Source organism: Hermetia illucens, chromosome 3 (assembly GCF_905115235.1).
Source record: "Hermetia illucens chromosome 3, iHerIll2.2.curated.20191125, whole genome shotgun sequence".
NCBI lineage: Eukaryota > Metazoa > Arthropoda > Insecta > Diptera > Stratiomyidae > Hermetia > Hermetia illucens.
The window spans coordinates 111,305,171-111,449,349 of record NC_051851.1 but is presented as its reverse complement, the minus strand read 5'-3'; the positions used below and the strand labels follow the sequence as shown (position 1 = coordinate 111,449,349).

Sequence of the window (144,179 nt, the reverse complement as noted above, 5' to 3'; positions counted from 1 at the left end):
CATCAAATATGGAATCAGTTTCGAAAAGCACTAATTGAGCCCTTTCGTTTGTTAACCCACATGGCATTTCCTATGAAAAAAAAAATTTACAGTCTCCATTCACATGTATGGGGAGCCCCCGTTAAACTTAACATAAAATGACGCCACTTGCTGTATGTAAAGGGAACAACAGATTACACCCTCTCACTAATTTTCGTGACAATCGGTCTAGCCGTTTCCGAATAAATCAGGTGTGACAGAGAAACAGGCAGACAGGCATCGACTCGATTATAATAAGGTTTTGTGTTAACACAAAACCTAAAAAAGAGGTGGGGAGAAGTAGACTCCTCATAAATGCGACTTTAGTATTTCACGCGAATTCGTTAAGCAGCAAAAGTTTGAACTACTGTAACTTTGGCGTTAATAACCGGATTTCCATGAAATTGGGCATGTCTATGCAAGATATTGTCCTCTATCCTGTTATGTTGGTATTCCTAAGATGAACTTAAGGGGGGTTTTCAGTCAATTTCTAAAAGTTGGTAACATACTATTGGTATGTTTATTTGAACACATTTCGAAATGGAATATATTTTGAGGCCTAAATTTCATATAAGCCCACCACCCTGATTTTTGGGTTGAATATTTCCGAAAATGACTCCTTACGCACTTTACAGCTCATGTCAAAACTAATATCAGTTTCGGAAAGTACTAGCCGAAATCGTCCATTTGATACCCTACACGACTATATCCGGCGGAAAACTTTTTAAATCCCCCTTTGCATGTAGAGAAGCCCCCTTTAAACTCCAATCGCTACAACCGTCTCCCAGAAAAATGTGTGTGACAGACAGACAATAAACCGATTTTAATAAGGTATTGTTTTACACAAAGGCTCTAAAAGATATACCTTTATAATAGTTATCGTTCCGATGCTTGTAGTCCTTCTAAATAAAAATAAAACTAGGTATCTTGCTCCTACTACAATATATTTTAATAGTTAGTAAATACGTATTTCGAGAGCTACTTACTCTCTTCCTCAGTACTTAAGCTAGGTAGCTTAAGTACTCTCTTCCTCAGTACTTAAGCTAGGTAACTTAAGTACTGAGGAAGCGAGTAAGTAGCTCTCGAAATGCGTATTTACTAACTATTAGAATATATTGTAGTAGGAGCAAGCTACCTAGTTTTATTTTTATATACCTTTATATTTTTATCAAAATAAATTCACCGCATTCACTTGTATAAAGGTAAAAATGTATGCAGCGTACCCCCGTACTAACACTTCCAGAGAGCTAGGAAGCATTCTGCTTCTCAAAGCGTTTAACAATTACAAATTTATAGGGAACGGTATCCGGGGAGAATTAACTGTAGTCTTATAATGAATAAAATGGGAGGAAAATAACTTATTTACAATTTATTTTGTACAGAAAAACAAGACATCGGTTGCTTAAAATAATTTTAAATTATGTCTTAGTCGATTGGGCGTGTTGTGAAAACTCCATCATTTTCGATCACAGTATTCGATATTTTAGTCATTTGATTATACAAATCGACATGATCGTTGCTCCCTGTTTTCTTCAAGTTCAGCAAAGCTCGGTAGGAAGCCTAAAAATATCCAAATTAATTGTTATTACTTAATAAGATAATCCATAGCATAATTAACTTACATCTGTACACCAAGTCTTCGCTAACAAGAGTTCATTCTCGACCGTCGGAAGATTCAGCTTCGCAGCACGCGAAGCTCTTGACAGAACAACCACTGAGGCGTAAATGTCAATAGCTGCATTGGCTAAGTTATTAAGCATAAATTGCTGGTCTACAATATTTTTACCATGTTTGACCAAGAGCTGTTCCACAGCTTTTCCAAATTCATTCATGCATTCAGAAACTTGTTTGCCGCATTCACGCAAATCATTGTGCAAATACGGATTTAGATCGACACCACCAATTCCGACCGAACGGAAGGCGCGTCTAGACGATTCTTTGAATATTAACCCAAGGTTAGCAGCAGGATTTTTAAACGCCCGCTGAAGTTCCTTCAAATGTGAACCAGCATATTGGATTCCAGTTAATGCAACGAATAATCTTAGAATGTCATTGGTTCCCTCAAAAATTCTAAAAATTCGCAAATCTCGCATAAATTTTTCAAGGCCAGCTGACTGCATATAACCCATACCTCCGAGGATCTGTATGGCTTCATCACAAACGAACCATGCGGATTCAGAGGCGAACACCTTCGAAATTGCCGCTTCCAAATGGTAATCTTGACTACCTGAATCCATATTTTGAGAAATGGTATACGCCATTGATTCAGTTGCATACTGATGTAAAGCCATTCGAGCTAGCTTCTCTTGAATGGCACCAAAGTTATGTATTTTTTTTCCAAACTGAACACGATTAGCGGCATGTTCCGATGCCTTTTGGATGCATAGCCTCATTGTTCCTGATAGCGTAGCAGCCATTCCAAATCGTCCGTTGTTAAGGATATTCATTGCCACTTTAAATCCATCCCCTTCTTTACCGAGTACGTTCTCAATTGGAATTTTTACATCCTCGAAATAAACTTCCGCCGTTTGGGAACAGCGGATCCCCATTTTCTTCTCGGGAGGACCGCTCGTCACTCCACCGAAACCCCGTTCAACGATGAATGCCGTAACTTTATCCTTTTTTTCACCAGTTTTCGGGTCTGTAACTTCTGTTTGCGCAAACACAGTCATGATTTCGGCGATGTTTCCGTTAGATATCCAGATTTTTGATCCATTCAGAATATAATGTTTTCCATCAGGAGACTTCACCGCTCTACACCTAATTGAACCGGCATCCGAACCTGAGCTCGGTTCGGTTAGAGCAAAAGCAGCATAAACTTTTTCTGAAGCAACTTTCGGAAGGTATTTCTGCTTTTGCGCATCAGTTCCGAACAGTAAAATTCCTTTGAATCCAATACTTTGGTGAGCACCAATCACAATTCCTAATCCTAAATCGTTCACACCGACTATTTCGCACATGCGACCGTACTGTGTATTATTAAGTCCCATTCCGCCCAATTCATTAGGAACTTGAATTCCGAAAGCGCCTAGTTCCCAGAGGGAGTTTTCTGTTTCAGTAGGTAACTTCGAAATTTCTTCATTTTTCACAGGATCATTGATATCCTGAAATAGTGTGGAAAATGTCAATTAAAATGCACAGAAATTTTCAAAGGTAAACATTATTTGCCACTTACACGGAAAAAACGTTCAAACGGGTCAACAAGCATTGTGATCATTTCTTTCTGATCAGCATTTAGTACATCTGGGTATGGAAACACTTGCGACGGCTCTAATTCTCCTCTGAACATGTTCGCCATGAATGACATATTTTGACGTTCGGTAGCACGTTCTTGTTTAACGTCGACTTTATGTTTTGGCTGAGCTGCGGTAGCTGACAAACATCTGAATGATGAATGAAAAAATATAACAAATTAATGTTGGCGTTAGTCATTTTCTACAGTTAAACGGCGTCAAACTAAGATAAAAAAAAATGCTTAATTTTAGAATGCAAATACCAAAAGCATGTTATAACGAAATAAAACGAGTTAGAAATTGGAAGTCACTTAGTCCCAAGATACATGTCTATTTATACGTACCGAAAAATTCGGTGGCCAAAAATGTTATGGTGTATTTCAATGTGGCTTACCTTACCTATCTATTCAAGTAACTGAGCCTATTTCCCGACTAAACGATTAGTTTAAAAGGGATTCAAAAATATAAATAACAATACTCAATAAGTGTCCGGTCTGAGACATAGATGGCACTACTTTTGATAGACTTGTAACGATCCGACCATCAGCGATTGACAGCCATGAGCGTTGCCATGAGCATGTAAACACATTCTCTTTATTATGATGAAATGTAAATCATTTCCAGTGTAACACGTCGTAATAGTCGGAGCGACTCTATTATTAAGGTATTATTTTGTATTTCCCTTTGGGCATATTTCGGAGCAGAATTCCTCCAGCAAAGTAGAAGTAATATACAAACGTCACTGCTTAAGCCGCAACAGATTGGCGTCCTAGCGCTACAAATTGGTGACCCCGAACACAGGTTCTCGGATGTAAGTTCCCGGACGAACCATCTTGTTTTGTGCCCCGCAACTTCGCAACTGCGTATTTTGCAAAGCCTAATGATCATGGCGCAAGACGACAAGTTTTCCGATGCACAGAGTTCGCATACCGACTCATAATTCAGCAAGGTTAGAAGCCTTTCTGCATTCCGGTTACCACCGTTTTGGAAAGCGCGTCTTGCTTTCTGGTTTGCGCGCGTCGAAGCGCAATTTCGTTCCAACCGCATCGTCAACGACGACATTATGTTCGACAAAGTGGATATCATCGAGTCACCACCGAAATCCGACAAATATCTGACCATCAAACGACGAATCATTAACTTGGAATGGTAGAAAGAGAGGTAGAAGATGTAGGCTTAAGGTGGGTTACTGCCGGCCGTCGAGCAGCCCGTGGGCATCGCCGTAGCAAGAAGGATAGCACATTTCGTCCTTGCGGTGGCTACCGTCGACTTAATGCCGCAACCAAACCGGATAGGTACCCTATGCCTCACATTCAGGACGTAGTCTCTGGATTAGTCAACAAAACTATATTTCTCAAACTCGATTTACTCAGAGCATTCGACCAGATACCTATCGCTGAAGCTGACATCCAAAAAACTGCAGTCACCACACCCTTCGGACTGTTCGAATTTGTGTTGACATTTGGGTTAAGGAATACTGCCCAATCGTTTTAGCGATTTATGCACGAAGTGGTTCGTGGTCTCGAATTTTGTTTGTCGACAAAACATGTCAACATATGTCGACGACACCTTGATAACATCTGAGTCACCAAAGCAACACCTACAGCATCTTCGTCTCATATTGGAAAAATTGAGCGAGTTTGGGGTTGTCATCAACATCGCCAAGTCCACATTCGGTGGTCCAGGAATCGAATACCTTGGGTACAAACAATCAGCGGAAGGAAGGAGGTTCATCCCGGACGCGGCGACATTGCAAGCGCTGCTCAATGACATCTTAGCAAACGTAAAAAAAGGAGATAAGACCCCAATCAACTGGACTCCCGTTGATAGCAAGGTCTTCGAGGCTTGCAGAGACAGTTTTGCTCAGTGTACTCTATTGGTGCCTTATCAGGTCGACCGACCGTTTGCCTTGATCACTGTAGCATCGGACGTAGCCGTCGGTGCCGTTTTGGAGCAATATCAAGTGGTTACCACTCGCCGAACGGAAGTACAGCATTTATGATCGGCAGTTGTTAGCTGTGTACCAGAGTGTTCATCATTTTCGGCATGTATTGGAAGCTGCAAATTTCCAGATTAAAGCTGATCATAAACCTTTTAATCCACGCTTTTCAACAAACATTAGAGAAATCAACGGCACGGCAAGCTAGACACCTATCTTTCGTGTCGCAGTTCTCAACCGACATTGTCCACATAGCTGGAAGGACGAACACTGCCGCGGATTCGTTATCACGAATTGATATCTCGTTTTCTACTTAATTTAATACAGAGGAACTCATCGCAGCGCAGGAACAGGACAAACAGCTGCAGTCATTAATAGCGCACAACCCAACCTCGCTTATACTTCGGCAGTTAGAGGTCGAAAATGGCAAACAGCTCGTGTGCGATACATCGTCATCTACTGTGCGCCCTTTCATTCCCGCAACATTGCAAAGGCCATTGTTCGACATTTTCCACAGAGGTTCACACCCAAGCAGTCACGCCACACATAAAGCGATTAACAAGATGTCTGGCGTAGCATGCGAAAAGACATTCAACAGTGGGAACGCACTTGTGAACGCTGTCAACGTTCCAAAGTTGTTCGACAACTTGGGAAGGACCTTCACCAGTTTTCGCTTCCTAATCATCGTTTCCATCGCGTACATATGGATACAGTTGGACCTCTTCCACCGCCGCGAGGCTATCGCTATTGCCTCACACTGGTAGACAGGTTCACGCGAAGCCGAATCCATTCCCATGGTGGACCAGTCTCCGGAAAGCGGAGCAGCAGCATTCTACGCTACTTGGATATTTCCCGGGTTGGAGCTCCTAGCGTGATTACAACCGATCACAGACCTCAACTTGAATCAGCGTTATTCACTGAACTCATCAAACTTCTTGGTTGCAATCGTATTCGAACGACACCGTTTCATCCAGCCAGCAGCGGTGCTATCTAGCGATGACATCGATCATTAAAAGTTGCTATCAAGAGAGTGGTGGGACCTACAACCTACTGTTTTGCTTGGATTGCGAAACTACATCAAGAAGGCCATCGGTAGTTCACCAGTAGAATTAATTTTCGGAACCACTCTGAGAATACCTGGAGAATGGTTCATGGACGACGGCTCAGCAACTGACCCTAACATTTTCCTCAATCGTACTCGGCAAGACATGCGACAGTTATGCCCTAAACCGTTTATTCATCGCAACAATCGAACAATATTCGTCCACAAAGAACTGAATACATGTACTCATGTATTTTTGCGTGTGGACTCAGTTAAACCATCGCTTACCCAACCTTATATCGGTCCGCATCGGATCGTAAAACAAATCAAGCCAACCGTATTTTGAATCGATGTTAATGGAAGACTGCTTAATATGTCGTCAGAAAGACTCAAACCAGCCTTTCTGATTTCCAAGCCTAACGAATCGTTCACATCATCAGCATCGCAAAACCAACCGGATTTCCGGATGGAATTGCCGATACGGGACCAAACTTCATGTGATTCCAACCATCATCATTACAGTGGTTTTAGTTATTGTAACAGAAATGGGTAAGAAAGAATTCCGAATGTTGATAAAACATTGTTTTTTAATGGGGAAAAAACATTGTTGAAGCCAAAAAGTGGCTCGATAATATGGAGGTTATGGAGGCTCTGCACCAGGGCAATCCACTGCCAGGTAGGCTAGCATGGATTCTTTTTAAGGTTTTTTGTAAACACAAAACCTTATTAAAATCGGTTTACTGTCTGTCTGTCTGTCTGTCCGTCTGTCTGTCTCTCTGTCTGTCCGTCACACGCATTTTTCTCGGAGACGGTTATAGCGATTGACACCAAATTTGGTAGAAAGGTGGGAACTGTGAACGCTCACGCATACAGTGAATTACATCCTTTTACGTCGAATTTAAGGGGGGGTCTCCATACATGCAAAAGGGGGGTGTACAAATTTTTTTCATCAAATATAGTCATGTGGGGTATCAAATTAAAGGTCTCGATTAGTGCTTTTCAAAACCGACCTTAGTTTTGAAATTCGTTGGAAGAATGGGAAGCGCGGGGGGTTGAAAGTGATCACTTCTGTAAGGGGGCCATTCTCAGAAACTACCAAACCGAAAAATCCGAAAAAAATCAGGAGGCTGCCACTATATAGTGCCTGGGCTCCGAAATACCTTCCATGCCGATATCTGTTTAAATAAAGTTAATAATAGTATATTACTACAATTTTTTGTAATTGGTTAGAAACCCCCCTTAAGTTCATCCTAGTACCATGAAATTTTGCAGTGATATAGGCTATGATATGGAGCATGATCTTACCAAGTTTGGTGGAAATCGCACTATTACTAACAAAGTTATAATACCTCAAATTTGTTGTTTCTTTGAAAATTGACGACTATGAATGTCAATATTACCCGAAAGTAGATACTCTCACATAATATATGGATATATTACGTGCTACGTACTAAGAAATACACAAAACCTTTCGTACCTGAAGCGTCCAGCTTCCGGTTTCCCGACTTTTTTTTGATAAAATTACATTTGAATAGTTGCCTTCAAAGACGATACAACAATTATAGGGATCATACAATTTTTCGATACCATTTTTCTACTACAATTTCTTTTTCGCCTCAAAATAGGGCTGTTTCTGCAAAAAATAGTGTCAATGAAAGGGTACATCGGTGCTACATTTTTTTCCAACGAGCTTTCTCTTGAGGTCTGAGGACAGGAAGCAATTCGGAGCCGAACTCATCAATTTTGCCATGGTTTTCATTGATTTGTGAAACGGTGCATTGTCTTGATGAAACAGACCTTCGTTGTCTTTAAATCGGGCACTTTTTGACGATTGCATCCTTCAAACGCTCCAATAACGCATGAATATTATACCATACACAACCCAAAATACTGATGCTATAGTCCTGTTGCATCTTTGCACACTTTGTTATAATAATGCCAAAAACGAACGCTTCATTAATACAGGAAATGCATTTTTTACCCATTTAGTTCAAACTAACAAAAGTTGTTTTACTCAAAATATTTTATCCCATAAACTAATGGTTCGACAGCTTTCAAATTTGTAGACGTGGCTTTTCAAGGTTAGAGTTAACTAAAAATTATATGAATTGAATACTAGTAGCGCCGTCGTGTTAGCCTACGAAGTTTTCAAACCTTCTGGTATTATTGACTGGTATGTTAAATTTAAACGCGGCCGTACAAGCACCAATGATGCTGATGCTGATGCTGCCCAAAATCTGTGGTTATTTCGGAAAACATAGAAAAAGTTCACAGAAACCGAAAAATGAAGTTGCGTGAGATAGCGAACACACTAAAGATATCAGAAGGTAATGTATTTAAAATTTTACAGGAAAGTTTCAGCATGCGTAAGTTGCTTTCTTAGGTGCCGCATTTGCTCACACCGGATAAAAGCAACAACGCGTATTTGACAAATACCTACTTGCTCTGGGTTGACATGCAGATTTTTTAAAAATATCTATGTAAGTATTCGTATCCGTATTCTCCTTCACAAATACCATATTACCAACGCAGTTCACTCCGTAAGAGCACTGCACAATAACACTATCCACTTTACTGTCATTGTTGTTCAGCCAAAGTTCTGTGTTAGGCTTTCTCTACGGTTTTACTTTCCCATCACTGGAGAATACATTAAATTTAATATTATTTAATTTAAATATTATAGAGTGGCTGTTATGGGCGGACGGCGTGAATAATTCATTGAGGGGAATTTTGTTTTTTTTATAGGGTAAGTGAATGCATTTACGCACAGTGTTGGACTCCGGGTTCGGTACGTCGTCGGATTACCAACTAAACACCTTCCCATCGTCAGAGAGCTAGCCTGGAACCGTTTGTCACATTACTTCAGGCAAGTCCCCGAACTCTCCCGCCTTGCGGAACCTTCAAATCAGGGAATTTCTTTCACCAATGGAAGGGGATAGGAGGAAGGGAAGTGTCAGTTCAAGGAATCCCCTGTCAACCGGCTCCTTCACCGGTCGAGTTATATCTTCTTAGCAACGAGAAGAACCTGAACGTAATGGGCAACACGGCTCCACCTGTCAGAACTCTTCAGCATCTCTTCGACAATGTTGTCTGGAGCGAGATCCCCTGTGTTTAAATAGAGCTGCTGACGAACCCCATCCCACCTTCCCCAAGAAAAAAATGTGATGGGCGTCGTCCACAGCTCCCATGCACAACACAAAATCCGGAGATCGCGCCTTTCCAATCTAGTAAGACTGAAAACTTCCATGCACACTTAAAAATTGGGTAAGGAAGTAGTCAGTCTCACCATGCTTCCGATCAAACCACGCACCTAAGTTGCCGATGAGCCGCGCAGTCTATCTGCCTCTAGTTTCATTTTGCCATGAGAGCTGCCACTGGTCTAGAGTGCGTTGTCGTTCTTCATGAACAACAACCTCCCTTGCACTCGTATATGGCTTGACGCTCCTTAGCAAGAAGGGCAACGGAGATCAATCCGGCGATCACCATCACAGCCGATTCAGAGACAGTGCGGTACGCAGACGCCGCAAAGCTCCCCATCTTTTTACTTGCGCGAGACGTTTATTATATACCTCCTTGACAAGAGCATCAGCCCATACCTCTGCGCCGTAAAGCAGGACAGGCTGCCTTGAACTCATCAGGAGACGTCACCTGCTAGACGTAGGACCCCCAATGTTTGCCATCAGCCTATTTAACGCCGAAACTCCAGCTGCAACCTTGTTCGCTGCTGCTTTAATTTGCGCCAAAAAGCTCATCTTTGAATCAAGAGTCAGTCCGAGGTATTTTAGCGCTGGTTTTGACTCGATTATCGTCTCGCTGAACGATATGGGACGCAGAGTCGGAATTCTCTTTTTAGTCAGAATGACTACTTCCGTTTTTTCCACTGCAAGGTTGAAACCATGAGTAGTCATCCATCCGCTTACCCGTCGCGTCAATATGCCGAGTCTGCTTTGCGCCTGTTCGCCAGAGGTCCAGCCCTAGGATGGATCCCTGTGCTACCCCTGACGTGACCTCCATCCTCCTCTGACCCTCTAGCATTTCATAGAGCAGGGAGCGGTTCCTCAGATAAGTCCCTCAATATCCGTAAGAAATAGTTCGGCACGTGGAAAGTATTGTCTAGTGTGCCTAGAATGTCTTTCCATCTTACGGAATTAAAGATGTTTCTGACGTCAAGCGTTACAACGAACACCACCCGTCGAATTCAGCGACTATGTGCCTCCGCTCGTCGAACGGCATCCACCACATGACAGCATCAACTGTGGATCTTCCTGTTCTAAAAACTGCCGGGGAGATAAATCTCCAGTAGCGCGTTTCGCTTCAGCGAGTCTACTTCTGATGAGCTTTTCGAGCATTTTCCCAGCAGTGTCAAGCATACATAGTGGGCGGTATGAAAACGGCAACTCGGGGTCGCCTTTCCCTTTGTGGATCAGCGCAAGCCTCGTCACCTTCCAACAAGCAAGCGTTGAATGCGCCGAGTAGTAGGTCTGGCTGGTGTTGGAATACCAGTTTGTATATCTCTGCTGGAATACCATCAGGTCCTGGCGCCTTCTTGCTTTCCATAGAGAGGACTGCCTGTTCCATCTCTTTTATAGAGAAAATTGGCAGTCCTCTGGGCTCTCCGCGTCGACGTCATCAACCCATACGAGGTGCGCAGGAAATAGTGCCCTTACAATGTGGTCCATCTGCTCGGCATTAAGTGAACAGGGTTTCCGCAGAGCCCCGATTTTTCGAGTTACCAGTTTGTAACCGAATCCCCACGGGTCCCCATTCACCTCGTCGACCAGATCCTGTCAGCAGCGAGCTTTACTCTTGTTTACTACACTGCGAAATCTCCTTTTGGCTAATTTGTACTCCCGTCACTATGGCGAATGCCTCTTCCCGGTCGCTTAGAGGTTGTGTTAAGCGGCGGAGCCTGTGACACTCCTTCCGGAGCTCTGCGATTTCCACTGTCCACCAATATATAGAAAGACCTGGCAGTCTCGATGCCCTCTTGGGCGTGGAGGCTCCGCAGGCCGTCATTATCAGGTTCATAATCCACCTTTTCCAAGTTTCGACAAACCTCCCGGTCTTCGACGTTCCATGCACATAAAGAGCGCCGGGGTGGCCCACACCGAGAGTTTGTGTCCACCACTTCGAAGGCAATATATTGATGGTCGCTTGCCGAGAAGTCTTCCAGAACTCGCCACCCGTCCACCAGCGACACCAGTTATTCCAACGCGATGGTGACGTCTGGAATGTTTCTCTCGCAGCCTGGGTGTCGGAACGTTGGGGTGGATCCGGTGTTTAGAACTACCAGTTGTTTTCGCCGCCATTTCCAGAATTCACTTCCCTCTGGAATCTGTGTGAGGACTGCCCCATTCAAGTGCCCTAGCATTGAAGTCACTCCCGACCAGGATCCGCCCATCCGTGCTTAAGATAGCGTCCTCCAAAGCATCAAGCCTCCGACGAAAGTCCGGCATCGTCTCATTCGGCATAAGATAGACACTAAAAAACGTTATCCCTGAACACCGAATCCAGACAAAGCCGTCCCCTCGGCCTTGGGCAAGAACCCCCGGAGGGTGCCGTCCCGAACCCAGATGGCAGCGGTACCTGATATGTCTGGGTGCCATGAAACTGGGCCCTTGTTTCGGTACTGCTCACTGATGAGTACTAAATCAGGTTTGGCCTCCGCAGCGAACTGCGTTAGCAACTCGTGGGCGGTTGCACTCCGGTACACATTGATTTGCACGATGCGAATCATGAAGACTGAACACCGCCCCGAGTCCGCAGTGTGCGCAACGTTCTCAACAATCGCGCCACGGGCCCTGCATTGGACGCAGCTTTCCTTTTCATTGTAGGTGTTCGCTTTATGCCCTGCCTGACCGCATCTACGGCATGTTGCTGTCAGGTTCCCGACAAGTTGCAGATGCGTGCCCATAATCCAAACATCTGTAACATTTGGTTGGGGCGGCCCGGATTCGTATCCTATACACTACCCTACCAATTCTTGTTTTCCCGCTGTTTAGAAGCTTCCTCGCGTGTTGCTCGGCAACTTCCTCTACAACGATTTTTTGGTTTACAGGAGTCCGCAGAGGTGATACCAATCCGTGCATTGGTTACCTCCGGACATTCACGTTTGATGACTTCTTCTACCTCGTTCTTTTCTGTGGGGCAGTCAAGGTCGCGTATTTCCAGAGAACACATGGGTTCCAGGCTGGAAACCAAAGCTTTTTCTCCCAGAAGCCCTTTGACTGCTTCACAGAACGTAACTTTATTTATTCTCTTCGGGCCTAGTTCGACTAGGACTCCAGCACCCTTCGTTTTACGAATGGAAGACACTTCTGCTCCGTTGTCTTCGGGTTTAATCTTGTAACGGATTTCACGGACTTCTGCAAAAGTCTTGCCTTCCGTCGGCTTAATAAGCAGGACTGGCGGTCTAGTCCCACTTCGTCTCTCCACTTTTTCTTTTGGTGCTGCGTCCTTCGTGTCCTCCTTAATTTTAGGCAGAGGTTTTTCTGATGGCGCAACGTGTTGTTGTCTCTTGTTCCTTTTCGCCTTCTTCTTTTGAACCCTGGAGAGTACCTGAGAGAATATTTTAAAAATATGCCAACACAGAGAAATGGGGTATTTATCAAACATTCAAGATATGTCAAAACAGTCACCCGAAACATAAGGGTGAAAAACACGCAGGTGGTAGTGTTTAATTGTTCGAAGCTACTCAAAACATCCCCACAATTCTTGGCCTGCAATATTATTGAGAGCCTTCAGGATTATGTCTATGGTACGCTTCGTGAAAGTCCCACTTCGAACAAAAAATACTCGATGGAACGTTTACTCGAATAATGGAGAAAAATTCCAGCCGAATCTGTCCAGCGTTTAGTCAAATTCATGCCGCTGCCCAGTGAAGGATATATGCGGTGCTAAAAGTCTCCATACGGGGTAATAGCTAGTCATTTTTCAAAGTTTTGGTGTCATTATTCCGATTTTTTTAGCACTGTGCGGATTTCAATTCTGCATACGAATATAAGAGTTTATTCTGTTATTCGCCCTCAGCAAGGGTTTTATTTCACACAAAAGTGCTATAGAAACAAGACATACAATATATTAACAGATGCGCAGAACACATTGAAACCTTGATTCGGCCTCAAATTGGATGATTCGTTTTTTGTCGTTTTTGCTTTGACTAATTTCACCTCCTCTGTATAGTCTTCTTGCTTCGAATGTATAATTAACCTTATATGAAATTCTTTCGAAATATCCTAACAGACCTTTATTCAAAGAGCTAACTGACGGTTTCGTCTAAGGAAGAGGCATCAGACGCTGTATCACCTCTGCCCTGGAAACAACGTGACCAAAAGTGGTGGCGAGTGGTAATCGCTGCGAACTATTTTGGAATCCATCTGAGGCTGCGTTAGACTAGTTACGATTGACTCACACAATGTACGTGCATATAAACAATTGCCACTTACGAAATACGCATATACGAATTTATTCGTATTTGTGTTTATGAGTGCAAACATATACGGTCAACGCTGCTAGGAAGAAACTTATGCCACCTTCGCTGGAATGAATGTTTACTCAATATTTGTATGAATAAAAAGTTGCGTAAATGCAACATTTCCTTTCTTTTCATTTCAGCAATGGATTTGGAGTTCCAACAAATGCTTTTGTTTCTATTACAAAGAAAATGTATATAAAACATTTAAAACAACAAGTGCAGATTGCATTATAGATGCTGTAAGAGCTCAAGGAACAGAAACTAATCAAACTAATTATAGGTCAAATCTTTTTATGGTTTGCCAGTTTTCCTCCACTCAAACCGGTAAACTCTTATGCATGACAAATATCACCGAAGAGTTCCGGGACTTCCGCGAAATTATACATTCACCCCAAATGAAGAATGTATGTGATCTTGCAAGTAAAACAACATCTTACATTTATCATATAAGGTTATTTCTAGTGCCTATTAAGATCAAGAAATATAGCCACCCAACTTGAATAACGTCACCTTCGACTTTGAACTATCTACCAATTAAAATTAGCACAACGTAACGGGAAAGCGGACTTTGAACTTGCCCGCAAGCAAAACCATATGACGTAAACATAGGATACCCATAGTGCTTCATTATTCAAACCAGATAAATTCGGCAATGACTTCTTGAAAACAGTCCCACAAAGCAGTTCAAAGGTTGCAATCATTTGCGAATGTGCTTATCACACACTCAGTGGTAGCGGCACTTCTGAAAATCCTCCTCTGAAGTAATGAGGCGATATTTATTACAGTCTATACAAGTGGGGTAAATAAAATTACCTTCTGACTTCGCCATTTACAATATTCCTTGCATTTCGCGTGGCAATTGCACTAATTCGTAGCATTTTTTCACTCTTCTGATTTTAACCACAACAGATTACTAGGCAAGCAGCAATTCTCTAAAGTTTTCTCTGACCAAAGTCCTAGTAATAGTTTTATTTATTCCTTATTTAATTACAAAAGCAAAAACTAAAATAAATTAAGCACACTTCCACACACTCCACGACCAACGTCAAATTCAACCCAGAGCCAATCAGTCACTGGGACTGCACTACATGCGAATCGAAGTCAGCTGGCATTTGAATTGAAGTCAGCTGGTATTTGAGTGAAATTTAGGAATGAGTACATTTGGTGAGTGGACATTATTCTAACCGAAGCTGCTGCTTTTTTCACAATTTGGGTAATATAACAAACGCGTATATGTATATTACTCTATGGCAATTATACCCTTGACTACTAGTTTTCATTGCTTCTAGAACATATATATTAAACATATTAAATTGTGAATTACAATTAATATACCGTATTGCCAATGTAATTTTAACATCCTTAAAGTCAGAATGGCAAGATATACTGTCAGTGCTAAAAATATTGACCCACCCAGCGTACCTGATGAACCTTTATAAATTTGTGTAAGGAAAAAAATCAATAGAGTTAAGGAACTATTTCAACAGAAATACAACACACAGGATAACTAAAATAAATAATATTTTTTCAACTTAAGTCAGGAAAATGGACACAAAGTATTGACTCGTTGGGTACAACGAAAACCAAACATGAATTCTAACAAAAATCCCGTACTTCGTTGGAGAGCCTGTTAAGTTCACTTAACATACAACCTCACACGCAAAGGGATAATGTCATATTTTTTATCGTTAAACTGGACTGAATGAATGAATGAAAACAACGCACAAGTTCTTCTGGCACTAAGTGTTGTCCAAAATACGGGGGAGGAAGGCTCGGCAGAAGGAAACTTCAGCCGCAAAGGAAAAGGGACTACAGGCTTGCTTGTCAGAACTTTCTCCTCCGTCTGTACCCGGAAAAACGGAAGAAAGGGAAGCTGGTAATGTATAATAGACTGGTCTAACGCCGGTATGTGAAAATAGATCCATGCAACCCGGACTCCGTGAATTTGGTAGGGCTTCTAGCCGACCACAACGAAAAGTACTGCGAAAGAAGGCGAAGTTTCTTGCGAATGAGGACATGGACGTTGCTATACCACCAAGTGTGGCGATATCCAGAGAAATCGGACAGCAAGAAAGGTAACCCCGGTGAGATCTACACTGAACGCAGCAGACTTTTCAGTTAGCGGAGGTTTTCATATTAGACTGCACTTATGGCTACAAACATAAGAGTTAGTCAAATCAACCTGCAGCATGCCAAAGCTTCTTCCTATCTACTGGCGGCAAAGCTGACAAAGTTGCATGACTGTCCTTATATATTTCTAATTCAAGAGCCATGGGTTCGCTTTAACAGAATGTGTGGCATTGGATCAGTCAAGAGGGCCAGGATCTTCTTTAATGAAAGATCCTCGCGACCGAGGGCCTGCGTTCTGATGCCAAAATTGTTAGAGGCAACCCTGCTGAGACAATTTTGTTCACAGGACCTTGTTGGGGTCAACTTACAATACCAGGTTAATGGTAAGAGGAGAAACGTTATAATTGCCTCTGCCTACTTACCGTATGATTCTTTGTACCCTCCGCCGACGCAAGTATTAAGGGATCTAGTGGTGTATGCAGAATCAAGTGGCCTTGAACTTTTAATAGGTTATGATGCGAACGCTCAGCATATTTGTTGGGGCAGTAGCAAATGTAATCCTAGAGGAAAGAAGCTGTTTGATTTTATCACTTCAGCTAGTCTAATGACCGCGGACGTAGGGTGCGCCCCTACGTTCGTAGGACTAAGAAGAAGTTAAGTAATTGACTTAACAATCTGCACTTCAAAGTTGTTAGAGTTGATTAGAAACTGGCGAGTACTAGATGAAGTCTCACTCTCACCGTTCCTTAGAATTTAGTCTAACTATTACAGACGCCAGGAAGACGCTGCCAACCCAAAGCCAGTAGCGGAAAAAACGAGGAAACGAAGAAGGACTAGACCGTCGGCTCTGCTCATTAAGCCGACGGAAGGCAAGACATTTGCGGAAGTCCTTAGTGAAATGCGCTACAGGATGAAACCCGAGGGGAAGGCAGCAGAGGTGTCTTCGATACGGAAAACGAGGAGTGGTGGAGTTCTCGTCGAACTGGGCCCAAAGACGACCAACAAGAGTACGTTCTGCGAAGCGGTCAAGGGGCTATTGGGAGAGAAGGATCTTGTTTCCAGTCTAGAATGTGCTCTCTAGAAATACGGGATCTTGACTGCCTCACAGAAAAGGCCGAAATAGAGGAGGCACTAAAGCGTGAATGTCCAGAGGTGACCAATGCCCGGGTAGGTATTACCTCTGTAAATGCTCGAGGCCAAAAGCTCGCCGTGGTGGAAGTCCCCGAGCAATATCCTTAACAGCGGGATAATCAAAATCGGATGGGTAGTATGCAGGGTACGAATGCGGATAGTCCCCACCAAGTGCTACAGGTGTCTGGACTATGGACACACGTCAGCAGCTTGCAAGGGTCCGGGCAGGAGGACAGCATGCCGGAGATGCGGCCAAGTGGGTCATCAAGCGAAGACTTGCAAGGAAAGCGAGAGTTGTGTTCTCTGCAGGGATCGTGGCGCGTTTGGTGAAAGCGTCGCACACACTGCGGGCTCGGGACGATGTCCGATCTTCAGGGCGGAATTGGAGAGGGCTAGGGTGCAAACGCCATGATCCGGATTTTGCAAATTAACATGCACCAGAGTGCAACCACTCCGATCCGGTGTTTAGGGATAACGTTTTTTAGCATTTACCTGACGCCGAATGAGTCGATTCCGGACTTTCAGCGCCGGCTTGATGCTCTGGAGGACGCCGTTTCAAGCACGGAGGGACGAATCCTGGTTAGCGGTGATTTTAATGCCAGGGCTCTTGAATGGGGCATGCCTCAATCAGACTCCAGAGGGAAACGGATTCTGGAAATGGCGGCGAGAACCGGGCTCGTAATTTTAAACACCGGATCCACGCCAACGTTTCGTCGCCCAGGTTGTGAAGAAAGCATTCCTGACATCACTTTTGCGTCGGAATTTCTGGAATCATCGGTGGACGGGTGGCGAGTCCTAGAAGACTTCTCGGCAAGTGATCATCAGTACATTGCGTTCGAAGTGTTTGACACTACTTGCCGGCGAGCACCAACACGACGTTCCCCTGCGTGTGGAATGTCGCGAGGGTGAACATCGGAAGGTTCGTCGAAGCTCTTGGAGCAGGTAGGGCCGCGCTGGGGGGCACTCCGGGGGGTGGTGGTGTCGCAGCTGACACTGTCGTAAATTCAGTGATGCATCTGATAACGACAGCGTGTGAGGCTTCCATGCCCCGGAGAGGCGCCAGGCGCGACAAGCCTTCTATGTACTGGTGGACGGCGGAAATTGCCGACCTACGGAAGGAGTGTCATAAGCTCCGCCGTTTGGCACAACGTTTGTACGCCAACGAGGAGGCATGTGCCATAAAGGCACAATATAGATCAGCAAAAAGGAGACTCCGCAGCGCTGTAAATAAAAGCAAAGCTCGCGGCTGGCAAAATCTTGTTAATGAGGTGAATGATGACCCGTGGTGACTTGGCTATTAGCTTGTCACTCGGAAAATCGGGGCTCTGCGGAAGCCCTGCATATTGAGCACCGACCAGATGGACCGCATTATGCGGAGATTGTTCCCCAGACACCCTGTACGGGTGGATGTAAATAGCGCGGAAAGCATCGTGGATTGCCCCCTTTTCACAATGAGAGAGCTCGAAGAAGTGGTTCTCACTATGAAAAACAGGAAGGCGCCAGTTCCTGATGGCATCCCGGCGGAAGTTTACAAACTGGTGTTCCGCCAACGGCCAGAATTGCTGCTCGAAGCGTTCAACGCGTGCTTGAAGGAGGGCATTTTTCCTTGTCGCTGGAAAGTGGCCAGACTCACGTTGATCAGTAAGGGTAAAGGAGACCCGGAGCTCTCGTCTGCATACCGACCGCTGTGTATGCTTGACACGGCCGGAAAAGTGCTCGAGAAGCTCATCAGAGGTAGACTCGTTGCAATGATCCGTGCTGCCGGGGACTTATCTGCAAGGCAGTTCGGGTTTACAACAGGGAAATCTACAGTGGATGCTGTTATGGAGGTCGTAGATGCGTTTAATCGAGCCGGGGCACACAGCCGCCGATCTCGACGAATAGTGCTCCTCATAACGCTTGATGTCAGAAATGCCTTCAACTCCGTAAGATGGACAGATATGCTAGACACACTAGAGAACTCCTTTCACGTGCCAAGCTATCTCTTGCGGATATTGAGGGATTATCTGAAAGACCGCTCCCTGTTCTATGAGACGCTAGAGGGCCAGAGGAGGATGGAAATCACGTCGGGAGTAGCGCAGGGATCCATCCTAGGGCCGGATCTCTGGAACGCTTCCTACGATAGTCTGCTGAGACTCGATATGCCCGAAGAGTCGCGCCTGGTCGGTTATGCAGACGACGTTGCGGCACTTGTTGCCGGACGCACTGTTGAACAGGCGCAAAGCAGACTTGGCATATTGATGCGACGGGTAAGCGGATGGATGACTGCTCACGGTTTCAACCTGGCGCTGGAAAAAACCGAAGTAGTCATCCTGACCAGAAGGAGAATCCCGACCTTGCGTCCCATATCGATCGGCGAGTTGACTATAGAGTCAAAACCAGCGATTAAATACCTTGGTTTAATACTCGACTCGAAGATGAGCTTCTTCGAGCAAATCAAAGCAGCCGCGGACAGGGCTGCAGCAGGAGTCGCGGCCTTGAGTCGGCTAATGGCGAATGTCGGGGGCGCTATATCAACTAGGAGACGTCTCCTCATGGGAGCAACGCAGTTCGCCCTTCTTTATGGTGCGGAGGTATGGGCTGATGCCCTTCACAAGGAGGTGCATCGTAAACGCCTCGCTCAAGTGCAGAGGCGGGGAGCTTTGCGAGTGGCGTCTGCTTATCGCACCGTCTCCGAACCGGCTGTGATGGTGATTGCGGGAGTGATCCCCGTTGCCCTCCTTGCCAAGCAGCACAAAGCTATCTATCAACGTAAGGGCGAGAACTTAAGAGAAGTGGTTGCCCGTGAAGAACATCAACGCACCCTTAACGAGTGGCAACTTTCTTGGCAAAATGAGCCAAGGGGCAAGTGGACTGCGCGGCTCATCGACAAATTAGACCCATGGTTGAACAGAAAGCACGGTGAGATTGATTACTTCCTTACCCAACTTCTAAGTGGGCATGGAGGTTTTCAGTCTTAACTGCACAGGGTTTGGAAGGCGCGATCTCCTGATTGTGTGTTCTGCAATAGAGTGGCGGATGACGCTGAACACACCTTTTTCTCTTGCGAGAGGTGGGACGGCCTCCGCCAGCAGCTTTATGCAGACACAGGGGAGCTCTCTCCAGACAACATTGTCAGAGAGATGCTGAAGAGCGCTGGCAGCTGGAATCGTATTGCGCATTATGTTCGGGCTCTTCTTACTACGAAGAAGATTGAACTCGACCGGCGGAGGGATCGGACGGTAAGGGGTTCCCTGAACTAACAACTCCCTTCCTCCCCTCCCCTTCCATTGGTGAAAGGAATTCCCTGATTTGAAGGCTCCCAAAGCCGGGAGAGCGGGAGGGCTAGCCCGAAGTAATGTGTCAAACGGTTCCAGGCTAGTTCTCTGATGACAGGGAGGTGTTTAGTTGGTAGTCCGCCAGCGTTCTGTTGCGGGAGTCCCACACTCTGTGCTGCTGGGGGAGTCCAACACTCTGTGCGTAAACGCATTCACCTACCCTACTCCCAAAAAAAAAACAGACGAACAGCCTGTAATACAAAGACGGAATCCTAGGAGAACGGATTGGACAAAGTTCAATGAACTTCTTGGCGACAAAGTTGAGCTCCCTAAATCATTTAGGACTCCTTTGGCGATAGAAGATCAATTGAAAACCCTGAATCGCACACTTCTAGAGTGATTTGAAGAGGCTTGTCCTATTTCCCGATGCCCGATCCATGGTGGAACCGAGAACTGCAGAGACTCAGGAAATCAACCAGACGACTTCTAAATCGTGCTTGCAAAAGCAATTAAGATGAAGACTGACTAAACTTCCGGAACTCACAGCGTGAATATAAGAGGCTCGTAAAACGTTCGAAACGAGACTCATTTAGAGCGTACTATGAGGAACTGGAAGGTGAAAGGGAGACTTCCAGGTTGTGCAGAGTGCTTAATAAAGATGAGTAAGCCAAGTTGGACCCTCTCAGAAAACCGGATGGTAGTTTCACGAACTCCAGAGTTGAGTCTATACAGACTCTCTTGGAAGTACACCACCCGAGAGAACAGGTCTCAGAAGTGGGAAGAAGAGAATTGGCGGTTTCTGCAAACCCTTCAGCACGAAGGTGTGCAAGGGGAATTGGGACACTGCCAGAGCGGTTGTTACCAATGAAAAAGCGAGAGCTGCTATACTATCATTTGAACACTTCAAAGCACCTGGTATGGATGGCATCTACCCAGCGATGCTAAAGAAGGGTATAGAGCATTTAGAGAAACTTTATAGAAATATTTTTCGAGGATGTCTTGCTCTGGGCTACGTGCCTTCCTCTTGGCAGAAGGTGGAGGTTGTCTTCATTACCAAAGCCTGGCAAAGATGACTATTCTAATCCAAAGGACTTCAGACAAATCAGCCTAACATCATTTTCGCTGAAATGTCTGGGGAGACTGGTTGAGCGTCACATTCGTAAGAAGGCGCTAAAGTCGCACCCCCTAAATGAAAACCAAAGTCCTGTGAGTCTGCTCTTCATTCTTTGGTTTCAAAGATAGAGGATGCAACTCTGAATGGTGAGTACGCGATGAGGGTGTTCGTGGTCATTGAAGGGGCTTTTGGCTGTGCGCCCTTCCAAAAGTTCTGTAATACCGTCAGAGAGCATGGTGTTGACGAAACCCTAATAAAGTGGATCTACGCAATGCTAACGCAGAGATTGTTGTGTGCTCAAGTACTTAACAACGGAAACGATGAAAGATTGCCCTTAAGGTGTGCTATCGCCACTTATGTGAAGTATGCTGATCAACTCACTACTATGCGAACTGCAAAGTCTGCCAATACACGTTTAAGCTTATGCTGATGACGTGGCTGTACTGGCTGTTGGTCGAGATCTTGGAATGGTGTGTAGAAATACACAACTCGCCGTTGATTTGATTGACAGTTGGTGTGTAGGCGGACCTTTGCCTCGACATGGGGACTTTGGTCTCAGGTGGTATTGCGGATATATGTTGCTATCATTAGGCTGATGTTCGCTTATGCATCCGTAGTGTGGTGGGTTAAGGTGAAACAGAAGTGTTCGCTGTAAGCTAGCCACACTGCAAAGAACTGTGTGTCTGGGTATCACCGGTGCCATGAGCACCACATCCGGCGCAGCTCTGAGTGCATTACTCAATTTGCAGCCCTTGGATTTGTTTATTCAAAGCACTGAAATGAGAGCGGCTCATTGACTAATTCGATTAGATCTATGGGAAAACAATGGACGTGGGGGGCACAAAGCATTGGAAGAGTCATTGGGAGAACTGAATCTAGCTTTCGCGATGCCTTCCGATTCTCAGATCCCCATACATCTGTTTGGTAGAAGATATGATGTTATCTTGAAACGGAGAGAAAACCGGGACGAACCAGAAGAATGCGTGTCGGGATATACCGACGTCTTCTACACCGATGGCTCAAAGACAGGAAATGGTTCTGGAGCAGGAGTCTACCTCTCGAATAAAAACGAGAAGGGGGCTTTCCTTTGGGACAATACACAACGGTCTTTCAGGCTGAAGTGTATGCGATCCTAAAGGCTGCAACCTGGATGATTGACGAGCGGTTGAAAGGCAGGCGCATCGCAATCTGTGGCGATACTCAAGTTGCATTGAGGGCGTTAAGTAGTACTTTGATCACTTCAAAAATCGTTCAGGAATGTAGAAACCGATTGAATTCTGTTTCCAGATTCAATGTGGTGGATTTACTCTGGGTACCTGGTCATTGTAGTGTAGAGAGAAATGAAATCTCGGATGCGTTAGCAAAAGAGGCTTCAGTTTTCCCCATGCCTGGACCGGAACCAGCAATTGGGGCATCGGCAGCATTGGCTTCTGCTGCTATCAAAAACTGGGGACAGACCAAATTCTTCCTATCAGAACCAAACAAACATACTGCAAAGCTCATCCTGTCGAAAATCAAGAGGACTTGCAGAAGTATTGTGGGTATTCTGACTGGCCATAATTCACTAGTTGGGCATATGTTCAGAATAGGAATTATACAAGATGATACGTGTCCATCCTGTAATGAGGAAGCGGAATCCACGCAACATTTTCTATATGAGTGCCCCGCTTACGGAAGCATCAAACATCAGATTTTTGGTGCTGATATGCTCCAACTGCAGCAGATAACATCACATCCAATAACGGAAATACTGCGATACACAAACGAATCCGGGATATTACGTTAGACGGGGGAATCGAGTACAATGGACCACTAAGGACTGAGTGATCAGAGGCCTTGCCTTTCCCCCACCTCAAACACACACACACACAAGTGTTGTCGTAAAGCATACCAGATGATATCGTGTGGCACATGGTCAAACGCTTGCTCTAGATCCAGAAATACAATGTAAAGATGACGATGCTTCTCACGGTGTTCCTCCATGAGTAACCGCACAGCGTGTATTGCGTATTGTACTTCCACAGTTCTTGACAAATCTGGCTTGATTCACGGTTATTTCAACGATTTCTCGAATACGGTTGTCAAAAATGCGTCCAAAAATCTTCATGTTAAGGGAAAGTAATCGAATCGGACGGTAATTTGTACATTCTGTTGGACTACCTTTCTTTTCCATCTTGGAACAGTGGTACTTTCTTGCCAGACAGATGGTGCAGCTCTTCGCTTTCCAGAGCTCAGATGCGATGTCGTCAGGTCCTGTGGCTTTCCCTGATTTCATTCGTTTTATCGCCTCCTCGACTTCAGTTGCGCTGACAGGTGCAACTGGTCCAAATGTCGGCAATGATTGTGGAAGTGGAGGGAAAGCAAATTCTTCAATTGAAATCTGTTCAAAGTATTCTCGCCATCTATCCGTTGTGGCTCGACAGTTGGTAAGCAAAGTACCGTTCTTGTCATTAACGCAATAAAAGTGTTCGATATCCTGTGTGTTTTCGTTACGGCTTTTAACAAGTCGATATGGATCTCTCCATCCCGAGATTCTTGTAATGGGCCGCTCGGGTGACAGCGATCGCTTTCTTTCCTTCCCGGTTGGCATTCTTATAAATTTCCCAATTGACAAACATTTTATCGTGGAGAAACTTGTGGTAGAGGCGTTTCTTTTCAGGGACCTTCATTTCAACATTGCATTCCAGAGCCAAGTATCTCGGTTAATGTACCGTTTACCTGGCTTGGTGATCCCGAGGGTTGCAGAGGCCGCTTTGTGGATCGTGTCATCCATTTGGTTCCATGATTCTTCCACATTCGTAATGTTTCGAAAACAAAACCTTATTAAAATCGGTTCAATGTCTGTCTGTCTGTCCATCTATCTGTCTGTCTGTCGGCCACACGCAATTTTCTCAGAGACGGCTATGATTGACACGAAATTTGGTGAAAAGGTGGGAACTGTGAACGCCCAGACAAGCAGTGATATCCTTCTTCGTTGAGACTATGGGAGGGGGGGGATCCCATACATGCAAAAGGCGGGTGTAAAATTTTTTTCACCGAATATAGTCATGCTGGGTATGAAATGAAAGGTCTCCATTAATACTTTTCAAAGCCGGTCTTAGTTTTGGCATTTGTTAGAAAGGTGGGTGCGATGGGGACATGCTAAATGTATATACATAACGGACTACGTGCAAATGGGATAGTTCTGCACTCAAATATACTCACAGAAGAAGCATACTAAATCTTTCATACCTGAAGCGCCGAGCTTCCATTTTCCTGACTTGTTTCTTTCTTCTCACGAATCGGTAGAACAGTGCATTCCTGTTGCGCTGTTTTGTTAGCGGCTAAATTTGCAGGATGGCAATCAACAGCCGATGTTAAGGTGCGATGGTCTCTAGGGAACGTCTATGCATTCATTGGCGGTGGTAAAATGTGTGTAAAATGTGTGTTATGAGAATATAGTCGATTTGCGTTTTACTGTTCCCACTATAAAATGTAGGAAGATGAGATCGTTTGATGAACCATGTATTCATAGCACACTCATGAGTGTCCACGAAATGAATTGTACGCTCGCCACCCTCGTTACGCGCTGCAAACCCCTTTTCCCCATAACACCTGTTACGCATGACCATTAAGGTCGCCGGCAATAATGATATAGTCATCAGCAGGCACGTCACAGGTCTTTGCATCGAGAAGTTGTCAGAAGGCATCCTTCTCGGCATCAGATCGACTTGCCTGTGATGCGTACATGGTGAAGAAGTGAGTAGTGCGATCAGCTGATATAATGGTAAGCTTTATCAGCCGATCATCAAATCGTTCAACTTCTTTAAGGGGGTCATCCCGTGTAAAGCTCGTTTTTTTGGCTTTTTTTAAAAATTTTTCATAAAGAACTGGATAAAGATACAAATAAGAATTTTCCACCATAGATTTATTAATATCTTGCGCGTGCATAGTAATTTTTCCAGTCCGATTGCATAGTTCGTTATTGAAATACAGAGCAATTTATATACCCATCTCCAAAAAAGGTGTTTTTCTGCTGCCACGCTAGAGGGCGCTGCGATCATTTTAAAGAAAAAAGTGAACGGCATTTTAACGTACAGACTTAACTACAATCCGCAAACTAGGATTATTAAAAAATATTAAAAACTAAATTTTTGGAGCCGTGTTAAAATTTTTTTTTTGTGAATTTTGGTGTGTTTTCACTACTTCTTCAATGAATAAAAAAAAAACTACTGAATGAATCGATCGATTTTGGGCTATAGTGGCCGCCGATTTTCAACATGCAGTTTCGAGAAAAATGCATTTAAAAAGTAGAATGCGATTTTTAGCCATAAAACCTTAACTGACTATTAATCTGCTATAAATAATCTATAAACCTTAGGTTTCTTCAAAGAACACATGTATAGCTTTGGCTTCAATTCTTGTCCTTTTAGCGAAGTCATTCGAACGTCATTCGGACTGCTAAATACGAGCTTTATTACGACGATCGACATAAATCTGGCATTTGACTTATCACGCGTTCAACACTATAATTTCCAAACGATTCCGAATATCAAAAAATCACTTTACCCGTATATTCTACACTATATCTAGATATAATTGATGCCAAAAAAAAATTCGATTCGGCGGATCCGACACACGGGATGACCCCCTTAATGGCATCACGTAAACCCTCTCAGATGGGAATGCAAACACGGTATTGAGTGCGTGGGCTATCAAAATAGAGAAGTTTTTAACCATTTTTACCGCGTTCACGTTCTATGTCGCAGCTTTTGGCACCAGACCCTCGGGTTTCTTGCAGAGCGCAGATTTCAATGCGCCTTTTCCGACGGGCTCTTGCGAGTTCCTCGGTCTTTCCAGTTTGGGTGCCATTGCCAACATTTAGCGTGCAGACACGTATTTGTTTTGCTTGGATTAACTTACTTACCCGTCCTGCCGCGTCGACTAAGGTGGACGCCCGTATTTTTCCGAGCCTTGTTACTCGATCCGATCATTTTGTTTCTAACGATATTGTCACCAAGAGAGATCCGGTAGGATTTAGCATAATGGAATAACTCGAACTATACTTTATTTATCTCTTTCTTTTACTGAGTTTAATACTGAGTATAATACAAAGTACGTTGCCTCAAGCCCTCCTCCTTTATTTGGGCTTGGGACAACCACTATTGTACAGTTCTCGGGTCGTTATCTTGTTGAAACTTATCGGAGGTTCCAAACTTTTCGGCACTGGCTTTTAAATTCTTTTTTAAAGTGTTCAAATAGACAGGTTTTCCAATCCTACTGCCACAATATATACTCCACACTATTTCAGAATGCCAGGGCTCTTGAATGGGGCATGCCTCAATCAGACTCCAGAGGGAAACGGATTCTGGAAATGGCGGCGAGAACCGGGCTCGTAATTTTAAACACCGGATCCACGCCAACGTTTCGGCGCTCAGGTTGTGAAGGAAGCATTCCCGACATAACTTTTGCGTCGGAATCTCTGGCATCATCGGTGGACGGGTGGCGAGTCCTAGAAGACTTCTCGGCAAGTGATCATCAGTACATTGCGTTCGAAGTGTTTGACGCTACTTGCCGGCGAGCATCAACACGACGTTCCCCCTGCGTGTGGAATGTCGCGAAGGTGAACATCGGAAGGTTCGTCGAAGCTCTTGGAGCAGGTGGGGCCGCGCTGGGGGGCACTCCGGGGGGTGGTGGTGTCGCAGCTGACACCATCGTAAATTCAGTGATGAATCTGATAACGACGGCGTGTGAGGCTTCCATGCCCCGGAGAGGCCCCAGGCGCGACAAGCCTTCTATGTACTGGTGGACGGCGGAAATTGCCGACCTACGGAAGGAGTGTCATAAGCTCCGCCGTTTGGCACAACGTTTGTACGCCAACGAGGAGGCATGTGCCATAAAGGCACAATATAGATCAGCAAAAAGGAGACTCCGCAGCGCTATAAATAAAAGCAAAGCTCGCGGCTGGCAAAATCTTATTAATGAGGTAAATGATGACCCGTGGGGACTTGGCTATAAGCTTGTCACTCGGAAAATCGGGGCTCTGCGGAAGCCCTGCATACTGAGCACCGACCAGATGGACCGCATTGTGCGGGCATTGTTCCCCAGACACCCTGTACGGCTTGATGTAAACAGCGCGGAAAGCGTCGTGGATTGCCCCCTTTTCACAATGGGAGAACTCGAAGAAGCGGTTCTCACTATGAAAAACAGGAAGGCGCCAGGTCCTGATGGCATCCCGGCGGAAGTTTACAAACTGGTGTTCCGCTAACGGCCAGAATTGCTGCTCGAAGCGTTCAACGCGTGCTTGAAGGAGGGCATTTTTCCTTGTCGCTGGAAAGTGGCCAGACTTACGTTGATCAGTAAGGGTAAAGGAGATCCGGAGCTCCCGTCTGCATACCGACCGCTGTGTATGCTTGACACGGCCGGAAAAGTGCTCGAAAAGCTCATCAGGGGTAGACTCGCTGAGGCGATCCGTGCTGCCGGGGACTTATCCGCAAGGCAGTTCGGGTTTAGAACAGGGAAATCTACAGTGGATGCTGTTATGGAGGTCGTAGATGCGTTTAATCGAGCCGGGGCACACAGCCGCCGATCTCGACGGATAGTGCTCCTCATAACGCTTGATGTCAGAAATGCCTTCAATTCCGTAAGATGGACAGATATGCTGGGCACACTAGAGAACTCCTTTCACGTGCCAAGCTATCTCTTGCGGATATTGAGGGATTATCTGAAAGACCGCTCCCTGTTCTATGAGACGCTAGAGGGCCAGAGGAGGATGGAAATCACGTCGGGAGTAGCGCAGGGATCCATCCTAGGGCCGGACCTCTGGAACGCTTCCTACGATAGTCTGCTGAGACTCGATATGCCTGAAGAGTCGCGCCTGGTCGGTTATGCAGACGACGTTGCGGCACTTGTTGCCGGACGCACTGTTGAACAGGCGCAAAGCAGACTTGGCATATTGATGCGACGGGTAAGCGGATGGATGACTGCTCACGGTTTCAACCTGGCGCTGGAAAAAACCGAAGTGGTCATCCTGACCAGAAGGAGAATCCCGACCTTGCGTCCCATATCGATCGGCGAGTTGACTATAGAGTCAAAACCAACGGTTAAATACCTTGGTTTAATGCTCGACTCGAAGATGAGCTTCTTCGAGCAAATCAAAGCAGCCGCGGACAGGGCTGCAGCAGGAGTCGCGGCCTTGAGTCGGCTAATGGCGAATGTCGGCGGCCCTATATCAACTAGGAGACGTCTCCTCATGGGAGCAACGCAGTCCGTCCTTCTCTATGGTGCGGAGGTATGGGCTGATGCCCTTGACAAGGAGGTGCACCGTAAACGCCTCGCTCAAGTGCAGAGGCGGGGAGCTTTGCGAGTGGCGTCTGCTTATCGCACTGTCTCCGAACCGGCTGTGATGGTGATTGCGGGAGTGATCCCCGTTGCCCTCCTTGCCAAGGAGCGCAAAGCTATCTATCGCCGTAAGGGCGAAAATTTAAGAGAAGTGGTTGCCCGTGAAGAACGTCAACGCACCCTTAACGAGTGGCAACTTTCTTGGCAAAATGAGCCAAGGGGCAAGTGGACTGCGCGGCTCATCGACAAATTAGACCCGTGGCTGAACAGAAAGCACGGTGAGATTGATTACTTCCTTACCCAACTTCTAAGTGGGCATGGAGGTTTTCAGTCTTACCTGCACAGGGTTGGGAAGGCGCGATCTCCTGACTGTGTGTTCTGCAATAGAGTGGCGGATGGCGCTGAACACACCTTTTTCTCTTGCGAGAGGTGGGACGGCCTCCGCCAGCAGCTTTATGCAGACACAGGGGAGCTCTCTCCAGACAACATTGTCAGAGAGATGCTGAAGAGTGCTGGCAGCTGGAATCGTATTGCGTATTATGTTCGGGCTCTTCTTACTACGAAGAAGATTGAACTCGACCGGCGGAGGGATCGGACGGTAAGGGGTTCCCTGAACTAACAACTCCCTTCCTCCCCTCCCCTCCCGTTGGTGAAAGGAATTCCCTGACTTGATGGCTCCCAAAGCCGGGAGAGCGGGAGGGCTAGCCCGAAGTAATGTGTCAAACGGTTCCAGGCTAGTTCTCTGATGACAAGGAGGTGTTTAGTTGGTAGTCCGTCAGCGTGCTGTTGCGGGAGTCCAACACTCCAAAAAAAAAAAAGTCCAAAAAAAAAAAAAAAAAAAAAAAAAAACACTATTTCAGAAGCACCTTTGCCTATAATTTCCTGCACTTCACTGCAAATTTTTCTCACTATGAGCACTAATGAAGCCAATGGCCAGCACTAAGATAGCCCAGGTATTAATCATTAGACTGACGAAGTTCTGCGAGAAAAAGGCGCTTCTATTTCCCCTAGGCTGCGATGCAGGTTAGGTTAGCAATATATAATATAGAGAAAACGCCGACATTCGTGACCAGAACCAGGCAAGGGGTACTAGACGCAACTCTAAGCAATACTCTAAAAAGCGGGCTGGTTAAGGATTAAAGGGGGTCGAATGCGTCCTCTATGTCGGATCACAGAATAATCAGACTCGACATTGAAGTGGCTTTGAACTAGAAGCAACAGTAAGGGATTGCGGAGAACAGCATGGGACTCCTTTACAAGACACCTAAGTGAGAGAGGTATGCTCAGAAACTATAGTGGGGGGGGGGAGCAGTGAGTACCTTTATGCCATTAAAATCACCCGGAATAGATGGAATTTTCCCAGCACTAATCCAGAGGTGCTAAAAATTATCTTAGGATCTTTTTTAAGGGTGGTAAGCGGTAGCATAGCTTTGGCATATATTCAAAGGACATGGAGGCGGCCAAAAGTGGTTTTTATTCCGTAAGTGGGTAAAAATATCCTTTTCACCAGTGGCGTGGGTTTAGAATGATTGGATGAAAAACCATAAAATATACAATCATCGAAAGTGCGCGTAACTTTAATCAAATTCTCTTTATGGACTGATTACATCATAGAACTACTTGAACATTAAACCGTAAGAGCAAATTTCAATTGTTTATTCTATTTTAATTTAATACTCGTACTTTGATAGCCCTGTGGAAAGTTGTGGTGTTTCTTTAGGTATATGGTGTACAGGAATTAACGTCATGACCGATGCTAGCGAAGTCGTTTGAAGTCGATGGTATGAAATCGGATCGGTTTATTTGCCTCAGGTGTTGTTTTTATTAGAAATGGTGTCTTTTTGTATTTTATACAAAATAAATAATACAAAATTGTTATAGTAAAACAAATACATATTACAATCATTATGGTATGCCAGATATCATATAGATTTTATTTTCAGCTTGTGTTTCAACTCTTATATGTGCTTTTGATTTTCAAGACTTTGGAAATGTATTTCTTCTAATGGAGGTATTGGATTTTCTATTTTGTTAGATTTAAATAAGTTATAGGTAACATATCAAATTTTTCTTTTACTAGTTAAGGGGGTCATCCCGTGTAAAAGCCGTTTTTTTTTGGCTTTTTTTAGAAATTTTTGTGAAGAACTGGAGAAAGATGCAAATACGAATTTTTCACCATAGATTTATTAATACCTTGAGCGTGCATATTAATTTTTCCAGCCCGATCACATAGTTCGTTATTGAAATACAAAGCAATTTTAATTTATATTTAAAAAAAAGTGTTTTTCTGCTGCCACGCTAGAGAGCGCTGCGATCATCTTAGAGAAAAAAGTAAAGTAAATTTTGGTGTTTTTTTACGGCTTCTTCAATGAATAAAAAAAAACTATTGAATGAATCACAATTTGGGCTATGGTGGCCACCGATTTTCAACATGTGGTTTCGAGAAAAATGCATTTAAAAAGTAGAATGCGATTTTTAGCCATAAAACCTTAACTGACTATTAATCTGCTATAAATAATCTATAAACCTTAGGTTTCTTCAAAGAACACATGTATAGCTTTGGCTTCAATTCTTGTCCTTTTAGCGAAGTCATTCGAACGTCATTCGGACTGCTAAATACGAGCTTTATTACGACGATCGACATAAATCTGGCATTTGACTTATCACGCGTTCAACACTATAATTTCCAAACGACTCCGAATATCAAAAAATCGCTTTACCCGTATATTCTACACTATATCTAGATATAATTGATGCCAAAAAAAAAATCAATTCGGCGGATTCGACACACGGGATGACCCTCTTAAGGTTTTGTGCTGTTTTAGAAATTTACTGGAAAACCCCCTTAAATTTATCCTAGGACTACCAGCATAGACGACTATATTTCGCATACACATGCCCAATTTCATGGAAATCTGGCCATTAACACCAAATTTATAGCACTTCAAACAGCAATTTCGCGCGAATTTACTGCTTCTAAAGCCAAGCAAATAAGATGCTGACGTCATAATTAACGAGAATAACTGACATTCGCGTGAAATATTAGAGTCGCATTTATGAAGAATCTGCTTCTTAAGTTCATCCTAGGAGTACTTAATTTTGCACCGGCATAGAAGACAGTCAAAATCAAAGTCATCCATTTGGTGGGAATTTACCGCATCCAAAGCCACACAAATAAGAACCTGACGTCATAATTAACGAGAATAATTGACATTAGAATGAAATATCAAAATTCCATTCATGAAGAATCTACTTCTCCCCAGTTCTTTTTAAGGTTTTGTTTGAAACAAAATCTTATTAGAATCGAGTCGATATCTTTCTGTCCGTCTGCCTGTCTGTCTGTCACACACGGTTTATTTGAAAACGGGTAGACCGAATGTCGCGAAAATTGGTGAGAGCGTGTGATCTGTTGTTCCCGTTGCATGCAGCAAGTGGCCCTATTTTGTGTTTAGTTTAAGAGGGGGCTCTCAATACATGTGAATGGAGAGTGCAAAATTTTTTTTCATAAAATGCGGTCATGTGGTCATCATCAAATTAAAGGGCTCAATTAGCACTTTTCAAAACGGGTTTATATTTTATATCGGGTGAAAAATAGGGAAGTGGGGGCTCAAAATATGATCCCCAAAAAGTGTAACAGGTCTCGTTCTCAGAACGTCCAACCGAAAAATTTGAAAAAAGTCACAGTGGTCTATCACTACGAAATGTAGGCCTCAAAATACATCCGGTTCCGATATCTGCATATTTCCACATTTTAGAACTTTACCCGGCAATCCCCTTTATGTTCATCCCAGAAGCACGGTATGCGGATAAGGAATAACATAATGCACAACTTGGTCATGTTTAAAGAAAAACCAACTGTCATTAAGAAAGTTATAGGGGGTGAAACTTTCCCATTCGTTTCCAAATTCGTACATTCTACAACGTGTATGACGTCATCATCACATATCAATTCATCAATATCACACCGAAGGGAGTTCGTGTGAATGGAATCGCAAAGAATTATTTTGTTTTAGTTTTTCAGTCATTTGTATATGAATATCAATTACCCCAAACAGACATATGTGTATGTAGGTATATAGTGTATGCTTGCTAATGAAGTTTGCGAGTAGTGTCTAATTCCGATAGATATATTTGTACCTTAAATCAGCAGTATTTAATATATGTACTATATATGTACATACGCATGCTTTTGTGCACGAAGTAAATCGGAAATATGGGTACGATCAATTTATGTATGTGCATATATATGTGCAGTATTCGGAAATAGGCAGTTTGTTTGTTTAGGGTAAGGGCAACATCTGCGGCCCTTATATGTCCGTATGGCTTGTAGTTTGGAAAAATATGAAGGATTATGTTGGATTTGTAGCTATATAGGGATAGAAAAATGTGCATTGAAATTTCTTACATAAGATGAACACAAAACCTTTATACCCGAAGTGCGGAAGCTCGTGCGGTGTTTCGATTTGTTTGTATCTATTGTAGGTTAAATTCTTCGCATTTGCTAATAATATTAAACTCAGATTGTGAAGCGTATGAGGTTGACTATTATCAATACAGGGCTTTCCATCAAATGATTTATTTAAATCGCTTTCTAAAAAATAGAGGGCAATGGAATTTTTAGCTGTGTGACACGGAGCTGTCCTGCACTCGTCGCTCCTCACATCTTCTTCTCTTTCTTCAGCCTTTGTCCCGTTCACAAGTGGGATCGGTCCGTCGTGATTGGTTTCGCCATTTTGTTTTATCAAATACATGATCTGAATGTAATCGCGAGGCTTTTAAATCCCCATCCAGCTTATAAAGCCATAATGACTTCCGTGTTCAGATCAATATTGGCAAGTGAATTCTCGTTAACGCAAATTACGTGACCATACCATGGAAAACGCCTCACTCGCAGTTTTCCCATGATCGGTTCAACCCCATATCGATCGCGGATATCCTCATTTCGAATATGATCAAAACGTGTCACTCCTCTAGTCCAAAGCAACATCTTCGTCTCCATTACCGGAAGACGTCGTTTATTGTCTTTAATAATCGGCCAACACTCAGAACTATAGAGAGCGGTAAACGGATGACATTGCGGTAAATTTTAGACGTGCGCTGATACGTCGATCACAAATAACACCAGTTGTGGAATACCACTTCATTCAGGTTGCGTTAATGCGTGAAGCCATTTCATTACGCAGTTCTCCATTGGCTGATAGCATTGACCCGGAATATTTAAATCGCTTAGAACTGAGCGATTTAAATATATCGAGTCAATGCTATCAGCGAATGGAGAACTGCGTTATGCTCCTCCTTTTATACCTGAAGCGTCAAGCTTCCGGTTTCCCGACTTGTTTAATATAAGAAAGCTTCCGGTTTCCCGACTTGTTTAATATAAGAAACGATTGATTTGAATTGTACAATTATTAATGAATATTAAGGCATTTCCTTGAATGGTATGAATTATATTACTACAAGTATCCGAATTGGGTTTAAATTTTTTGTTACAATATAACTGTCATTGATTTGTTAAAGGTTTGTATAAGTTCTCTATACTTGTGTGAATGTACATGATCCTTAGTTTTGCTTAATCGGTTCATACTCATTTTAAGATATTGGATTGTTAACTCGAATGTATTATATTTAGATCAATTATGCGTATTAGATGATGGTGTTCTGATATGATTTGAGACTGTCCGGTTTGTAAGATGAGTAATTCTTTATCATCATTCAGATTAGTTATTACCAGATTCAGAATATTAGATAAATTCCACGGGTCCACGGTCCACGGGCTGATAATTTTTCGTTTGAGTTTTGACCTGAAATTTATTAATCTTTTTACTTTCCTGTTCTTGTTATCTATGATGTCCTGTCTCTTGTGTCTGTTCAACTTTGTTTTCTACAAAGGGTTTATGCATTTTAGTGGTACGTATACCTTTTTCATAGATGATTGATTTGGTAGGATCTCAGCGGGTCTTCTCAGGCTTGATTGAAATCTCCAATTATAGATTTTTGTGCGGATTGTTTCATATAATTTTTTGCATTGTTCTTGCGGACTTTCAAGAATTAGGGTAAAGTTTGAATGATTTTTCCTACCGAACATAAGTTGGTGGGGCATATACCCTGTTCTTGTATGGGTTGTGTTATTGTAAGTAATGCCAACGTTTTTTAATTTAGTTGAAACATCAGGGATTGTATACTCTTTATCATTTGTTTGAGCATGTCGGTTAATGTGGATTGCAAACGCTCAACGGGGGAGTTAGAATTTGAGTTTCGGATATAAGCGATTTCCCATAATTCTAGTAAATCCGTAGTTTATTTGGTTTTAAATCCGAGTTCATTATCGATAACTAATGTTTCGATTCTACCAAAGGTATTGACATGATCATGATCCCACCCGGAAAGTCTATAAGGGCAATATCTATGGTAGGAAAAGAAGACGAGGCAGACCCTGCCTAAGATGGAGCGATGGCGTGGGCCAGGACGCCAGACAGCTTTTAGGGATATCGAATTGGTGGACCTCGGCGCAAAACCGGGATGTCTGGAGTTCCTTATTAAGGCAGGCCTAGACCGGATACCCGTTGTTGCGCCGTTGATGATGATGATGAAAGGTATTGAGGTATGTAAGTAAGGATTGCTTCCTTTATTTATTAGGCATTCCGGTTTTTTAGGATGTAGGATTGGATATGACGAGAAAATTCGTCAATAATATTTAAAATAGGTTTTCCTTTTTCCGGAAAATAAATGCCAGAATGTATTACTTCTAAAGGTCTTAAAGGAGTGTGTTAAAGCAAATTTTACTTTCGGAGGATTTCTGTCATACTTGTTTTCCTGACAGATTTGGCATGAACTAACGTATTTTAGGAAATAATAGGTTTCGGAAAGTTTTCTTAGAGTTCTATCTATACTACGGTGAATATTTGCGAGCCGTTTGGATAGTTTTGACTTGTTTTAATTAGCATTCAATAAAGAATCATTTCGGAAATGGGTTGTATGCAGCTCGTAATAATATTCAGGGTGGGCCATTGAACTTACAAATGTGATTTATTGTTCACTAGATCAATCGAACGACACAATTGCATTTTTCTTCTACTATACAGTAAACAATTGAATACATTTGATCTATATTCGTAATTTTCATTGATGGCAAAGAAATGTAGGGAACTGAATCATATTACATTGAAGTTAATTAAATACATTTGATATGTAATTCCGTCGAAAGAAAGGCTACGATGCTGTTTAATAAGATTATTATTATCCTATGTTGCTATCTATGTGTTGCACAGCGAAAGACGATTAGCCAGTTGTGAACTGCTTCTTGAAAGAAACAAAAAGAAGTCAATTTTGTATCGAATAATTCCCGGTGAAGAAAAGTGGATTCACTATGAGCATCCTTAGCGAAAAAAGCAAGATTGAAGCTGTGACAGCTGAATGATATCGAAAGCAAAAGGTTGCTTTAAATCTAGCTTTGCACGCTAAACGACCTGAACGGGCTGAAAGACACACGAAAGCGATTTTGCTTCACGAAAACGTTAGACTTCATGCTACGAAATTCGTGAAAGAAACGTTGGAGTTGCTTGGCTGGAAAGTTTTGCCTCATCCGCCTTACACTCCGGACATAACACCTGTGACGCGGCAGGATTTATTTAAACAGATATCGGCATGGAAGGTATTTCGGAGCCCAGACACCATATAGTGGCAGCCTCCTGATTTTTTTCAGATTTTTCGGTTTGGTAGTTCCTGAGAATGGCCCCCTTAAGGAAGTGATAACTTTCAACCCCCCGCGCTCCCCACCCTTCCAACGAATGTCAAAACTAAGATCGGCTTTGAAAAGTACTAATCGAGACCTTTAATTTGATACCCCATATGACTATATTTGGTGAAAAAAAATTTTACACCCCCCTTTTGTATGTGTGGGGACCCCCCTTAAATTCAACGTAAAAGGATGTAATTCACTGTATGCGTGAGCGTTCACAGTTCCCACCTTTCTACCAAATTTGGTGTCATTCGCTATAATCGTCTCCGAGAAAAATGCGTGTGACGTACAGACAGACAGACAGACAGACGGACGGACAGACAGACAGACAGTAAACCGATTTTAATAAGGTTTTGTGTTTACACAAAACCTTAAAAAAGACAGTTGGTTGGCAGTGACGGTGAAAGAAAAGATTTTCGTGCAGAAAGAAAACAGTTACATACGGAAATCAGTATTATTTCTAATATCTCGGATTTATCAGATTTTCGTGCAGAAAGAAAACAGTTACATACGGAAATCAGTATTATTTCTAATATCTCGAAGTTATAATAAGAGTAATTTATAATAAGAGTAATTTCTTGAAATTGTGTATTGAACTTTGCAACATACGAAAAATATGTCAAAAATCTATTTCGAATAATAGAAGGATAAAAGGTTAAATACAAGCTGCTAGATTTGACTGAGAACTCTTATATTAGTGACCCCGGAGCGAACATCGCCGCATTAAAATACGTTTAGAACCAAACTGTCCCAGATTCCACCGAGGAACAAAGCGCAGAATAAATTCTCAAATGGAAAGTCTATCGAAGATGGAGGAAGAAGTGCAGCTTTAAGAGGAAACTGTGCCAGCAAGATTCCGTGAACTTGCACCATAGTGCGTGAGAAGCCACCGTAGCCCCCGCCCTCAAGACCAGCGTCATCGCCGCAGGATTCGAAGCCGCCGCCCTCAAGACCAGCGTTATCGCCGCGGGATTCGAAGCCGCCACCGTCAAGACCAGCGTCAACACCGTAGCCGCCGCCACAACCATCAACAACGGCGCGTTATTATTATTTATAATTTTATTGAAATTTTGTTGTTTTAAAAAAGTGGTAACAATAAAAACAAAATCGCCGCAAAAGACGGCGTCGAGGCGTTTACATCGTCATCTTTTCACTGGCTCTCCGCTTTTTTAGCGAGTTTTTCGCTCGTACGTGCATTTGTGGCTTCGGCCTGCCGTGTCGACTAGATCAGTTTCACCGCGTCTTCGCTTTAACACTCGCGTCGAAAAGAAGTTTTCTTTTTATTAGTCAAGATATCGATCAACAACAAAGACGCAGCAGGCCCATCGGACCCGCAAGTGACCGCCCTCGCCGTGCGCGTCCCTCCGTTTTGACGGCGGAACCCCGAATTGTGGTTCGTGCATTTAGAAGCACAGTTCCAGATGTCCGGGATCACAGCCGACGCGATCCGTTTTAATCACGCGGTGGTCGGCCTGGACGAGGAGTCCATCGTGCTCATGTCTGACGTAGTGAAATCGGCATCATATTCACTGCTCAAGACTGAATTAATCTGTCAGTAAGTGAGTCAGCAAAACTGGATCACTTGCTGGCAGGCCTAACGTTGGGAGATCGAACTCCCAGCCAATTGCTGCGCGAAATGAAGCAATTGGGTGGGAGTAAGATCGACGAGTTGATGAAGTCCCTTTGGCTGCGTCGGCTCCCGGAAGGCACCCAGGCGATCCTCGCGTGTGTCTCAGGTTCCTTGGAGGCACTGCCAGCTGCGGCCGACAAAGTGTACGAGGTGCACGTACGCCCGACCATAGCGGCCATTCAACGGCCATCGGACGAGGTTGTCGACTTAAGGCGCGAAATAGCCGCCTTAACAGCCAGTGTGGCTGAGATGCGGGCGACGCTGGACGCTCAGCGTTCGGGCGCCAGATCACGAGCTCACTCGCGGTCTGCCACCCGAAAAGGGCGATCAGGTAGCAGGTCGTCAGGACAGTCCACGGACCGAGAGATTTGCTGGTACCATCGCAGATTCGGCAATAAAGTCACCAAGTGTACAATCCCTTGTAAATTCACGCCTGCCGCAAAAAACTAGGTCCGCGGGGGGTCCTGGCGACGGCCACCCAGAACGCAGCGCCACGTCGCCTAACAATTTACGACCCTCTCAGCAGGCGCAACTACCTCATCGATACTGGTGCGGAGGTTTCGGTTCTTCCCGTACCTCGGCAACATCAACTATTTCCACAACCGCTCAAACTGGCGGCAGCAAATTCCTCCCGCATAAACACATACGGGTATAGGCAAGTGGACATGAGTGTAAAAATGGACAGATATCAATCCTTAAATTGATATCTATTCAACAATTCTTAAATTGTTGATGGCTGCCGGGATAGGTACAATAATCCTCAAATTATTGTACGCTGAAGGAAGCAAGAAGAAAATACTGCTTTTCACTTTTCTTTGGCTTGTGGCGTGGTTTATTACTATCACTTTGTTTTTATACAAGAAATCTTATAACTAAGCAATTTACAATTTACACATTTTTGTTTACATGACCTATTGATTCATTTCTGGCACAAGCGCATGCTCAGCATTTTTTTGAACTGCTATTATGTTGTAGTAATTAATATTGATTTGTGCGAAAGTAGACCAATGTGTCGATGCACTTATTAATTTTAGCTTACTGCTTACATAGTTCTTTTTGTGTGATTCGAACATTCCGCCCACCTACATATGTCTGAAGTACATATTATAGAACAAGACAAAATTGAGAAATTTGTTATATTTGATTAATATTTATTAGCATTAGCATAATTTAGTTGACATTTAATTTGTTGACGGTATGTCGTACCATTTTGTGGTGGGAAGCGGAAGTTGCATTGTTTGATTTAACTCTAGTAGTTGTTGGCTGAGATCTTCGTTTCCGGTTGACTTTAGTGGGCTGACTGTCCTGTTTGTTCGCGGAGGCATGTTTATTCTTGTTAGAACCCTCTGGAATGTTCACTGGATGGTGGTCTTCTATAGGTAGAACCGCTAACTTGACGATTGGTCTCTTGGTAATACGGCCATGTAATTTAATTGTTGCTACGCGAACTAGACCGTCTGCACCAGGATGAACCTCAATGATACGAGCTAATGGCCACATTAATGGAGGATAATTCTCGCTCTTGACTAATACCAGTTGTCCGGGTTCCATGTTCGGCTTTGTCTTCATCCATTTTGGCCTTTGTTGCAACCTTGAGATGAACTCATCTGACCACCGGTTCCAAAATTGTTTTACAATTTGCTGTGTCAGTTTCCATTTTTTCAGCAGGTTTAGTTCTTCGTTCGGGGTTTCTTGCGGGATTGATATGAGTGGTTCGCCAATCAAAAAATGCGCGGGAGTGAGTGCTTCCAGATCATTAACGTCGTCGCTGATGGGCATGAGTGGCCGACTATTAAGAACTGCTTCGATCTGGGTGAGAACCGTATACATTTCCTGCATTGTTAACAAGCTGTCACCGATTACTTTCTGCAGGTGCAGTTTAACTGACTTCACCCCAGCTTCCCATAATCCTCTGAAATGAGGACTGCTCGGGGGTATGAAGTGCCAGGTGATTTTGTCGTTAGCTACCGTGGACTGAACGGTTTTCATCATCTGCATGAACTGGTGTTTTATTTCTTTACTGGCTGCTACGAAATTTGTACCACAATCAGAATACAAATCCGAGCACAAACCGCGACGGGACACAAATCGTTTGATTGCTGCAAGACACGCTTGTCCAGAGAATCACTCACAACCTCCAAGTGAATGGCCTTGGTCTTCAAGCAGATAAAGAGTGCTATATAGGATTTCATCGTTTTAGCGCCTCTGCCTGATGACCATTTTAGTTGCATTGGTCCGGCAAAATCCAGTCCGCAGGTTTTGAAGGCTCTTCCAGGGGTGACTCGTGTTTCAGGTAACGCTCCCATTAACTGTTCTCCTGGCTTTGCGTTTGATTTAAGACAGGTTATGCATTTGTGGATGCATGTTTTTACCAATTTGGAAGACTGCAATATCCAGTACTGTCTTCTGATTGCTGCTTGGATTACTTGATTGCCTCCATGCAAAGTGCGCAAATGGTATGCTCTTACGATCAATTCGGACAACTTGCAGTCAGGACTTAGAATCTCTGGATGCTTACGATCGTCCGATAATAGTGAGTGTCGCAGTCTTCCGCCCACCCTGAGGATCCCCTCAGAATCAGTGAACGGTGCCAACTGGAATAATTTTAAAGTAGCTGGAACTGGTTGTCCCTTGTCCAACCTTTCTATCTCACCTTTGAAAGATAGTGCTTGGGATAGCCGTACACAAGCCATTTCAGCGTTGTTGAGTTCCGAAGTTGTCAGGGTTGCAAGTTTTGCAATAGTTGGTGACTTAAAGCGAAGGCAATATGCCACAATTCTAGTCAGTAGGAGTGCCCCCCCAGTATAGTATCGTCGAAAGTGAACTTCGCAACCTTCACAACTTTGCAGGAGGTCTCAGGCTTCCTCTCGAGTGTCGTGGTAATGCCGATTGCCCTTGACGAGTAGTTGATTGTTTTGTGTTGCAGCCACTCGGGTCCGTTCCACCACAAGTCGCTTTTGAGGAGCTGAGAAGCAGTCACTCCCCATGACGCTATGTCCGCCGGGTTCCACTCTATATCGACGTGTCTCCATTGACTAGAGTTGCTCGTAGCCTGGATTTCGCTCACCCTATTTGCGACGAACGTTTTCCATCTGGCTGGGTGATCAACCAAGCGAGCACAATGGTCGAATCCGTCCAGTAAAATTCAGCTGTGTCGGCAGGGAATTCGCTGGCTTGCTTCACGTGTTTTATCAATCTGCATAGTAGGACGGCACCGTTCAATTCTAGCCGGGGTACTGACTGTATCTTTAAAGGTGCCACTTTCGATTTCGATGTTAATATGTTCGCAGATACCGTGCCATCCGGATGTATTACTCGAACGTAAATCACCGCTGCAAAAGCTGCCATTGACGCGTCGCAGGGACCATGAAGTTCTACCTTGCAGCGATCAGACGTCTGTATGTATCGTGGTATTTGAAGTTGTGATAACGCTGGCCACTCCTTCATGTAGGTCAGCCACTCGATTTTCAACTGGTCAGGTACGGGCTTATCCCAATCCAGTTTCTGTAGCCCCAACCTTTGGATAAATATCTTGCTAACTAATATGATGGGCTGGATCCAACCAAGCGGATTGAATAATCTTGCAGCATTGGATGTAATTATTCGTTTCGTAACTGGCTCGTTCGCTGAGATGTAAGGCAGTTTCACTTTTAAGGTGAATATGTCGTCTCTAGGAATCCATTGCAAACCCAATGTCTTGACGGTATTCTCTAGATTGATGTTGACTACGTCAGACGTTTCCCGGTCAGCGGTGCTTACATGTTTCAGAACCTCCTCATAATTCGTGGACCATTTGCGAATGTTAAATCCAGCTTTTTTGAGAACGGTCACAATATCGTTTTGCAATTTCGCTTCACCTTCTATGGTCGAGGATCCGGTCAGCAAGTCATCTACATAGAAGTCCTTTTTGATGCTTTCACTTGCTGATGGTGACGTGAATTGCTCGTCTTCAGCGACCTGTTGTAGTGTAGGTGTTGCTTGGAAGGGAGCACTGGCGGTGCCATAAGTTACTGTGTTTAGCCGGTAGTGCTTTATTGGACCTTGGGGTTCTGGTCTCCAAACAATTCGCAGTAAGTCGCAGCCTCGACTGTCCACGAGTATCTGTCGGTACATCTTCTCAATGTCAGCAGCCAATGCGTATTTATGTCTCCTCCATCGCATCAAAGATGGTGTATTGCGTATTTGGTCCCACCATTAGGATATCGTTCAACGAGGTGCCGGAGGACGTTTTATGGGACGCATTGAATACGACGCGAACTTTCGTAGTTGTGCTGTCCTCTCTAACTACAGCATGATGTGGCAAGTAGTATGAGTGTTTGCAAAAAATTCCTGCGGACGGGACCTCGCTCATATGTCCCAATTCCAGATATTCCTTTAGGAATGCATTGTACTGCGCTTTGAGCTCTGGATTCCGTTCGAATTTTGTCTCTGTCTGGCGGAGGCGAATGACAGCGTCTTTTAATGATGGATGCAGCAGGATCGAGGGGTTTATGTCAGGCTTAATCGGCAGCCTGACTATGTATCGGCCTGACGTTGGATCCCTCTTAGTAGTTCGGATGAACTGCCTCTCGCAGTCTGCTTCCTCTTGGGTGAGGATTCGCTCTTGTGGCAACTCTTCCTGTTCCCATAATTTTCAGCATCTAGCTGTTCGATGCTAACCATACTGATGGAAGGTTCTGCTGCTCGTGTTACTTGGTTGACAGGCCCGGACAGGATCCAACCGATTTTGGTTTTTTGAGCTAAAACTTTGGTATTCTTTATCCGGATTACGCCCTTTTCCAATAGATCGCCATAAACGTCAGCACCCAGGAAGACGTCGATCTTCCCCGGAATGTGATACGATGAATCATCTAAGTCCTCCTGTCTCAATTCAGTTATCTTACATGGTGTCTTGGACTGGGGAATCTTGTCCGTTATATGGTTTACTACGACAAGAGATAAGTTCAAACACCTTGTCGACCATTTCTCTTTGCATTGAGCAGATATCGCTCCCTTGCTGCTCGTTGAATGACTCCCGATGCCGCTGATTGTCAGATTTATCGCTCGACGTGGTCACTGATGAACGAACGCTGGGACCCTTGATCGACCAGTGCACGCAAAAGAATGAACGTTCCTTGGCTGTCCTTTACTCGAATCCTTGTTGTAGCCAATAGAACAGCCGTAATGTCGACGCCACTGTTGCTAGCATTCAGCGATGAGACTTGTTGTTTTGGATTCGGCAAAGCTGAAGATGCGGCTCTATTCGACGATGCTTGGTGTAACATTGAGTTATGCTTTTTTCCACACAGCTTGCACCCTTTGCGTGACGGGCAGTTCCTGGCTGTATGAGCCTCGTGCAAACAATTGTAGCACGGCCGCAAAGATGCTACCAACTCTCGTCGTCTGACTATGTCTGATTTCAGAAATGTGTCGCATTGGGAAATTCGATGATCGCCCTGGCATACTCGGCAGACGGCTCCCGTTGCTTATGCTGAGTGTGCCCCTACTTTCACCGTCTTGCGTTGGGTAATCTGCACTGCTTCCAGTATTGTGAACCGTTGATGCAAGAAGGTCGTGAATTGATTCAAAGTTGGTATCTCGTTCGAAGAACCAATAAACTTCTGCCATTCAGAATTACTTTCATTGTCCAATTTTTGTTGCAGGATGTACACCATGATTAGGTCGACTAAATCTGCTCCCAATGATTCAGTATTGGCACGGAATTGCTCGGTCGTGTCCAATATGCGTTTGATACATATCGCACTAGCTGGAGTGCTGGTCGGTAAACTCCATATGCCCTTCATGTAGGCATTCCCGATGGCCCTCTTATTGTTGTATCGTTCCTTCAGTAACTTCCATGCTGGCGCATAATTAGTCTCTGTTAGAGTGAGGTGGCGTATCAATTGTTCTGCCTCGCCGTTGACCGACGCACGAAGATACTGAAGCTTTTGTATACCACTTAATTTGTTGTTGTCGTGCACCATGACCTTGAATAAGTCATGGAATGCTGCCCACTGAGTGTAGTCGCCGCCGTAGCTGGGTATTTTAATCCTTTCCAGCCTTACTGCTCTCCGCAGCTATGTAACCGGCAATGTTTTGACGGTATACCACCGAACATTCGCCCCAGGCATCCTCGACCTCCTCGTACTCTTTCATGTACTGCTCAAGCAGTACGGCATCCTGAGCCCTCACGGCCTTCACCCTTCCGTGCAAGGCTTCGCAGTTCGCCCGTACTAGCTTTAGCGTCTCCTCTCGGTGTTCAAAATATTGTAGGTTGTATCGCGTCCTCGAATCCTTCTTGAAGTTCCGAATCAGACGAAGAACTTCCTCCAGATTGTGTCGTTGCTCGCTGATCACGTTTGTTGTGGATGCTGAACTTCCTTGTTCTGCCTGTCCCGGAGCCATTATAGTATGCGGTAGTATCGACGAATGACTGAATATGTAGGATGTCTGAAAATATTGGCTCGACCAGGATCCAGATATCGAAGGACCATGTAAAAATGGGTAGATATCAATCCTTAAATTGATATCTATTCAACAATTCTTCAATTGTTGATGGCTGCCGGGATAGGTACAATAATCCTCAAATTATTGTACGCTGAAGGAAGCAAGAAGAAAATACTGCTTTTCACTTTTCTTTGGCTTGTGGCGTGGTTTATTACTATCACTTTGTTTTTATACAAGAAATCTTATAACTAAGCAATTTACAATTTACACATTTTTGTTTACATGACCTATTGATTCATTTCTGGCACAAGCGCATGCTCAGCATTTTTTTTTGAACTGTTATTATGTTGTAGTAATTAATATTGATTTGTGCGAAAGTAGACCAATGTGTCGATTCACTTATTAATTTTAGCTTACTGCTTACATAGTTCTTTTTGTGTGATTCGAACAATGAGTCTTGGCTTGCGTAGGACATTTTCGTGGCATTTCATCCTGGCGGATGTCAGCTTCCCCATACTAGGCGCATTGCTGGTAGGCTTGTAAAACAAGTCTCTTCTAGATTCCACGACCAGCCTTAATTCCTCGGGACAAATGGTATCTCACCCAGGCAATAATCTTTCCGTTCTTTTAGAAGACATTACCGACTCTCGTGTTCGGGCACTTTTCCAAAAATTCAGCCAGATTACTACCGAGTGTAGTCTCTCCAAACCAGTGAAGCACAATGTGCAGCACCACTACTGGTTCCCCCATCTTCTCGAAGGTGCGTCCTCTACCATCCCAGAAACTGGCTTTTGCACGGAAAGAGTTTGAACAACTCGTTCAACAGGGTATCTGCAGGCCCTCAAACAGCTGTTGGTCTTCCCCACTGCATATGGTCCCTAAGCCAAACGGCGAATGACGCCCATGTGGGGATTACAGAAGGCTAAATGCACAGACCGTTCCTGACCGATATCCAATTCCACTCATCCACGACTTTGCGCATCACCTCGCGAATTGCCGCATCTTTTCGACCTTGGACTTAACCAAGGCTTATCACCAAATCCCAGTAGCTGCAAGGTTCATCCACTCGGTCCTACGAAACCTCGACTTCTGTTTCGTATATTTGGATGATGTTTTGGTCGCTTCTTCCACTGAGTCTGAGCACTTCTCGCCCATCTCGAGTGCATTTCTCAACGTCTCCTTGAGGCCGGTTTAGTCCTAAACGTTGAGAAATGCAAATTTCTTCAAAAACAGGTGAGATTCCTCGGCCATTTCATTTCCCCTGAAGGAATACAGCCCGACCCAGACAAAGTGCAAGCGATAACAAGCTTCCCGCGTCCAAAGACAGTGAAGGAGTTGAGGAGGTTCTTGGGCATGCTAAACTTCTATCGTCGTTTCCTGCCCAAGGCCGCCCATCACCAGTCCATTTTGAACGCGTACTTGTCTGGCCCCAAAACTAAGGACACACGAGAGATTGTGTGGTCTGAAGAGGCTATCCGCGCGTTTGACAAATCCCCACTGGCCGACGCTACACTCTTGGAATTCCCTCTGCAAGATGCACCCCTAGCCGTTTTTGTTGATGCCTCTGACATCGCAGTAAGTGCTGCCCTTCACCAAAAGGTGGATCAAGTTTGGCAGCCGTTGAGCTTCTTCTCTAAGCAGCGGGGCTCAACAGAACTACAGTACCTACGATCGCGAACTGCTCGTTGCGTACTTGAGCATCAAATACTTCCGCTTTTCCCTAGAAGGTAGGCCGTTCACAGTGTTCACGGACCATAAGCCTCTCACATATGCTTTGAAACAAAAGCCCGACAAAGCGTCCCCTCGTCAGCTTCGACACCTGAGCTTTATAAGCCAGTTTACATTAGACATCTAGCACGTGTCCGGCAAGGACAACATAGTCACTGACGCTTTGTCTCGTGTCTCCGAGGTTAACATCCCCGCCTCACTCGATTTCTCGGCTATTGCCAAGGCGCAGGAGGATGACGCAGCACTTCAGAGCCTCAAATCCAACCGCAAATACAAATTTCGGGAGTTGCCCATCTTCGGTTCAAACCTCTCGCTCTGCTGCGAAGACTCGGAAAAGGGACCTCGGCCATACATTCCGGCCACCTTTCGCAAGGAAGTGTTCCACGGAGTTCACGACTTGGCGCATCCAGGCATCAGGACAACAACTCGGCTAGTCACCGAGAAATACTTCTGGCCCTCTATGAATAAGGACGTCAATTCCTGGGCCAGAGAGTGCATCGCATGTCAGAAGTGTAAAGTCTCCAGGCATGTAAGGAAAGAAGTGGGCTCATTCCCCCGCACTACTAAGCGGTTCCACACAATACACCTCGACATAGTAGGGCCTTTGCGAGACTCGCACGGTTATGGGTGTTGTCTCACAATCATCGACAGGTTTACGCGGTCGCCTGAGGCAATACCTCTGAAAGACATTACGGCGCAATCTTGTGCCGAAGCCCTCTGTCGAGAGTGGATACCTCGCTTTGGCGTCCCTGCAGTGGTCATCACTGACCAGGGAATCCAATTTGAGTCCACTCTTTTCTCCGAGTTAGGCAAACTAATAATAATAATAATAATATAATAATGATCGTTGGCACAACAGTCCATATTGGATCAGGGCGTTGAAGTGTGTTAGAGCACTTCATTCAAGACCGTAACGGTACACTACAGAACACTGTAGGAGGCAATGTGGTTAGCATTGCACTCGCCCGAGATTATTACCCTGATTTGACTCAGGTACTCATTCACAGCTGAGTCGACTGGTATCCGACGTCAAATCATGATACAAATCCCACTGCCGCCAGCGAGATTTGAACCGCGACCTTCCGTACGACAGCCTTGTGCTCTAACCACTCAGCTACCCGGACCCTAGGCAAACTCCTAGGGTTTAAACGCCAGCGGACTACTGCATACCACCCGCAATCCAATGAGATGCTAGAACGTTGGCACCGGACGCTGAAAGCCGCCATTATGGCACGCGACGACCCGTCCTGGACCCAAGTCTTGCCTCTCGTCCTACTCGGCCTACGTACAACCCGCCGAGAGGAATTTGCTGCCAGCCCCGCGGAGCTGGTATACGGGGAGAACCCGAGACTTCCAAGTGATCCGGTCTTCGACAAGAGATCGGGTCTCACAGAATCGGGGTTGGTGCGTCTGCTGAGAGACGATCTCCGACGCATCAAGGCCACTCCTCCCACCCAACACTCGTCCGCACCTGTCTGTGCACCCAGGGAACTGGACAGTGTACGCACGTGCTGGTCAGGACGGCTGCCGTCCGGAAGCCGCTGCAGCTTCCTTACGAAGGCCCGTACCGCGTTCTTGAGCGGGGAGAACATTTCTTCCAGCTTTCTACTATACAGTAAACAATTGAATACATATGATCTATATTCGTAATTTCATTGATGGCAAAGAAATGTAGGGAACTGAATCATATTACATTGAAGTTAATTAAATACATTTAATATGTAATTCCATCGAATGAAAGGCTACGATGCTGTTTAATAAGATTATTATTATCCTATGTTGCTATCTATGTGTTGCACAGCGAAAGACGATTAGCCAGTTGTGAACTGCTTCTTGAAAGAAACAAAAAGAAGTCAATTTTGTATCGAATAATTCCCGGTGAAGAAAAGTGGATTCACTATGAGCATCCTTAGCGAAAAAAGCAAGATTGAAGCTGTGACAGCTGAATGATATCGAAAGCAAAAGATTGCTTTAAATCTAGCTTTGCACGCTAAACGACCTGAACGGGCTGAAAGACACACGAAAGCGATTTTGCTTCACGAAAACGTTAGACTTCATGCTACGAAATTCGTGAAAGAAACGTTGGAGTTGCTTGGCTGGAAAGTTTTGCCTCATCCGCCTTACACTCCGGACATAACACCGGCATTCGCCGCGAATACCAGCGGACAGATGACGTCACCGGCGCTCTACTCAGTTCAGAACTCGCTACAAGAGTGAAGAACAGAGTAGGTGACGAAAAACGTCAGATAGAAAAAATAATAATTAGAAAGAAACAAGTCGGAATACCGGAAGCTCGCGCTTCGGGTATAAAGGTTTTGTGTTCATCTTATGTAAGATCCAACAAAATCCTTTATATTTTTCCAAACTACGAGACATGCGTACGTATTACAGCCATAGATATTACGCTCACCCTAAACAAACAAATTGCCTATTTCCGAATACTGTGCACACATATATGCACGTATATAAATTGATCGCACCCATATTTCCCATTTACTTCTTATATCTATTTGAATTAGGCACTACCCGCAAAGTTCATTAGCACGCATATATTATATACCTACATACACACATGTCTGGTTGACAGATAACTAAAAAACTAAAACAAAATAATTCGCTGGGACCCAATTCATAAGAATTCATTTCGTTGTGGTATTGACGAATTGATGTGTGATGATGACGTCATGCAGGTTGTAGAGTGCACGAAATTCACAAAAAATTGTAAAGTTTCATCCCCTATAACTTTGTTAATAATGGTTGGATTTTCGTCAAACTTGATCAAACTATGCATTATATATTAATCATTACACGCGTGCCAAATTTTATGCTTCTGGGGTGAACATAAGGGGGGTGCCGGGTAAATTTCTAAAATGTGGAAATATACTATTATTAACTTTATTTGTGCAGATATCGGAACCGCATATATTTTGAGGCCTAGATTTCGTAGAGATGCACCATTGTGATTTTTTTCAGATTTTTCGGTTGGATAGGTTCTGAGAACGAGACCTGTTACACTTTTTGGAGGTCATATTTTGGGCCCTCACTCCCCTATGTTTCACCCAATGTCAAATATGGAACCAGTTTCGAAAAGTACTAATTGAGACCTTTCATTTGATACCCCACATGGCTATATTCTTTGAAAACAAAGTTTGCACCCTCCATTCACATGTATGGGGAGTGCCCCCTTAAACTTAACACAAGGTGGCGCCACTTACTACATTTAAAGGGAACACCAGATTACATACTCTCACCAATTTTCGTGACAATCGGTCCAGCCGTTTCCGAACAAATCGGGTGTGACAGACAGACAGACAGACAGACGGACAGACAGACACCGTCTCGATTCTAATAAGGTTTTGTTTCACACAAAACCTTAAAGAAAGACAGTTGGTTGGCAGTGCGGTGAAAGAAAAGATTTTCGTGCAGAAAGAAAACAGTTACATACGGAAATCAGTATTATTTCTAATATCTCGGATTTATCAGATTTTCGTGCAGAAAGAAAACAGTTACATACGGAAATCAGTATTATTTCTAATATCTCGAAGTTATAATAAGAGTAATTTATAATAAGAGTAATTTCTTGAAATTGTGTATTGAACTTTGCAACATACGAAAAATATGTCAAAAATCTATTTTGAATAATAGAAGAATAAAAGGTTAAATACAAGCTCCTAAATTTGACTGAGAACTCTTATACAGCTTTGGGATATCATTTGTTCCGATCGATACAGTGCGGTTTACAAGACCAGTACTTCAAAAACTACTCAGAAGCCAAAAATTGGGTCGTCTCGTGGATCGCTTCAAAAAATCAGGAATCCTTTCACAGAGGGATCCATCTTCTGCCCGAAAGATGGCAGGTCATCGATGCAGATGGAAAATATTTGACTTAATTTCAGCCATAAATGTTTAATTTTTTTCGTATTCCTAGAAACGCGTTATTTATTCCGCCTCCCAATATAAAACTCGAATTCATTTTGATTATCTTACGCGCACGGACTAATATATAGTTGTAATTGCCTTTATATGGGAAAACTTGATAAAAAGTTATTAATACATAATCTCATCTTTTCGTTAAAATATCCGTTTACGTTTGAGTTTGTACGCTAAGAGAACTTAACAAACCTTTTACCACCCTTCGTTACTTCGAGGATTGCCTAGTCCACTTTGTATAACGTATCTTTAGTTTGATTCCACATTTTTTCGACCTTGGTAATGGTTGGCAATTGGGCAAGGGGAATCATTTCTTCTCTTTACTCATGAGTTTTCCACCATTTATTCCACAACGGGTCAGTGCGTTCAAAATATCAACGGTAGCTTGATTCGGGCTATATTCAGCTGTGATTATCCTAGGTAGAACCGTTTTGCTGTCAACGACGGTGAGAAAATCGCGAAACCGTATTCAGTTTGCATTTTACTCTTCCCACTATAAAAGGTTTTAAGATGAGAAAACCGTTTAATGAACCATGTTTCTGTGGAAAAGGATGAAAACATCGGCAACAGTGTACCAAGTAAGTATTTTGGAAGCCATTGTTAAACCGCAAAGTCAATCCCTTTTCATTAGGGGTTTCAACAGGAGTCTGCGCCGACGCATAAGAGTTGATCAGCTCAAACCTGGTCCGAAAGCAACATCTCCAGTTTTATGCGGTGGTGGTCCAGATATTAATCCCTTTGACTACAAGTTATTGTCTGTTTTATAAGAGACAGTGTGTTGGAAAAGACACTAAGATATCGACTCGCTTAACCCTTGTGTTAACACCTGGATACCCATTCACATATAATTTGTTAAATTAATTTCATTTTTGGAATTTTCTATCGAATTATACATTAACCGATTTTTTTTTTTCATTTTTTTAACTGAGAAAAATTATTAAGTAGAAAAAAGTACACGTATAATTTCGGGTACCCCTATGTGTTGTTTGTCATTGTTATGCAAAAAATATAGAACTTTCGACGTTAACTAATAATGCAAAAAAAATAATGGAATTATTGCATTTATTCAACATAATCTGAATTTATTGATAGCATTCAAAACAGTTATTTTTGCAGGATGGTCATCATAAACGGGGTTTTTACCTTTATCGTAACACTTCCTTGTCTTTCTTCGTTTGCGGATAGGTTGCTTATTATAAATGCGGCATGATCGTACTATAACCGTTCTGCCAGTGTTCTACTATAATTGGTTGATTTTGCATAATCCGTTCATTTGAAGCTCGATCTTAAATTGTCAGCATTGCTAATTCTTCTGTGAATTGTCGTGTTAAAAGTCACCGTTGCTAATTCTTCTGCGAATTGTCGTATTAGAAGTCACCGTTAGTTGTTCTTTTAAGGAATTTTATGTTATTTTCATAATAAACGATGTAACCACCAAGAAAGACAATATCAAGGATATTAAAGAAAAAATGCTAGCGACCATCTGTACTTTTGAGCATACCCCACGTATATTTGGCCCGTGATATTGGTGCCGGTTTTAGTTTTACATTATACATTATAATTTGTGGCTATGTCATCACCTAAAAAATACATAAATATATATTATATGTTTCTTCTTCAAGTAAACAAGACGTACTAAACTAAATTGCCTCCCGACTGTATGAATTTGCTCCAAAACTATTCCAAAATGTTTCTCAGATATGAAACAATGTACAGACCCTTCTTTTCACTCATCTTCTCAATTCAAGGAATCTGGTCTTACCTAAATTAAGGGGGTCATCCCGTGTGTCGGGTTGGAGAAATCGATTTTTTTTTTGCATGAATTGTATCTTTATATAGTGGAGAATATGTGGGCAAAGGGATTTTCCGATATTCCGAGTACTCGATGAGAAAGAGCATCGAATCTTTTTTTACCTGTTAGTTTTTAACCTGAGCCTTATAAATTTGAACACAGGTATAAATATAAAAAGATGGAAAACCAATCAATTGTCTAAACTTATTTGCTGTTTGGAATAAAAAGGATAATCCAGTCTAGAGTGAGCACTGAAAGGGTTTCAAGCTATACTTAGTTACATTTTGTTGTAAGTATTGTGCTGTTTGTGTGTTCAGTGATTTTTTTAAATGGATCGTAGGAAGGGAGATCGCTTTAACGTTCAACGTCATTCTCGTACTAAAAAACGAGTATTTCATGGGAATCGATAGTTATCAGAGATGAAAAAGGTCTTCGCATCAACTTCAGCAAAGAAACTTTTAGCAAGCATGAACATGGATGTTCCAACTGCGGCAAGTTTTGTATATTGTATATTGGATTTTGCTGGAGTTTTCTCCGGTGTTTCTGCAAATAATAAAATATACATAGTAGTAAAAAATGAATGCATAGGGCATGCCGAGAAAAGAATGGGAACGCTGCTTAGAAATGCAAAGAAGAATCACAAAGGCATTGGTGGAAAAGGGACTGGAAAACTTACTGATAAGGTTATTAACGACCTCACTACATTTTTTGGGCTAGCTATTCGTCGACACGCAAATTCGATAGAAGGAATGAAGCAAGAAATTTGGGCAACTTTCCTCCATAAATGTTCTACAGACGAAAATCCTCAGCATTAAAATTGTCCAGCAGGCGAGAACAGTTGGTGCAAATGACGCAAAGCGCAAGCTAAAGGAGAACTGGATAGTTTCCACCACGAGAAGACACCTTTGACTGAAGAAGTTCAAACAGTCATCAAACCAATCTACGAAGATTTGTCACGAGATGATCTCTTGAACAGATGTTTAGGAGCAGAGATCCAGAATAACAATGAGTCGGTAAATGCATTGATCTGGACTTTCGCTCCTAAACACCTTCACTCTGGGGCCAAGGTCGTAGAAATAGCCACTTTCCTGGCTGTAATTATTTTCAATGAAGGATTCAATGGCATTCTCAAAATCCTAGTGGCAATGGGATGTCAAGTTGGTCACATATGTCAGGTTTATGTCGCCCGCCGTAATGAAGCGCGAATTTGGCGGTCCGAACGACGATCGACTGACCTCGCTAAAAGAGCCAGAATTGAAACCAGAGAGCAACAATCGGCCTTACAAGACTTTTTTGAAGAAACGGAGGGTGCTCTCTATGGACTAGGTATAGTAGATTAATGGTGAGTTAAAATTTTACTGTTGATAATCACATTTAAATTTTCAAATGCGTTTTTCTCGAAACTGCATCTTGAAAATCGGTTGCCACCATAGCTCAAAATCTATCCAAACAAATTCTTTGAAATTTTCACGACTTCTTTAATACATATTTCTACGGTCCGCAAATTAGGATAATTGCAATCGGACGGGTCGTTTTTTTTCATTCATAAAAAAGCCGTAAAAAACACCAAAATCTAAAAAATTAAGTTGAAAAGCCCACCAAAAATTTACCTTTTAATATTTTCTAATTATCCTAGTTTGCGGACCGTGGAATATTGTCGACATTAAAATGCCGTTTAGTTTTTTACCCTCAGATGAACACAGCGCCCTCCAGCGTGGCAGCAGCAAAACACCTTTTTTTGGAGATGGGTGCATAAATTGACACGTATTCCAAAAACTGGTTACGATATCAAGCTGAAAAATTTATCACATATACTAGAGATACCAATAAACATATGGTGAAAAAAAATCACGTTTCTATCTTTATCCAGTCCTCCAAAATAATTTTTCAAAAAAGGCAAAAAAAACGGCCTTCACACGGGATGACCCACTTAAGAAGGTACACTGGGTATTATACCTGATTTAGAACTACAAACCACTATTTGTAATTCAATAATATAAAACAGAAGTCCCTATACATTATTTTATTCAGCTTAAATACATTCGTGAATCATAACTTAGCCAATATCTGTCTAATATATAAAATTATTCCACCTGTCAGCGTAACTGAATTCGAGAAAGCAACAAAACGAATGAAATCGGAGAGAACAACATGACCTGACGACAGCGGATCTGAGCTCTAGTAAGTGAAGAGCTGGGTCCCAGCACTGTAGCTCAGTGAATTCTTTAATCGGGTTATTCAGGAAGGAAGAACACCATCTGACTGGCAAGAAAGTACCACACTTCCAACATGGAAAAAGAAAGGTAGTTCAGCAGAATGTTCAAATTACCGTCCGATCCGGTTACTTTCTCATACCATGAAGACTTTTGAACGCATTCTTGACAACCGTATTCGCAAAATCGTTGAAGTAACTGTAAATCAAACCGGATTTGTCAAGAACTGTGGAACTAATGGCGCAATACACGCTGCATGGAGAGACACCGTGGCAAGTATCGCCCTCTATTTATTGCATTTCTGAATCTGGAGAAAGCATTTGATCGTGTGCCACACCACCTCATCTGGTATGGTCTACCACATCGCTTAGTGCCAGAACAACACGTGCGCTGGGTTCAATTGCTCTACCACGATCCGAAAAGTGAATTCGAATTGTGGCCGGTATATCAAAGCCGCTTCGTATCTTTGCTGGTGTTCATTAAGGAAGCGCCCTCTCACCACTCTTCTTCGTTCTTGTTGTGGACACCGTCACACGGACATCCAACGTCCAACTCCCTATACACTGCTTTATGCAGATGATGTTTTCCTAGCATCCAATAGCAAAAATGATCTCGAGCAACTTGTCCAAAAATGGAATGACCGCCTCATTCAATACGATCTCAGATTGAATCTGAATAAAATTGAGTTTTTGACGATCGATCGCCATGAAACAGGCACAATCACGATAGTGACCTGCCTAGAACTAAGCGATTTAAATATCTCGGGTCAATGCTATCAGCCAATGGAGACCTGCGTTATGAAATTGCTTCACGCATTAACCCAACCTGGATGAACTGGTGTTCTTTGTGATCGACGTATCAACGAACGTCTCAAATCTAAAATTACCACAATGTCATCCGTCTTGTCACTCTCTATGATTCTGAGTGTTGACTATAAAAGACAATGAACGGTATCTCGCAGTAATGGAGACGATGTTGCGTTGCACTACCATGAAGACGTTTGAACACTTGCCAACATTGGTCTGAACATCGAAGTTGATGGTAAGCGACGAAAAGACCGGCCAAAACAACGGTTGATTGATACCCTAGATGCGGATTTAAAAGTCTCATGACTGCATCCAAATCAGGTGGCCCCGGCGGCAATGTAGATTTTTTGTGTGGTAACAAAAGGGTTAAGAAAGCATTAAAACGAGCAGTGGAAAATGCGATAGCGATAGAAGCTGGCCCAATCGTCTCAAAGCTTGCATTAGGGCTAAAGGTGAACACTTCGAGTAATATTCTTCATCTTCTTATTGGCAATAAATACCATTATTATAAGTATGTCGTTTTGTTTCTACATCATTGTATGTTTGTAACAGTATTTATGGGAGTGCTAGGTTAATACACCGGCCAAACCTTTTAGTGTAGTTATATATACTTGAAGCTTAAGAGCAACGAATATATTATGTAGATACTTTATATTCCGTAAAATGTAGTTATGCCACCTATCGATGTTATACACCTGACCAGCATTTACTGAACTGCTGAAATACTATTATAGCAATAAAACTTCATACTGTTTGTTACAAAGAATTTTTATTGAAAAGCAACCTTCCATCATATACGATATATTAATCAGTTTACACATACATCTTTCATCACATTTATAACATATACAATTTCACTAGGTCTGAACAAAATTTAATTAAAAAAAAACAAGTTCATAGTCTATAAATATAGGGAGGCTGCAAATACGATATCCCGTTTTAATAACCGAATGCCCTCTGAAAATTTATTTTCTAAGTCAGTGTTCCCAATCGTTTTTGCGGCTTGGCACATTTGCCTTAATAATTCTTCCAATCGTCTCATACAACGGATAATAGATCCTTCAAAAATATCTGTCATTTTACAAATATTCAAAAAAGACGCACCCTTGCACCAAGCTAATACAACATCCATTAGGTATGGTTTGAATTTTTCAACATATGATTCTTCATCCAAATCTAGTTTGCATTCATTAGATACCTTTGCTATTCGCCTTGCCAAGTCCTGCATAAGTCGTAGGGGTCCGGAAAGCTCTTCTGTTGATGCAGGTGTTTCCGAACTTTTCTCATCACAAACGAAACACGACAGTAACGCTACAGATTGCGGAATAGACAGACTATTGAATACCCCATTAAAAATCATTTCCGTCATTAAGAGCTCATCAGCAGAACTTAGCTCGCACGCAACTCTACCTTTAAATTCAATTACATCTGATGCTGTACAGTACCCCAATCTTCGAAGAACACGCTTCCTGTATTTAAGTTCATCCATTTGTAAAAGGCTCTTAGCTTCTTTTAATTGCGATTTAGCAACCTTCAAATCATTTGCTACTTGAAGTTTCTGACAATATTTAGAATAAACTGTATCCAAATCTGGAGAGTCGTGTAAAGGATGTGCAAATAGTCGTTTCTCAAATTTATCGATAGAATCTACAACTGCCTTGAATTCCGAATCTTTGATGTGCATATCCTCATTGGGGTTCAAAAGCGGGGGTCCCTTAGGAAATCGTTTCTTTATTTCAGCTATTGTCTTTAAAACCGACTTTCTGTTATCGGCGGGTCGAAGGTCTTTCGGATAAAACACTCGCAACGAAGATATTTTCGAAATTAATTTATGTAAGACGGGAACCACTTCCATACTTCCTTTTTTATCTGGTGGACATGGTTTCGGTACGGACTCTTTTTCGAAATCATCGTCGACATGTAGCAATACATCCACAATTACGGTCACTTCTGACTTTGAATTCAATGGATTTTTCGATTCATCATTTTTCACTTTCTTCTCGAAATTTACAACAATGCCCCACTCGAATTCTTCGTCATCTTTCTGAATTTTCACCATTCGACCTGGTTGCAAAAATGGAATCAAATATTCTGGTTTTGTTATAAAACTCCGAAATTGCTTTCCTAGCATGTCTAACTGCTCTCTTATGTGATGATAAGAAGCAATTGCATGCTCATCTGGAATTTTTATTTTTTCTAATTCTATAATCTTGTCTTGCACTTTTTTGTATAAATCAGGGATTGAGCTTTGATTTTGGAATTGGAAAAACGATCTTTCCAACATATATTCTGGATTTATTTCTTCAACTCGTAATAAATTTAGGACCATGTTGTAAGTCAAGTGGAATGCGGAATTTATAGGATCCGCTTTGCCTTGAACAATTCCTCGCCCAACATTGGGCGAAACTTTTTCGTCAATCATCAGAATAACAATTCCTTTGTCATCAAGTCCACGACGGCCAGCTCGACCCGACATCTGTATGTATTCACCTAGGAGAAAATTGAAAGATTAAAACTTTTTAATATATCTATTTTATTTCATCAAATTGATTGGAGAATTGATGACATCGGAGTTTATTGAACTAACTAACCAACAGTGGAATATGTTAAGGAAGACATTCAAATTCGATTATGCGATATTTTTCAATACCTGTATAAACGGCAAATTTAGCCATAAAAATGTAATCGGAAAAGTGAAGATTTTTCTTGATATCATACAGACGTTCAATAAAGTGTGACATGAAGGTATGCTATATAAATGGTATATGGACCTCCCTGAAGAGTTCTTTGAGATCTTGAAGTTTTATGTATTCGCGTGAAATACAAGGGAGCATATTCTGACTTAAAGAAAAATTGTAGCTGGTTATCTTGTATGCCAATGATAAAACTTGCTGTGATGCAGATAAAATACGACACTTGCGGAAGACACTGCAATTCTTACCACGATTAAAAATACTAAAGAAGCAAAAATAAAACTATAAATATTAGGTTGTTGCAAATGAAATGTCGGATTTTTCAATGAAGTGAAGGTAGTTATGATTTTAATGTTTAAAACTGCCGCAAAGTGACTCTGGTGGTATGGGATAATTGAGTATAAATAGTCGTTCGTTCGATCAAGGAGTCATTTCAGTTTCAATCGTCATTGAAGTTCCAAGTAAAACTCAAAGAAAAAAGCATGGAAGGGAGTCAAAAACGTCTACTTTTTCTATATGAATTTAAACTTGGTCACAACGCAGCGGAGGCAACCAGAAACATTTGCAGAGCATTTGGAGCTGACGCAGCAAACGAACGAACGACACAGCGGTGGTTCGAAAAATTCCGATCAGGCGACATGACCCTCCAAAGTGAACCTCGTGGACACCCAGGACCATCGATCGACAACGACGAGTTGCGTTTGATAGTGGAATCTGATCCCCGATCATCGATTCGTGACATTGCAGAGAAAATAGGCGTACACTATTCGACAGTATCTCGGCACTTACAACAGCTTGGAAAGGTGAAGAAGCTTGATAAGTGGATTCCGCATGAACTCAACGAGCAAAACATGGCGCTGCGAATGGAAATATCCAGTTCTCTACTCAACCGCAACAGGAACAATCCCTTTTTGCGCAGAATAGTGACATGCGATGAAAAGTGGATATTGTACGACAACCGTCGCAGATCAGCGCAATGGCTAGATGCCGATCAGCCTCCACAACACATGCCAAAACCGAGCCTTCACCCGGAGAAGGTAATGGTAACTGTTTGGTGGTCTGCATCTGGAATTATTCATTATTCGTTTTTGGAGCGTGGTGAAACAATTAATGCAGAGAAATATTGTGCCCAACTTGATGAAATGCACGAGAAATTACGTGTTCAGCGGCCTAGATTGGTCAACAGAGATGGAGTGATACTGCTCCATGATAACGCCCGACCTCATGTTTCCAGAATGACGGTCCAAAAATTAAATGAATTACGATATGAGACTCTTCCTCATCCACCATATTCACCCGACCTCTCGCCAACCGACTACCACTTTTTTAAGCATTTGGATCACTTTTTGGCGGGGAAACAATTCAGCAATGAAGTAGCTGTCAAAAGTGCCTTTGAAGAATTTCTTAGCTCTAGAAACCCAGACTTTTACGAAACTGGAATAAATGCCCTTGTATCTCGTTGGGAGAAGTGCATTGAAGCTACTGGTTCTTATTTTGACTAATAAAATTAATTTTCATAAAAGTTATAGTTTTTTGAAATTTTACTCAAATATCCGACATTTCATTTGCAACAACCTAATAGTTGTTGACCACATTCTACCACCAAATGAAAACTCAAATTGAATGAAACCAAATCGACTTACATTAACTTCACTAACAAACAAGCTCGAATACCGGAAGCTCGCGCTTCGGGTATAAAGGTTTTGTATTCATCTTATGTAAGAAACTTCAACACATATTTTTCTATCCGTACATAGCTACAAATCCAATATATTCCTTCATATTTTTCCACACTACAAGCCATACGTACATATTACAGCCATAGATATTATCCTCACCCTAAACAAACAAACTGCCTATGTTCAAATACTGTACATACACATGCACGTATATAAATTCATCGTACCCATATTTCCGTTTTACTTCGTGCCCAAAAGCATACATATGTACATATATAGTGCGTATATATGAATTAGACACTACCCGCAAACTTTATTAGCACGCATAAACTATATACCTACATACACACACGTCTGTTTGGGATAATTGATATTAGTATACAAATGACTAAAAAGCTAAAACAAAATAATTCTTTGTGAAGTCATTCATAAGAACTCATTTCGATATGGTATTGACGAATTGATATGTGATGATACAGGTCATATAGGTTGTAGAGTGCAGGATTTTACCCCCAATAACTTTGTTAATAATAGTTGGATTTTCTTCAAACTCGACCAAATTATGCATTATGTTATTCATTACACCCACGCCTTGTACTTCTGGGATGGACATAAGGGGGGTTGCCGGGTAAATTTCTAAAATGTGGAAGTATACTATTATTAACTTTATTTGTGCAGATATCGGGACCGGATGTATATTGAGACCTAGATTTCATAGAGATGCACTACTGTGATTTTTTTCAGATTTTTCGGTTGGATAGGTTCTGAGAACGAGACCTGTTACACTTTTTGATGGTCATATTTTGAGCCCTCACTCCCCTATGTTTCACCCGATAGTTTCGAAAAGTACTAATTGAGTCCTTTCATTTGATACCCCACACGGCGTCATTCTATGAAAAAAAATTGTACACCCTTTATTAACAAGGTATGGGGAGCTAAAACGGGTGTCCCTAGTTATTTGACTATTATTTGAAGTCCTCGACAGTTACCTTTCGGAGAGGACACCTTGGTACGATACGGATGAGGGATCCAAGCAATACACCGTCACCGCGGGAGTCCCACAGGGCTCAGTATTGGGTCCTCTCCTGTGGAACGTCATGTACAATGGGGTCCTGCCCGTGCCAAAGGAAGCCACGATAGTCAGTTTCGCAGATGATCTAGCTGTGGTTGTCGTCGCGGAATAACCTGAAGACGTTAAAATGTACGCTAACGAAACCATTAGCGCTATAAAAGCGTGACTGGAGATGGTTCAGCTTGACCTTGCGGAACAATAGACGGAGGCGGTCTTGATTACCAATCGTAGGACGAGGAATACGGTTAATATTCGTGTTGGTGGTCGTGTCATCACTTCGAAACCGGTTATCAAATACCTAGGGGTGACGATTGACGCTAAAATCTGTTTCAAGGGACATCGACTATGCCTGTGAGAAAGCGGCAAACACCAGCGTATCATTAGCGCGGATGATGCCTAACTTTGGAGACCCAAGATACAGTCGCAGATTACTTGTGGCCGGAGTGGTTCGCTCCACACTATTATACGCGGCATCAGTTTAGGAGGAAGCACTAGAGTGTGAGAATAATCGGAGGAGGGTAAATATGACTTACCGTTTAGTGCCGCTAAGGGTGTGCAGCGCCTTCAGAACAATATCAGGCGAGGCAGCGTGTGTTATTGCGGGAATGATCCCGATAGACATTCTGGCAAGTGAGACACGCTGCCTGTAGGAGACAAGGAAAATGAATCCTCCTGAAAAAGATGCAGAATACCGAAAGGCGGCAAGGCGAAAGTCGCTGGAGAAGTGGCAGCAATGGTGGGACGACCCGCAGAGGGGTCGCTGGACCCACACTTTGATTCCCCGTATTGTGGAGTTGATCCAGCGAGGACAAAGCGAGATTAACTATCATCTGACGCAATTCCTGTCAAGACATGGTGGTTACAGGAAGTACCTGCACCAATTCAGGCTGGATGATTCTCCCTTTTGTCCTGAATGTGGTTGCATTCCAGAGGACCCGGAGCATGTTATGTTCCACTGTCCATGTTTTATCTCAGAAAGGAGGAGTCTGGAAGACTCCCTGAAAACCAACCTAAGCCCGCAGAACATCATCGGGGAAATGTTGAAGTCGGAGGCAAACTGGTGTGCGATGAACTCCGCAATCAAAAGAATACAGGAGGAACGCGGAGCGCGCAAGGAGGACGCGAAGAACGGAAGGTTTGGTCGCTTAAAGCGCAGTCCATCCCGCAAAGTAATGCTTTGCAGTAGTTCCGCGGGGAAAGAAGAAGGAAAAAGGGGGGGTGGTTTTAGTGAGTGAGAATCCCACACGCTGCTGCAACCTGGCGCGGCAGTGTCTTTGTAAGATTTCCACTTCCACCCATATATAAAAAGAAGACAGACACCGAATCGATTCTAATAAGGTTTTGTTTCACACAAAACCTTAAAAAGAGAATCTAGCTGAAGACATCATAAATGAACAAGGCGTGCCACAGGCGAATGAGGTTAAATATTTAGATATTATACTCGATGTGAAGCGCAACTGGAAAAAAATACATCCTAAACAAACCGGGCAACTGGAAGCTAGACACTTCAGGTATAAAAGGATTTACATTTTTGCATTTGCAAATGCACACATTTGTCCCATTAGTACGTAGCGTATATGCACATATTATGTGAGAATATCCACTTTCGCGTGATACTGACATTCAAAGTCTTGAATTTGCACAGACAACAGCAAATTTGACCGATTATGACTTTATTACTAATTGTGCGATTTTCACCAAACTTGGTAGGATCATGCTGCATGTTATAGCCTACACTGCTGCAAAATTGTATGATTCTAGGATGAAGGCAAGGGGGTTTTGCAGCCAAATATTCAAAATTGTAGTAATATACTATTATTAACATTATCTGAACAGATGTCGGTATGGAGGGTATTTCGGAGCCTAGGCACCATATAATGGCAGCCTCCTGATTTTTTTTTCAGATTTTTCGGTTAGGTAGTTTCTGAAAATGGGTCCGTGAAATAAACAAACAATTTCGACCCCCCACACTCTCCACCTTTCCGACAAATGTCAAAACTAAGACCAGCTTCGGAAAGTACTAACCCTTTTATTTGATATCTTACACGACTATATTTGGTGAAAAAAATTACACTCCCCTCTTGCATATCTGTGGACCCCTCCCCCTTGAATTCGACATAGATTGATGTAACTCACTGTATGAGATTTAGAGGTGTTCTTGTTTTTCAAACTTATTTTTAAATTTGGCTTGGCACGAGCGAAGTTAGAGATCGGTTTATAAGTTTTAAGCTTCTGCAATGAGTAGTAAAAATGTGAAGGGCGATAATATTCACCCTGGTCATCATAATATGTAACGAGTATTATCTTTAAGGAAGGTTTTCAAAGTTTAATAAAAATATCGGCTACGATCGCAAATCGTATGATATTGTGAATGCGAGGCAGAATTGAAGCAAGAGACTACTAATAATACACAATTCTAGAAAGTTTGAAGGAAATGCAACTATTATTAACAAAATTATATAAAGTAAAAATTTTGTAGTTCACGTGAATTTTATCGCAATTTAAGACGGGTATGACGCCGTCCGGGTAGCTGAGTGGTTAGAGCACAAGGATTTTGCACGGAAGGTCGTAGATCAAATCACACTGGTGGCAGTGGAATTTGTAGTGTACCGTTACAGTCTTAAATGAAGTGCTCTATTGGATTGGATTGTTGCGTCAACGAATATTATTATGATGCCGTCATCATAGTCATATGAACCGCAGAGTTGATTATATCAAAGAATATTTTGAATTTTTAGCTATGTATGAATGGAAAAATGTGCATGGGATCGCGCTGGATCACTGGAGTAACACATCACATCTGAAATGAGGATATCCGTCATCAACATGGCATTCTACCAAGTGTGGAAAAAAAAAGAGAGAAGCGTTTTCAGTGGTATGATCATGTAATTTGCACTGGCGAGCACTCACAAGATTGGTCTGGGTAATTCATAAGATTGGTCTGGGACCTGGCGATTTTTCGTACAAGTAATAGTTTTCGAGCTATCATGAGTTGCTGAGATTTTTATATAATCCTCTTTGGTTCTGGAAGGACAAGGTGCTGTCTGTCCTTCGTTGAAAGCTCTTTTGATACCTACGGATGCGATTAGAGCATACCGCAAGTTTCTACTTCAGCGTCTCGAGCATTTCTTTAATTGGCATATCATTGGACAGATGGTAGTTTCCAATGATGTTGGAAACGGATCTGTGCACTCTTGGTGATGGATTTCCAAGAAGTGCTTGCATGACACACCCAATCTCCTTTCTCAACTTTTCTACTCTTTTGTTGAGTCGAAACACCCAGAAAAGTTAAGTCCTCCTGCGCATACTTCTGTTATTCGCCCCAAGGTGTTGATTATTGACGTAGCTGCAAAGTAGACCAGGCTGTGAATCTCTGCCGCGGCAGCAATGGTGTTGGTAATTGGTAGTATATATATGGATATATTTTTATGAATGGAGGTGGAAATTTTAAAAAGAAGCTAGCTTATTCGCTAGAAGATATAAGGGAATCATCCCCGTCATGACACATACTGCCTCATCTGATACCATCCTATATGAACTGCACACTCTCAGCGCGATTTGCCGGTATCCCGAGTTTACTCTTCTCTGGTTCACTGTGTTATCAACTGTGCATGCCCAAACAGGAGCCGCATATTGCAGAATGGGTTTCATTACCCCTGCAATAAGAAAAAGCCTTTTCGCGCGCATAGGCCAGGTGCCCCTTGAAGCTCAGCTTGGCATCGACCATTACTCCCAGGCATCTAATGATCGATTTTGAAACGACCTCGTGATTACCAACCTGGATTTTGTTTTTCCTGGAAGTGGTAATACGGACCGCCGCCAGCTCCAGCTTTCACTTCCATACAGCTCGACGTCCTGGGGGTGTTTCGCAACACTACCACCGCCAGGTCATCTGCAAAACCAATCAGCGCTGCCTCCTTTGGCACGTGAAGACCGAGCCCTCCGTCATACATTCTGTTCTACAGCAGGGGCCCCAATATGGAACCTTGAGAAGTACATGCTGTTAAAACATATTCTCTAAGCCAGTCGTCGTCGACGAACGGAAGCAGCCTGTTGTATATCACCATCTCCAACATCTACCCCACAGTGTCTAAAAGACAGATAGAGCGATATGAAGAGGGTGCGCCAGGTGGTTTTTGGTACCAGAACCAACCTCTGCCTTTTCCACTGGGTGAAAAACACCATGCACGATTCACATTCATTTCGTCCACGAAACTCTTGTAAGTCCGCCTCGGTCACCCTGAGGATTGTAAACCGTCGGCTGAGGTCCACTTTCTTCCTGTTGGGCGAAAAGGATTGCAATTCTTTTGAGCAAGATTCGCGGGTATGTGACTTGGGGTGATATTTGTCCACGAATCTTGTTCATTACAATCTTGTAAGCAATACCCCACAGGTCGTATTTGCCCCAAGGGACAATTGCTTCTAGTAATTCCGCTTGCTTTCCCGTATAACCTTCATCAGGTTACTTCGGAGATCGCGATTTTCTTTCTCCAACTGCCGATTTTCTTGTTTCTCTCTTGTTCTTTGGCAAAGCCTGAATGAATGTTATTTTCAGGTAGCCAACTCCTCTGTGGATTATTTCCAGGTATGATTTCTTTTCATCGTCCACATACTTATGACCATTGCTGCCGTGCAAATCACAACTTTGAACGACCTCTTCCTAGAGGCATTTTTAATTTGGTTTTGCTAGAGTGTGAAGTTTTTGAGAAGAACGTCCTGGATTCCGAGAAAGCATATAAGTGTGTTAAATATTTATTTTCTTAAAATGTTCATTTGCCGCCAGTGTATTTTTTATTCAATTTTTAAAGAGTGATGTTTTTAGAGAATTTTTTTCCTAAATATTTTGTTCGAAGGTGTTTTTGTTATAGTGCCAGGCTCTGCCCGGCATCGATTCTACTTTTTTTGAATAGCACGTGTTCTTTTATAGATACCAAAAAGACTGATCCCCCTTTTTCCCGCTTTTTAAAAATAGTGAGTTAAAATCACATTATTTTTAAAAGAACGAAGAAAATAACTATTTAAAAATACATATCTTGTACTTGGCTATATTATGACATTTTTCTGTTTATAAGCCCATCCAATCGTCGAGTAATGACTCGGAAACAATTATTGAATTATATGAAGAAATAAGAACTACAACTCCGTCTGGGGGACGACCACAGATAATGTTTCCCGATTCAAGCGGCAGAAGCAAGAGAAAAACAAGTCGGGAAACCGGAAGCTAGACGCTTCAGATATGAAATGTTTTGTGTATTTCTTTTATAAAGAGATTTGAGTGTGCATTTGTCCCATTAGCATGTAGCACGTAAAATATGAATATATTATGTGAAAATTTCCAGTTTCAAGTGATATTGACATTTATAGTCATGAATTTGCAGGGAAGCGACAGTTTTGACCTAGTATAACTTTATTAGCAATAGTGCAATTTTCACCAAATTTTGCAGGATCATGCTCTATGCGACGAACGACGAATCTGGCAACAACGGATTAACGATTTGCGCATTTTCTCATGGAACGTGTGCTCCCTGTACAGAGATAAAGCTGATGAGCAGCTATCCGATACCCTGTCCCAATATAGGGCTGTTATAACAGCGTTACAAGAGATGCAATGGACAGGGTCCGGTTTCCTGGAGAAGAGCCGCTACACTATATATTATAGCGGTCATCCAGTAAACCATGTGCTCGGAGTAGGTTTCTTAATCAGCCAAAAAATGAAACCTACCGTTATCGGCTTTGAAAACATAAGCGAACGGCTATGCACTCTGCGCTTGCGAGGCTAGTTTAGAAATACAAGCCTCATTAACGTTCATGCCCCTACAGAGGAGACTGCAGAGTCAGAGGAGGATACCTTCTACGAGGCAGTAGAACGAACCCTCGAAGCCTGTCCCAGATATGACACTTGGGGATTTTAACAGCCAAGTAGAGAAGGAGCCCGTATTCAGGCGATACGTTACACGAAAATACAAACGATAACGGACTGCGGATTATTCAATTAGCAGGGTCACACGAAATGGTTGTTGGAAGTACCTGGTTTGCGCGGAAAGCGGTCCAAAAACATACGTGGGCCTCTCCAGAAGGGACCACTTTCAACCAAATTGACCGCGCGTTGATCGAACGCCACCACCTCTCAGCTTTGATGAATGTCAGAACATATGGGGGGGGACAATATAGACTCGGATCACTATCTCGTTGGCATGTTGCTACCACCTAGAATCCACATTGAAGCCATCCACAACACAACCCTCCGCGACACCTATAAGAGGGAAATGGATGCCGCAATGACCGCAATCAACAGAGGACCTGGAGATGAAGCATCAACAAATGATCTTCACAATCACCTGAAGAACGTTATCATGGATACGGCCACAAACATACCTGGCCCCAGCCGCAAAAGGAGTCGGAACGGCTGGTTTGACGATAAATGTAAGCTAGCAACGGAACGGAAGAATGCCGCATACCGAGTAATGTTGCATTTTCAAAGAACGCGGCCACGCGCAGAGACTTATCACGAACTCCGTCGAGCGGAGAAGCGACTTCACAGACGGAAAAAGGAAGCCTGGGGGAACCAACAGTCTGTGAACTAGAAAAGTACAGGGAGCAGCCGCACCAGGCGCGCAAGTTTTACCAACAAGTCAGCATACACCTCGATGCTCATCCTGCCGAGACAAAGAGGGAAATCTGATTTCCGACAGAATGGGCATATTAGAGCGATGGGTTGAGTACTTTGATGAGCTACTGAACAACCAGAACATCGGCAAGTTAGAGGTCCCGCCAACTGAAGACGACGGACAAATACTGCCACCACCAAGTTTAGGAGAAACAACCCGTGCAATTCATCGGCTAAAAAATCACAAGTCGCCAGTAACCGATGGAATTACAGCCGAATTGGTTAAATATGGAGGCGACCAGTTACACCAAGTGGTCCATCAACTTGTGCTCAAGGTATGGGACAGCGAATCAATGCCTAACGATCGGCCACGAGGCATTATCTGTCTCATACATAAAAAGGGAGATATCACACAGTGCAGCAATTATAGAGGTATCAAGTTACTGAGTATTATCTATAAGATATTCTCCACTATCTTGTTAGGCCGGATAGCCCCATACGCCCGGAACATCATTGGCCCATACCAAAGAGGCTTCACTCCAGGTAAACCAGCAACAGATCAGATTTTCTCTGTGCGGCAAGCGATGGAAAAACTGTTGGAATATGGACAACAGTTACACCATCTATTCATCGACTTTAAAGCCGCCTATGATAGCATAGCCAGGGTAAAACTGTACACGGCCATGAGAGAATTCGGTATCTCGACGAAATTAATAAAACTGACTAGGCTGACCCTGACCAATGTGCGAGGCCAGATAAAAGCAGCAGGATCACTCTCAAGACCATTCGACATCAACAACGGTCTACGACAAGGGGATGCCCTATCATGCGTCCTCTTTAACCTGGCCCTCGAGAAAGTGATCCGTGATGCTGAGGTAAATGCAAGAGGTACGATCCTCTTCAAGTCCACCCAACTACTGGCCTATGCTGACGATATCGACATCATGGGAAGAACACCCGAGACATACAAACTGCCTTCATCCAGATCGAGCAGGCGGCGATTGGCGCGAGATCTTGGGCTGTACATCAATGAAGGCAAGACAAAATATATGGTGGCAACGTTAGCACCGAAGACAACCAACCAACAACATCAAACCGCACTGTTCAAACACAAACACGAACAAGAATAAGGATAGGAGAATACAACTTTGAGACAGATGACAATTTCTCCTATCTAGGGTCGAAAATCACAACCGATAACAGCTACGGTGATAAAATCCGCGCACGGTTGTTGTCAGCCAACAGAATCTATTTCAGCTTACAAAGACTGTTCCGCTCGAAACGTCTCACCATAGAGTCAAAGCGCTTACTGTACAATACTATGATCTTGCCTGTCCTCATGTATTCCTCGGAAACTTGGGTTCTTAGCAAGAAAAATTGCGAACTCTTGGCCGCATTCGAGAGAAGAATCCTCCGAAGAATTTTTGGCCTCCTACGTGAGGACGATTCCGTAGCCTACACAATGACGAAATCTATGAGCGATACCATGACCGTTCGGTTGTGGGTAAAATCCGACTCAATAGGTTACGGTGGGCGGGTCACTTAATCTGTATGGATGAGGATGATCCCACCCGGAAAGTCTATAAGGGCAATATTTATGGTAGAAAAAGAAGACGAGGCAGACCCTGCCTAAGATGGAGCGATGGCGTAGGCCAGGACGCCGGATTTTTCGGTTGGGTAGTTTCTGAGAATGGGTTCTTTAAAAAAATGATCACTTTCAACCCCCCGCATTCCCCACCTTTTCAACAAATGTCAAAACTAAGACCTCGAAAAGTACTAACCGAGATCTATAATTTGATACGTCACATGATTATATTTGATGAAAAAAAATGTACACCCCCTTTTTGCATGTATGGGGACCCCCCCTTAAATTCGACATGAAAGAATGTAACTCACTATATGCGTGAGCGTTCACAGGACAGACAGACACACAGACGGACAGACAGACAGTAAACCGATTTTAATTTTAAAACTGAACAACCACGAACAAAGAATGAATTGGAAGTGCTCACATTCGCTGCTCAGTCTAAACTTCGTGAGCAAGGTAAAAGAGATGCTTCGTAAGTGCTCAAGAATATAATTTCGTCACCAAATCGAGCGAGAAGTACAAAAAGGGCTTTAGTGGTAGCCAAGCAAAAGCAAAGGCGCTTTGTCTTCGTTTATAGAAGCTGACCTATCACGAAGACAATACGAAATTATAAGCTATAGCCCGGACATGTATCCGTGCTACACTCAAATAATGCAACCTAAACAGGATTGCTATCCCAACAAGGAGCCCTTTCATATTACAGAAGTTGTAGCCGAACGTAAGCTCCAAAGTTTAATGGACTACCGCTTTCAGGCTGCTGACAGATCTGAAAGAAATAATGGAAACACTTCAAGAAGAAGAATGCGTAAGTGGAGATGTCATGGCGCACAACAAGTGCAAAAAAACAAAAACAACAACAAAAACAAGCAAAAATTCCAGTGTGATATTTATTCAGATGCCAACTTGTTTCAAAATTATTTTGTGCCCTCCGTCTGATGTGTTCCAAAATAATAAAATTTTGTGACAAAATCGGACTCCCTGATCCCCGCGTTATTGCCGCCCAATTAAACTAAAATTTATCAAGGAAACTTCGGATGTTATTAAAGAAGAAATGGCTGGCATACAAAATGCCATAAAGGAATTGCAAAACACTGAAGTGGAAATCGGAGATAAATCTTATATGGTATGTTACTCTATGATGCTAATAATGATGGATGGAAAAGTATGCAACGAATACAACATCTACAATAGATTCTATATGTGTCGTCTAACTCCAAAACATTTTAAGGGGGTCATCCCGTGTGTCGGATCCGAGGAATCGAATTTTGTTTGCATCAATTGTATTTAGATATAGTGTAGAATGTATGGGTAAAGTGATTTTTTGATATTCGGAGTCGTTCGGAAATTATATTGTTAAATACTTAATAAGTCACATGCCAGATATATGTCGATCAACTTAATAAAGCGGGTATTTACCGGTCCGAATGACGTTCGAATGACTTCACTAAAAGGACAATAATTGAAGCCAAGGCTTTACATGTATTTCTTGAAGGAACCTAAGGTCTATGGACTAGGTATAGCAGATTACTGATCAGTTAAGATTTTCTACATTCTACTTTTTAAATGCGTTTTTCTCGAAACTACATATTGAAAATCTGCTGCCACCATAGCCCAAAATCTATTCAACGAAATTCTTTGAAATTTTCAGGACTTATTCAGTACATATTTCTATCGGCTGGAAACTAGGATAATTCTTTCGGTAGTTTTTTTTAAGGTTTTGTGTGAAACAAAACCTTATTAGAATCGAGACGGTGTCTGTCTGTCTGTCACACCCGTTCGGAAACGGCTAGACTGATTGTCACGAAAATTGGTGAGAGTATGTAATCTGGTGTTCCCTTTACATGCAGTAAGTGGCGCCATCTTGTGTTAAGTTGAAGGAGGGCTCCCCATACATGTGAATGGAGGGTGCAAATTTTTTTTTCACAGAATGTAGCCATGTAGGGTATCAAATGAAAGGTCTCAATCAGTACTTTTCGAAACTGGTGCAATATTTGATATTGGGTGAAACATGGAGGAGTGAGCGCTCAAAATATGACCCACAAAAAGTGTAACAGGTCTCGTTCTCAGAACCTATCCAACCGAAAAATCACAGTGGCGCATCTCTAAGAAATCTAGGCCTCAAAATATATCCGGTTCCGACATCTGCACAAATAAAGTTAATAATAGTATATTTCCACATTTTAGAAATTTACCCGGCACCCCCCTTATGTTCATCCCAGAAGTACAAAATTTGGCATGCGTGTAATGAAGAACATAAGTTTGAAGAAAATCCAATGATTATTAACAAAGTTATAGGAGGTGAAACTTTACAATTTTTTGTGAATTTCGTGCACTCTACAACCTGGATGACGTCATCATCAACGAAATGAGTTCTTATGAATTGGGTCCCAGAGAATTACTTTGTTTTAGTTTTTTTAGTTATTTGCCAGCCAGACATGTGTGCATGTAGGTATATAATATATGCATGCTAATGAACTTTGCGGGTAGTGCCTAATTCAAATAGATATAAAAAGTAAATCGGAAATATGGGTACAATCAATTTAAATACGTGCATATATGTGTACAGTATTCGGAAATAGGCAGTTTGTTTGTTTAGGGTGAGCGTAATATCTATGGCTGTAATATGTACGTATGTCTCGTAGCTTGGCAAAATATGAAGGATTATGTTGGATTTGTAGCTATATACGGATAGAAAAATGTGCGTTGAAATTTCTTACATAAGATGAACACAAAACCTTTATATCCGAAGCGCGAGCTTCCGGTATTCCGACTTGTTTATTCATTAAAGAAGCCTTAAAAATCACCAAAGTTCACAAAAAAAGTTTAACATGGCGCCAAAAATTTAGCTCTTAGTATTTTTTAATAATCCTAGTTTGCGGAGTGTAGTTAAATCTGCGCAGCGCCCTCTAGCATAGCAGCAGAAAAACACCTTTCTTTTAGAGATGGGTGTATAAATTGCTCCGTATTTCAATAATGAACTATGCTATCGGGCTGGAAAAATTATGACGCATGCTCAAGATATTAATAAATATCATCATTATCATCAACGGCGCAACAACCAGTATCCGGTCTAGGCCTGCCTTAATAAGGAAATCCAGATACCCCGGTTTTGCGCCGGGGATTCTTCTCTCGAACGCGGCCAAGAGTTCGCAGTCTCTTTTGCTAAGAACCCAAGTCTCCGAGGAATGCATAAGGACTGGCAAGATCATAGTATTGTACAGTAAGGGCTTTGACCCTATGGTGAGACGTTTCGAGCGCAACAGGTTTTGTAAGCTGAAATAGGCTCTGTTGGCTACCAACAACCGTGCGCAGATTTCATCGTTTGTGATTTTCCACCCTAGATAGGAGAAATTTTCAACGGTCTCAAAGTTGCAGTCTCCTATCTTCATTGTTTTCGTTTGACCAGTGCGATTCGATGTTGTACGTTCTTTTGGTTTTGGCGATGATGTTGCCACCATATACTTCGTCTTGCCTTCATTAATGTGCAGCCCAAGATCTTACGCCGCCTGCTCGATCTCGATAAAGGTAGACTGTACATATGGGGTGTTCTTCCCATGATGTCAATATCGTCAGCGTAGACCAGTAGTTGGGTGGACTTGAAGAGTATGGTGCCTCTCGCATTTACTTCGGAATCGCGAATCACTTTCTCTAGGGCCAGGTTGAAAAGGACGCATGATAGGGCATCCCCTTGTCATAGACCGTTGTCGATAGTGATCCTGCTGCTTTTATCTGGCCTCGCACATTGGTCAGGGTCAGCCTAGTTAGTCTTATCAATGTCGTCGGGATACCGAATTCTCTCATGGCTGTGTACAGTTTTACCCTGGCTATGCTATCATAGGCGGCTTTAAAGTCGATGAACAGATGGTGCAACTGATATCAATATTCCAACAGTTTTTCCATCGCTTGCAGCGGAGAGAAAATCTGATCTGTTGCTGATTTGCCTGGAATGAAGCCTCTTTGGTGTGGGCCAATGTTCTAGGTGTATAGGGCAATCCGGCCTAGTAAGATAGCGAAGAATATCTTATGGATAATAATCAGCAACTTGATACCTATATCATTGCTGCACTGTTTGATATCTCCCTTTTTATGTATGAGAATCAGGCATTGATTCGCTGTCCCATACCCTGAGCACAAGTTGATGAACCACTTGGTGTAACTGGTCGCCTCCAGTTTTAACTACTTCGGCTGTAATTCCATCGACTTATGATTTTTAAGCCGGTGAATTGCACGGACTGTTTCTTCTATACTTGGTGGTGGCAGTATTTGTCAGTCATCTTCAGTTGGTGGGACCTCCAACTTGCCGATGCTCTGGTTGTTCAGTAGTTTATCAAAATACTCAACCCATCGCTCCAATATGCGTATCAATGATGACGTTCTTCTGGTGATTGTGAACATCATTTGTTGATGCTTCATCTTCAGGATCTCTGTTGACTGCGGTTATTGCGGCATCCATTTCGCCCTTGCGTGTTGCGGAGGGCTGTGTTGTGAATGGCTTCAGCATTCACTCTCACCTGATTGTCAGGGGCGATTGTAGATGGTGTCGTAATTCGAGCTCGGAGCTCTTTGGCAACGAGATCGTGGTCCGAGTCTATATTGGCCCCCCTATATGTTCTGACATTCATCAAAGCTGAGAGGTGGTGGCGTTCAATCAGCACTTGGTCAATTTGGTTGAAAGTGTTCAGATCTGGAGAGGCCCATGCATGTTTGTGGACCGCTTTCCGCGCAACAAAGGCACTTCCAAGAACCATTTCGTGCGATACTGTTAACTGAATAGTTCGCAGCCCGTTATCATTGGTATCCCCATGTAAGCTATGGGAACCGACGTGTCGCCTGAATACGGGCTTCGTCCCTACTTGACTGGTGAAATCTCCAAGTATGATTATGATATCATACTTGGGACAGGCTTCGAGGGTCCACTCAACTGCCTTCTCTGACTCTGCAGTCTCCTCTGTAGGGGCGTAAACATTTATGAGGCTTATATTTCTAAACTTGCCTCGCAAACGCAGAGTGCATAGCCTTTAGCTTATATTTTCAATGTCGATAACAGCAGGTTTCATTTTTTGGCTGACTAAGAAACCTTCTCCGAGCACATGGTTTACTGGATGGCCCCTATAATATATGGTGCAGCGGCTCTTCTCCAGGAGACCGGTCCCTGTCCACCGCATCTTTGGAAACTCTGTTACATCAGCCTTATATTGGGACAGGGTATCGGCTAGCTGCTCATCAGCATTCAGTCTGTACAGGGAGCGCACGTTCTATGAGAAAATGCGCAAATCGTTAATCCGTTGTCGTTGCCGGGTTCGTCGTTGTAAAATCCATTCTGTCCGTGGCTTCGTAACATCGGTTTTTCGTGTAGGATTGTCAGCTCTACCCAACCACCAACATAACATGTCCCGTTTTTAAGCGCAGGAGACTCGCCTTCATCCATCTCCGTCTGCAGTTTTTCATGACGAAAGAACTCCCAGCGATCACCACGTGGAGGTAGGATTTGACAGTAGAACTTGGTTGGCGTTGGTTCAGCAGGCGTTTCCCAGGTTTTATGCTCCATCGTGGGTACCAATCCACGTTTGGTCCTAGGATCTATACTACCCTTTGGCTGCATATTGAAAATCTACTGCCACCATAGCCCAAAATCTATTCCACGTAATTCTTTGAAATTTTCAGGACTTATTGTTATTTCTACGGTCCGGTACTTACTATGTTATTTCTACGGTCAGCAAACTAGGATAATTGCGATTCATTCAGTAGTCGCAAAAACCGGAAGCTGGGCGCTTCAGGTATGAAAGGTTTTGTTTGCTTCTTGTGTGAGTATATTTGAGTGTAGAACTGTCCAATTTGTACGTAGCCCGTTAAGAATATGCATTTAGCATGTCAGATTTAGTACTTCGGGTTGTTAATTTACACGGTAAAGACAACTTTGAGCTACTGTAACTTTGTTACTAATAGTATGATTTGATCAAACTTGGAGAGGCTTGGAAAATGGAATTTACTGCAATTAAATGTCTACCATCTTATCTTATTTACAGGTCGCTTTTGAAATTTGATCCAGAAGGAAAACATCAGAACCTTTTGCGAGTGAAACTATTTCAATGACCGAATCTAGTGACCATGACTTACCTGATATCCTATCTAATGATGATCTTTAGGTTCTGAGAACTAAATAGATAGCCTAGATTTATCAAATACCCCTATGTGCGTCGCCTCCCTCGTTCCTGAGGTCGAGAAAGATGCCAAATATACTCGTCCTGTCCCGGCGGTCATTGTGAGTGTAGTGTTCACTACCCCGCTAGACCATCCCCTTCGCCAACTAGACACTGAAGTAAGTCAGATCAACGATGGAGCCTAGCTCTCTGCCTCGGAAGGTGGGCACGCATCCAGCATTGACTAGTACGATGTCCAGCTTCGCGAAAGTTTCAAGCAGGATTTGACCCCTGGTGTTCGTCACACGACTTCCCCAATCTAAGGCCCACTTCTTGAAATCGCGAACAATGATTTTGGGGTTGTGGCCTCTAGCGCCCAACACCAAACCGTCTAGCATCTCCTTATATTGTATTAATGTTTCACTAGGAATTAGCATAACAGCGTTGAATTTTACCCTTACAAAAACTGGCTCCCGAGAATGTCATTGTTCCCTGAATGGCTTGCTGTCCGCATGCCCATACCGCCGTGTTTCCCCATTAGTCTTCCACCCGCGTAGCACATATTACCTCCATGTCCACATTCAACTCTCGAATGGTTTGCGAGAGCAAGTCTTGAGCTGCCTCATAGTGGTTGAGGTTGATTTATATCAACCTCATTTAGCCCTACGATTCAGCTCCCTCCTTTATGCCGGGCACCTGCCACTACCTGCAACGTGCTGATCGTCTAGTCCCTTTTTCCCTTCGCACAACATGCATTCGGATCTTCAGTGCAGGATTTGATAAGATGACCCTCATCTCCACGCTTCCTGCACCTTCTCCACCTATCGTGCTCACTAGTACATGCTGTTGCAAAGTGACCGGAATCGAGGCATCTGTAGCATTTGTTGGGAGGTACTTGCTTCCTAAGTCGGCAAACGACCTAACCTATTTTTACCTTGCCCGCGGTAATCAGTTTAATCCCTGATTCAACCAGTAAGCTAATGATAGCGGTCTCTGTACCTCCATACGCCTTCTTCACTCTGTTTATCGCGCTTTCTTCTATTCCGCTAAGGTTGAATTGTTCCCTTAGCGCAACACAGATATCCTCACGTGATGCAGCCTCGTCTAGGTCTTTGCATTCGCTTTTACTTCTGCTTGCTCACCTAGCACCTTCCCCACCTTTCCGCGAAAACTATCCGCTGTCTTCTCGCTGGATTTGTTTAGCTCCAGCATCAGATTCCCCTTTTGCGTGCGCCTCATACGACTCACAATGCGGGCCAGGTTTGTCAATTTCGGATCGGTTTTGACTTTCCGAAGGATATCAGTGAAAGACATATCTTCTTTCTTGGAAATAATGATTATTTCCGGATGAATTTCCTTTTTCTTGTGGACTTCGAGCTTGAGATGGGCTTCCTCCTGACTGGGCATGGTAGCTTGAATGAGTTCCTCTTCAAGCGCAACCTTGCGTCCAGTCAGGGCTGTGTTTTGTGTGGGGCTGACTCGGAGGACTGGTTACATGTTCTCTGTGTCTGTCCAGCGTACAGTGACATCCGCAATCTAGATGGCGTTCACGTATTGAACGGTATCTACGATGTTAGTCAGTGCCTTGCTAGCAGTGGGACGCTTAAACGCGCTAATGCATTCGCGAGTGCTGCCTTCCGACGAAGGAGCGAGCTCCTCGACGCTGCTTCGCTAGCAGTTGATGGGCGAATCGCCTAGTGGCCGTGGTAATCAGCCACCAGTTTTGTGTGTTTGGTGTTAGTGTTGTCTTGTGATGTCCTTTGTGTTGTGTTGTACGCAGAGCGGTAGTTAGCTGGTTAAAGGTTCCGTTGCGGTTCTCCGCCTCGGGCTGATTCCAGTTAACCCGTTGGGGAGTTCCGTCCCCACGTACTCGAGGAGGGCGATCAGACCCGAGTCTGCAAGGAACTCATCTGAAGTGGTTCTGCCACGAAGCCTCACTGGAGGTTATCTGGTACCATGGGAACCGGGATGGCCCTCTGAGAGCATATGCTCCAGGAGAAATCCTGGAGGATGTGCTCTCGGCCCGGTTATTTACGGTTGGCCCCCTAGTGGGAGTTTCATGGTGGTTGTGGTTATGCCTACATCGCGGGCAGAGCTCCTCGGAGTTCGAGCGTGGAGTTGCGCTGTACAACTCGGGTGCCGTACCCCTTAGTTGCGGCAGAGGTGTTAGATAGGCCTCGCATCCACTGGTATGAGCTGAGCCTGCACTCAGGATCGCTGTGCTTGCATGGCGGGGCTCTGATTGTAGTCCCAAAATCAATCCGTGTCCGAAGAGGACAGTGGGATTAAGCCTTCACGGCAGGTACTCACGTTAAACCCCCAGGACTTTCGTGTCAACGCAACTGGGTGCTCAGAGGTGGCGATGAGGAAGACGGGGTTGCAACCCTGTCGGCCAAACCAAAACCAAGTGGCCCAGGAGAACCTCCATGGTGGTGGCACCGGGAGACGCTGTGCTCACTTTGGTTTGCCGGCCTTGATGCAGTAGGCGAATGCTCCAAAGGCCTAATTAGGACGATCAGACCCGAGTGGGGGTTGTGGTTGTGCTCAAGCGAGAAGAGACCTTCGAGCCTCGGCGTGGTGTGGCGTTTCAACACGGGTGCCGTACTCCTTAGTTCAGCAGAGATTTAAGTAGGTCTTGCATCCACCAGTATGAATGCTAAGCCATGAACTTGGTATAGACTGGTACCGTTGTTGCTTGTCTCAGCGGGGCTTTGATTGTGGTCACAAAATCAATCCGTGTCCTAAGAGGACCGTGGGATTAAGTCTTCCAGACAGGTGCTCACGTAAAACCCGCAAGGACTTACCTTGCAGGGCAACTGAAGTCAAGGAAGCAATAAAACGAATGAAATCGGGGAAAGCCACAGCATCTGAGCTCTGGAAAGTGAAGAGCTGGGATCCAACACTGTGCCTCAGTAATTTCTTCAATCGGATTATTCAGGAAGGTACAACACTATCTGGTTGGCAAGAAAGTACTACAATACAATATGGAAAAAGAAAATTAGTCCAGCAGAATATTCAAATTACCATCCGACGCGGTTAGCTTCCCATACCATGAAGTTTTTTGAACGCATTGTTGATAACCGTATTCGCAAAATCGTTGAAATAACTGGGAATCAAGCCGGATTTGTCAAGAACTGTGGAACTACTGACGCAATACATACTGCGCAGTTACTCATTGAGAAACACTGTGAGAAGCATCGACCTCTTTACATTGCCTTTCTGGATCTAGAGAAAGCGTTTGACCGTGTGCTACACGAACCCATCTGGTATGCTTTACGGCAACACTTAGTACCAGAAGAGCTCGTGCGCTGGGTTCAATTGCTCTACCACGATCCGAAAAGTAAAGTTCGAAGTATGGCGGGTGTATCAAAACCGCTTCGGGTCTCTGTTGGTGTACATCAAAGAAGCGCCCTCTCACCACTCCTCTTTGCTCTTGTTATGGACCCAGTCACACGGCAAATCCAACGTCCAGCGCTCTAAACACTGCTTTATGCAGATGATGTTTTCCTAGCATCTGATAGCAAAAATGATCTCGAGCAACTTGTCCAACACGGTCTCAGATTGAATTTGAATAAAACTGATTTTTTGGCGCGCTATCAGCGAATGAAGACCTGGGTTATGAAATTGCTTCACGCATTAACGCAACCTGGAGAAGTGGCGTTCCACAACTGGTGTTGTGTGATGGACATATCAACGAAAGTCTCAAATTTAAAATTTACCGCAATGTCGTCCGTCCTGTCGCTCTGTATGATTCTGACTGTTGATCGACTATAAAAAACAATGAACGGCATCTTGCCATAATGGAGACGAAGATGTTGCGTTGGACTAGTGGCGCGACACGTTTTGATCACATCGATATGGGGTTGCACCGATTGTAGAAAAACTGCGAGAGAGGCATCTTCGATCGTATGGTCGCGTATTTCGCGCTAACGAGAATTCACTTGCCAAGATGGGTTTGAACATTGAAGTCGATAATAAACGACCCAAAGGCCGGCCGAAACAACGGTGACTTGATATGCTGGATGGGGATTAAAAAGCCTCAAGATTGCATTCAGATCAGGCATTTGTTGCCAAAAGAAAATGACAAAACCGATCACGACGAGCCAACCCCGCTTGTGAACGGGACAACGGCTGAAGAAAAAGAAGAAAATGCACATTTAATCTGCGATGCCAAACCATACAAAATTCCTTCTTTTTTCTCGCAAAAGTTCTGTTGCTTTAATCTTTCTTCTCTACAGGTTCTTATCGCCTCTTTATACGGCTACGTTAAGTTTATCCATATGCATGGGATATCACGATGCCACAGTATACTTAATAGGCACTACACCCTAAACCCACACTAAAATGCCCCGATCTGCAAGTGTATTGCGTAAGCTCATCAGTACACATTATAGGTCCTAAACAAGGACAAAGCATAATCTTCGTCAAATCGTATTGGCAAGAGAGAGATGAAAAGAACATGTCAGCCATATTTGATTGAACGAAAAATTATGTGTCATTGCCTCTGTTGGATTTGTATATTTTGAATCGGAAACAAAGAATTTTCTGAATGAAAAAAAAGCGTTTGAACACCGTCAATTTTGCATAGCCTCAAGAAAATTATATTTGGAAGCGGGCGATGCGATATTTTCATTCATGAAATGCGTGCCCCGCGAGAATTTCATTCCAAAAATTGAAAATTTAAAGTGTTCTTTTCATTGTTTACTTGTGCAAATAAAAAGTAAACAAAGTACACGTTTCGTTAAACGAGAGCTTTGAAAGGTAATCGAAGCGGTAATTTTATTTGAAAACTTCTATGTAATGAATGAAAGTTTATCCCAAAATATAAATTTTACTGAAATATTAATGAAAATGGGATCAGCGTTTCTTGCCGTAGAGTTTGAATGTAATTGCTGGAATTGTAGAAGATATTCATCATTTTTAAATATTCGCAATACAAAGTTTCCTGTTTACTTGAAAGCAATGGCGGTAATGGGAAAAATAAGAGCGAGAATATTAAACAACGAATAACCAAAACAAATTAGAAGACGAAATAAGTTCCAAGTTGAAAATCTGTAATTGTTAATATACTCTACTAGTATTAATAATCATGGCCAGTAAAATAAAAACAACTTTCATATATAACATCTCGATTTATCAGCTTCCCAATTAGGTGTCCGTTGTCAGAAATGCTTTTACAAGATTGATAACCGATATGCAAAATATAAATGGATAACAATTTAACATAGAGTTTGCAGTTAGATGGTGTAGGTTGTTTTTTATTCCATTGATCCACATTTCCAAACATTCATCGGAAAGCTACTGTCAATAGGCACAAACGTCAGTATAAATTATTTAATTGAAGTGTAAACAACAATACTGTTTTCATCAACGAAAATGGCCAATTTTGTACCAAATAATGTGTTTTTGCGGGGAGTTCTACTTCATTACTTCAATATGAAGAAAAAAGCAACCGAAAGTCATCGCATTTTGGTGGAAGTTTATGGTGACCATGCTCTATTTGAGCGAACGTGTCAGAGGTGGTTTGGACGGTTTAAAAGTGGCAATTTTGACTTGCAAGACGAAGAGCGCGCCGGACGGCCAACAATTTTTGAAGATGAAGAATTAGAGACATTGCTCGACCAAGATGCATCGCAAACGCAAGAAGAACTTGGAAAAACACTTGGAGTCACTCAGCAAGCCATTTCCCACCGTTTAAAAGCAATGGCAATGATCCGAAAGGTCGGAAATTGGGTTCCATATGAATTCAAGCCAAGAGACGTCGAACGCCGTTTTTTCACGTGCCAACAACTGCTCCAACGACAAGAAAGGAAGGGTTTTCTGCATCGAATAGTTACTGGCAATGAAAAGTGGATCCATTACGATAATCCCAAGCGTCGGGCAACGTGGGGATACCCCCGCCATGCCTCATCATCGACGGCCAAAGCGAATATTCATGATGAGAAGATCATGCTGTGTATATGGTGGGACCAGCTGGGTGTGGTATACTATGAGCTGCTAAACCGAACGAAACGGTCACGGGCAAACTCTACCGACGTCAAATGATGCGTTTAAGCCGCGAACTCAAGAAAAAACGGCCGCAATACCAGCAAAGGCATGATAAAGTTATTTTACAGCATGACAATGCTCGTCCACATGTTGCACAGCCCGTTAAAAGATATCTAGAAACGTTGAAATGGGAAGTCCTACCCCACCCGCCATACTCTCCAGACATTGCTCCTTCTGATTACTATTTGTTCCGGTCGATGCAGCATGGCCTGGCTGACCAGCACTTCTCCAATTACGACGAACTCAAAAAATGGCTCGATGAGTGGATAGCGGCCAAGCCGGCCAATTTTTTGCGCGATGGTATCTATTAATTGCCTGAAAGATGGAAGAAAGTTGTGGCTAGCGATGGGCAATACTTTGAACAATGAATGTATAACCAATTTTTCACAATAAAGCTTCAAATTTAAAAAAAAACCGACAGAACTTATTTGTAGGCCTTATACTTCATTTAGTCCAGAGTGCCAAGCGGTCCAAATTACTTCTATTTTCTACCTACCCATCTCGTAAATTTGTATAATTCATTCGGAGAGCTTTTGCTATTCTGGTACTACTGCCGTGCTCATTCATATAGCCAAATGTAGTTTCACGTATTCACTTATACATAAGCAAAAATGTGCCTATCTCACTAATAAATTTTCAAGTCCGGGCGGCATATCAAACACAGCTGATCCGATTTTCGTTATATCCCGCTAATTCTCAGGGCCAGAACAATTTGAAATCATTCAATTTCAACTATATTTTTGCACTACACTCTCACGCAACACAAAGTTTGAGACCCAAACGTCTTCACATTTGGAAAATGTTACTTTTCTACAGGCAAACAAGAAAATATTAAAGATAATATTGCCTGTAGAAAATTGAAAACGGTAAATTGTGTTATACAGAACTGTAAAGTGGGATCAACCAGAAATTTCAAAGTCATCGGATCTTACAACTTTGAGTTAGTATTATGACTTAGTACTATGTTGCCCAGTATGACAACAGAAAATCCTCCTGTTTTAATTCTGTCAGGTCGCGTTTCACGTTTTCCACCTCTTCTTTTATCCACATCGATGTTTTAACCTTAAAGGGTTTACAAAAACTGTATCCGAAGTAACTCTCTCTAACTGTGCTTTCTCGTATGTACAGGCTTCCTATCATTTAAATAACATACATGTCTATTTAGAAGAATGAATCCAAGCAGCTGCGTAAAACATAGAAAACGCTGTTTCACACTACACCGCTATATACCTTTATAACTAATTTTGAAATTTCGTTTTTCGTTCTAAAGCCCTCAAAAACATGGTTTAACATGTTTAAATTTTGAAAAAATCGAAACCTTTAGGTGGAAATGCATTAAATTAAATTAAAAAAGTCTGATGATCTCTCAGACAGACTACCTCGGTTTTCTTGTGTTCCACTACTACCATTGAATTCCTTCACGTCCTCTACCCAAGCACCATAATCATTGCCCCTCGCTCTTAGGGCATTCCAGATATACTCCCTGTCGAAAAAATTCTCGAAATCGATGAAGAATAGGTGGAATGATGAGCGAAATTATGTTAATGGGGTCGATACAGGAAGATTCAAAGCTGAAACAGCTCGCTCTCTATCCACCAAGTTTTCAATATATCCTCTGCAACCTTCCAGGATGATTTTAGTTAATACCTTCGCAACAGCACTAAGCACGCAAAATCCCTTCATAAATCGCGCTCAGTACGGGTACTCTTCATCGGAATATTCACGGTTATCCCTTTCCTCCACTTACTGATGAAGATGTTAGATTTCCAAAATTTACGAAAGAATGGAAATAGCAGCTCGGCAGAGACTTCAAGGGCTACACAAAACACAGGACCATCGATACACGGATGACCATTTTTTCTTGATGTGGTATATGGTAGTGAAATCGTTGCTGTGAACACCAGCTTCTGTTTCCCGCACTCCTCGTCCTTTGAGAATTCTAGGGGGTAGCGCTCACCCCCATTCGGACCAATCAATAAAATCCTCAGTTCCTTACGTTCATCGATCCGGTTTCATGTTTCTGTTGTAAGCCAGAGCTTGTAATGACCTTTTGAGACGTACTCGACGTCTTCACCCGTGCCTGAGATAAAGGTACTTTTGATGACGGCCCAGTTTCGATATTCTCGGGAGGATAGTTTAGAGTTTGCGTCGTTTGCGCGATAAGCAAGTTTTTCTACTGCTAGACGATAAGCGGATCGCGGAGACGGCTCGTATTGAATTCGGGGGACGAAACTTTGTTGTTGCTCGGACAGAAACGGCAGTCACACGCAAAGTAAGCGACCATGAGATCGTCAAGGCCATGCCTCCTCGTAACATACACGAATGGGCTGTTGTGAGGCGTTCAGAACAGAATAACAATTAGCCTGGATTCCGAAATGCGATTTTGCCTTTCTTCTAATGGCTTTGTTGGTTACGATGAAGTCGCCGCTGAAGTCGATTAAGCATTTGAGCTCTGGAAAGTGAAGAGCTGAGATCCGACACTGTGTCTCAGTGATTTCTTCAATCGGGTTATTCAGGAAAGTAGAGCACAATCTGACTGCCAAAAAAGTACTATAGTTCCAATATGGAGAAAGAAAGGTAGTCCACCAGACTCTTCAAATTACCGTCCGATCGGCTTGCTGTCGCATACAATGAACCCATACCATTGAACGCATCTTGACAACCGAATCTGCAAAATCGTACAAATAATCGTGAATCAAGGGGGTTTGTCAAGAACTGCGGATCTACTGACGCAACACATGCTGGGCCGTTACTCATGGAAAAACTCGCCCTCTTTACGCTGCATTCGTTGCGAATCTGGTGAAATCGTTTGGCCATGTGCCACATCGACTCATCTGGTATGCTCTACGACAAGAACTCGTGCGCTGGGTTAAAGATCATCAAAGAAACGCCCGCTTACCACTCCTCTTTGTTCTTGTTATGGGGACTGTCCCACAAGACATCCAGCAATGCAGAACTACATTATAAAATTGCTTCACGCATTAGCACAGCCTTAATGAATTGACATTCCACGACTGGTGACATAACAACGAACGTTTCCAATCTCTCGAACGTGGAAAAATTGCGTGAGATGGTATGATCAATTCGCGCTAATGAGAATCCACTCGCCAAGATTGATCTGAACATCGAATTCGATGGTAAGCGACCAAAAGGCCGACCGATACACTGGATGGGGATTTGAAAGCCTCGCAACATCCAGGCCAGGCCTTTGATTTCACGACGAGCCAACCCCACTTGCGAACGGAACAAAGGCTGTTCTTAACAAAAACAAATCGGCAAATCGAAAGGTAAACACTTCTAGCCTTTTGCTGATCGGAGCAATCATTGGCAATCACAATCATCGGATATTAATAAGAACTAACAACTTTGACAAGAGGAAATATCATTGTACGGGATTACTGTTGTAAAACAGCAAGAGAGATCCGAAATGGCGGCGAGAAATTGAAATGTTAATGTTCAACCACCGCGGTCAATGCTTACGTAATTAAATACTTACTTAACTTAAATATCATTAATTCAAAAACATTTACTTACCCGATGTCACCCAACGAAAATCTTTTCCATCGAATTTCCTGGGCGCTGTAAACAATACTGTTCGAGCCGGCATATTTAGCCCCATAGCAAACGTTTCAGTAGCAAACAATGCCTTGATCAGTCCCTCGCTGAACAGGATCTCAATAGTTTCTTTCAGAATTGGTAGAAGGCCACCGTGATGAATACCAATTCCACGTCTGAGCAAGGGTAGTACATTTTCCACCTGCGGTAACTGTCGATCCTCTTCCGAGAGAACGTCCATGGCATTATTGAAAACTTCATCAACTAATTTTTTTTCCTCCGTTGTATTGAAATCTAGCTTAGCCATTTGCATAGCATAAACTTCGCAATCTTTTTTGCTAAACGAGAAAATAATAACTGGTGCAAAATTTCTTTCCATTATCATTTTCACAATTTTGAAAATGTTCGTCTGCCCAGCATTCACACCTTTAATTCCTCCACGGCGGCCTTTCTGATCTCCTTTTCCAGCTTCGCCAGCGTTTTGCAATACGCTCATAGCCGTATTGAAATTCTCTTCCTTGAATTGCCCCTTTTCATCCACCACTAAGTGAATTCCATCGCCACCAGCGGGAAATAGGTAATGTTGCAACGGAGTTGGACGGTAATCAGTGTATACCACGTGGCATGGTTGCTTGTGTAGATAACATACCCATTCTGCGAATTGTCTGGCATTAGGTATGGTAGCCGAAAGAAAAACATATCGAACATTGTCAGGGAGAAGAATAAGTGTCTCTTCCCACACAACCCCGCGTTCTTTATCTCTCATGTAGTGAATTTCGTCGAAAATCACCCAGCCTACCTCCCTCATGATTTCTGATCCTCGGTAAAGCATGTTTCTCAGAATTTCGGTGGTCATTATGAGGCAAGATGCTGTCGGGTTAATTGTCACATCTCCAGTTACCAATCCTACGCATTTAAATTCTTCACTGAATTCCCGATATTTTTGGTTGGATAGAGCCTTTATAGGTGTTGTGTAAATCACCCGCTGCTTCAAATTTAACGATCGTGCAATAGCATATTCGGCAACTACCGTTTTACCCGCGGATGTGTGTGCTGACACAAGCACAGACTGGTTATTATCTATGCAAAGAATCGCTTCTTTTTGGAAGGGATCCAGAACGAATGGGTACTCTTTCGCTGGTGGACCTGCGGGCTGTGTTAATGGAACATATTCTTGTCCTGGATATGTAGCTAGCTCGTGGGTACATGAATCCGGAGAGTCAATAACATGCACTTGAATTCGTGTAGTCACATCATCTATGCAAATATCGTCTAGTATCGATTCCACTTTACTTTTCTTTCGTTTGCCGGAGTCGTCGTCTTCACTGTCATCATATATGCGCTTTCCGACTTTCCCACTGTAAACGGTGAAACATTGCCGATTTATTAGAGGTTATGATGCTAATTTGAATTGAATTGCTTCCCACCCGCCTTCTTCTGGAGCTATAACCGGACCTTCTAACTGCCCCTGATTTTCTTCGCTTTCAAAGCAATCGAAGAGGTCATCCACATCTGCCATTATTTGCACTATTTTAAAATAAACACTGGATTTACTGCACACAGTTCAAGTACAACCCGACGAGACCCCACTTTGACGTCAATGTCAGAAAAATACCCTTCCCCATATTGATGCTAGCACTTGCGGGTACTCGGAGAACTAATCTCCAAAACTGCAAATAGTTGTGAATAATTTTGACCATTTAAACCGTAATGTAATATTATAAAAACATGTTAAATATTAGTAATGCTTCCAATTGAGCAAAAAATTACCGGTTCTGTAATGTGGTCCTCTTATATTTGTTACCATATTACTGAATTAGTTCAAAACAAGTTTACTCTTTCTCTTTTCTTGGTCGTCCATTTTTCCTAAATTTTTACTTGGATGCATACCTCCTCTTCACTGTTTGTAATGGTTTTATGGGCAGCTCTGTGTCCTTCGAAATTCAATACTGTGGCATACCAAGCAATATTAACAAGATGAATGTTTTTCACATGTCATTCTTCAACCCTAAGTACTATTTCCATTTACCCAAGCCTAAAATTTTGCTCAATAACAACTTCTTGCAACTGGGTCCCTCCGGCTCCTTCTTCTCTTATAGTTTTCAAAGCTAAAGCGAAAGCTGCATTGTTACCTTTTGGATTCAAGTGCAATATGTTATTGTTATGCCTCCGTTTACTGTGGAATATAATTAATTAAATAAATAGACTGTATTTGATATCTAACATATAAGTTTTCCTGAGCCGTTAGGATTAATATTTCATCCTTTAGTAGTTGAATAGTACAAATTCAGTGCATTTTTGGCAAATTTTTTCCGTGTCAATTTTTCTTTTCCTGGAATAATGTGATTATCATTGGACGATGCATAATATTAACGTTTTTAGTAGAACTTCTGCATCAAGTTAATATAATGTTTTATACCCTGCCAGTGTATTTTTATATACATATTGTTTCAATTTGATTACACATTAATCAAAATGAAAACTATTCGTTACTTGTTTTCGAGGACTCTTTTTCTTTATGAAAAAAGGAGAAAAGCAGTAGCCTAAGTGCCGCAAGCTCTAATCTAATAAACAGGATATTCCGGCCAAACATGCGGTACAAATTATCTGGCCGATACTCACTCGAAAGCTAAATTTACATAAAATCACATAGCCCGGTGTAAACCAAATAAAAAACGGAATAAACCACAAAAATATATATTAGTATTATAGCCAAATGGCTCTGAATTAACGGAGACGAGATGAGTCGGACTGAAAATAGAAACTAATGAAACCAGTCGCACTCTCCCTATTTGAAATAATTGGTAGGTCATGCGAATATGTGTACATCTAGGAACCATTGTTGCTGCAAACTGCGGCATAGAATTCGTAGGGTGAAAAAAGTGGAGGAGTTCAGGCTCCTCGGAAAATCATGGAGGTAGTTGAAGCACAATACCGGGAACTCACAGCAATAGCGCGTAGGTGTGGTGTATGCAGCGATATACATATATATATAATTTCCATTTTTTTCGTGACTTAAAAATCATTAGAAAAATGATATATATTTGCACCATTGGCCTTTTGTGTTCATCAATTTCCAGACACTAAACTTCCCCAGATGCGCTGGCATATCTATGCACCATCTCTATTAAAATTATTAGAAATATTTTCAAAGCTTCTAACTAGAACTACTGGTATTACGTTAATTGAGTCTCCAATAAAATACATACAGTGGTACCCGCTCCCGCGCGCTCGCTCGCGACAGTAGCACCTTAGGCTTAGCGGTCTTCACCTAGTAGTACTAGATTTGAGTAAGGTATTAACATGTCAGCATGGCATAGGAGTTTAATCGCAGGTCTTATCAGCTGGGAAGTTAACTCTGTTACGTTTTTAGTACTTCATCGGGAGCTGCCAAAGTCTATCTATAGTGGTTCCTCTGAGAGTTAAGTGTACCGATATTATTGAAAATGGCATCTTCGGACACAGGCGGTGTGCAGCCGATGCAAATCGCTGGCCGGATAGTCCGGGAGCGGGAGCGTCTCATTGGTATGACCGATGAGGAACGCGCCTGGCGGAAGCAGTGGCTTAACGATCAGAAGTTGTCCCATAACGAACCGCGTCATGTCCCCGAACTCGAAAAACAACTGACCAACCCAATTAGGCGCTTTTATAGAGCCCCGCTAGACAAGTTATGTGATATCCTTTCACCGGCTTTGGTATGTGATTGCCAACCTATTGAATTATGTAATCTTCTGTCCACCTAACCTAACTTTGGCGTCTTTGTTGCTTTGTAGGGATTCCGCAGAGCGTACGCTATTCGTTTCTGGACTGGGAAGGCTGCTTTGGCGCTGGGTTTTCTATACGCGACGACATATTACTTCAAATACAATAGGAACGTAAGTTGTTAAAAAAAACCGATTGTAGTATTGGATTGATTGGGTGTTTTCAGGACTGGACGCGCAAAGGTGGTTGGCGGGTGATCTCCTCGCGCACTGCTACCCGACCTGGTGATCCAGACTTCCCGCGTCTTTCAGATCGCACTAAGCCCTCTGATTACGCCGACAGGGGATTTAAGAAAGCCACAATTTAGTATTTGCCTGTAAACTTGTAGATTGTCATAATAAAGATATTGCCGTCAAATGGTTCTCCACGGTCTGTTTTGTATTTTTCATGGGAATGGATTGTTATTTGTACTTGGTTTTGTGATTTTAGCATACTCAACTTCTCAATTAATGCGTAATCTGCGGCTGCTGAAGTCCCAATATGAAGGGGTAAGCTGCTTTACACAGCTGACAGCTGTAGACACTGCTATGTCCATACAAAACAAGGCAATTCTGGCGCACCGCACAAAGCAATATGTCAATGGCAGTGTGTTGATGTAGATTGAACAGCTGAGGGCGCCCCGCCAGCTGTTCGTAGCAGTTCACACACACATCTGGAAATCACTTTACTATATATCGTGGTTAATATTGAGAAGATTCAACACGCTTACAATAGTGAAGCGGATATGATGTTATACAGTGCTGGTGGTGAGTTTCAAATTAGCGGAATCGATTAAATGAACTTAACGTGATAAGTTGTAAAATTTGTAAAAACGTAGAGTGTATATTTCCGCCCGTTTATTAGTCGCATACTCAAATATCTAATTAATTGTTCGTCTTTTCTCTGATCTATATTCTCAAATTGAAAGTGGCCGCTGCTGATGAAAAGTTGATTACCTTTCGGGCATTCAGTACAGAAAACTGTTATACACGAGCTTTATATGGGAAAAGTATTCGCACTTTGGGATTCAAAAAATGGAATCAAAGAAAAAAAGACCTTATATTTTAAGGTACCAGAGATTCCGACGCAGAAGTTGCGTCAGAGGTGCTTCCTTCGCAGCGTGGTCGCCGGAACGTTGGCTTGGATCTGGTGTTTAAAACTACGATCCTGTTTCACACCGATATTTCCAAAATTCGTATCCCCTTGAAGGTTGGGTGAGGCATACCCCATTAAAGTCACCGCCTGAAGGGATTCGCCCCTCTGTGCCCAAAACGGTGTACTCCAAAACATCGAACCTGTGTCCAAAGGCTGGCATCGTCTCATTCAACGTAAGGTAAACACAATTGTCTCGGCCTTTAGCAAGAACGCTGAGGTTGGTCCCGTCCCGAACCCAGATGGCAGCGGTACCCAATAAGTTAAGATGCCTTGAAGCCGGATCCTTGCTTCGGTATTGCTCGCTGATTAGCAGTAGATCAGCATTTACCTTCACAGCAAACTGCGCTAACAACTCAAGAGCGATTGCACTCCGGTGCATGTTAATTTGTAGGATGCGGATCATGCTGTTCGAATTCTAGCCCGAACCCGCAGTCTTTACAATGCTTTCACCAGACGCGTCACGATTCTTGCAGAGAACGCAATTTTTGCTTTCGTTGCAAGTCTTCGCTTTGTAATCTACCTGACCGTCCTTCTGTCGGGTCCCTGGCAAGTTGTTGTTGTTGACGTGTGTCCATAGTTCAGACACCTGCATCGGTTGGTGGGGTTGTCCGCGTTCGTACCCTGTATATTACCGATCCAATTTTAATTTTCCCGCTGCACGGGGTTTCTTGGCATATTGCTTCCAGCGAATATTTGGCCTCGAACATTCAGAGAAGTGATACCTATCCGGGCATTAGTTACCTCTATGGCTTTATGGCCTATTCCACTTCGACTTTTTCTGTGGGGCAGTCAAGATCTCGGATATCTAGAGAACACATAGGCTCCAGACTAGAAACGAGAGCCTTCTCCCCCATCGTCGGTTTAATGAGCAGAGCCGACGGTCTAGTTCTTCCCAATTTTCTCGTCTTTTTTGTTGCTGGTTTTCTATTTGTAGCCTACTTATCTTTGACGGGTCTCTGGCTGCGTAGCGTGTTGTTTCCTTTGTCCTTCATTGCCTTCTTTTTTTGTGCACTGGAAACTACTTGGATAAACTCTCCTTCAGGTGCGTTTTCCTCTTTCCGCTGTTTCGCTTGTAGAAGGAGATGCGGTCCAGTAGCTCTACCAGCCCGTTTTTCACGCCTTTGCTTATATTTTTCTGGAGTAACGTTGCAAACAGCATACGCTTCACCATTGTCTTCGACTTTAGCTAGGACGGTCGACTGCACTTTCATTCGGTTCATATTTGAATCACCTACTTAGGTCCACCGATTTGGATTGGGATTTTTTCCCGAACAGCGATACTGCAGGGTATTGGGATTGCAGTCCCTGGACCGGCAGCGGCCTCACTTTGTAAGGCTTCTTTTTTATTTGGGCGTCCCTATGTCAAATCGATTGTTTCAGCCTTTGCTGCCTCTTTCGCTGGTCGCTACGGTGAATGACGCATTTTCGTGCTGCGCCTAAACGCAATCAACTCTTCCTCCTTCCCTAATATTTCGTCGACTTTTTGAGTTTTTTTATCTTTGTCCTCCATGAGAATATGACCAGCGTATCGTGTGCACGGGGGTGGGCTGCATTAGTCAGGGACAACTATTCCTTCGAGGACAAAGCTCTTGTCCCAGTTCCCTGAAGCCTACGCTTAGCTCATTCCGGAACTCACGGACGGATCAGCACTCGCTCGGGGTAACGTGATCTGTTAATATCGGTTCAATGCACACTTTCCGGTATACGTCGCAACCACCACCTTGGCGGAGCTAGGCTCAAATCACCCCATCAACGTGAGCAGAGAGCTGTCGACGGCTCCGAGAGCTCCCAATGTATCGCGACGTATCCTGGCCACTAGCAGTTCGCCGCGAGACTTTCTCGAGGCTACTACCTAGAACGCAGGTATACTGCCCACTAAAGTGGTCAAACTCCTGTATCTTTCGTCGCCGCTGAGGACTGCCTCCTTCCTGACGTCTGACGTACTAACCCCAAACATACTTTTGCTGGTCCCAAAGGCCAATATTGAGTTTGGCTCCAATGCTTGGCTTTTCAAATTCTCCCTTCTTGAATGCAATAACCTTCTGCTCAGTATTGCGGAGATGGGATTGTGTTGTTGTTAATTTTTTTGATTTTGTTGATAGGTGTACCTATTTATTGGGAGGTCCACCGCGCCATAGTCTACTGTAGAATAGTAAGGTCAAGTTTACTCACTGAGGCGGACAGGTATTAATGAGGTTCCGTTCGAATACACTCAGTTACCTCCGACGGCAAAGTAACCAATGTGTACGGTTCGTACAACACCCTGGATTTGGGGAGGTGTTTTTCGTTCAGTCAAGAGGTGTTTTTCGCTCAGTATAGATCCGCGTTTTGTTAATATTAGGGTCACGTCGTACAAGGTGTGGCTTGATTTTCACCACTCACTAACAGTCTTGGTATACGAGATGCTTGGCTCCTGGAGAGCCATATTTCAACCTCAGAAACAGATAGGTTGGCTCCCAGGAAACTATATTCCGCGCCAGTGTATCTCGCAATCCACTGCTTGATCACGAGTCTTTCTAAGATTTTTACAATAAAACAAGTCGAGATACCGGAAGCTGAAAACTTCAGTTTCAAAGGTATTGTGTTTCTTTTATGTAAGGAACTTTCAGTGCAGATTTCACAATCTGTGCATACACAGCTAAAAAGTTAAAATATTCCTTTGTGTATTTTCCAATTCCAAGTATACACACTAACGACATGCATAATTACTAAGTTCGCCTTAAGCAAACATATAAACACGGTCTTGGCGACCGCACAGGTAATAGTTGGTTGCTCGTGAATTTCTGCAATACTACCGCCTCGTCATTGGTGGCGCATTGTTGGAGTATAGAGCTTACCATAAAGTCAGTTGGTTTTCAACTGACCGACGTCATTGGTGGCGCATTGTTGGAGTACAGAGCCTACCATAAGGTCAGTTGGGTTTTAACTGACCGAAGTCGTATGAGCAATCAGACCGTCCCCTTTGCGATCAGCAATAGATTAGAGAGTTGTCTGTTGGATGTGCGTAACAAGAAAGGCGCTGACATGGGCCTCGAAAGGGGTCACCAGCTAATAGTCGCTTACGTTCGCTTGCGTGTAGCGTCCGTCACTTCTCGCAGGTTTCAACAACAAAGTTCAGCTGTTGCTCGACAGTGGGGCAGTTATCTTGCTGATCGGATGGCAGATATACTGAGTAATCTGTCTGAGAATATCGATGAGCATTGGGCCACTCTCAAAATTGTTCTTTTCTCGGCTGCTACACAGGTCGTCGGCCATCTCAGGAAGAGGCGTCATAAGATCTGGCTGGCTGCGAAATCGTAGAAGCGGAACGATGAGCGGAAGGGATTGAAGGCTCCACTCCTTTACTCCGATAGCGAGTGAAATCCCGGGAAGTTTAGCGTGGTGTACGCCGAGAGAATTTGCTACTGCGCTAGTGAAGGAAACGGAAAATGCCACAAGTCACAATGATTTCAGAAATGTATACCGCATGGTGCTGCCTTGTTCGGTGAACGTGGGGGAACTCGACTACTTTGATGACATCTGCTTGCTCTCTCACTGGGTTATGCACCTTAGTCAAATGGCTCTGGATTTGGAAAGAAAGGCAAGTTGGGTTGGACTAAAAAAACACCAACAAAATCAAGATGCTCAGTCAGGTCATCACACTCTCTTTATCTGCATTAATGGGCCGAGCATCGAATCAACTTGTACATCTCGGAAGCGTGGTAGGGCAACCTACTAAGGTTGGAGGCCCCACGGAAAGAGTTCTCCATATGACACAATGCATCGCCAAATCATGTAATGCGTCCATGCCTAGGATATGGGCATTTCCCAGTAGAAGACCCACTATCGGTGGAATTATCAATTGGCCAGGTTTCGGTTGGCCTGCCACTGAATCAAACGAATGGCTCAGAGGGAGATATGTAGGATCTATCAGGTGTAAAAAGAGCATGCATATGAGGAAGCACTTAAAAACCTCAAACTCGCTATCCTCTCAGCGGTCCTCACCGATCTTCAACGGGTCGCTCATGATATGGGGTTAGTAGTGTTGATCCTTTAGCTGGCATTATATCTGCGTTCAAGGTAGTAGCCTCGAGAATGATCGGTTTGAGTAACAGGCCTCGAAAAAATGCTAGGGCGTCCACCTTAGTCGGCGCGGCAGGGCGGGCCCCGGTCCGGTCGAGAAATGGGCAAGGGTTCTTGACGCATGGGCGGCGTCAGGACCTAAGTAAGTTAGCCCGAACAAAAAAAAAACGTATCTGCTCGCTAAATGTTGGTACCCTAACTAGAAAGACCGAGGAACTCGCTAGAGCCCTTCAAGAAACTCAATGGTCTAGTGCTAAAAGCTGCGACATTCAACGCGAACGCGGTAAAAGTGGCTATAAACTTTTTTATTTTGGTAGCCCAAACATTCAATACGGTGTTGGCATTGCAATCTCGGAGGGTTTCCGTGGTGATTTGCTTTGAGGGGTGATTGTGGGAATTCAAACGATTTGATGATCGGCTGATAAAGCTCACCATTATATCAGCTGATCGCAGTATTCACTTCTTCATCGCGTACGCACCACAGGCAGGTCGACATCTGGCCGAGAAAGATGCCTTCTGGCAACTTCTCGATGAAAAGACTTGTCTCGTGCCTGCTGACGACTATATCATCATTTCCGGCGACCTTAATGGTCATGTGGGTAAAAAGGCAGACGGCAACAGGTGCCATGGGGGAAAGGGGTCTGGAGCACTCAATGAGGGTGGCGATCGTATAATCGGTTTTGCGGACACCCATGGCCTTGTACTTATGAATACATGATTCATCAAACGATTGTCTCACCTTTCTACATTTTGTAATCAGAACAGTAAAATGCAAATCGACTATATTCTCATAAGATGCCGACATTTTACCACCATGACTGATTGCAAAGCCGTTCCCTGAGAGATCGTCGCACTTCAACATCCGCCGTTGATTGAATAATGGATACTATCATCTGTCCAATGATATGCCAATCGAACAAGTCGTCGAGGTGCTGAAGCAAAAATTTGTGGTATGCTACAATTGCATCCGCAGGTATCAAAAGAGCTTTCAGCAAAGGACAGACAACACTTTGTTCTTACAAAACCAACGGTGATTTTATAAAAATTTCACCAAACTCAAGTCGTGAAAGTAACCTCCATCTTGATCAGATAGAAGACTTTTGGAGAAGTGTTTGGAGCCAACCTTGAGACGTAGCAAACCTTCTATGGATTGGTGGATGGCGGAAATTGCAAAGCTCCGGAAGTAATGTTTTTATAATTAAGAACACTTTTCTTTTGTTATTTGAATTAAATGGCAATTAGCATTATTTTGTTTTATATATTACAATATTTAAATCTACTAATAAATTATTTGAACCTATTTATTTTTCCTTAATCGAACTCCAACGAATACAGCTTTAAAAATTAACGCAGTCGTCGCTAGACATTTTTTTGTCAGTCTTCACTTTTTTTTTAAATATGACATTTTCGAAATAAATTTCGAATGCCGCGAATCCTGCCGCGCCACAATGTCATAAGGCTCCGTTGTTGACACCATGATTGATTGACCAGGAGGAGGCATGTACTACAAAAACAGAGTGCACATCAGCCAAAAGGAGACTCAGCAGCGCAATAAACAGGAGCAAAGGTCACTGCTGGCAGGATCTGATTGACGAGGTTAATTGAGACCCGTGGAGACTCGGTTACAAACTGGCAACCCGAAAAATTGGGGCCCTGCGGAATCCCTGTTCACTTCACGAACAGATGTACCGCATTGTACGGACACTATTGCCTGTGCATCCCGTACGGAATGATGACGTCGGCGCAGAGAGTGCCGAGGAATGACCACTTTTCTCGATAAAAGAGTTGGAACAGGCAGTCCCTTCTATGAAAAAATAAGAGGGCGCCAAAACCTGATGTCATCCCAGAAGAGGTATACAAACTGGTATTCCAACACCGGATAGACCTACTGCTCGGCGCGTTCAACGCTTGCTTGAAAGAGGGCACTTTCCCTGCTCGTTACGCATGACGGTTTTTCTCGTAGCAAACAAGAAAGAGGTCGACCGGAGGCACGGGGTTTCTTGAACTAACAGTTCTCTTCCTCCTCTCTCCTCCCGTTGGTGAGAGGAATTCCATGATTTGAAGGTACCGCAAGGCGAAAGAGCTCGGAGGCTAGTCCGAGGTATTGTGACAAACGGTTTCGGACTAGCTCTCTGTGTGATGATGTGCAGATGTAGTAATGTAGTAGTTCGAGGGCGTATCGCTGCGGGAACCCAGCACTCTGTGCGTAAACGCATCAACCTACCCTACTTCTAAACAAGTCGGAATACCGGAAGCTCGGGTATAAAGGTTTTGTGTTCATCTTATCTAAGAAATTTGAACGCACATTTTTCTATCCGTATATAGCTTCAAATCCAACATATTCCTTCATATTTTTCCAAACTACAAGACAAACATACGTAGATATTACACTCACCCTAAACAAACAAACTGCCTATTTCCGAATACTGTACACATATATGCACGTATATAAATGGATCGTAACCATATTTCCGATTTACTTCTTATATCTATCTGAATTAGGCACTACCCGCAAAGTCCATTTACTATATACCTACATACACACATGTCTCGTTGGAATAATTGATGTTTATATACAAATGACTAAAAAACTAAAACAAAATAATCCTTTTCCACCCAATTCATACGAACTTACTTCGTTGTGGTATTGACGAATTGATATGTGATGATGACGTCATGCAGGTTGTAGAGTGCACGAAATTCACAAAAAATTGTAAAGATTCACCCCCTATAACTTTGTTAATAATAGTTGGATTTTCTTCAAGCTTGACCGAATTGTGCACCATGTTCTTCATTACACTTATGCTCAATTCTGTACTTCTGCGATGAACATAAGCGGGGTGCCGGGTAAATTTCTAAAATATGGAAATATACTATTATTAACTTTATTTCTGCAGATATCGGAACCGGATATATTTTGAGGCCTAGATTTCATAGAGATGCACTACTGTGATTTTTTCGGATTTTTCGGTTGGATAAGTTCTGAGAACGAGACTTGTTACACTTTTTGATGTCATATTTTGAGCCCTCACTCCCCTATGTTTTACCCAATATCAAATATTGAACCAGCTTCGAAAAGTACTAATTGAGACCTTTCATTTGATACCCCACATGGCTACATCCTGTGAAAAAAAACTTAACACAACATGGCGCCAGTTGCTACATGTAAAGGGAACGGCAGATCACATACTCTTACCAATTTTCGTGACAATCGATGCAGCCGTTTCTGAATAAATCGGGTGTGACAGACAGACAGACGGACAGACAGACAGACAAACAGACAGACAGAGAGAGACATCGAATCGATTCTAATAAGGTTTTGTTTCACACAAAACCTTAAAAAATGGTCGGTATCCAGCGGATCAAGAGGGGGTAATTGAAGCAACTCAACTAGTGTGTTTTCCTAAAGAAAGTAATTTTTGGTAAGAAAATAGTCGACCTGTAGCAAACTATTTGCGATATCCGGAACCACGGCTGCAGTGATTGTGACTTTCACAGTCCCTAAAATAAAAAAATAAAAAAGTTCGTTGAACTGCAAAATATTATCTATACAATTATCCAAAGTCGTGAAAAAAATTTAAATTTAACAAAATGGCGAAGTTTAAAAATAGTATTTTGTCTAAAAATTTAATGATTTTTAGCATGGGAAAATTACATTTTTAATACAATCAAAAAAGATCATCGTATGCACTAGATACGCTAAAAAACAAGTCGATCGGGCGATTATTTAAATTTCAAAACAAAATACCATACTTTAAATTTACAAACTTGAAAAGTTGGCAAAAGTTCATTATGTTAGCTTTCAATTGACGTGTAAAAATGATTAGCTGATGTTGATTTATGGGAAATTGGCGTTAGTTCCGTTCAAAATCCAAGTGCGTGGGTCATGGAAAAAGGGGGCATTTCTATCTATGTGACGGAAAAAAGGACCAAACACAATGTCAAAAAGCTTCAAAATGCTGCAAATATATTTGTAAACGTCGTTTAGTAAAGACGGCAATGTGTTCCAAAATGTTAAGTGTAAGTACTTGTAAGAATATTCGCAGGAATTCGCTTTATTTCGGCTAATATTTGGATGTAACGTTTAGTTTGTTAATTTTTTATATTTCATTAATCTGAGGAAAAGATTCTGTTTAGCTTAAGCTTTTCCTTTATTTTTCATGTTTTTCAACTACTTCAAATAGACATTTCAAAAAGATACTCAAAATCGAAGACTTTAAGTATTAATAAAGACCTACGATAAAGTTAACAAAAATTTGATTTCTATTTAAAGAAAGTTTCCCGCCATAAAAATGGCTTTTTCCTAATTGAGGTCAAAATATTACCATATTTTAGAAATTTACCCGAAACACTCCCTTAAGTTCATCGCAGAAGTACTGTGGGCGCTTATACCGGCGCACTGGATGAGGGTGCAATTTGCCACCAGGCCGATTTGAAAGAGCGGGACTAGTTCGCACGAAGTAATCGTTGTCGTGTGAAGTAGGCCTTGCCGGCTCCATTGATTTGTAAAAAAGTTTTAAAAAATAATGGGACGGGAGTGAGAAGTCAGCATTCGAGGAATGAAGAACTCCTCTTTTGGAATTCTTTCAATTTAGTTTTATAGTTATAGTTCACTAACGATAACAAAAGCAAAATGTTTTAATTGAATTGAATGTGTAATTAATTAAAAAAATATAACTATAATTAGTGACCCTGATTAATCACAAATAGCTGCAAGGTAAGCGGCGTTCATTAGTGGGCCGACGCAAGTTCAGCTCGAAACCGCGGTAGTTAGTGATGAATCGATAGCAGCGCGGAATTTGGGGAAAGGGGAGTTACCCAGTGTGTGGGTTTGCGTCAGCATGGAGAGCAGTGCATGCCATAAGCAGTTGTATTGAATGCTTGCCGGCAGCAGCGGCGAGCTCTCATACTTTGTTTCTGAACCGAGAAGTACCACAGAAGAACGTGAATTTTGAGGCCCGCAGCTAATGTGATGGTGAAGTAACCAAACCAAGAAAATCAGACGACTAGCAATTCAAGTTCCCTTACAACTTGTGGATCCAGTTTGCATTCACAGCAATTAGTTGCAACTCAATATTTTGCTCCAGAAAGTTATTTTATTGGTGTGGCGCAAGCACCATCGATTGCTTCACAACCAACCAACAATCAAATGTCACCGTCATCCTCGCCCCAACCAAACCCTATTGCGTCGAGTACCTCTAGGAGTTCCCTTCATTGGGCCATTTCGAAATTCGTGATGGGCGACAGATCGTCACCGTCGACGTAAACAGGGAAGTTCATTTTAAGGACGTTGACAAGGTGACTAAGGCTACCGACAATTCCAGAACCCCAGCAACCTGCGGGCATAAGCTTAGCAACTTCGGGACCATCAATTCCGGAGCTGCCCCTGTTCCCCTTCAAACGCAAACGAGTGAAGTTAATTATTCATCGATTCCGGAACAAAGCAATTTTCCGCAAACTGAACCTGCTTTTAACTCCCCAACCTGCACCCATTTAAAATATAAATGAAGAGCGTCGTGGGCTGTTTTCGTGAACTAATGTTGTTGCCCCTGTTTGGCAAAAATTTATCTGTGCTTGTCGATCGTAGCAACAATCAGTAAAATTACACCATCTCTATTGAACTTAGAAAATTACAGACGTCTAGGAGACCTAGGAAGGACAGCGCAGAATAAAGATATCATCGTCCGGACATTTGGAATGCCTTATATGATAGTTTTCTACGACTCGGGATGTCTGATGAATCGCATCTGGTCCGTTATGCGTAGGATGTTGGGGCATTGGTTACCGCACGCACGATTGAACAAGCACACTGGGAATGGTGATGCGGGGAGTAAGCTTCGCTCTGGAGGAAACCGAAGCCGTTGTGCTGACCATGGAGGGAGTTCCCACAGTCCCCCCTATTCAGGTAGGTCAAACCATAGTCTTGTCGAAGCCGACAGTGAAATACCTCGACATCATGATAATACGAAGATGAACTTTTTCGAGCAGACTTTGAGTCGAGCTTGCTCCAAACTTCCTTGAATTTTTGTGATTCTTCTTTTTCGACAAGTGAAAGACTCGTTTCTACATAACTTTTTATAATTTTAGGTCGTCTATGTACCTAAAATTGTATTATGTAGCCGTTTTCTCATTGGTTCTGCTGGGTTCGCTTGAACTCATTTCTCATTTTCATCATCGATTCCCACAAGTATTTTGCAGTTTGTGACTGAGTCGGGTTCCTATGGCCTCTATTTCTTACAGTCATAAAAATCTACAGCAATGTAGCTAAATCTCAAGACTATTTTCTTCGATAAACATGGTGTTGCTATATTGATACTTTTCAGTTTGGTCTGGAATGTCGCAACTGGTATCTTGTCAGAAGAAGATTTCAACATAAAACACTGGCTTATTTGTTCTGGATTCGTTATAAACCCTCCCTAGAAATATTTTTTTTTAATGTGAAATCTTTTTTTTAAGAACCTGCTGCCTATATTAAAAGTTAGGATCTATCACGTGGGTAGCTTTTCTTATTAGATATGAATCATATTTTTTTCTTATGAACGAATTTTATTCGGAGAATTCAAATAATGTTTCATAACGAACTTTTGTACAACGAAATTTGCTGCTTCCGTCAGGTGTTTCATAAAAACTCACCACGAGAGACTGAGGCAGGTTGCTTATGAGAGCATGCTCGCCCGTTGATTAGGGTCGGAGCACACACACACATAACAGCTAGCTGTCAAAAGTTCTATGTATTACGAAGTGTACTGTCTTGAATGTGTTTTACTTGACTTCACTCCGGGAGTTGTGTCCTGCCGCTGGAACTCCTCGCCTAAGAACTGCCTTAGATATTTTATACCATGAACTACCCCAAGTGTTGTAAAAGTGCTCCGTGAAACCAGGAAGTGAAGCTGACTTTTTCATCGCCGCCTTAATGTTCAGCGCATAAAATTCTTGATAAATGAGAATTGTTAAGTTTGAAGGTGATTGGATGCACAATTGCTGCATGATACACAGCGTGGTATTCAATTTAAAAGTGCAGACTCTCATCAAATTAACACCACGTTTGATTCGCTGATGTTCGGTTTATTTGGTCGGAAAATCGGTTGAAATTTTCAGGTAATTGCCGGTTAATATAACATTGTGATGTGGTTTTGCCATTTAGAACGGATGAAGGAAGAAGTGTTTGAGCTTAAAGGCCGTTTCCTTTGGCCTCTTGTTTTCAAAATATGACATTTCGGCACCGGCGCCCCCTGGACAGGTTAAGAATTTTCGCGCGCTGTTTGCATTTTGCTCGATAACTCAATTAAAACTTTGTGGAAAATTGTGTCCCTTGTAAGGTCAGAAAGGACTTGTTTTCAGCTTCAGTTTGATACCTGACTTCTAAGGTGTTCTAGTCAGAAATCCGGCGGGAAAAGCAGTTGAATTCGTAGAAACCGACGACGTGTCGACTTTACTATGGGGGTGTCTTTTGGCGCGTAGAATGCACTTTTCGTGTTGTTTTCAGTGATTTCTATCCGAAACATTTCAATAATTTTTATATGAGATACAATTGGAAGGTGTGGCGAATAACTTACCGTTGAGAATTTAAGAAATGGGGAATATTTAGAGACAATTATTTGCGCGCCAAAAACCGCACCTTGTCACGGCTTCATATTTTTCACGATCTCGCCATACTTGAGAACATTGCCCGCGAATGACGATATCGTGAACGTGTTCCAAAGAAAAGTGCATTTTTCCGTATTTAACTTATAATAAGAGGCAACAAAACTATTTAGGAAGTGAAGTGGTTGTATGGACTTTGCATTTTCGCTTAAATTGCGTTAAAAGCCGCTATTGGGATTGTGTTAAAGCCTCTTGAAAATTAGTATCGTATACAGAGTACAAAATTGAAAAGATAGGAAAAGTCTACACATACCCAGTAAGTATAAATAATGGTGGTGTGAAAAACCTTGTTTGATGTTTCTTGTTTGCTGAATAATAACCAGTAATTACTGCATTGTGCCGAAGTGGAGTTTTTTATTAATAATTCGGCGGGAGGGTTGCTTCTAATCATATTTTAGCTGGAGTGGAAACTTCCGTTCTGATAAATGATTTAGCACTAAAGGATCCTTGTAGTTCATAGATTTTCTGGTTCAAGATCTGTATTCTTGCAGTTTTTATTCATACAAAAGATACGTGGTACTTATCGTGTCTGGTCTTCAGGTATGAATAGTTGAGGACACAAACAGCACCCTTCCGACCCTCATTTCATTGAAACTAAGTGCAACCCTAGAAACTTTTCATTCACACACACACACACACCGTGGGTATCACAGTCGAATCGGTGTGAATTTAGAAACTACGAGCTATAGCTCTATAACTATAGTTTGATTTATAGTATAGGTTTTCCTTCCTAACAGGGGTGAGATACCCTCCGTTTGGTCAGTTGTAAACACACTCAGATGCATAGGCATCTTATATTGCATAGTTTATGCCTTGGTGTTTAGGGTATTTTTCCTATTCGTCCGTACATTATTCGGGAATGCAAAATTCACACTTACAAAAATTTCATGACTTTCCTTTTCCAAAAAGTGAAAGACTTTTTAAAACAATTTTGAGATAGGTAGCAGACTTTCTGGCTGGCGTTTTATAGATTTCCTATTTTTATTACAGTTCAAGCTGATGGAATCTTGCTCAAATTTAACAATTTCGTTTGCAAGAAATGAAGACCTTTCAAAATAATTTGTAAATAGGTAGCACACTTACTTGCTTTTCATACATTTTTTGTTTTCGTTTACAGTTCAAGCTGAAGAAATCGTGCCCAAAATCCAACGATTCGGACCACTAACCATGGATATGCAAAAGTAAGTAACAAGAATTGATTTAGCACTGTTTGAGTGATAATTTTTAAGAATTGCAATCAATTAGTGTTCACAAACAGAAACAGAAGTTTGCTGTATAAATTTGTTGCTACCATATCTTTCAGACATATCATTATGCCTTTCATTCAATTCATTCCTTCATTCAATTTTAAATGAAAACGGCTTAGTGAAAATTTTTTCTGGCTTTACTTGTTTAAATCTACAATATCCCAACGTACTATTTACTATTTGTCGATAGTAGTGTAGTGTATATATGTAGTGTATTAAATTAAGTTTTTTTTCAAAATTTGCATGGAGTTTGTAAATAATAAACTTACCTTTGAAGAGACGTATATGACATAATACATTTTCATTCAACATTATTATGAAAAATCAAAACAAAAATTGACGTCAAACGAATAATCGGACACAGAATAACCAGAATGATTTCGCTATATAATGCTACTTTTTCCTGGAATTATGTGTTACTAGTATAGGTACAAGTATGCATGAGTTGGAATTTAAAAGCAGTAGTCAAGTTTTCTTCGAAAGGAAAAGAATAGAAGCAATGGCACCGATATCAAAACAAACAACTCTTGAAATATGTCACCTAATCAAACTACATATATAGAGGGTAAAACTGTCCGAAGCATCGTAAAAATTGTTGGTCGAAGCCGCTTGTTGTTCACAACGTTACAAAGAAAATTTTTAAATTCAAAATAAGAGCGAAACTGCTCAGGGGGGAAAAATCAACGATCATAATTAGCGACGTATTCTAAAGGAAGTTAATAAAAATTAAAAAAAGCGACAAATTCAAATATTCTGCGGATGGCAGATTGCTTTTTTGATTCATGGCAGAATAGCTAGGAAAAAGCTACATAAGTAAGGAAAAAATTCACGGCTTTAGCTCTGTAAAAAATATTTGAACAAGGATATTGACCTTTGGAAAATGGTAAATACGCAAAACTTTTATAATTAAGTCATTTTGAAATTTTTCTAAGATAATCCGGGTATATTCACTCAATTGAATCTGCATCGTTTTGATGGTAAAGCATACATATGGTGGAAATCTTATATAGAGTTTAATTCACATAATACTTAGGCCAATATCAAACATAGTAGTGGGTCATTGATGGTATTGGCGCATTTTTCCAACGAACATTTTATATACGGTATAATGGATAGATTCCAATACATATTTACACATCTTAAAGTAAAATGGGGGTTAAAGTGTGGAAGAGCTGAATATATTAGGTAAATTCGCTTTCTACCAGGGACATGATCCCAAGAACACTTTCGCAGTCCCCAGATCTGAACGTAATTGAACGCGTTTGTCAAGAATTGGCAGGCAAACGATCGAAATTAACATTTGAAAATGTAGAGAAGTTTAAGAAGCCTATTAACCAGGAGTGGAATAAAATTTTCCAAGAATTTTGTTCAAATCGCGTGTGCTGGGTACCCCGAAACTTGGAAGCAGCAGCGATAAAGCAAAAGGAAATGCTTTAAAACATTGAAATCCTGTTTTTGAAACTTTTGTCCGATTATTTGTTTGACTTGATTTTTTGCTTATGTTGGGTTGTTAGGTTTTTTGTGGGGATTTCTAATAAAAATATGTTATATGCTTCTCCTGAAAATTCTTTCCATTGACAAAAAAATGCATATAAATTTTGAAAAAAAAATTGATAATTTATTATCAACAAACATGTTCAAAGCATTTGTCCGATTATACGTTTGGACTACTTTATGTATATCAGTTATTAGAAAGAAGTCGATCCCCTTCTGTTTCTTTAGCCTTTATCCCGTTTACAAGTGGTTTCGGCTAGCCGCAAACCGATGTAACCGAAAGTCAATTTAGTTTTCGAGGTCTAGTTACCTGTAAAATTTTGTTACCATTCAACGTGTTAGCTCAAAAATGTTTTGAATTAAATATTTGTACTTACGAGTAGATGTGGACGACATGGAGACCCAGTTAATATGCTTATAAAGGTCAGATTGGAGGGATATCAGAATTAATCATATTATTGGATTAAATGTATTTTTTTTATATTTTCTTCGGGATAATCTCAGAAATCAAGTTTTACATTGTCAGGCAGTTATTCCTGGTAAACTCTCGTCATATACCCCTAAAGTTCAATAAAATGAACTATATCTGTGTTGTAGTATAACACTTAATTTTTGACGACCGATACCCATGAAACAGGCACAATCACTGTTAGCGACACTGACCTGCCCAGAACTAAGCGATTTAAATACCTGGATGAAGTGGTGTTCCACAACTGGTGTTCTTTGTGATCGAGGTATCAATGAACGTCTCAAATCCAAAATTTACCGCAATGTCGTCCGTCCTGTCGCTCTCTATGGTTCTGAGTGTTGGCTGACTATAAAAGACAATTAACGGTGTCTTGCGTTGCGTTGGACTAGTGGCGTGAGACGTTTTGGTCATATCTGAAATGAGGATATCCACGATCGATATGGAGTCGAGCCGATCGGGGAAAAACTACGAGAGAGGCGTCTTCGATGGTATGGTTGCATCCACATCAGGCATCTGATAGGGCAAAATGGCGAGGGCGATCACGACGAGCCGATCCCGTTTGCGAATGGAACAAAGGCTGAAGAAAAATGATAGTATAAAAGTTGAATTTCCTCTGTAGCCAGACATTTTTGCCAGTTCCAACACCTACCATATCAGGTGCCACTTCCAGATCAGGTTCCACAGGCTTTTTAATTTAAAAAAAATTGTGGTCTTTATACCACTAAAATTTTTAGGTAACAATTTAATTTCTCTTTTACTGTGATAAAATTTTGTTAACACCAATTTATCCTAATTAAAGAATTAGTTGCAGGATATCCCACAAAAAAGGTTTGAGGACAGGAATCATTGGAGACCAACTTACAGGGCCTTATAAACTTCCAAACCGATTGACATACAATTTTTTGGGGGATATTCTGCTTGGTATATTAGAAGACAAATTAAACGGAAACACTCAGAATACAATCTTCTTTCAACTTTCATCAATCATCCGTTATGTCTTTTTGTCCGATGAAAATCAATTTCTGTGCTACTGCGTGAAATTTAGTGTTTTCATTTTTATGGTTAATATTTCCCGGTGTGTAATTGCAACTAATTCTGTAATGAGGATGAAATGATATTAACAAAATTTTATTACAGTAGAAGAGAGATTTTCTTGCAAAAAAAAATTGTCTATATTAAAAATATTTATTTCTATTCGGAGATTTGTAAATAGAGGAAAATGATAAAGCCTTCTGATCAACATTTCTATGGGTAACTGGTTCGTACCCCGACGAAGTTCTTCGTTCGAAATTGTATCAGGTCGGACTACTCTGATGACACAACACAGACAAGTGTTGACGAGAAGGCTCAGGAAAGATTACGGTGACTCGTCAGACAGAATCTTGGTTTTCGTTGCTTGCCTCCTCTAAAGCACACTGTTCCAAAATGATCGGAAGAGTGCGGTGCAGGAGGATCCAAGACGGATTCCAGCCGACTCTTTGTTGAAGTCTTTGAGATGTTCCTTAGCTATTCTCTTTGTGACAGGAAGAAGCTAAACCTTGGCTTCTTAGGATTTCCGTAAAAATGGAAGTGGCTGTTCTGCAGAAACTGCAGGAGCTGCGATGAATAGTGTCAACCGCTATAATTTACTGTGTTTGAATGCATTAGAAGAGGAGTCCCTATCCGCCTGTAACGGTGAGCAGAAATTTCAACCAGAAGGGACGAGACTTCGGCGGATGTGGTACTTTTGAGAACAGTGGTGAATAGATGCTACCACTTTTTCATGATCATCAATGGCGCAACAACCGGTATTCGGTTTAGGTCTGCCTTAATATCGAAGTGCGGACGTTTCGGTTTTGCGCCAAGGACCATCAATTTGGTATCCCTAAAAGCTGTTTGGTGTCCTGACCTATGCACGATTCCATCTGAGACAGGGTCTGCGACTTCTTCTTTTACTATCATCGATATTGCCCTTATAGACTTTCCGGGCTCAATCATCCTCACTGGATTAAGTGACCCGCCCACAGTAACGTGTTGACTGCCAAGATCATTGTTCTATATAGTAACAGCTTTGACCTTATGGTGAGATATTTCGAGCGAAACAGTTGTTATAAGCTGAAATAGGCGCTGTTGGCAACCAACAACCGTGCACGAATTTCACTGCCACTGCTGTTATCGGTTACGATTGCCTACATAGGAGAAATTAGCAACGGCCTCAAAGTTGTAGTCTCTTTTCTTCATTGTTCTCGTTTGATAGTGCATTTGATGTTGTTCGGTTTTTCGTTCCCACTACATATTTCGTCTTGCCTTCATTGAGTTGTAACCCAAGATTTCGCGCCGCCTGCTCGATCTGGTTGGAGGTAAACTGTACATCTCGGGTTATTTTTTCCATAACGTCAATATCATCAACATAGACCAGTAGTTGGATGAACTTGAAGAGGATGGTGCCTCTCGCATTAACTTTGGCATCGCGCATCCAAGGTTAGGTTATAGTGGACGCATAACGGGGCATCTCCTTTGTCTTAGATCGTTGTTGATGTTGAGTGGCCTCGGGAGTAATCCTGCTGCTTTTATCTGTTCTCGCACATCGGTCGGAATCAGGCTAGTCAGTGTTATCAATTTCGTCGGGATACCAAATTCTCCCATGGCCGTGTAAAAATTTTACTCCGGCTATGCTATCATAGGTGATCTTGAAGTCGATGAAAAGATGGTGCAGCTGATGGTCATGTTCCAATAGTTTTTCCATCGCTTGCCGCAGAGAATCCGATCTGTTGCTGATTTGCCCGGAGTGAAGCCTCTTTGGTATGGGCCAATGATATTCCGGCTGTATGGGTGTATCCGGAGAATATCTTATGGATAGTGCTCAACCACGTAATACCTCTGTAATGGCTGCTCGGCGTAATATCCCGTCTTTTATGTATGGGATAGATAATGCCTCGTTGCAAACCGTTAGGTGTAGATTCGCTGTCCCACACCTGAGTGTCAGTTGATGAACCGCTTTGTTATTTTTCGCCTCCATATTTAACCAATTTGGCTGTAATTCTATCGGCTCCTAGTGACTTATGATTTTGAAGCCGATGAATTACACTGATTCTTACATGCTTAGTAGTGGCAGCATTTGTCCATCGTCCGGAGCACTATGCTAACGGGATCCGAGTATATATTGGCCCCCTATATGTTCTGTTATTCATCAAGGCTGAGAGGTGGCGGCTTATTTGACCGTTAAAATCTCCGAGTATGATTTTGATATTATACTTCGGAAAGGCTTTGAGGGTCCACTCTACTGCCTTATAGAAGGTATCCTTCTACGACTTTGCAGTCTCATCTGTAGAGAGGAGTCACCTCTCTCCTCCGGTTACTCTTCTCTCGAACTGACTTGACAGCGAAAACCAATTTTCGTTGTCAAAAATTGTTTTTCAATGTCAAGGCCGCCACGATTCACACTTGCGTGCGTCCGACTCCTAAGTTGCTCGTTCCGCCACAGGTTCTTCTCCAAGAAACCGGTCCCAGCGCATCACTTGCAACGTCGTTATATCAGCCATATATTGGGACAAGGTATCGGCTAGTTATTGGACAGGATTCGGTCTGTACATGGAGCGCACGTTCCATGAGAAAATGCGCAAATAGTTAGTCTGTTTTCGTTGCCGGGCTCGTTGGTCTAAAACCCATCCAGTCCGAGGCTCCCTTCGTAGCGTGTTAACTTTGGTTTTCCGTGTAGGGTTGTCAGCTCTATCCAACCCCCAAACTGGATGACCAATTGGTGCAATTTGTCCCGTCTTCAGACGCGGGAGGCTCGCCTTCATCTTGGTGTTTGAAAAATGCAAACACGTGTTTCAGATACAACACGTGTAATTCTACAGTGCTGGCTTTGTAGGAACTACTTCTATAAAACCTATCGCTTTCATCGTTCTCCGTCTGCAACAATCGCCATTCGGAAGGAGTTTTCGGAGTTTTTATTTTATTAATTTGGACATAAAAAACGAATTTGGAAATCTATCATATTTATGTTTTGTAACTAGAGGACATCTCGGTTTTGTAACTGAAACAAAATCTCGGGAAAAAATCGTACTTCACACTCAGTTGGGGAGTGAAGGAGGCCTGTGACAGCGAGCTCTCTTTTTAAGATTTTGTGTGGAACAGAACGTTATTAGAATCGATTCGATCCCTGTCTGTCCTTCTGTTGCACCAGATTTACTGGGCAACAGGTGAACCTATTGCCACGAAATGCGGTGAGAACAAGTGGTATGTGGTCCTTTTACATCCAAAGGGCGGGATCATTTTGCGCTGGGTTTAAGGGGGCTTGCATGCATACGAAAGGAAGAGGAGTGGCGTAAATGAAAGGGCTCTGATAATGAGTGAAACATAGTCGAGTGATTGGTTAAAAAGTGTGCCCCGCAAAGTGTAACAGCTCTTCTTAGAACCTGTCCCATCGAAAATGTGAAAACAGTAACAATGGTGCACAAAATCTAGGCCTGAAAATACATCTCGTTCTGATATCTGCTCAAATAAAGTTATTCTTTTTCTTCAGCCTTTGTCTCGTTCACAAGCGGGGTCGGTTCGTCATGATCGGTTTCGCTATTTTCTTTTATCAAATCGCTGATCTGGCAAGGGTTTTTAAATCCCCATCCAGCGTATCAAGCCACCGTTGTTTCGGCCGGCCTTTTGGTCGCTTACCATCGACTTTGATGTTCAGACCAATCTTGGCAAGTGAATTCTCGTTATTCACCAGCCGATCATGAAATCGTTTGACTTCTTTAATGTCATCACGGAAATCCCCTGAGATGGCAATGCCAACACCGTACCAAAATAGAGAAGTTTATCGCCATTTTTATCACGTTTGCGTTCTATGTCAAAGCTTTTGACACCAGACCATCGGTTTTTTTTGCAGAGCGCAGATATCAATGCGCCTTTCCAAAGGCCTTTGAGAATTCCTCGGTGTTTAAAGTTAGGATGCCTTGTCCCTCCTCTTTTTCTCAAACAGGCTCTGGGCCAGTTTTGGGGGAAATGTTGCTTTAGTGTGTGTGTAGTGTGTTTAGTGTGTAATTTGGATATCTGTATCGGCTTTCAGAAAGTGAAAATGAAGGAATATTTCTACAGGGTGCGGCAGCACAACTTCCTTTTTTCAAAACTCAATAAAAACTATTGTATGCATCGGAAAATATTTATTTATTTTTTATAATATAGGTACATGTCTAAAGTTTTTATTTACATTGTTTTGAAGATCAAATCTGTTAGGTGACGTCCCCCATTCTCCATACATTGCGTAAACCGATTTCTGGCGTTTGTCATGACTCTTGTTAGCATGGCAGGTGTTATGTTGGCAATTTCTTCTTGGATGTTGGTCTTCAAATCTTGTAGGGTTCTTGGACGGTTCACATAAACATGGGATTTCAAAAAACCCCATAGGAAAAAATCACAAGGGGACAGATCGGGAGAGCGTGCCGGCCATTCCAAATCGCTTCTAATTGAGATAAGGCGCTCTGGAAAGTGTTCCCTCAAAACAGCCATCGATGCTCTTGAAGTGTGTGCTGTTGCACCGTCTTGTTGGAACCAAGTGTCCCCCAAATCCAAATTTTCTAGCCGTGGGAAAAAAAAATTCTGTAGCATGTTTAAATACCGGTCCGAATTCACTGTCACTGTAACCTCATTTTCCTCAAAAAACCAGAGACCAATAATTCCAGCTGAGGAGATTGCACACCACACTGTGACTTTGGGTGAATGCAAAGGCTTTTGATGCAATTCTCGAGGGTTGGTGTCAGCCCAGGAGCGCATGTTTTGTTTGTTAACCGACCCACACAAATGAAAATGGGCTTCATCGCTAAAAAAAACAATAGCACCCTCGGGAACGACATCAAGAAGAAACTCACACGCGTTCATCCGAGAATTGAAGTCACGTTCTGAAAGTTCCTGCACTATCGCCATCTTATAGGGATGAAAATGAAGATCACCACGAAGAACATTAACATTCTCACTGCTTCAATGTTCTCAGGTGATCTAATGGGCCGAGGGACTCCAGTTCTTCCTTTTGTCGCACTTGCAGTTTGTCTGAATGTAGTGACCCATGTAACAATTGATTTGCGGTCTGGGACGGGAGCCAACGGGGCTAAATTAAAGCGATTCCGAAATGCACGCTGTGTTGCAATAACCGAACATCCGAACAAGTAAACCTCAACGGCAAAGGCACGCTCCTCACTATTCCAATGCATGATGGCGACTGAACCGTGTCGGGACAAAACTTTACAGTATCCCCTTTTGAACGAGACCACTAGCGCTCCGCTATGACATCAACTAACTGAGTGGCGCGCATTTTAAAAAAGGAAGTTATGCTGCCGCACCCTGTATTTTGAACCTCTACTATTCTACTAAATTAATGTTATTATTTTTGCCGCTTCTTCTTCTTCTTGTGTAAAACAAAACCTTATTAAAATCGGTTTACTGTCTGTCTGTCCGTCACACACATTTTTCTTGGAGACAAATCAGGAGTCTGCCACTATATGGTGCCTAGGCTCCGAAACACCCCCATACCGTATCCTTTCATATCCTACCAAGTTTGGTGAAATTCGCGCGAAGTTGTCGCTTCTTGGAAAATTCAAGATTATGAATGTCAATATCACCCGAAAGTGGATACTCTCACATAATATTGTATATGCATATATTACTTGCTATATACTAATGGGGCAAATGCACACTCAAATGTCTTTATATAAGAAATACGCAAAACCTTTCATATGTGTTTCCAGTTTTCCGACTTGTTTTTTTCTTTATTATCACCCTGCGTGTGTTAATTTGTGGATGAATAGTAATTACTGTTTCTTCTTAAAGTTCTGTTCTGTTGATATCAATATAATAATATATTCGCAGATTTACTCAGCAGAGATGTGGAAATTCTGTTGCAAAAGAATTGCGTGTTATGGAGGCGAAAGAACCAATTCCTAAACAGTTAGGGAATAAACGGAAACGAAATTCAATATTAGACGAAAAGGTAAATAGTTTCATTTCTTTACAATTACATTTTTTTAAGGCCTGTACACGGTTAGTAGAACACCACTTCCTATCTACAGTGAATGACTTTCTTTCGCTGCAGTTGCCCAAATAGCCATAATTCTAATGCTTGGACGTTTGTAGATCATATTAAGCTATGTGTACGTACGCTTAAATTCTTGAAAGAAATTACCAGGTGTGCTGGGGCCGAGTCGAAGTGTAGTGAATGAAATATTAAAGAAGGTACGCATATTAGTTTGAGTGTTTTCACCAACCGGTTTACCTTCCACGACTGAAGAAAGGAGCAGATGATTTTTTTGTATTACTGCACGTTCAGACGGGTTAACATCGGTAGCTCTAATTTTGCGTCGCTTTGGTTAAAAATACGTTACATACGTTACGCTTTTCGGTCGATTAATTTGATTATTTCTGGTGCATTTGAGAAGTAAACGCTGTTATCATCGAATGGCGATTATAGTTAAATTGAAATATATATAAGCAATGTTTTAGACTGAAAACAAAGATTCTGTGAAATCGGGAATGTGGCAAAGAAGTAATATATGCAAAATCAATATATATGTATGTGCATGTCAGTATTAATAATCATATGCTGGAATTAATACTTCTGTCGCATACATATTTTGGTACTAATGAATGTGCAAAATAGACAACTTAATACATTTCGAATTTCTCTCAGATTATTAAAAAAATAGCGAGACTCACGTCGTTTTATATTTATAAATCTCAAATTGCTTAGATATCACAAGTGACTTTTAGTTATCCTCTTTTCCAATATTTTTTCATGAATCTTTTAAAACTTTCCCCTTCACCTCTTGGACAGAAAAAAAACTAATTACGAAAAGGAGTTTTCATTATTTTATTATTTTTAACAGTCTGATATGATAAGTACAATGTAAAAAATAAGCTATTACCTACCGCACATTCTTCAAATATTCATTAAAATTCACCATATCATGTTTGTTTTACAGGAATATGAATTGCAACAAAGTGCGAAGCGCAGAAATATCTCACCATGCAATTCGCCAGTCGTCTTGCATATTTTATCTAACAGTTCGTCAGAAATATCTTCATCAATTTCAACCGCCGTAATAGGAGATACACTACGAACATCGATGGAGGACAATGCGGATAGCGATGATCCAGGTAGGCCGATTAGCAGGGCTTCGTCACCGCTGTTTTGTCACTCGAACGCAACATGTCGTTGTGTTGGTTGGCATACTCGTGGTGACGTCACACCTCACGGCAAGCAGCCTTGTCGACGACTTCGGGAGTCGCTGAGCCCAGAAATTGGTCTACATTGTTGTATTAAACCTACAGCTGAGTTACGAGCCTGTCCACTCCCGGCTTTGTCTTGGGCGAACGCTTTAGATGTATGGAAGGTTATGTGTCAGAAAGATGAAGCGGCATGTGCAGAACGTTCAGCCCGTATGCTTGAGAATCATCCTGGATTACAGCCTCGAATGCGGGCCATTCTGCTGGATTGGCTGATTGAAGTTTGTGAAGTTTACAAATTACATAGAGAAACATATTACTTGGCGGTAGACTATCTAGATCGCTACTTGTCGGGAAATAAAAAAATACAGAAGACACATTTGCAGTTGATCGGTATTACATGCCTATTCGTCGCTGCTAAGGTAAGTTATCAAATTTACATTCGTTTCTCTTATTTTACATTGCGTTTGATCGGTTGGCGCTTACTTATGTACTTGAATAGTAAATGCACATTTTCGAGTTTATCTCTTAGGGTACTCGTAAATAATCAACTATTAGGTTTTTTTTGTCATGTAAGAAACTTTGGAAAGACGGCCAGTTACTTTGATCACAAAAAATGATATAGTATTTCCGCCGCTGCAGACAATTTAAAAGAATATTGGAAGACCTGAAAAAACATTTTGAAGGAATGGTGACCAGGAGCAAGCTTATCACCGCTTTGAAACTTTTTGCAATAACCGCGTTTTATGCAATCATAAGCACTAATGCTTTGCGCCGGGTTTTGGATTCGAGAGGTCGTGGTTGCGAAGATCATACCCCCACTATTCTATGCATAGTTTCGAGAATTCATTGTTTTTAGAAAGACAGTTTTAAGCGGAGACTTGCTTTGCTGGCGGAATACAAAATATACACAAAAAATATACAAGTATGCGTCTATGCTAAATGCGTTGCGGTAGCTATGTTTGTCGTAACGACTTTTGGCAGCATCGGGGCCCATAATTACAGAATCAACGCTATTGAAGTAAAGTCAGTACAAATACCAATTCACGACATAGTCCGCTAGGCTAGTTTGTTAGGAGATAGAATACATATATATTACTTCATAACATAAGCTTCAAGAAAGATGTGAGCGTTTTCGCTGCTCTCTGTAAGCCTCGCTGGACTAATCCCATCGCTGAAGTAACAATTGGGACTGCTTAGATCTTCGTAATATCCACATCTGTTTCATATAGTGTGTCAAACGGCCCTGGATCTGACTTTTCCTATTTTTATGTTGTTTTTAAGGCTTTGTGTAAAATAAAATCTAGGCTTCAAAATACAGCCGATTACCATATCTGCTCAAATAAAATTAATATTATTATATTAACAGTTTATCGAAATTGATCGGACACCCCCCTTAATGTCATCAAGCATCGGCTATTAGCGGAAGTTCAAATTTATTGAGCGTTATTTCAAATTTATCAATTTCGCGCGAATTCACTGCAGCTTAAGCCATAGAAATAAGTCTAAACTTCCATATATCCCCATTCGTGTGTATCTGTTTTAGGTGAACTTCTGCACATTTGCTAATAACCTTGACCTCCCAGTGTGAAGTTGACCATCATCGATACAGTACTTTCCAGAGCAAATTTTTTGTGTGCATGGCTCTTGAAAACTAGTGCACAACTGAATGTTTAACTACGTACGAGTGGAAATGTCATTACTCAAGGTCCCTCGCATAAAGAATTTCTTTCTTATTAGAAGCGTCCAGCTTCCGGTTTCCAGACTTGTTCAATAGTGTTCCGATCCGATGACTTATTCCAACGCAAAATCTTCGTCTCTATTACCGCAAGACGCCGTTCATTGTGAACACTCAGAACCATAGAGGGCGACATTGCGGTAAATTTTAGATTTGAGACGTTAGTTGATACGTCGATCACAACACCAGTTGTGGAACGCCCCTTTATCCAGGTTGCGCTAATGCATGAAGCAATTTCATAACGTAGTTCTCCATTGACTGATGATAATTGACCCGAGATATTTAAATGGCTTAATTCTGGACAGGTCAAAAATTCAGTTTTATTCAATTTCAATTTGAAACCGTGTTACATGAGGCGATCATTCCATTTTTGGACAGGTTAGTCGATATCATTTTTACTATTAGACGCTGCATAAAGCAGTGTATATGGCGCTAGACGTTGGATGTCCCCTGTGACGGTGCCCATAACAAGAACAAAGAGGAGCCATGAAAGGGGGCTTCCTTGATGAACACCAACAGAGACACGACGCGGTTTTGATACACCCACCGCATTTCAAACTTTACTTTTCGGATAGTGGTAGCGCAATTGAACCAAACGCACGAGTTCTTCTGGCACTAAGTGTTGTCGTAGAACATACCAGATGTGTGGCACACGGTCAAATGCTTTCTCCAGATCCAAAAATGCAGTGTAAAGAGGTCGATGCTTTTTACAGTGTTTCTCCACGAGTAACTGCGCAACGTGTTTTTCGTTAGTAGTTCCACAGTTCTTGACAAATCTGGCGTGGTTCTCGGTTGATGCACCGCTTACCTGGCTTGGTGATTCCCAGGGTTGCATAGGCCACTTTTGTGGATCCTGTCTTTCATTTGGTTCCACCATTCTACCACATTCGTAATGCTTGGTAATCACGTAAGTAATATCATTTCTTCTCACAAAACCGTCACGTTGCAGGTTTTTTTTATCGAGAAGTTGCCAGAAGGCATCTTTCTCGGCATCAGGTCGATCTGCTTGTGGTATACGTGGTGAAGTAGTAAATAGTACGATCAGCTGATGTAATGGTGAGCTTCATTAGTCGATCATCAAGTCGTTCGACTTCTTTAAAGTCATCACGGAAAGCTTTTAAGATGGCAATGCCAATACCATATTGAGTATGTGGGCTACGCGTTCGTAGCTTTTGGAACCAGACTATCGGGTTTCTTGCAGAACGCAGATATCCATGCACCTTTTCCGAAAGGCTCTTCCTAGTGCCAATATTTATTGTGCAGGCACGTATTTGTTTTGCTTGGTCTAACTTATTTCCTGACGCCGTCCATGCATAAATAACTCATGCCCATTTCTCGACAAGAGCGGGACCCTTCCTCAATCCGGTAGTCTATTCTTCACAATTAAAAAAAATAAGACTAGAACTGATAATGTACCGTTTGTCGTTTTTTGTAGGGAGCGAAATATTCTGAATTAAAGTAAGGAATTGCTGCTTATTATTATTATATTATTAAAACTCGCTGTGAATATTTGGCTATAACCACTTATTATATGCCACCCGTGTTACTTTACTGCCAAACGCTGAAAGTGTATAGAAAGGGATGAATGGTAAAGGTGTTGATTGCTGGGAATTTATTTTCCCCGAATAGCTCGGGTTTTAGGATAAGATCCAGATGGTGTTCAAATTTCCACAGAACTTAAATTTCCTATTTACCAGAGCAGGTGTTGTTACTTGCAATATATCGAGGTATTGGTATATATATGTCTTCCGAATCCATACCCTCAATGTAGGTTTCATTTTGGCTTATTATCCTTCACTGTCGGTGCGTTTTTGCTTTTGTACGATATTCCTCTCAACTCAACTACATGTTGATATCCCCAATTACCTGGACAGTAAGAAGCGAAGTTAAATTATTTAATGTCGTGAATATACATTTTTTGGCTCATCTTGAACTTCGACAATATGCCATGTTTGATTTAGGAAGCCCATATTTCCTTTCATATAAAAGGTAGGACAACGAGTTCAATGTCAAACAAAATTATGGTGTTCTTAGAGAAAGATGATTGGCATCTCTACTGGTGTCCGTGGGCATAGGATTCTGCTCCTCTGCTATCAAATTATGAGCAACAAGACCCAGAGAACTGAATGGTCGACACTGCGAAAGGTAAGAAAACGGGATGGTAAAAAAAATGATGGAACTAGGTCTGTGCTGATTCTAAACACTTCTTTGAAAGTCTTGTCGAAATTGAGTTTATTTTTGGAAGAACAAGGTGTTTCTGCAATTCGCTGATTGGAATATACCGTAAATTTCTGCTTCGATGGTATCTGTGATCGGCGTATAACGTATATATAATATTTACGAATATATTACCTTGATCAAGCAGATCCCGAAATTTATTCATAAATTTAAAATATGAAATTATTTATCCAAGTCGGTACAAACCCTTCCAAAATAATCCCTATCGATTGCAATCATAATCAATGCTCAAAAAACTCGGTTTTTCGTATGTCCAGTAGAGCCACCTTCGACTTTTCCACTATTTCTTCTCGGCTGTTGAAAAACATGCGACATAAAAGTTCTTTGACTATATAACAGCTTATAATTGATGATATAAAGTAGTTGCAGAACAGACTGTTTACCAGAAAGTAAATATCTCGACAGCCTACATCGATTATTAATTGACTTTTGCTGTGTGATATGTGTGATATGAACACTCGTAAGTACTATAAGAGTCACACTTGTACAAAATCACCTTAAATGGAGGAAGAAACTAACGATATCCTGATAAACATCATGGAATCAGTACCCGCCGTGGTCCTACCTTTTACATAAAAATAAATACAAATTTCAAGTCACACATTACGCTACCGCATGTACATTGGATTAAATTGTATACCAAAGAGGTAGGACACTTACCGCACTTCTACGTTCATATAACGTCCTCTATTATTTGCGTATCATTTTAATGATAAAATTGCTAGACCTAGTTCCACTAATACAGTGGAGGGAAAGATTTAGAATTTGTTAAGGGGACTGTTCATACTCAGTATTTTTTTTTCTTTGCATTTTTGTTGTTGTTCGGTTCATTTTCAGTCTGTCTATCCGTCTGCGTCTATCTGTCACACGTACTTTTCTCAGAATGGGCTAAACCGATTGACACGAAATTTGGTGAGAAGATGGGAACTATGAGCGCCCAGACATGCACTGAGTTTGAGTTACATCTTTCTACATTGGGGGTGTGAAATTTTTTTCACCGAACATAGTCATGTTGGGTATCAAATGAAAGGTCTTGATGAGTACTTTTCGATGCTAGTCTTTTTTTTTTGAAAGGGGAAGGGGGCGGTTCGAAAGTGATAATTCGTTTAACGTACACAACCGAAAAATCTGAAAAATGATGAAACTAGCTCTATACGGTGTCCAGGCTTCAAAATACTCTCTATATTGATATCTACTCACATTAAGTTAATAATAGTGTATTCCCAGATTTTTGGGGAAATTGACTACAGTAAAATAGATTACAGCTCTCAAAGTTGCCTTTACCGTGTAAATTTACTGCAACTCAAAATACTCAATATCACGCTAAAGTGACTAGTTTGACATGCTAAATGCATATACATATATTACGGGCTACGTACAAATGGGATAGTTCTGCACTGCAGCTTAGTTCTGCACTCATATGTGCTCACACAAGAAACAAACAAAACCTTTCATACCTGAAGCGCCGAGCTTCCAATTTCCTGACTTTGTTTTCAAAATTACAAAAAAAAATCATCTCCCAAAATATTAAATCAAAACTCGCAGTAGTTTCTTTTAAATTTTTTTTGTGAAAGTCAGAATATTTTATAAAAGTCATTAACTAACAAGAAACTAAAGCCATATATTATTTGATTTGCTTGAATCTTTTTTGTTTTATTCTCTAGACTTGTCTTGATTTTAATCATTGAAGTCTTTCACGTCCTCTGAACAAGGTAGTATGGAAAATGTCACGCATAATAAGAAGAAATAGTTTCGACGACAGAATGCAGCCTTGCCGGACTCCGCGTTGGATTTCAAATGCCATTGAGATTTGACATTGATGCAGTACGAGACATAATGCGGCGTTTGTCGCTCTGATAATGGCTAGTTTCTCGGAAATACACCACTTGCATAAAGCGTTCTAGATAGAAGTATTCGTAGAGTTATAGAAATCTTTCCCGAAATTGATGAAGAGCGGATGAAATGAAGACCTGAACCCCGAACCCGGAGGCTGATGTGGTCAGCGCGAAAAATTCAGAGGGTAACCAGCTTGTGCTCTGTCGATTAAGCTTTTGAAGTGTTTTTTGATGCGTTTCAAAATGATTTTAGTTGCCGGAGCTTCCATAAACAGGCAGGAACGGGGAGACTGTCAAGCCCAGCGGCTTCGGCCCGCTCGGGTCTGTCGACAGCTGGGTGAGTTCTTTCGTGATGCGGTATACGGTATTTAAATCGTTTTTATTTGCGGAAACTTACACCTCTCTGACCAGCACAACAACAAATTCCCTTTTGTCATGGCATACGCTACGGAGATATTGGCGTTTAAGCAGGTGACGTTTACCATCACTTACAAATTCTCCATGCTCGTGGGTCCACTTCCCAGTTTCAACAATCATCCAGACCTTAATATATTCCTGTGGAGGAAGGCCAACAACTTGATTTGCGTCGGTGAGAAGAGCACTATTGATGACACTAATTAAAATTCTGTGGAGAGCTCTTCAAAATAAAATATGTGCCGTCCGGTCAGCAAGATAGTTTTCCCACTTCCGATCGACAGTGTTCTATCTTTGGATTTTTTTGAAACCTATAAACATTTTCTTGGTCGCACCAGACGTAGAAATTTATCTTAAAGTAGTTGACAGCATAACTCAACATAATTTCCAAGTTTTAAAGAATCCATATTTTCAACATGACCACAGAAAACTTGCTATTGAAATAATAAATGGCAGACAACTCGTTCCATAGATCCGGATGGCATCATCCCTGCGCTAGTAATAGAAGGAATGGATGCCCTGGGTCTACACATTCGGAATATACATTGTGCATGCCTAGCATACGCTTATATTCCAATTAAATGGCGGGATGTGAAGGTGTTGTTCATTCCCAAACCAGGAAAACCCACCTACACAGACGCAAAAAGCTTTCGACCGATCAGCCTAACGTCCTTTCTGCTAAAAGGACTAGAAAGACTAGTAGATCGGTTCATAAGGGATATACACATTCCTAAGTGGCCACTTCACCATAGGCAACACGCCTACCAGAAAGGCAAATCCACGGAGACAGCACTCCATGAACTTACGGCAAAAATTGAAAAGGCGATGTTCGAAAAAGAATACGCCTTAGGCGCATTCATGGACATCGAAGGTGCCTTCAATTATGCCTCATTCGCGGCAATTTGTGATGCGGCAAGACACCATGGAATCGAACCGCTGCTAATCAGTTGGATCCTTCACATGCTAGAGTGGAGAAAAATCTACATATCGGTCATATCACTGTTATGGCTCTTGGTAATGGATACCCTGCTGTGGCTCCTGGAGGACAAAAAGTCTTCGCGCAAGCATTTGCGGACGACCTAGCCGTAATAATTACCGACCGGCAGACAACGTCTATTCAAATTTTAACTACCAACTATATGTGTCGTTAGGATATCGTAATTCCCAAGGCAAGTATTTCGATTGATGAATCGCTTACTGAATTTGATGACCGCGAGGTTTGCATAGGTCACTTTCTAGATACACTTTTTGCTCAATTTCAATGGAATATTGACTGCCCTTTATGATACAATTTGAACAGTTCCCAGCAGAGTTATTCTTAGCGCTTTAGAAATTAGGTAAGATGCATAAATATTTTATATTTTATTCGGGAAAAAGTAATGTCGCATTTTGTGAATAGGTATCTTGTGTTGTACTTATCGCATCAGGTCATACTATACGGCGATTTGAAGACAACGATCTGGGCTACAGGTGTCTCTTTGACAGTTTTATCATCGTACGTTTCAGTCTTAAGTTATAGCGCGTCAAAGATGGAGTCCACCAAGGAAGAAATTCGTCATATTTTACATTTCTACTACCTGAGATGTAAAAATACAATGAAGACGGCCAAAAAAATTTGTGAAGGTTATGGGTCCGATACTGTAACGATTCGCACAGCCCAGTGCTGGCTCAATCGATTTTGTTCTGGTGTAGTGGATGTCGAAGATACACCCTACCAGTACGGTGTACAGTGAAATATTAAAATTGCAGTCATGAAGAATCTACTTCTCCCCATACTGCCCAATACTGTAACAATTCGGATAGCATAGCGTTGGTTTGATTGATTTCGCTCTGGTGTAGTGAATGTCGAAGATACATCCCGTACTGGTAGGGCAATCGTCGTAGAAACCGATAAAATCGTCGAAATCATCCAAGTACATCCACACGAGTTGACGGAAAAAAATCTCTTGGACCGAATCAACGCCTGCGATGCACTGCTGAAGCGGAACGAATTCGACCCATTTTTGAGGCGAATGGTGACTAGTGATGAAAAGTAAATCACGTATGAAAATCTCAAGCGAAAAAGATCGTGGTCGAAGCGTGGCGACCCGGCCCAACCAATCGCCAAGCCCGGATTGACGGCCAGGAAGGTTTTGCTGTGTATTTGGTGGGATTCGGAAGGGAGTCATCCACTATGAGCTGCTCAACTATGGCCAGACCCTCAATTCGGTCCTCTACTGTGAGCAATTCGACCGTTTGAAGCAGGCGATTGACCAGAAGCGGCCAGGATTGGTCAATAGGAATGGTGTTCCACCAGGAGAACGCTCGGCCTCACACATCTTTGATGACCCGCCAGAAGCTACGGGAGCTCGGATGGGATGTCCTATCGCACCCACCGTATAGTCCGGACGTGGCACCAAGTGATTATGTCTCTTCTGGTCCATGCAAAACGCTCTTGATGCTACTAAGTTGGCCTCAAAAAAGGGTTGCGAAAACTGGCTGTCTGAGTTTTTTTGCAAATAAGGAGGGGGATAATGGAGCTGCCTTCTAAATGGCAACAAGTTTGCGAACAAAACGGCGCATATTTGACTTAAATCGGATAATTCTAAGTATGTTAAATAAAGCGTTAAAATTCGATCACAAATACGATATTTCTTTTTCCCCAACCCAATATAATAACTTGAAATTTCCAACGAGTTCAAGGCAAATTTGTGAAGTTTTTGCGGGGTAATTATAATATGACATTTTTACCCAATGATGAAGAAAAGGAGGGGGGGGGGGCAATGGAGGAAAAGATAGCTCGATAATTATAAAGATTTCCGGAATGGAATTCGTTTCTATGATTCTTCGACATTCGCAATGGTCGGCGATCGTCACCATTTCATTCGCAGCGGGTCAGTGTGTTTCTCACGTTTTCTGTTGAGTTTAAGGGGGAGGGGGCTTTCCATACATGCGAAAAGGAGATGTATTTTTTTCACAGAATATCATGTGGGATATAAAATGAAAGGCCTCAATTAGTACTTTTCTTATTTTTGATATTGAGTGGAACATAGGGTAATGAGAGCTCAAAAAAGATCTCGTTCTTAAAACTTATCTAGCCGAAAAATCTGAAAAAACTCACAATGGTGCACCTACACAAAATCTAGGTCTCAAAATGCATTCCATTCTGATACCTGCTCAAGTGAAGTGGATAATAGCATGTTATCATATTTTACAAATTTACCCGAAAACCCCGCTTAAGTTCATCCTAGGGTTCCAAAATTTGGTATCATGATAAGTAATAACATAATATACAATTTTGGAGTGTTAAGAGAATGTAATTACCATTGACAAAGTTAGAGAAGGCCAAAATTTACATTTCACGCTAATTTATTGCATGTCATCATCATGTAAAGTGAAGTCATGATATATCAAGGAATATTTTGAATTTTTACTTATATACGAATGGAAAAATGTGCATAGGAAATTTCACACACAAGATGAACACAACACCTTTATACTCGATGCGTCCAGCTTTCAGGATTCCGCTTTGTCTCTTTCCCTGATCTCACAATTTATTTGTCTAAAACCCGGCTATGTCAATAACGTGACGGAGTTCTTAGTTATAGTCCTAAGAGGGTCATCCCGTGATGATTTTTTGCTACTGTTTTTTTATGCGAACAGAAAACGATTGATTTTTTTTTTTTAATTCTAGTTCCCACACATCTGCTGATTCTTCTAATAAAATTTTATTTAAATCCATTCTGTTTTCGAAAAATGATGGGCAACAAGTAAAAAAATCCAGTTTTGGAAAAAATGCGTTTGAAGGTTTACGTGTACGCACGGCGCGTTTAAACACCTTACATTTCAACTGCTGTAACTTTCCAACAACTTCGAATTTCGGCAAATTACTTTGTTAGCATATTCTGCTCATTAGATTTCAGCAAAACAAAAAAAAATGATTTTCTGCTGCCGTCCTACGGGATGACTCGCTTAAATCTTTAAAGGATATCAGAGTTGTCGGCTTAAAAATTTTGCAATTATTGTTCAAATGATTTTCATTTCCTGACATTAAGTTCATATTTAATTATAGTTTTTTCTTCCCAATAGGTTGAAGAAATCTACCCACCAAAGATCGGAGAATTCGCGTACGTAACTGACGGCGCTTGCCAAGAAGAAGATATTTTGCAGCAGGAACTTCTTTTACTGAAAGCTCTCGACTGGAATATAAGTCCCGTAACGATACTGGGCTGGCTGGGTGTTTATATGCAATTGAAAGTGAGCAACCGTACCCCAGCATCGTTTGTAAATCGTGATATGAGAATAATAGCGCAAACTAATGTGGCTGCTCATAAGCCAGACGTTAATACAAAAAAAGAAAGCATTGGTTTCACCAGTGATGAAAGCTACACTCATAGTATTAGAATTAGTCGAGTTGGCTGCAAACGGAAATTAGATGATTCGCCAAGTTGTAGCAGTAATACAAGTAATGAAGCTAAATCGTTGAAATCTGGAGATAATGTTATAATTGGAAAAAGTGATTTGGACGACGCATTCATTTACCCTCAATTTTCCGGTTTAGAATTTGTCCAAACGGCTCAACTTATTGATTTGTGTTCATTGGATCTAGGGTTTGCGAATTTTTCATATTCAGTAATTGCAGCAGCTGCTATAAGTCATACGTTCACGTGGTAAGTGGCTTGTGCATGGATAAGTGTGAAGTTAATAAAACTGAAGCATATTCTCATTAAAAATAAAATCTTAACAAATAATAATAAGCAGAAGTAGACGGTAGATGTCACATATTTCACAAACGAGTTAACAGTAGACATATAAAAAAATCGTCGGGGTTCAAATCTCGCAAGTGGCAGTGGGATTTGTATCGTGATTTGACGTCGGTTACAAGTCGACTCAGCTGTAAATGAGTACCTGAGTTAAATCAGGGTAGGCCTCCTACAGTGTACTGCATTGATTCAATATGGATTGTTGCGCCAACGATTATTATTATTAGTGATAAAAATTACAATGATAAGCACGGTACCTCTTTTCCGGACCGACGAGTCGTGAAGGACAGATGGTGGGAATACTTCCATCAGATATCAATTGGAAAATTGCCTATCCATCACTTCCGTGAGCACTACTGAATATTGGACCAGTTCCAATTATGAGGGCCATAGAAACAAAACTGCAGAGACAAATGAACAGGGAACGTGAAAAGTTGTAATCTAACATTCCAGCTCAGTAAGTTCCTCAATCATGTTATTGCGGAGCATTGAATACATACCATAAGATTGGCAAGAGAGCACGACCGTTCCAATTATACAGAAAGAGCAGTTTAGCGAAACATTCAACATCAACTTCGACTTCGAAACTTTAACGGGAAAGTCAATACTGCTCTGTCTCTGGTCTTCGCCAAAATGCTTCCTCGGCTCTCCCTTTCGTTCCTATCGTGGACCTAGCCACGCGAAACACCCAGCGTTCAGCTCTACGCAGTTGTATTTCAAATGTAGCATGATCGAGAGAGTTTCAAATAACCGAAGTCAATGAAACTGGTACAATCGGTATCAGTGATACCGACAAAACATGAGAACTGAGGGATTTAAGTATTTCGGATGTATTCTCAGCTGTAAACTGTGTCAGGAAAATGCTTTTCGTATGAGTGCAACCAGAATGAAGTGGCGCTTTAGAATCGCTTCACAGGTTCCAAGTGCTGGGTAGGATAGACTTGCTTTGCAGTTATGGAGACGAAAATGCTGCGCTAGATTAGGCGCATTATACACTACGATCGTGTTTGAAATGTGGCATTCACAATTGTTATGGCGTTGCATCCTCGAGAAGAAGTTGCGAGAGCGATATCCGCGCTGAAACAACTCGTTAACTAAGATTGAGATCCCTTCATATTCTCATCTATTGAGATGCTAGTTGTAAAAAGCATTTACTATCAGTAAATCAGTATCAGAAGGTCTACCACGATAATATCCTCTGATCACATATCGCAAATCTTCGAATATAGATGAAATATTTGAAGAATTAACCGACCTCCTTCTATCGAAAATTTTCGTCCTCATTTAAGCTTTAGCACCAAAGACAATGAATAGGTCGAAAGGTGTTGCGCTTATTATGGGGAAGTTGTAAGAGAAGTGCCTTCGATTGTACGGTTATTTAATTCAAGCTAATGGTAAACTATTGGCTAAAAGTGGCCTCAACATTCAAGTGAATAGAAAGCGTCCACTAATATCCGTGTTTCTTCACTTCGAATAATTATCTAAAAATCACTAAATTCATCTCATCGAGACCAGATCCTTGTTGTTTTGCTTTTTTTGCTTCGAATTCAAGAACAGATATTAGACCTTTCGAAATGGAGAACAGAAGTTGGTGTGTTACGATCACAGTACAATTTTTCCCTCCATCTGTCAATGAGGTCGAATTTTCTTACTGTTGTTTCTATGTATCGAGTGCTTGGAAGTTATGAACTGAAATCGGATTTGAATTTTGAACTCGGCGTTCTATAAAAGTTTTGTGTAAAATAAAACCTTATTAAAATCGATTTAATGTTTGTGTGACTCTTTCCATGTTACACTAAATTTACTCGGAAACAGCTGAACCTACTCAAACTAAAAAATCTGAAAAAAATCACGATAATGCATCTACATGAAGTTTTGGTCCCTTGATACCTCCAACAACAACAGAAATGGGTTCCTAATGGATTTGACGAGCACTTAAAACTAATAATTAAAGATTGATCGTTTCGATAACTAAATGAGGAGACACAAGATCGTACTGTAAACATACAGTCCATAACATAGCTGACGTTCACACATTTTTTTAAAGATTTTGTTGAAAAGAAAACCACATTCAAATTGGTTTACTGTCTGTCTGTCCGTCCATCTGGTTATCACATCCACTTCCTTAGAAACCATTATTCCTATTGAAACGAAATTTGGTTGAAAGGTGGAAATTGGGAATCCCTTGGTGCGTAGACTTTATAGAGGGGTGTAAATTTTTTTCTACCGATGATGTCCGTGTAAGGTATCAAATGAAAATTCTCGATTTGAACTTTTCGAAGCGGATATTAGTTTTTAGCAATGATTGCAAAAGGGGGGAGTGCGGGAATCCGAGAGGGATCAAATAATTCAACGACTCGTTCTTAGAAGCTACTTAGTCGAAAAACTTGAAAATAGTCATGGTGGTCCGTGTACATGGTATCTAGCCCTCAAAGTGCTCCCCGTTGCGAAATCTGCTCAAATAAAGATAATAATAGTATATTGTATTTTAAAAAATAATTGCGAATCCTCCCTGACTTCATCCTACATTCGTAAAATACAGTTAGATAGACTTTAATAGGAGGCATCATATTGGAAAGTTTGGTGTAAATCCTAGTATTATTAACAAAGTTATTGTTGGTCAAAGTTGCCCCTTCTGCGTCAAATTACTACTCCCCATATATTCACTACGAGTTTTATATAACTGGAACCATCGTGTAACCAAATATTCTTATATAAAAAATCAACGAAACCTTTCATACCTGAAACGCCGAGCTTCCGGTTTTCGACTTCTTCTCGGATAGCCGCAATGTTCAATTTAGTTGCATAAATATGAAATGGTGGGTAAAATTAATTTATTTAGGATGAACCTAACATTTATGTCTTCAATGTGCAAACGCATATTTATATCATGGAATTTGAAAATATTTGAAGGAATATTTCCATGTTTTAAGTACATATAAATGGAAAAAGGGCCCTCGAAGTTCCTCACATAAGAAAAATTTAAAACCTTTTATTTTTGAAGGTTTTTTGACTTATGTTTTGATTGAGTGTTGAATTTATTTGTAGTTTCAATTGAGCTTGAAAAATCACCATATATACATATATCAGTGATATTGTGGTTAAACAGATACTCCACTTAGGACGAAACTCGTGGTTTTCAGCTAAATCAACAACAAAGTTGGTACAAGCATGATAGTTGTGTACTTTTACAAAAGTTATTTTCTTTATTGTATACATATTGAGTTAATAAAAATATTGAATTTATATTATTTTTGCGATGATTATAATGTAAATTCATTGTGCAGGGAAATTGCTGTCCGTGTTTCGGGATTCGATTGGAACGTGATAGCTCCTTGTTCACAATGGATGGCACCGTTTTTTGATGTTACTAGAGAGGAATCACAACACCTACATTTGTTAGAATCGAACGAGCAAGTGAAATCAAAATATGGTTTGGGTCACATTTGTCCAAATATTGTAACAGATGATTCGCACATCATTCAGACTCACACTACTTCAATTGATATGTTCGTAAGTATCAGCGCTTTTGATTATTTATTTTGATTTTTCAGTTCATATCGTATACACTTTATCATCTATACTACATCACCATGTCTTTCGTTTTAGAATATTTTGTACTAGAAATCAAAACATACCGAAAACCTGTATACTTGTTATTGGCTAATATTCAATATTGCTTCAATAATTATATTATTTGATTTTAGCATGTGCATATGTGATTTTCGCAGTGTTTAAGTTAGAATGCGAATTTTCATATACTGCTGGAATTATTTTGTAAATTTTGGGAGCTATACTGATTACGAAAATAATTACTGATATTCAAAATATAGTTGATTAACATAACAATAATCGGGTCCGGATGGCTCAGTGGTTAGACTACTAGGTTGTCCTTTCGGAAAGTTGCGATTCGAGTCTCGCTGGTGGCAGGGGGATTTATATCGTGAATGCATGTCGGATACCGACTTAGCGTGTGATTACCTGAGTCAAATCAGGGTAATGAGGGGCGAGCGCAATGCTGAGCTCCTACAGTGTATCATAGATCTGTAGTGCGGTTATGGTCTTGAATGAAGTACTCTAACACACTCCAAGTCCTAGATTCAATTGGATTGTCACTCCAGACTAGCCTCAGCCGGCTTAGGCTTGAACTTACTAGGCGGTTTTTGCCATGAATATATCATAATTCATATCCATGGCGTTTTAGGAATTGTATGTAAGTGGGCAACAATTTCGGTCATGTTTTTCCCAGGGCAGAGGTGATGCAACGTCTGATGAGTTGCCAATGCCCTGGGCGAAACCGCAAGTCCTCTATTTTCGGTTCATTAGATCTGTCTGAGGTAGCATCAGAAAAACATGTTTCCTGAAAAAGCCCCTACTATGATGATTTCTAGTGTATGGCAACCGTTCGAAAAACAATTTAACATTACTAACTTATTTTCTAAGAATGAAGAATTTCTCAATCTTATTACAAACAAAATACGGTTACAACAACCACAAATGCACTTGTACGAAGGAATGATGCCAAGTATTTATAAATAAGATATTTACATACCGCTACAGAAGAATTCTAGAGAAACTAATAGCTATTATCAGAGCGATATATGATGGCGCAAAATATCACGTGTGGCACTGAGTCAAAATCTCGGGGTCAGAGCGCGCCTTGTGGTAGAAGTCAGAAGCAAACCGTACTGCTCGGCTTCCCATATACAAAAGCACATTGCCATTAGTGTAGCAAGAGGGAGAGAGACCCATCATCTTCACTTAGGCCCAGAATCTCCAACTTATATCGATGGAATTCCCGCTCGAGTTGGAGAAAGCGTGTATCGAGGAGCGTGCGCATATTGCAGAAACCAATCATAGTTCGTTTTCGATATCCAATCGTCGTAGCCGTGAGGTTAATCCCTATCCGAAGCGTTATTGACGTTCCGGTAGCAGTAAGGTTTCAAAATTTGCAGGTTAATAACCCACAAATTTCTATCCCTTTTCGTCGCTTCTTACGACAAGCAGAGAAGATTTTGAGTGTATTTTATCTTAAGCCACAACTCATAGCTGTAAAATTGTCTGTAGTGGCCCTCGTGGTAACCCTGTCGAACGTCTACTCGTCGAAGTATTTTGATTTCCTTATAAACTGCTACGGATAGGTTCGGTAAGACGAAGGTACAGTACTGTCCTGTTTTCTTTACATTGCCAACAGGACGGTTCATTGTTTATCCATTTTATAGCTTTTATATAACCGGCATGTGTACATTGTCCCATTTCTTCTTGCTAATTAAGACTTCTGTTTTTAATTATCAGCATTTTAAATTTCAACCATTATTATTCATTTTTCATGTTTCAATTGAATAAAAAAGCTCTTAAGAATTATTTGCAGTTCTCATTAAATCCCACTTCCAAAGTCTCAGAACGGCTTACCCTCAGAAAATTCGAAGCTGCAAAATTGCAAAAGAAGCGTATCTTAGAAAGCACTTGGCAGAAGATAAACGAGTCTGATACAAATTAAGTCACAGAAGAGATCCCGCAAAATACTCAACGGGCCCAAGGTTCGAATCCCGCTCAATGCGAATTCGATATTTTGTCAATTTTTCCAAGAACGTCCATTCTAACGCCACCCAGGGAAAAACACGAGTGAAGTTTTTTGTGCATGTGGTGTGCAGGCGTTATTTCTGCCGAATCCGTGTAAACATGCACTCATTGCTTTTACGCTGTCGATGATGATTTGCATTAATTTAATTTCTCATATTTGTGAAATCGAAAATATGTTTGAAGCAGACATATATCGACATCAACATTAGAACACTTTTATTCTAATTAGTATAACTAATATGCATTGAACGACATACTGACTTTTCCGTACGACATTGTACTTGTTGGCACTTGCTTGCCATAACGATTTCATTCTTTCCCGTTAAAAATTGATTGATTGCTGGAAAAGTCTGAAGTAACAAACATTAAACTCGTTCAGTGACATCACAATCACCACGTTTTCTTTCCCGCCTTGTGAGTATTCGATTTTTAAACCATTATAATTTCGAATTGGTTTTTTAAAACGGTTACATTGTGAAACTACGATTTCGGCGTAAAAAAACATATTATTTCCTAACGCGTGAAGTCCATTATATATAAACACAGCGTGGTTCATATATGGAAAGAGGAACATTTTCAAATAATCAATTCTGTGATTAGAAGGGTAGAAAATTTTTTATTTTTGTTTTTCATTATTTTCTATCATTTGGATAATATATAGCTCATAATCGTTGTGCTTTTCGAAACTTGTACCTTGGTGCCGGACAACTTATTTCAATGCTCCTAAAGCCTGTAGAATCTCTGAGCTTAAAGATACGTTGTTACTACTGGGTTCAGGTTGAAATTTGAAGTTAAAATTGACTCTAATTCAAAGGTCACGTCACTAAGAGTGATTAGGCTTTCTCCGATTTTTGACCTCTAATATGCTTTAAAAGTATGAACGATTCCTTTGTCATACGGTTGCAACAGTTCAAATTTAAGTCTACACTGTAAGATTTGCAGTTGTCCACTAAAATTGAAATTTTATTGTCCTACTTGCCCCATTTCTCCAACTGTTCACTGGAAACGTTTTGCATCACCCATGCATGTAGTGGTCGTTCATTTTCATTGAACAACCGAATCACTCTTCCGTCATTTTGAAATCGTACTTCATATTTAATCCGTAAATTCTCCGGCTTTTGGAGATGCAAATTACCTGAAACGCTAGCATCCTTATCCCTGATATTCATACACCACTCTTTCAACACGTGTTCGATATTTACGTGCTTTCCGCCTCTCTTTCCTTTCCCAATTTGAGACTTATTTTGTGAGCTGCCGCATCAAAATGTTTGTTTGTTTCTATAAATTTTAGCCAATATAGTTTGTGAAATGTTGTGTTTATCTGTTGCTTCACATCTCCCCATTTTCGGAAGAAGCTCGAAAAATGTCTAATTTCCCCATACATGCCAAAGGGGGGTGTACACTTTTTTCATCAAATATGGTCATGTGGGGTATCAAATGGAAAGTCTCGATTAGTTTTTTCCGAAGCTGATATTAGTTTTGATATTTGTTGGATAGGTGGGGAGTGCGGGGGGGTCGAAAGTAATCATTTCATTTACGGACCCATTCACAACTACTCAACCGAAAAATCCGAAAAGAATCAAGAGGCTGCCGCTATATGCTGCCTAGGCTTCGAAATATCCTCGGTATCGATATCTGTTTAAATAAAATAATAGGATATTATTGTAATTTTTAGTAATTGACTGCAAAACCCCCGTTAAGTTTATTCTAGCAGCACGAAGTAGACCATGATCCCAGCAATTTTGGTGGAAATCGCGCTTATAGTAGGTCAAAGTTGTCGCTTCTTTAAAAATTCAAGGCTATGAATGTCAATATCACCTGAATGTAGATATTCTCACATAATATATGCATATATTACGTACTAGCTACTAATGGGACAATGCACACTCTTTTAAGATAATCCGCAGATATTATTTTGAATTAAACGCAGTGTTTTGTCATCTAACGACAACTATTTGCATTGCAGTTCAGGGGGCCATCTAGTTTTTTAAATTAGTGTAACCAGCCATTAATGGATGGTGCATAACCATTGGAATACAATGAATTCACATGGAATACAAAACTTTGACCTTCTATTACTTTGTAAGTAATAGTTGGATTGCCTTTAAAATATAATATAGTTATATGCTATTATTAACTTTATTTGAGCAGATATTGTAAGATTTTGTATCGATCACACTGATTTTTTGCTATTTGGGCAATTTATGGAAGAGAATCATTTTCGAAAAGTATTCAGTGAGCCCTTTCGTTTTATATCTTATATGATCATATTTTGTGAAAAAAAATTTGCTCCCCCCTTTTGCATATACGGGGAACCCCCCTTAAAATCAACACAAAATGGTGCCACTCGTTACACGAGTAGTGGTTCTCAGACCACATATTCCCACGAAATTTAGCTCCAGCCGTTTCGAACTAAATCTAAAGTGACGGACGGACAGGCAGACATTGAACCGATTTTAGTAAGGATTTGTTTCACAATGACGAGATTCTGACAACTCAACACCTGAATGGAGACTGGCCGATGACCAATGAGACCAATTTTAGGATTTTTAATCAAGTTGCGCCGAGATCCGCTCAGTTCTCGTCAGTTTGCTGCCACAAACAGTAATTGTACCTGTTTCACCGGGATCGGCCGGCAGAAAATCTTTTTTGTTCAGTTTCAGATCGCGTGAGGCTATAGTTCCAATTTTGGACAAGTTGTTGGAGATCAGCTTTATTGCAAAGTGCTAGGAACATACACAATCTGAATAGAGTAGTGTGGCGAGTGGACGCTTGCTTGATGAATATCGACAGAGACACGAAGCCTATGATATACCTGCCACACTTCGAACTTTACTTCTTTAGTTCTTCTGGCACTAGGTGTTGCCGCATAACCTGCCAAATGAGTTCGTGTGGCACACGGTCAAATGCCTTCCCTAGGTCCAGAAATGCAGTATGACCACGTTTATTTGAACGATGTTGGAAATATGATTGTCGAGAATGCGTTCAAGCAGTCATGATAACAATCGGGTTGGACGGTAGTTTGAACATTCCGGTTGACTGCCTTTCTTTTTCCATTATTGACCTGTTGTGTTCTCTTGCCAGTCAGAGGGTGTTCTACCCTTTTCAATAACGCGGTCACTAGAAGTTCCTCCCGTACCATGATACGCATATATGTAAGATTGTCATTTGGGGTTTAATCATATTTTTTCTGGCGTTTTTTTAATATGTAGGAAAATTTTCTCGATATTAACAAGAATGTTTTTCTTTACAGGATAAAGCTATCACACGCCGTGACTATTATTTGACAACATTGGGTCACAATGGGCAAGAATCCTCTCCGGCACTTCCACCGCGATGTCCTGAGGGGCTGCTCACTCCTCCCTCATCAAGCCGCAAATCTTTGGATGTTGAGTCAGAAGCGGAAGCAAGTGTTTAAGTATTATTATTGTTATTTATTATGTCTAAATCAATTGTGTAGATTACTGATTGTAAAATGTGCATAAGTTGTATAATGTAAATAAGTGGTTAATGCGTATTTTCATGTGTTTATGTTTCAAATATATAAAAAGAGAAAATGTGCATATATATTTAGTTATGAAAAAAATTAGATGAAACGTTTACTATACTTTAAAATTTTCGTTTGGTTTAAGTTTATTGTTATTATTTGGTGTGAAACCTTTCACGTAGCCCTCAGAAAATTTTATACCAAATTACTCATTAGAATAGCATCATAAAATGCAAGGGAGTTTGTACTTTCTCTTTAAGAGTGAAAATGGCTATTACGTAGAACCTGAATTATTACTCTTGATTACTCCTCGTTCCTTATATTATGTTCTAGTTTGTTTGGAGATAAATATTTTATTTGCTTCAGACGACCTTTTTTTGTCGAAAGAATTTTTCAAATATGCATGTTTTCCAAAATACTTTATTATTTACCATTGAAAATTAACAATTAATCTTCAATAAACTCGATTTCCAATGGAATTTGTAAAATTCACACGAATGATGCCTTCAAAATATAAACTAATTAAATCCTATTACGTACACATTCGTCACAGCTGACATTTCTTAAGAGGATATCTTAGCCGTAAATTTAGATAACGTTGTGAACAAATGCATGTGTATCAATAATGCATGCGTTCTAACTACTACTTTTAAGTGTCATTGAAAGAAAACGAAAACGCGGTGTCTACTTTTTCGATATTCCAACAAACCATTTTTTATTGAAGTTACTTTATGTCAAAATTGAATTTTTGGAGTTACAAGACACTATTTTCATAATTAGAAAAATAAACGCTTAACGACTGGAAGTTAATTTATTAGGGTACATATTATTTCTTAGAGTAAATAGTATTCATTTCTGTTTCAAGTTTTATCTACATGGTAAAACTAAAAATCATAACAAATTAAACAAATAGGCTTGTAAATAAGAATATGTAAAACAACGGATTAATATTATTTATTTTAGGCACAGTTCTATCTCATAATTTAGATAAAAAATGCTTGGTTCAGTTTTAGTGATAATCGAAGTTCTGATATTTAGACGTCTTTTTCATATGACGACCTGTTTTAAGGTCAGATGAAAGATGTATGACCACATCTCATTTTTCAAATAATTGAAAAGAGAAAAAATCGTTTAAGTGTGTGTGTGCACATAGATGTACATAAACACATGTAAATTTTAAATCTTTAGAAATATCATGCATCATTTTTTCCAACCGCATTGAGGAAAAAAATGACTGAAGATTATTCCCCAATTTTTCTTTCTTCAATACGATTGTTTCAAAAAAAACCTTCAAAATTACTCAATTACTCCACACATTACCAATTTTATATTGAAATGACTAAATAAGAAACATTTTGTGTGCAATTAAATCTTTATTTATCACATTAAATACGAGTACATATCGTCATCTAGAAAATATGCGATATTGTATGGTTGGAAAATCCATTTTGGATAGAAAAATCTTTTTCTACAAATGATGGTTGATAATTAAATGTACTATTAGATTATCAAATGAAGAAGAAAACGCTTATAATTTTCCCATTAAGAAAAATATTGGTTTTTTTATTTATTTTTAATATAAGTTTAGATTTTGTACTATTTTAGAGGAGAAATACGGGGTAATAAAGAAATATGTTAGTTAAAATTGTTTCTTTGGAGTGCCACCGTTATGCAAACATCGTTAATCCTAGTTGAAACTTTGATGGTAGCATAGAGGCAAAAACAGATTGTTTGATTAAAGCCAATACATAACATTCGCACTGTTTCGAACCAGAGAGAGCACTGATTTTAAGAAGTTTCTAGCAGTTCTTTGTGTTTTTCACATCAAGTTGTTTTCAAAACTAAGCACCCCACCGGGAATATACATACGAGTATTTACGTACAAATCAGCAGCTCGCATTGATTTCTCAGTGTTCGTCTGTCCGTATTCAGATTCAGTCTGAGACTGTGTTGCCTGAGGCGATCATCCCACTTTTGGACCAGATCGAGATTAGCTTGTTTATGAAATGCTAGGAAAATATCGCCTATATTAGGTTAGGTAGTGCATAGAGTGCTGGACGTTTGTTGCCTAGATGGTGCTCATGATATGAAGAAATAGGAGTGGTGAGAGGGCGCTTCCTTGATGAACATCGATAGAGATACGAATTGATTTGATATACCCCCATACTTCGAATTCCTTTGGCACAAGGAGTTGCCACAGATCATACCAGCTGAGTTTGTATGGCACACGGTCAAATGTTTTCTCTAGATCCAAAAATGCATTGCCGAGAGGTCAATGCTTCTCACGGTATTTCTCCATGAGCAACCGTGCAGCCTGGTTTGCTTTAGTAGTTTCGTAGTTCTTGGCAATGCCGGCTTGGTTCACGGTTATTTGATCGCTGTCGCGAATACAATTGTCAAGCAAGCGTTCAAAAATCTTTATGATACGGGACAGCAATCGAATCGAATGGTAATTTGAACATTCTGCTTGTCTACCTTTCTTTTTCCATATTGGAACGGTTGTTTTCTTGCCAGTCAGATGGTGTTCCAGCCGCCTCAATACTTCGATTGAAAAACTCATTGAGCCGCAGTGTTGGATCCCAACTCTTCGTTTCCAGAGCTCGACTGCTATATCAGGTCCTGTTGGTCTCCGATTTCATTCGTTAGATTGCTTCCTTGACTTATTATTTTTCAAAATTTGCAATTCAGTAATTCGAGAGAGAATATGGAGTTTTACTGTCACTGAGAGAGTGATTTGAATCTAATCTGTGTCAAGTTACAATCAAATTAATGTAAATCTTCATCATACCATAACAGCTGCCTTCCATATAGCCCTGCGAGTTTCGCAAATCCCACGACGACAGTATATCTAATAGGCACTACCCACACCCAATGGACCGGACTGGGGGGGGTGGAATGTATTGGGAAAGCTTGTCCGTACACATCATTGGCCTTCAACATTTGGCAGTATCTATATGTAGTTTAGTGCCTATGATGTGTAGGGATAAGTTTAATCAAAGCCTAGAGGTTCACAAGAACTGACCGTGAAAATAGAGAGGTCAAAATACCCACGGGCACTGCAAAATTAACCTTCCTGGAGGAATCGCTGCCGGTGTCAGTTATAATTGGGAAAACCTATTTCAAAGTATGAAATGAGGGAAAGACAGTGCTACAACTGTGGACACTTAGGACATATTGCCAAGATATATAAAGAATACCATCATCAAGGAAGCGTCTAACATGATCAGAAATTATTACAAGCCGATCGACAATGACGTCGAATACAACATGGCTTTTCCTCTTTAAAAGCTAGCAGCTCAAACCAAACAAACTCAAGAGATAGCTTTGAAGATGTGAACAACATCCTCAGGGGCGAAGGAAAGTATAGTATGGCTGTGAAGAAAAGGAACCTCGGAACCTTACAGGACTTTTCCCTGGTGGTACTTAACAAACTGTATGAGAGTCACGAGCACCTAGGAATTTCAGACGAGATACAGTACATCAGAGTTATGACAGAAAAGTTGAACAACTCTAGCGTCGTGCTATTCATGGAAAACACCGATGGTAAGGGTCTTGCAACATAACGTGCAAAGCATAGTTAACTGTAAAGACGAGGCTACCAGATTTTATAATTTACACAATATCGATGTATTTTCCCTGCAAGAAACCTATGACATTCACTTTAATCCGGTTTCCAAGGTTATAACGGGATACTGTTTTGTGTCCAGATTGAGAGCGAATGGATATGGCGGAGTGGCGCTCGCATTTCGCACCGGAATAACCTTTGGAAAACTCAATTTTGACACTGAACAGGCAATACTGATTGCACAAACGCTAAATCTTAAACCCAACATCATTGTAACGTCGATTTACTTTCCTCCCAAGTACCCAGTGCAGATTTCAGGAAAGAGATTGCGAGACTCATTAACTTTCTCTGTAACCTGCAAAATGTCATTATTATGGGAGTCTTCAATGCCAGAGCTGTTGCCTTTGGATACTCGGTTGACTTGGCGAAAGATAATATCCTTATAAATAGCATATGTAAAAATGACCTCCAACCACTGAATAATGGGTAGATCACCTTCTCAACAATACTATACACTGGAGTGTTCAGTACTGGATATATCACTAACAAATGCAGTAGCCACGTCCTGGAGCTGGGAAACACTTGACACATCCTACTCGCAAACCACAAATCTATCTTGATACAGAGAGCATACAAGCAAGCCTATAACCGTTGGGAATTTTAGTATATTTTCTCCTTCGAAATCTTTCAACTTTGCATCTAGTATTAATTTTTGTCCCAAATGCCTCGACTTACTTTGCACAAGTGTACACTGTCCTAGAATATGTATAGACGTTTCATCACACTCCATACAGCACCTGCAGGCAGCGTCCGTAGATACTATTAGCTTCCCTAAGTGATAGTTTAGCCGGCAGTGACTAGTAAGAATTCCCACTATGATTCGGAAGTTATTCTTGCTGAGGTTTAAGCAATCCTTTGTGCGCTTGGGTTCGTATCCCGCAATAAGCGCCCTGGACTGCTCCATTCCTGGTAGGCCGGCTAGTATAGTTCCCTCTACCGTTCCTCTTCATTTTTTAATGTCATAGCTATGAGCCCGTTTCCGATTCCACAATCTGATAATTCTGTGATCAGACATAGAGGGCTCATCCAACACCTTTCAATTCCTGACCAGCCCGTTCGTCAGAGTATTTCCTAGAGTTACATCTATTACCTGCTGTCTAGTGCTAATCACAAATGTTGGAGTGTTGCCTCTTCTTCTTTTTCTTCAGCCTTTGTCCCGTTTACAAGCGGGGTCGGCTCATCGTGATCGGTTTCACCAGTTTATTTTATCAAATGCCTGGACTGGATGCAATCTCGAGGTTTTTAAATCCCTATCCAGCGTAATAAACTACCGTTATTTTGGTCAGTCTTCACTTCAATGTTCAGACCAATATTGGCAAGTGAATTCTGGTCAGCGTGAATTACGTGATCATACCATGGAAGCTTCATCTCTCGCAGTTTTTCCACGGTCGGTGCAACCCCATATCGATCGCGGATAGCCATATTTCGGATGTGATCAAAACGTGTCACGCCACTAGCCCAACGCAACATCTTCGTCTCCATTACCGCATTGTCCACATTGGCCACTCATTGTCTCTATAGTCAGTCAACACTCAGAATCATAGAGGGCGACAGGATTAACGATATTGCGATAAATTTTAGACTTGAGATGTTCGTTGATTCGTCGACCAGAAATACCAAAAGTTGTGGAACGCCACTTCATCTGAGTTGCGTTAATGCGTGAAGCAATTTCATAACGCAGTTTTCAATCGGCTGATAGCATTGACCCGAGGTATCTAAATGACTTAGTTCTGAGTAGGTTACTACCGCTAACAGTGATTGGGCATGTTTCATGGGGATCGGTCGTGAAAAACTCAGGTTCAATCTGAAACGGTGTTGTATGAGGCGATCATTCCATTTTTGGATAAGTTGCTCGAGATCATTTTTACTATTAGACGCCGTGAAGGCATAATCCCACGGTCCTCTTCGGACACGGATTGATTTGGGACCACAATCAGAGCCCCGCCATGCAAGCACAGCGGTACTGGTTTATACTGAGTGCAGGCTTAGCATTCATACCAGTGGATGCGAGGCCTATCTACCACCTCTGCCGCAACTAAGGGGTACGGCACCCGAGTTGTACAGCGCAACTCCACGCTTGAGCTCCGAGGAGCTCTGCCCGCGATGTAGGCATAACCAAAATCACCATGAAACTCCCACTAGGGGGTCAACCACGAATAACCGGGCCGAGAACACATCCTCCAGGAACTCCCCTTGGGCATATGCTCTCAGAGGGCCATCCCGGTTCTCATGGTACCAAATAACCTCCGGTGAGGCTTCGTGGCAGAGCCACTTCAGATGAGTCCCTTGCTGACTCGGGTCTGATCGCCCCCCTCGAGTACGTGGGGACGGAAAGTTGCGCTGACAGGTGGAACTGCTCCAAATGAAGATGGAAGATGATTGTGGAAGCGAAGGATGAGCAAATTCGTCAGTTGAAATCTACTCGAAATATTCTCGCCATCTATCCGTCGCGGCTCGATGGTTGGTAAGCAAAGTATCATTCTTGTCATCAATACAACAAAAAGCGATATCCTATGTGCGATCGTTTCGGTTTTTAGCAAGTCGCCATCTCGAGTGTCCAGTTTATCGTAAAGATTTTTGTAATGGTCCGCTCAGGTGAGAGCGAACACTTTCTTTGGTTTCCGGTTGGCATTCTTATAAATTTACCAATTGGCGAACGTTTTATCGTTGAGAAACTTGTGGTAGAAGCGTTTCTTTTCACGGACCTTCATTTCAACATCATCATTCCAAAGTCAAGTATCTCGGTTGATGTACCGATTACTGGCTTGGTGACCCCGAGGGTTGCAGAGGCCGCTTTGTGGATCGTGTCGTGATTTGGGCCCACGATTCTTCCACATTCGTAATGGTTGGTAATTCCGTAGGTGATATCATTTCTTCTTTTTTCTCACGACATCGCCATCATTTATTGTCCGCCGGGCCAGGGCGTTCCTCACGCTGTCTTATTGGTGGCTTAATTCGCAGGGCAGCAATTAATGGCCGATGTTGTCTCTCAGGGAACGGCTTTGCAATCAGTGTCGGCGTCTTATGAGAATATGGTCAATTTGTGTTTTACTGTTGCCACTATAAAATGTAGGAAGATGAGACAATCGTTTGATGAATAATGTATTCATAAGTACAAGGTCATGGGGGTCCACAAAATCGATTATACGATCGCCATTCTCACTGCGTGCTTCAAACCCCTTTCCTCCGTGACACCGACTGCCGGCTGCCTTTTTACCCACATGACCATTGTAGACGTTGTAGAGCGCAGATATCAATACACCTTTTCTGAAGGGCTCTTGCGAGTTCCTCGGTCTTTCCAGTTTAGCGTGCAGACACGTATTTGTTCTGATCGGACTAACTTACGTTCTGACGCCGTCCATGAGCCAAAAACCCTTCCCCATTTCTCGACAGGACCGTCCTTTGAGGTGGATGCCGTAGCATTTTTTCGAGGCTTGTTAATCCGATCATGTTGTTGCTAATGACATTGGATGCATTTTCTTGGTCGGCATATTGCGGGACCTGTCACCAAGAGAGATCAGGTAGGATTTAGTATAGTGAAATAACTCCAACTATACTTTATTTATCTGTTGGAGTGTTCCCTATGTTATATATTTCTAACTTATTGCCAAGAATAAATTCAAAAAGGCACTCACCTCTTCCACAGCCAAGGAGAATTGGTAACGCTCTCTCCTGACGGTACTTCACCAGTTTAGCGACTGGCTCCGGTGGAACCCGGATGTCGTCTCCTAGGACTAATGCTCAATGCCACGACTGCTTCTCGAATGCTCCTCCCGGTTCGCAGTGAGACCTGGCTACCCACAAGTTCCCCGATCAGAAACTCTGAAAGACATATTTTAAATTATGTTTAAGAATTATGCAAGCTCTTGGTTTTTAGAAGGGAAGTCCCAAAACTCCTGCATGCTTCCTCCTCGCAGACCGGGAATCTGCCCCAGGTATACCCAGGGTTCGTTCATCTACCTTGCCCTCCACCTTACTTCTGAAGACTCTTGTATATGGCGTTGTGTATGGCGATCCTCATTATGAGCGAGTAGGAGGTCCATGAGATCTTCCGTCTCTATTGTTGCGGCTTCCGGGAGAAAAACTGTCACCATCTATGCTCCTGGTATATCATCCCCAGCATATGTTTAAAGTTTTGCTTCTTCCCAGGCTGGCAATTTAGGAACTATTGTCCTAAGGCACTCTGCAGTGTCTTCCGTCGCGTAGTGCACCAGTATATGACCTCGTCGAAAGCGTATCCCGGTGAACACAAGTTTCGCAGTCCATCCCTTGTACTTTTGCCTGACGACAAGTTCTTTGATGGTTTCCTGCTCCTCACGAGTGACGATAAACATTGTTGGCAGTATGGCCAGTCGAATGCCCTTGACTGCACTAGCAGAGCTAATGTCGAGCTCTCAGTATTTCGGAGATGTGCCTCCCCTTGGTTAGCCAGTTTCTGTGCGGTACGGGGTTCCGCTAGTTTGTTTGTAGTTTTCTTTATTTTTGTAACATTACTCATTTGAGTATAATGGTTAGAGGTCCGCCGTGCCATAGTCCCCGGTAGCACGGTAAGGTTAAACTTACTCACTGAGGCGACCGGTATCAGTGAGGTTTTGTTCGAATACAGTCAGTTATCTCCAACTGCAAACTGTCCAATGGGCACGGTTCGCATGACACCTTAGAGGAGAGACAGCTTACTCTCAAAGAGAGTTAGGTTGGCCCCAGGGAGCTATTTTCGGCGTCACTCTACCCTGCAGTGCACTGCTTGAAGGTAACTACGGCAACAGATCTCTACCCTAGATACAATACCTTATGTCTCCTATTGCCATGCGGACTTCAACACGGACGATCTCAACAAGATGAAGTCTTCTTCAGGGAATGATAAGATACTTTACTCTTATGTAAACTGGTTGAATGAAGAAACTTTCTGGGTAGTAGACTTTGCCACAGGTTTTTCATGGGGATTAAAACGTTTAGGACTATTGTGAGACCGGTGCTTGATTATGCTGCTGCCTCCACGCTCTTGATGTTCAAATACCCGGACAACAGAATAGCCATGATTGTGGTGTTTCAGTTGGAAAGATGCTTAGATTTAACTTAGTCTTCACCGCATCATGTGGCTCATGCCCTGAAGGCCAAATGGCAAAGGAAAGATAAAGGAAGTTGGGAAACCGGAAGCTAGACGCTTCATGTATGGAAAGTTTTGTGTATTTCTTTTATGAAGAGATTTGAGTGTGTATTTGCTTCATTAGTATGTAACACGTAATATATGCATATATTATGTGAAAATATATTATGAAAATAAAGCATATATTATGTGAAATATATTATTATGTGTAAGTGAGCGTTCACAGTTCGCACCTTTCTATCAAATTTTATATCAATTTCTAGACAGACAGACAGTAAACCGATTTTAACCAGGTTTTGTTTTACACAAAACCTTAAAAGAAAGATAGGAATAATCACAGACTACAAAAAAGCTTGCGTTCTTCTGGAGAAACAAGACATAAGACATCCCATTGTCTGGGAAATAATTGACACAATAGCGAATTCTAACTTTGAGGAGATAAGAATATTGTGGGACCCAGCTAAAAGTGAAATTATGGTGAACAGGATAGCGCACTCAGCAGCAAAGACAGACTTAATCAGGTGAGGATGTGGTGCAGAATAAAGTCAAGAAGGACTGGCAAGGTGAATACCAGGCAGCGTCGAGATTGACAGGCAAAGATTTTTCGGCAATTTTTCCGGAACTGCCCATTAAAATACCAGCTTTCATCTCGACAAATAGTGTAGCATTTGTAAAAACTTTCAATAGACTTTACTCAAACCATGTCTACAGCAAACATTTCCTTCGGGAGATTAGCAGAATCAACAATGACAATTGCTTAAAGTGTAGAGTGCAGAAAACAATATACCACCTTATTTTTGAGCGTAGGAGGCAGAGTGTAGCTCGGAACAAATTCAGTTGGAAAGAGTCTTTCAGCTCCCTAGAGTTTTTTTTAAAAGAAGGTTACCAAGTCGAGATTTAGGAGTTGATCAGCTCCCTAAAAGAATCAAGAATCAAGCTTTAGGAATCTGTGTCTGCTCTCACGTTTTATTTCATATTTCTTTTACCTTGCTTTTTGTGAGAAAATGTGAACATCGCAGTCCTAGTCTTTCCACCCCGCATATATCCCCTACTTCATTCTCCTGGCTAAGATCAATGTGAATGAGTAACGAAAAATAGCACATACTGTGTTCAAATAAAACCAAATCACGCAACTCTGCGTCTTGTTAGCACAAAAACATAATAACAAACATGAAGTGGCAAATAATTTATAATTTATATAATTGCGCTTGAAGTGTTGGCTCAAAACTTATTGAAATATACCTGGGTTATCTAAACTACAACGAGACTGGCAACACAGGATCCAGTGCGCAAAACCTGAGTGACAGCTGGCACACATAGACCGAAAACCTGGCCAATTATCGTCCCCATGAACGATTATCGTGAGCTGGACCAGAGAACTTAAGCCGGAACTATAATGGTCATATCATAATATAAAAATTTTAACGAACGTAAATTAGATATCTGTCAAAACTCATTTTCGCCCATAATCGCATTGACTCTTTCGAATACTTAGCATTTCAAGTGGACGTGTCGAACATCTCACTTCTCACCTGCTTACACTACTTCGCAAATTTCGAATGACATATCTGCTTGACTGGCTGTTACCGAATTTTCTGTGTTTAACGGAAGCTTAACGAAAACCTCGGAGGGGAACATTTCATGATGTACTTCCAATATAAACAGTCATATTCAATTCTCATTGAGGGATTTCAGGTACGTTGCCGTATACACTGACTATAGTTCCGGCTTTAGCTCTCTCTGTTAGCCTGCCGGGACGTCGTGGGACAACTAAAACCTACAACAATAACAACAACAGTGCGTTGCCTTTGTCAGCTTTTAGGTAGTAGGCAGTGTACATAGACTAGACAAGGTAATATCAATGCGAAGCGTCAAATTGCTGATGACGTCACTTGGGCGGATATAATGTATTGTAAAATTTAATGAACATCTTGTATTTGTGGAACTATTATTGCTGAAGGAATGTTATGAACTAAGATTCGTAGGTAACATCTCTATTTATGAATAAAGTCCATACTTATGAAAATCGGTAGAAAAGTCTCAGATATATTCGATTTCGAAATTCCAATTTGGTAAGAAGGTCACAGATTTCTTAATACTGCAACCAAAAATGAAGTCATCACTAAAGTTTATTGTTAGTAAATCGAATGTTGCATTCAATTACGAGCAACAGAACACCTCACTTTCAGAAATTCAAAGAAAAATTTGCAAAATTCATTCATAATAAAATCAGTCAATCACCTTTATTTTCAATAAAGTATATAAAAATAACATCAGGATATAAAATTATTATAATAAATAATTTAATAATAATTTTTTTTTTAGTGGCCGTTTGGAAGCAAATAAATTAGGTGCCTAATTCGAAAATAGGGGCGGCATTTAAAAAATAACTCGTTGACGTTAGCAGCCAACGGAATATTTTAGCGCAGGAAATGCAACTTTTGTCACTAAAAATTTTATCTCCAACCTTTTGAATATTACATTTGAAGACGGATTCAAGAAACTACTGGTTTGGTTTCTTCAGGCCATAGGAATATGCACCCATTTGCATTGTTTCTCCTTCGATTCGGCACTTTTTAATAATAAACCCCGCCAAATTGTCTAATGCATCTACTGTCATTTTGCCGAAGGGTATATCTTTTATTTCTCCTTCAATGGAAACCAATCCCGCTCAGCATTTTTCGCTAAATCAGTTGACATTTTGTTCGTGATAAACATATCGCTGAATTTTCCTTCCGTATCTTCTAAGTTGCTGTACGCAGTAACCTGCCGGGTATTATCCGATTGCCCTATCAAGAAATAAAAAGTGGATAAGTGGAACTCATCTTATAAGGAAGACCCGCATTTTTTAATTGACAAGATGTTACGTTATTCACGTTATCGATATTGTCCAACTACAACTATATATTACCTAAGATGGTTGAACTTAGTCGTTACCTTAACTCCAATCCCGTTAGATGATCATGAAGGCCGCCTTTTGATCGAATATAAGTGAAGAAATGCTCCAATTCGCCTTAACCTTAACCGCTTTAACCTATTTGTGATTATATTATATAAGCGATTTGGTATTTTTCTTTCGAATATTGTTGCAATTTTGAAAGACAATTGTTAATGCTAACAATTTCGCTCTGAAATGGTAGCAAATTTTTCGAGTGTTTTATT

At 41.7% G+C, this 144,179-nt stretch overlaps 7 protein-coding genes and 1 long non-coding RNA gene across 17 annotated transcripts in view; 2 read left to right on the top strand and 6 right to left on the bottom strand.

Moving 5' to 3' along the window:
* Nucleotides 1-1,371: 1,371 nt before the first annotated feature.
* LOC119651165 (very long-chain specific acyl-CoA dehydrogenase, mitochondrial) lies at nt 1,372-14,793 on the bottom strand. Its single transcript, XM_038054583.1, has 4 exons — nt 14,520-14,793; nt 3,194-3,401; nt 1,641-3,122; nt 1,372-1,578 (listed from the first exon to the last, which is right to left on the bottom strand). The coding sequence occupies exons 1-4, from the start codon at nt 14,582-14,584 to the stop codon at nt 1,444-1,446; spliced, it is 1,890 nt and encodes a 629-aa protein (XP_037910511.1). The 5' UTR covers nt 14,585-14,793; the 3' UTR covers nt 1,372-1,443.
* Nucleotides 14,794-39,136: 24,343 nt separating this feature from the next.
* Nucleotides 39,137-39,805, bottom strand: LOC119652107. Its single transcript, XM_038056048.1, has one exon. It carries the CDS (start codon nt 39,803-39,805, stop codon nt 39,137-39,139), a length of 669 nt encoding a protein of 222 aa, XP_037911976.1.
* A 1,224-nt stretch (nt 39,806-41,029) lies between these two features.
* Nucleotides 41,030-42,079, bottom strand: LOC119652106. Its single transcript, XM_038056047.1, has one exon. The coding sequence runs from the start codon at nt 42,077-42,079 to the stop codon at nt 41,030-41,032; it is 1,050 nt and encodes a 349-aa protein (XP_037911975.1).
* Nucleotides 42,080-43,431: 1,352 nt separating this feature from the next.
* On the bottom strand, nt 43,432-43,929 carry LOC119652104. The gene has a single exon (XM_038056041.1). The coding sequence runs from the start codon at nt 43,927-43,929 to the stop codon at nt 43,432-43,434; it is 498 nt and encodes a 165-aa protein (XP_037911969.1).
* An 11,684-nt stretch (nt 43,930-55,613) lies between these two features.
* Nucleotides 55,614-85,860, bottom strand: LOC119650604 (exosome RNA helicase MTR4). The gene is made up of 3 exons (XM_038053464.1): nt 85,671-85,860; nt 84,223-85,601; nt 55,614-57,351 (listed from the first exon to the last, which is right to left on the bottom strand). The coding sequence occupies exons 1-3, from the start codon at nt 85,760-85,762 to the stop codon at nt 55,763-55,765; spliced, it is 3,060 nt and encodes a 1,019-aa protein (XP_037909392.1). The 5' UTR covers nt 85,763-85,860; the 3' UTR covers nt 55,614-55,762.
* Nucleotides 85,861-87,596: 1,736 nt separating this feature from the next.
* LOC119650607 lies at nt 87,597-88,377 on the top strand. The gene is made up of 3 exons (XM_038053473.1): nt 87,597-87,938; nt 88,017-88,118; nt 88,172-88,377. Exons 1-3 carry the CDS (start codon nt 87,690-87,692, stop codon nt 88,310-88,312), a joined length of 492 nt encoding a protein of 163 aa, XP_037909401.1. The 5' UTR covers nt 87,597-87,689; the 3' UTR covers nt 88,313-88,377.
* Nucleotides 88,378-88,473: 96 nt separating this feature from the next.
* Nucleotides 88,474-133,095, top strand: LOC119650605 (G1/S-specific cyclin-E). Of its 8 annotated transcripts, XM_038053469.1 has the most exons (8): nt 88,474-88,751; nt 101,963-102,026; nt 110,896-111,016; nt 112,005-112,179; nt 112,354-112,670; nt 122,542-123,122; nt 126,503-126,728; nt 132,052-133,095. In XM_038053469.1, exons 1-8 carry the CDS (start codon nt 88,730-88,732, stop codon nt 132,214-132,216), a joined length of 1,671 nt encoding a protein of 556 aa, XP_037909397.1. In that variant the 5' UTR covers nt 88,474-88,729; the 3' UTR covers nt 132,217-133,095. The 8 variants fall into 8 exon arrangements, with proteins under 8 accessions (XP_037909397.1, XP_037909395.1, XP_037909394.1 ...); XM_038053467.1 differs by lacking the exon at nt 88,474-88,751 and adding an exon at nt 98,998-99,106 and having other exon boundaries at nt 112,005-112,670; XM_038053466.1 differs by lacking the exon at nt 88,474-88,751 and adding an exon at nt 99,812-100,299 and having other exon boundaries at nt 112,005-112,670.
* A 10,255-nt stretch (nt 133,096-143,350) lies between these two features.
* LOC119652740 overlaps nt 143,351-144,179 on the bottom strand; it is a 1,506-nt gene continuing 677 nt past the window's right edge. For 2 of the 3 annotated variants that reach the window (XR_005249588.1, XR_005249590.1), the window contains exons 2-3: nt 143,955-144,051; nt 143,351-143,806 (exon numbers count right to left, since the gene is read on the bottom strand). This is a non-coding gene — a long non-coding RNA (uncharacterized LOC119652740). Of the gene's footprint in view, nt 143,807-143,928; nt 144,052-144,179 lie in introns of all 3 variants that reach the window. The other variant, XR_005249589.1, reaches the window with a different exon arrangement.

Excerpts from the sequence above, each read along its gene's own strand:
- LOC119651165 (XM_038054583.1), bottom strand. The coding sequence starts at position 14,584 with ATGCTACGAATTAGTGCAATTGCCACGCGAAATGCAAGGAATATTGTA. Across the intron at positions 3,402-14,519 it reads GTAAATGGCGAAGTCAGAAG|ATGTTTGTCAGCTACCGCAG; the intron begins GTAATTTTATTT and ends TTCATCATTCAG. Across the intron at positions 1,579-1,640 it reads CGAAGACTTGGTGTACAGAT|GCTTCCTACCGAGCTTTGCT; the intron begins GTAAGTTAATTA and ends GGATATTTTTAG.
- LOC119652107 (XM_038056048.1), bottom strand. The coding sequence starts at position 39,805 with ATGCAGGAAATGTATACGGTTCTCACCCAGATCGAAGCAGTTCTTAAT.
- LOC119652106 (XM_038056047.1), bottom strand. The coding sequence starts at position 42,079 with ATGTACCGACAGATACTCGTGGACAGTCGAGGCTGCGACTTACTGCGA.
- LOC119652104 (XM_038056041.1), bottom strand. The coding sequence starts at position 43,929 with ATGGTGCACGACAACAACAAATTAAGTGGTATACAAAAGCTTCAGTAT.
- LOC119650604 (XM_038053464.1), bottom strand. The coding sequence starts at position 85,762 with ATGGCAGATGTGGATGACCTCTTCGATTGCTTTGAAAGCGAAGAAAAT. Across the intron at positions 85,602-85,670 it reads ATAGCTCCAGAAGAAGGCGG|TGGGAAAGTCGGAAAGCGCA; the intron begins GTGGGAAGCAAT and ends CACCGTTTACAG. Across the intron at positions 57,352-84,222 it reads TTTTCGTTGGGTGACATCGG|GTGAATACATACAGATGTCG; the intron begins GTAAGTAAATGT and ends ATTTTCTCCTAG.
- LOC119650607 (XM_038053473.1), top strand. The coding sequence starts at position 87,690 with ATGGCATCTTCGGACACAGGCGGTGTGCAGCCGATGCAAATCGCTGGC. Across the intron at positions 87,939-88,016 it reads ATATCCTTTCACCGGCTTTG|GGATTCCGCAGAGCGTACGC; the intron begins GTATGTGATTGC and ends GTTGCTTTGTAG. Across the intron at positions 88,119-88,171 it reads ACTTCAAATACAATAGGAAC|GACTGGACGCGCAAAGGTGG; the intron begins GTAAGTTGTTAA and ends GGGTGTTTTCAG.
- LOC119650605 (XM_038053467.1), top strand. Across the intron at positions 112,671-122,541 it reads GCCTATTCGTCGCTGCTAAG|GTTGAAGAAATCTACCCACC; the intron begins GTAAGTTATCAA and ends TCTTCCCAATAG. Across the intron at positions 123,123-126,502 it reads ATAAGTCATACGTTCACGTG|GGAAATTGCTGTCCGTGTTT; the intron begins GTAAGTGGCTTG and ends TTCATTGTGCAG.